At 37.2% G+C, this 137,186-nt stretch overlaps 22 protein-coding genes and 1 pseudogene across 29 annotated transcripts in view; 9 read left to right on the top strand and 14 right to left on the bottom strand.

The window, feature by feature from the left end:
- The window catches only part of LOC137742254 (protein TIC 22, chloroplastic-like), a 3,277-nt gene extending 1,835 nt beyond the window's left edge, over positions 1-1,442 (top strand). For 2 of the 3 annotated variants that reach the window (XM_068482089.1, XM_068482073.1), the window contains exons 5-8: positions 335-394; positions 502-573; positions 756-791; positions 887-1,442. In XM_068482089.1, the coding sequence (XP_068338190.1) occupies positions 335-394; positions 502-573; positions 756-791; positions 887-979 (261 nt within the window). In that variant the 3' untranslated portion in view covers positions 980-1,442. The remainder of the gene's footprint in view (positions 1-334; positions 395-501; positions 574-755; positions 792-886) is intronic. The other variant, XM_068482080.1, reaches the window with a different exon arrangement.
- A 1,709-nt stretch (positions 1,443-3,151) lies between these two features.
- On the top strand, positions 3,152-5,634 carry LOC137728451 (UDP-glucuronate:xylan alpha-glucuronosyltransferase 2-like). Of its 2 annotated transcripts, none has more exons than XM_068467237.1 (3): positions 3,152-3,369; positions 3,572-4,215; positions 4,542-5,634. In XM_068467237.1, exons 1-3 carry the CDS (start codon positions 3,164-3,166, stop codon positions 5,483-5,485), a joined length of 1,794 nt encoding a protein of 597 aa, XP_068323338.1. In that variant the 5' UTR covers positions 3,152-3,163; the 3' UTR covers positions 5,486-5,634. The 2 variants fall into 2 exon arrangements, with proteins under 2 accessions (XP_068323338.1, XP_068323341.1); XM_068467240.1 differs by having other exon boundaries at positions 3,221-3,369; positions 3,569-4,215.
- An 8,509-nt stretch (positions 5,635-14,143) lies between these two features.
- LOC137733869 (protein WEAK CHLOROPLAST MOVEMENT UNDER BLUE LIGHT 1-like) lies at positions 14,144-18,442 on the top strand. Its single transcript, XM_068473070.1, has 4 exons — positions 14,144-14,352; positions 14,493-14,552; positions 15,142-16,024; positions 16,235-18,442. The coding sequence occupies exons 3-4, from the start codon at positions 15,164-15,166 to the stop codon at positions 18,113-18,115; spliced, it is 2,742 nt and encodes a 913-aa protein (XP_068329171.1). The 5' UTR covers positions 14,144-14,352; positions 14,493-14,552; positions 15,142-15,163; the 3' UTR covers positions 18,116-18,442.
- Positions 18,443-19,035: 593 nt separating this feature from the next.
- Positions 19,036-20,897, bottom strand: LOC137733876 (protein HEAT INTOLERANT 4-like). The gene is made up of 2 exons (XM_068473082.1): positions 20,777-20,897; positions 19,036-20,331 (listed from the first exon to the last, which is right to left on the bottom strand). The coding sequence occupies exon 2, from the start codon at positions 20,323-20,325 to the stop codon at positions 19,270-19,272; it is 1,056 nt and encodes a 351-aa protein (XP_068329183.1). The 5' UTR covers positions 20,326-20,331; positions 20,777-20,897; the 3' UTR covers positions 19,036-19,269.
- Positions 20,898-21,604: 707 nt separating this feature from the next.
- LOC137747002 (photosystem I chlorophyll a/b-binding protein 5, chloroplastic-like) lies at positions 21,605-23,271 on the bottom strand. The gene is made up of 6 exons (XM_068487006.1): positions 23,057-23,271; positions 22,833-22,965; positions 22,530-22,642; positions 22,246-22,350; positions 21,980-22,068; positions 21,605-21,875 (listed from the first exon to the last, which is right to left on the bottom strand). Exons 1-6 carry the CDS (start codon positions 23,257-23,259, stop codon positions 21,736-21,738), a joined length of 783 nt encoding a protein of 260 aa, XP_068343107.1. The 5' UTR covers positions 23,260-23,271; the 3' UTR covers positions 21,605-21,735.
- A 195-nt stretch (positions 23,272-23,466) lies between these two features.
- On the bottom strand, positions 23,467-26,428 carry LOC137715649 (protein CYPRO4-like). Its single transcript, XM_068454991.1, has 2 exons — positions 24,698-26,428; positions 23,467-23,928 (listed from the first exon to the last, which is right to left on the bottom strand). Exons 1-2 carry the CDS (start codon positions 26,336-26,338, stop codon positions 23,629-23,631), a joined length of 1,941 nt encoding a protein of 646 aa, XP_068311092.1. The 5' UTR covers positions 26,339-26,428; the 3' UTR covers positions 23,467-23,628.
- Positions 26,429-26,828: 400 nt separating this feature from the next.
- On the bottom strand, positions 26,829-29,043 carry LOC137712538 (pentatricopeptide repeat-containing protein At2g04860). The gene has a single exon (XM_068451619.1). It carries the CDS (start codon positions 28,999-29,001, stop codon positions 26,833-26,835), a length of 2,169 nt encoding a protein of 722 aa, XP_068307720.1. The 5' UTR covers positions 29,002-29,043; the 3' UTR covers positions 26,829-26,832.
- Positions 29,044-29,389: 346 nt separating this feature from the next.
- On the bottom strand, positions 29,390-32,434 carry LOC137712544 (alpha-amylase-like). The gene is given in 5 exon segments (XM_068451625.1): positions 29,390-29,868; positions 30,287-30,553; positions 30,555-31,030; positions 31,186-31,302; positions 32,415-32,434. Coding segments are annotated over 3 exon segments (993 nt in total). The 5' UTR covers positions 31,002-31,030; positions 31,186-31,302; positions 32,415-32,434; the 3' UTR covers positions 29,390-29,589.
- Positions 32,222-33,474, bottom strand: LOC137712553 (sterol carrier protein 2-like). Its single transcript, XM_068451637.1, has 3 exons — positions 33,103-33,474; positions 32,953-33,013; positions 32,222-32,595 (listed from the first exon to the last, which is right to left on the bottom strand). Exons 1-3 carry the CDS (start codon positions 33,229-33,231, stop codon positions 32,411-32,413), a joined length of 375 nt encoding a protein of 124 aa, XP_068307738.1. The 5' UTR covers positions 33,232-33,474; the 3' UTR covers positions 32,222-32,410.
- Positions 33,475-36,014: 2,540 nt separating this feature from the next.
- LOC137715802 (thioredoxin-like 4, chloroplastic) lies at positions 36,015-37,623 on the top strand. The gene is made up of 3 exons (XM_068455154.1): positions 36,015-36,491; positions 36,632-36,685; positions 37,276-37,623. The coding sequence occupies exons 1-3, from the start codon at positions 36,039-36,041 to the stop codon at positions 37,405-37,407; spliced, it is 639 nt and encodes a 212-aa protein (XP_068311255.1). The 5' UTR covers positions 36,015-36,038; the 3' UTR covers positions 37,408-37,623.
- A 10,004-nt stretch (positions 37,624-47,627) lies between these two features.
- On the bottom strand, positions 47,628-51,320 carry LOC137748646 (abscisic acid 8'-hydroxylase CYP707A1-like). The gene is made up of 8 exons (XM_068488817.1): positions 51,006-51,320; positions 50,591-50,912; positions 50,162-50,311; positions 49,806-50,054; positions 49,381-49,470; positions 49,186-49,264; positions 48,409-48,515; positions 47,628-48,116 (listed from the first exon to the last, which is right to left on the bottom strand). The coding sequence occupies exons 1-8, from the start codon at positions 51,209-51,211 to the stop codon at positions 47,901-47,903; spliced, it is 1,419 nt and encodes a 472-aa protein (XP_068344918.1). The 5' UTR covers positions 51,212-51,320; the 3' UTR covers positions 47,628-47,900.
- A 16,666-nt stretch (positions 51,321-67,986) lies between these two features.
- On the bottom strand, positions 67,987-70,574 carry LOC137707686 (uncharacterized). Its single transcript, XM_068446593.1, has 4 exons — positions 70,124-70,574; positions 69,634-69,829; positions 68,629-68,760; positions 67,987-68,469 (listed from the first exon to the last, which is right to left on the bottom strand). Exons 1-4 carry the CDS (start codon positions 70,402-70,404, stop codon positions 68,347-68,349), a joined length of 732 nt encoding a protein of 243 aa, XP_068302694.1. The 5' UTR covers positions 70,405-70,574; the 3' UTR covers positions 67,987-68,346.
- A 1,018-nt stretch (positions 70,575-71,592) lies between these two features.
- On the bottom strand, positions 71,593-74,020 carry LOC137710878 (cold-regulated protein 27-like). 2 transcript variants are annotated; one of them, XM_068450043.1, is made up of 5 exons: positions 73,811-74,020; positions 73,117-73,326; positions 72,709-73,020; positions 72,255-72,364; positions 71,593-72,163 (listed from the first exon to the last, which is right to left on the bottom strand). In XM_068450043.1, the coding sequence occupies exons 1-4, from the start codon at positions 73,910-73,912 to the stop codon at positions 72,290-72,292; spliced, it is 699 nt and encodes a 232-aa protein (XP_068306144.1). In that variant the 5' UTR covers positions 73,913-74,020; the 3' UTR covers positions 71,593-72,163; positions 72,255-72,289. The 2 variants fall into 2 exon arrangements, with proteins under 2 accessions (XP_068306144.1, XP_068306137.1); XM_068450036.1 differs by having other exon boundaries at positions 72,729-73,020.
- Positions 74,021-78,027: 4,007 nt separating this feature from the next.
- Positions 78,028-82,878, bottom strand: LOC137737754 (uncharacterized). The gene is made up of 12 exons (XM_068477310.1): positions 82,380-82,878; positions 81,792-81,966; positions 81,466-81,549; positions 80,909-81,150; positions 80,404-80,635; positions 80,045-80,209; positions 79,828-79,959; positions 79,447-79,560; positions 79,169-79,216; positions 78,844-78,922; positions 78,677-78,733; positions 78,028-78,475 (listed from the first exon to the last, which is right to left on the bottom strand). The coding sequence occupies exons 1-12, from the start codon at positions 82,568-82,570 to the stop codon at positions 78,417-78,419; spliced, it is 1,578 nt and encodes a 525-aa protein (XP_068333411.1). The 5' UTR covers positions 82,571-82,878; the 3' UTR covers positions 78,028-78,416.
- A 1,615-nt stretch (positions 82,879-84,493) lies between these two features.
- On the bottom strand, positions 84,494-87,513 carry LOC137733575 (glutamate receptor 2.9-like). Its single transcript, XM_068472711.1, has 5 exons — positions 87,252-87,513; positions 85,883-87,174; positions 85,483-85,786; positions 84,993-85,390; positions 84,494-84,820 (listed from the first exon to the last, which is right to left on the bottom strand). Exons 1-5 carry the CDS (start codon positions 87,511-87,513, stop codon positions 84,494-84,496), a joined length of 2,583 nt encoding a protein of 860 aa, XP_068328812.1.
- Positions 87,514-89,739: 2,226 nt separating this feature from the next.
- LOC137714911 (glutamate receptor 2.1-like) lies at positions 89,740-92,950 on the bottom strand (annotated as a pseudogene).
- Positions 92,951-93,447: 497 nt separating this feature from the next.
- On the top strand, positions 93,448-95,433 carry LOC137708395 (protein DCL, chloroplastic-like). Its single transcript, XM_068447460.1, has 2 exons — positions 93,448-94,044; positions 95,032-95,433. The coding sequence occupies exons 1-2, from the start codon at positions 93,577-93,579 to the stop codon at positions 95,206-95,208; spliced, it is 645 nt and encodes a 214-aa protein (XP_068303561.1). The 5' UTR covers positions 93,448-93,576; the 3' UTR covers positions 95,209-95,433.
- Positions 95,434-96,568: 1,135 nt separating this feature from the next.
- Positions 96,569-98,421, top strand: LOC137743763 (UPF0481 protein At3g47200-like). Its single transcript, XM_068483995.1, has one exon. The coding sequence runs from the start codon at positions 96,711-96,713 to the stop codon at positions 98,070-98,072; it is 1,362 nt and encodes a 453-aa protein (XP_068340096.1). The 5' UTR covers positions 96,569-96,710; the 3' UTR covers positions 98,073-98,421.
- A 6,055-nt stretch (positions 98,422-104,476) lies between these two features.
- On the top strand, positions 104,477-107,896 carry LOC137730790 (ABSCISIC ACID-INSENSITIVE 5-like protein 5). Of its 3 annotated transcripts, none has more exons than XR_011068220.1 (4): positions 104,477-104,620; positions 105,095-106,187; positions 106,814-106,922; positions 107,140-107,241. XR_011068220.1 is itself a non-coding variant. In XM_068469753.1 (4 exons), the coding sequence occupies exons 2-4, from the start codon at positions 105,108-105,110 to the stop codon at positions 107,622-107,624; spliced, it is 1,254 nt and encodes a 417-aa protein (XP_068325854.1). In that variant the 5' UTR covers positions 104,477-104,620; positions 105,095-105,107; the 3' UTR covers positions 107,625-107,896. The 3 variants fall into 3 exon arrangements, 2 of the variants coding, with proteins under 2 accessions (XP_068325854.1, XP_068325862.1); XM_068469753.1 differs by lacking the exon at positions 106,814-106,922 and adding an exon at positions 107,553-107,896; XM_068469761.1 differs by lacking the exons at positions 104,477-104,620; positions 106,814-106,922 and adding an exon at positions 107,553-107,896 and having other exon boundaries at positions 104,684-106,187.
- Positions 107,894-111,731, bottom strand: LOC137730780 (THO complex subunit 5B-like). Its single transcript, XM_068469743.1, has 7 exons — positions 111,445-111,731; positions 110,721-111,348; positions 110,215-110,549; positions 109,833-110,092; positions 108,898-109,492; positions 108,678-108,809; positions 107,894-108,487 (listed from the first exon to the last, which is right to left on the bottom strand). Exons 1-7 carry the CDS (start codon positions 111,667-111,669, stop codon positions 108,221-108,223), a joined length of 2,442 nt encoding a protein of 813 aa, XP_068325844.1. The 5' UTR covers positions 111,670-111,731; the 3' UTR covers positions 107,894-108,220.
- A 224-nt stretch (positions 111,732-111,955) lies between these two features.
- On the top strand, positions 111,956-116,643 carry LOC137742709 (uncharacterized). Its single transcript, XM_068482651.1, has 12 exons — positions 111,956-112,223; positions 112,300-112,351; positions 112,446-112,470; positions 112,578-112,663; positions 112,857-113,965; positions 114,093-114,284; positions 114,378-114,547; positions 114,639-114,870; positions 115,123-115,258; positions 115,430-115,524; positions 115,639-115,762; positions 116,150-116,643. The coding sequence occupies exons 1-12, from the start codon at positions 112,138-112,140 to the stop codon at positions 116,219-116,221; spliced, it is 2,379 nt and encodes a 792-aa protein (XP_068338752.1). The 5' UTR covers positions 111,956-112,137; the 3' UTR covers positions 116,222-116,643.
- A 3,891-nt stretch (positions 116,644-120,534) lies between these two features.
- Positions 120,535-123,642, top strand: LOC137746326 (uncharacterized). Its single transcript, XM_068486415.1, has 8 exons — positions 120,535-120,714; positions 120,799-120,925; positions 121,020-121,091; positions 121,204-121,875; positions 122,091-122,460; positions 122,573-122,654; positions 122,839-123,081; positions 123,404-123,642. The coding sequence occupies exons 1-7, from the start codon at positions 120,556-120,558 to the stop codon at positions 123,034-123,036; spliced, it is 1,680 nt and encodes a 559-aa protein (XP_068342516.1). The 5' UTR covers positions 120,535-120,555; the 3' UTR covers positions 123,037-123,081; positions 123,404-123,642.
- An 85-nt stretch (positions 123,643-123,727) lies between these two features.
- LOC137746334 (triacylglycerol lipase OBL1-like) lies at positions 123,728-126,811 on the bottom strand. 2 transcript variants are annotated; one of them, XM_068486424.1, is made up of 5 exons: positions 126,450-126,807; positions 125,811-125,998; positions 125,701-125,734; positions 124,668-125,287; positions 123,728-124,198 (listed from the first exon to the last, which is right to left on the bottom strand). In XM_068486424.1, exons 1-5 carry the CDS (start codon positions 126,781-126,783, stop codon positions 123,893-123,895), a joined length of 1,482 nt encoding a protein of 493 aa, XP_068342525.1. In that variant the 5' UTR covers positions 126,784-126,807; the 3' UTR covers positions 123,728-123,892. The 2 variants fall into 2 exon arrangements, with proteins under 2 accessions (XP_068342525.1, XP_068342526.1); XM_068486425.1 differs by lacking the exons at positions 125,701-125,734; positions 125,811-125,998 and having other exon boundaries at positions 126,450-126,811.
- Between the last annotated feature and the right edge of the window lie 10,375 nt (positions 126,812-137,186).

Genomic DNA, 137,186 nt, shown 5'->3' with positions numbered 1-137,186 from the left:
CTTTGTAGTGCATGATATGGATGACATTAGTAATTCACACATGAGTAGTGCATTTTCATTGTATATTGAAAAAAAAAAAAAAAAAACAAGTTTATGTTTTGGGAATTGCCTGACCTTATGGGCTTCTATAAGTGCCCAGGCAGTAGAGTTGTCATATTGGTGTTCTCAGATCTAGTGAATTGGTGGGCATTATCTGGGAGTGATCCTTAGGCAGTGGAATTGCTTGGGTGAATATGGCGATTATCTTACGACTAAATTTTTGTTTAGAGTCGGACCTTCTGGAATTGCTTGTGTGAATATGGCGATTATCTTATGAGTAAATTTGTGTTTACAGTCGGACCTTCTGGTTATGAAGAAGAAAAACAAGCGTTACTGCCCAATATATTTCACCAGGGTACTTAGAATTGAAGCCTCGAGCTCATATTTATGTATTGTTTTGTCAAGTAACTTGCTTTTATGAGATTGGTTTAGACATAATTAAATTTATTTTCCATGGTGCAGGAAGATATAGAAAAAGAATTGTCAAAGGTCTCAAGAGCATCTAGAGGACCTGGGGTTTCTCAACATATTATGGTGTTGTATAAGCTGTTGTCAATGCTTTTTACTCTTTAAAATGGAAAACATTTCTAGATAATTGATGTGCAAAAAATTTCATTACAGTCGGAAAATAGGAAGAAAATGTGTTATCATATCTGTTGCTAAGGCTTCCCGTTGCTTTATTGCATTCTCATCATTTCAATAAAATGTTTTAACAGGTTGGCAGTTTGGAAGACGTTTTGAGAAAAATGGAGGTATTTGGTCTGGTTACTGCAATTTTTTTATTTTATTTGTTCTTTTGCTCCTACTCTCTAGTATTTTTGTTGAAAGAAGTTCAATGTTAATGCAGTCAAGCGAAAAGAATTCAGGCTGGGAAGACCTGATTTTCATTCCACCGGGAAAAAGCTACTCCCAACACATTCAAGATGTGGTTAAAGCCTGAAACGTACAGAGCCCATCTTCAACTAACCGTGCGAGGATTTCAATTAGCAGTGAGCCCCTTGCATGTTTCAAAAGGTTCTCATAAATAAGGCAGGTCCGCCATCATGCTCGCTCATTCTTTGTTTTCCCCCGGAGCTGGTCGATGATATGCAAAGGGAAGCAGAGCTTGGAAGAGAACATGGCAGAATGGAACAACCCAAATTTTTCTTTGCTGGAGGTGAGTGAATTGCCAACTGTGCACTCTAGTGGAAATTATTCGGTAAATTTGATGTCATTGTTCTCTAGAGAGTGTATCAATGTTCCTGGTATCGTAGACGGGTTAAGAGTATTCAACTATTTATACACCATGTCGCTCTCCAATCCCCGTGTAACACATGTTGAAAGGCTTAATGCTAGACCACACTATATATTGTATGGAAGTTCTACGACAGGAATGCTATGTTGTGTATTATCTTGTAAGACGACGTTGTTTCGGGTGGTACTTTAAGGATAAAAGGGTAATAATGCACGTTGAGAAATAGTTTGCCGAAAAGAATGTCAACCACGAAACCCCTAATGTAAGCTTGATTAACCTGCTATTGAAAAACACTCCACAGCAAGAATATGTGGATTTGGTGTTGGGGTTTTGTTTGTGTATGTGGATTTGGTGATGGGTGGTTGTTGGATTCTTGTGAAAAATCATCATGAATCTGTACTTTTTTTCTCAATCGGAATTCATATGATGATGTGTGTTAAACAATATAATACTATTAAATATTTTCCCCATCTACACAATTGTTATTAAGGATTTTTTTTTTTTTGGGTTTAGTGCCTAGATTGGATTAGATATGATTGAATAATTCACTGTGTTCAGAGTATGTTCAACAATAGTCGATAAGATTAAGAAATTTTGTCCAACTCAAAGGTAGACAATAGATTACTGATGAAGGAAACTTTTTCCTCCGAACTCCTTGAAACGAAAATTCATCTCCTCATTATCTTACATACCTTCAGTTACATAAATTTATCTAATCTCATTCAATTCTTTTTGGTAGGGCTTGAGCCATCAGCAAAAAATCACTTCGAAAGTGCTAGAATTCTAACCTTGTGTTAGGACATACAGTCCTAGGGATAAATTCCAAACACCAAACGAACTCTTGAGTATTACATTACCAAAATCATGGACTAATATGTGACATATGTAACACACTCTTGGATCTAGAGGACATTGATAAAGTTTACTCAAGGCCCCATCTTCAGTTGGTCACAAATCAAGATGTTAACATTTAATCCAAAAACCATGATGTGCTGATGTCTAACCTAAAGCCTATTGATAAGTTATAAATCAATTGCATTTTATGGAGGAGGAGAAAATAATGAGAAAATGTGGATATATAGGTGCAACCACACAATTTCATAAGGGGTAAAAGCGACATTGCATTGCATGAAGGAAGATGACAGGACAACCATTAAGTTGTTGAAGTTGGGGGCCTGGATTGGATACCTTTGTATTTACTTTAAAGTACCGATATTGCCATTTGTCAGTTGTCACCCCTGCCCTCCTATCTATTGCTTTTATTTAACGGGAGGATAAGACAAATTTAAAAACAAAACGAGTTATTAAGGATATATAACTTCAAGTGCTTATGACATGATTGTTATTTTTGTTTTTCAACTTTGTTAGTTTTGTTTTTCAAGTTACGGTAATTCTTTTTAGCACCCCTTTTAACAAATTGAATTGAAATAATACGTGTATTATCTTGTTATATTATTGTTAAAGTTTAAGTTACAATCCTACATTCGAACATAATTTCATTCATAATCAATTAAATTGACAGTGATGACTACCAAGAGTATTTTTGGAATTTGGAAAATATTAAAATTGCCATTAACCACAAGTACTATTACTAATTTACTATCATGGAACAAGAAGAAGCTACGCGCCGACCTTTTGTTGTTGTCTGCGAGGGGAGGGGAAGTCCAAAACAAGGCAACGACGCTCGAGCTTTTTAAATGGTTTTCTTTTCTTTGAGATTTACTCTAATTTCGCTGTCTTTAGCTCTCTAACCACTGCAGCTAAATTTATCTCCCAAAACATATATTTCCTAATTGGAGAGAGAGAGAGAGAGAGAGAGAGAGAGAGAGAGAGAGTCGATATATATATATGTGTGTGTGTGTCTATCTATATACAGAGAGTTCCCAAAAGATGATGGAAGGACATGCTCGTCTTCAAAAGATGATGAAGGCTACTTCTTTCAAATCTGCTATGGTGATCAAAATCAACTTGGTTTTAATTGCTTTGTTTTTCGTTGTCTATGCTGCCCTTCTGCTCCACCCATCCTCCTCCGTCTACTACGAGAATGCAGCTTCTCTTATTAGGTGCTCATTGCGAGAGTGCAATCACAAGGTAAGGTGAGCCATTTCTCTTTAATTAATCATTCATTTTGGCTAAACAAATTACTTATTAAGCAGCATGCTCCAGGTGCGGTACCTTCCGTCAATTCTTTCAAGTTTTCAGCCTTACGACCATACTCTCCAGCCAAACAAATTTAATTTCTCATAACGTATTTATAGACGGAGTTCTATATATTAAAGCCCGTTTTTGTGTAAGCAGGTGGACAATGGAGAAGATCGTTAAGCCAGTATTGGAGGAGACCAAAGACAACATATCAAGGCCTAAAGCCAATATGAGCAAGATAGAGGTGCCAAGCTTTTTGAATGAAACAATGAGAAAAGGGATGAAAATTGGCATGGTAAATATGGATGAGAATGATTTGAGTGAGTGGGATAAGCATGGAAAGACAATTCCGATCCGTTTTGATCGGGTTTCGGATAATTTCAAATGGGATGATTTATTTCCCGAGTGGATTGACGAAGAGGAAGAGAGTGACGTCCCAACATGCCCGGAGATACCAATGCCAGATCTTCAAATTTACGAGAAGATGCACATGGTGGTTGCTAAGTTGCCATGCAATTATCCGGAAGAAGGGTGGAGGAGGGAGGTGTTTAGGCTCCAAGTTCATCTTATAGCGGCTAATTTGGCTGCGAGGAAAGGAAGGAAGGATTGGAACAGGAAGACAACTAAAGTGGTGTTTTGGAGCAAGTGTAGGCCAATGCTGGAGATATTTAGGTGCAATGATTTAGTCAAACGGGAAGGGGATTGGTGGTTGTTTGAGCCAGATATGGCTAGGTTACGGCAAAAGGTATCATTGCCTATTGGTACTTGCAATTTGGCTTTGCCTTTATGGGGACAACAAGGTATGCCTCCAAATTCTGACATCATTTTTGAAATATATTATTGTATATAATTATATATCTATTTCTTTTTTTTCTTAAGTAATTTAATACTGATTAGAGAGATAACTACATAATTGTACACCACTAACAATTCAGTAAAAAGTTACAAAGAGTTGTTACGAGATTTTGAAATATAGTCACAAATTTGTTAACTTGATTAAAAGAACAAACATAGCGAAAAACATATATGGCAAAAATATGATCAACATTGTGACAATAAATGTGATCCAAATCACATAATTGATGATGAAAAATCTGTAATTGATGAGAACTTAATATTGTTACAGGAATTGATCAAGTGTATGATCTGACTAAAATTCGAAGCACAACAAACAAACCCAAACGAGAAGCCTACGTCACAGTCCTCCACTCCTCCGATATGTACGTTTGTGGCGCCATAACCTTAGCCAGGAGTCTACTCCAAACCGGCACCAGACGCGACCTTGTCCTCCTCCTAGACAACTCCATCTCCGCCCTCAAGCGAGAAGCTCTCTCAGCCGCCGGCTGGAAGCTCCACGTCATCGAACGAATCAGAAACCCTAGAGCCGAAAATGGTACCTACAACGAGTACAACTACAGCAAGTTCCGACTATGGCAGCTCACTGAATATGACAAAATCATCTTTATCGACGCCGACATTATTGTCCTTCGAAACCTCGACCTTCTCTTCCACTTCCCGCAAATGTCAGCCACCGGCAACGACGTTTACATCTTCAACTCCGGCATCATGGTCATCGAGCCCTCCAACTGCACGTTCCAGTTTTTGATGGACCACCGAAGTGACATCGTATCGTACAACGGTGGCGACCAAGGCTACCTCAACGAGGTCTTCGTGTGGTGGCACCGGCTACCGCGGAGGATGAACTTTTTGAAGAATTTTTGGGCGAACACGACAAGCGAGAGGACGGTTAAGGATGAGCTGTTTGGGGCGGACCCACCGAAGCTTTATACGATACACTACTTGGGATGGAAGCCATGGGTTTGTTATAGGGATTATGATTGTAACTGGGACGTGGCGGAACAACTTGTCTACGCGAGTGATGTGGCGCACGAGCGGTGGTGGAGGTTCCATGACGGCATGGACGAGGGGTTGCAGAAGTTTTGTGGGCTGACGAAGATAAGGAAGAATGATTTGGACTGGGAACGAAGAAGGGCGAGAAAGTTAGGGTTTCCAAATGGGCATTGGAAGATCAAAATCAAAGACCCTAGACGGAAAAATGTGGTGGCATAGCAGAATTTATATGTTTTTTTTGTTCATTCATATTAATTTTTCTTGTCATTTTTTGTTCACAGAAATATAGGAGATGTCCCTTCCATAACCAGACTATATATACATTATGCATGTACTCATATCCTGGGATAATGTGTTTTCCTTTAACTTGTAAGTATGTGTTAATACTTAATAGAGATGCACAAGATCGAGATGGAAGCGTGACAATTTTCACATAAATGACAGATACAATTATTTGTAGCTTTGAGCTTAGAGAGATACGGGTAACAATATGGTATGCATTATATTAGCTAATTGATATAGAAAAGTGGGTGAGCTTAACTGAGGGACGTGCTTGTTATGGAGTTAGTGATTCAAACGTTAATTTTTTGGGTAAATTCTTAAAAGATCATGTTGGTAAAATATTCAATTGTTTAGTTAAACTGTAGTCATGTTGTTTTCAGAAAAATCGTGTTCATTATTTATTTTATCACAAATAGATGTTTTAATTATTTATGATTTGTCAAATTAAGCATATTTTATTATGTGCCAGTGATTATGTAAACCAGCTGAAGTGACAATTTTTTTCTCGTAATTAAGCTGGCCACTATCTGTTACTAAGACTTAAGAGCAAACATTAAGAGACAAAACTCATTAATCTGATTGCGTGTAATGTAATGCGAGGATCGATGGTTGATCAGGTTTGATAGGGAAAGGATACGGAGATGAAAGATTGGTTGAGCTAATTAAAATAATTTGGTATACCAACTAAATTAAGGATCACCACATACGAACGTGTAACGAAATTTATTGGCCCAAAGAAACTAAATGCTTTCAAAACTGAACACAGGGTAGAAATTGCATTATAAATTTAGCAAGGGGGTGTATAATATCTTTTTTGGTCAACTGAATCAGTAAGATTTACGTATAAACTTTTCACACAACTTGATGGGCTAAAGAAATATATATAGAAACCAGAACGGGAGATGTTTGTGTCACACCTTTTTAGCTTGTTGAACCTACTTTTTTTTAGTATTAGAACAGATTGTTTTACATATAGTCTAACAATTATATATGTCGAATCTACTTTTTTTTAGTATTAGAAAATGTTTTTTTACATATACAATCTAACAATTATATGTGCTCTATGTCAACCCGTTTATATTGTCTATGTATTTGGCTTGAAAATTTATCACACGTTAAAGAGCGTGTTAAGATGCATCCACATTGATAGGAGGAGAGACTTTATATGGACTAATAATTAACTTGTGCTACTCTCTATTTTGCCAATTGTTTTTATGGTAGAATCTCAGCTTTCTTCACATTACCATGTTTATGGTGTCTGCGTGTTTGGCTAACCAACATGTTAACTAATGAACTACGATAAATTGGATTGGCACATATAAGGGGGTGTGTTGAGAATGAGTTCTACATTGATGGGAAAATGAGACCTTGCACGAGCTTATCAGTAAGTTGAATTACTCCTCATATTGCCAATTAGTTTCACATATTATCAATTAATTTTATAATGAAACCTCATCTTTAGATATTGTGTAATAAGCTCATTTTTTTTTTCAATGATATTATGAATAATGACTTAAAAAACAGACAATTAAGATCCTTAAAATAGAATGTTAAATTGACTGAATAAGATGTCTCACAAATAGGCTAATTATTTGAAGAATCTTTCAATAAAAGATGGCTTAAAAACAAGTTAAGCTAGTTATTTTTTTCCTTTTAAAAAATGGGAACAACTGGTGGCAAGTCACGGTTATATACCATTTCCGGACCCGAAAATGTTATGGGGAATTTCATCCCACCCGTGACCACAATCAAGCAGGGTCACCGATTCAGAGCAACAATATGAGCATAAGTAAATCAACGACTGAAGAAGGTCTAGATCTCTCTTCCATGGCACAGGTAAATCTACAACTGTAAACTGTGCTCGTTTCTCTCTCTCTCTCTCTCTCTCTCTCTCTCTCTCTCTCTGCGTTCTCTTTGTTCTCTTTCCTACATTCTCTTGTTTCCTCATTTATGCAGATTATATGATACAATGATCAGTCAGATGTGGTAGGGAAATGATACGAGCATGTAAGATTAGTTGAACAAAACTACTTGGGTGTACCAACTAAAGTACCATCACAAATGAAATATGTAAAATTATAAGAAATTTCTGGTCCTAACGTAATTTGAGCAGAAGACCTCTTGCTTGGACACCTTTGTATTCACCTTTTTTTTTCTTTTTTTTTTTAATTTTGCTTGTAACATACTGAAATAATATGGTACATGTACTGTTGTCACTTGTCATGTCATAATGTTGGATTTTGAGTTAGGATCCTATTGATTAGATCAATATAACAAAGATAATACTTGTATTCCTCCCATGTATTTTCTCGTTTGCAGATAACGTATCTTCAAATAAAATTAATGATCGGAATTGTTTAATTCTTTATCTTCATTTGAAGATCACTTCTACAAAAAAAAATCATTTCAATCGAAGATCATTAGTCATTCAAATTAAAAAAAAAAAAATAGACATTATAGGTATCAATTAATATATTCATGATGAACCGTCCATTTATTCAATACATTTGGATGATAAAACGATCTCTAATTCAAATGATTTTTTGTAGAAGTGATATTCAAATGAAGATTAATAAATTGAATGGTTCCGATCATTGGTTTAGTCCGTTAATGTACGTTATTAGCAAATGGGGATATGTGCAACCCCACATGGAGATGCAAGTATTATTCTAAAGTTAATCTAAAGAAAGCTACACTTAATTAATAGTGGAGACAAACCAAGGGTATTTTTCGAAATCCAAAATAATTAAATTTTCCATAGCTATAACTATTACTATCATGGAACAACTGAACGGAAGAAGCAAAACCTTCTGTTCTCCGACCTTGTTTGTTGTTGTATGCAAGGGGAAGGAAGTCCAAAATATGGAAAACCGGCTTCTCCAACTACAGCTGCTAAATTCCACTCACAATATATATGTTATTTTTTTCTAATCCCCATGATTAACTAGTGTTTATTAAATCTAATCGTGTAGAGAGAGAGAGAGAGAGAGAGAGAGAGAGAGAGAGAGAGAGAGAGAGAGAGAGAGAGAGAGAGAGAGAGAGAGAGAGAGTTGCCAATAGGTAATTGAAGCTGGACGTGGTCTTCAAAACATGATGAAAGCTGCTTTTGTGATCCGAATCAACTTGGTTTTTATTACCTTCTTTTTCATTGTTTATGTTGCCCTTCTTCTCCAGCCATCTTCCTCCATCTATGACGAGAGCGCAGCCTCTCTTATTAGGTGCTCATTGCGAGAGTGGCATCACAAGGTAAGGTGCCCTTTTGTTTTCGTTATTAGTCATTCATTTGGTTAGGGTTATTCAGAATTGAGGGGGTAAATGATAATTTATTAGATTCTAATTACATATTTCTAAGAATGTTACTATGCTTAATCACCTGTTCAGTTTTTCAACCCAAATTTATAGCCAAACCCAAGGTCATGTCATATTAAAGCAATGCACATTAAAAGTTGGAGTCAAATATCTATTTTTAACTCAATTTATGTCCAATGCATTATAAAATTTGGAGTCATACATGACTCCGGAGTTAAGTGCAAAGTCATATTTGATTCTGCATTCGACTCCAAAAATCATATATGCTTATGCATTTGATTGCAAAAGTTATATTTGACTCTTATTTGAGTGCATTGGCAATGATATAACATTTGGAGATAAAACTAAAGAACCACAATCAATATTCAGTCATATACCGAAGTTGAATAAACTAAACCTCTTTCAAGATACTAGTCTAATTGTCTTTCGGTTAACATAATTTGTGCCCTTCTGTCAACTGTTAATATTAATTTGTTGGCTATGCGGCCACTCATCTGTTTTTGTGTAAGCAGGTGGATAATGGAGTTAAGATCATGAAGCCAGTATAGGAGGAGACCGAAGGCAATATAACGATGTCTGAAGGCGGTATGAGCAAGATAGAGGTGCCAAGCTTTTTGAATCGAACAATGGGAAAGGGGACGATGAAAATTGGTCTGGTAAATATGGAAGGAAAGATTTGAGTGAGTGGGATAAGCTTGGAAAGACCATACAAATCCATTTTAACCATGTTTCGGATAACTTAAAATGGGATGATTTACTTCCTAACGGGACGACGTTTATGGATGAACTGTATAGGGCGGACCCTCCAAAGGTTTTTACGATACATTACGTGGGGTGGAAACCATGGCTTTGTTATAGGGATTATGATTGTAATTGGAACGTGGAGGGATTTCGTGTCTACGCGACTGACGTAGTGCACGAGCGGTGGTGGAAGGTTTACGACACGGTGGACGAGCGGTTGCAGAGGTTTTGTGGGTTGACGAAGGAGAGGAAAGGTAATTTGGAGTGGGCACTAAGTAAGGCGAGAGAATTAGGGTTTCCAGATGAACATTGGAAGATAAATATCACGGATCCTAGACGAGAACATTTGGTGGCAGTGGCGAAGTCAGGATTTGTCGAGGGGCGGGGCGAAATTCAAAAAAATGCAAGGTTCAATCAAAGTGGTTGCTTTCACATTGGAGAGTGCAAAGTTTTGAGTCAATATTCATAACAGAAGATAGTCTCTCCACCAAAATGATTGTAAGCAATAACATCAAAGCCAATGTAAGAAGCTTAAATTGGTTAGGATTAGATCCTTAAAAATGTTAGGTGCTAGTCAAACAGCGGACTGGGACCTAGCAGCTAGGTGCCTAGGCGAGATATAGGCAGGAACCTAGATGGATTTAAATTATCGTAAAATAAGCATTAAACAATATTTATAAATAATATGAGAGTTTAAGATAAATACGGTAGGAGTCTTAAAAGATAAGATAAAAATGCATACAAGAATAAATAAATAAAAAGAAAAAGAAAAAAAAAAAGGAGAGAAATGGGTTAATAAACCACAAAAAAAATGTGGGGTTAGAAGAGAAAAAAAGGGGGGAAATGGGTAAACAAACAAGTGAGGCAGAAAGATAAGGACCATAAGAGAAGTGGTGGGTAAATACTTGGGTAAGGTGTTAGTACCCAATTTTTACTGACTTATTAGGTGGCCCAATAATTATCCAACACATGTCTTTAAAACTCACACACAAACAGATAAGACTTGGGTACTGACAAGGGAGTACCCAAATTTTACTTACTTCTTATGTGGTCCAATAATCTTGAAACACCTGTCATCTATACTTTCTCGCTACATTTGTAACCAAACACTAAGTTTCCCATTCAACCCGTGACCAAACACAACCTCTCCTCTTCCTACCATCTTACCATCACTACAAATCTCACCCTTTAGTCCCTTTCTCCTCCGTCGAACACCCACCCACCCCTTAGTCCAACCTTTTCGTCGATTCTAACTTGAATAGTTCTACAAACCTCTTTTCTCCGTTGAACCCTCTCCTTCACTGAAACCTTTGTCTTTCATCAAACCGATCCCCAATTCCTCCTTCATGAAACCCATTTTTACAGGTGCCATGAATTCCGACGAGAGCGGAGGGGCTGAACCAGAGCTCCTAGGCGTGTTTTCCGGCAAAGGGAGGGGCGGCCGCCACTCCTCGCCCTCACATAGCTTCGCCACTGTTTGGTGGCATAAAAGAATATATATATGTTTTTTAATTGGATAATGCTAGGGAAATTAAGTTTTTAAACTAAATTTGCAAACAAAATGATGTGTCACGATAGAAAATGAGCACGTTCATCAACACTTAAGTAATAATTCAAGGTTAATGCCAAGTAGACCAACTTTTGAAACCAAATTTGCAAACCAAATGATGTGTCACCAATAGAAAATAAGCACGTTAATCAATACTTAAGTAATAATTCAATCATAAAAAACCACATATTTGGTTTACAAAATTTGGTTGAAATATGGTAATGCTAGGCAGACTAAATTTGTAAACAAAATAGGCTAAACTAAATGACATGGAAGTTGAAGGTTGAATTATTACTTAGGCGTTGATAAACGTGCTCATTTTTATTGGTGACATATTATTTAGTTTGCAAGTTTTGTCTACAAATTTAGTCTCTCCATCATTAACCATAATCCAATCATCAACTGTAACATCCCACATCGCCCAGGGGAGTGAATCCTGTAAGCCTTGTGTGTATATTCCCATCTCTACCTAGCACGAGGCCTTTTGGGAGTTCACTGGCTTCGAGTTTTGTAGGAACTCCGAAGTTAAGCGAGTAGCGTGTGAAAGCAATCTTATGATGGGTGACCCACTGGGAAGTTCGATTGTAACATCCCACATCGTCCAGGGGTGTGGATCCTGTAAGCCTTATATGTATCTTCCCGACTCCACCATAGCATGATATTGTCCGCTTTGGGCCCCGACCACGCCCTCACGGTTTTGTTTCTGGGAACTCACACGAGAACTTCCCAGTAGATCACCTATCATATGATGACTCTCGCGCGCTACTCGCTTAACTTCGGAGTTCCTACAGAACTCGAAGCCAGTGAGCTCCCAAAAGGCCTCGTGCTAGGTAGAGATGGGAATATACATATAAAGCTTACAAGATCCACTCTTCTGGACGATGTAGTATGTCATCAACATCCTAATCATTTGGTTTATAAAAATTGGAGAAATTTTTCATTGTGATAGGAACACGGGGGTACATCACATGTTTTTATGCAAGTGGTGGGAAATTTTGTTTTTTAAGTTATTAACTTTCTAACACACATATCCCATCATTTGTATAGTGACACATGATGTATCACCTTGTGTTTTGGTCACACTAAAAAATCTTTCCAAAAATTGGTTTAGAAATTTCGTCTCACTAGCTATTAAACATAATCCAATTATCAACATCCTAATAATTTGGTTTACAAAAATTGGTTTAGAAATTTAATCTTCCTAACATTATTATTTTTAATTTCCTCTTTTCGATTCTTGTAAATTCCGATTTTATCTTTGTTTTTGTTGAAATATGTCATACATATATGCATCATACACACAAATGGGATGATGATGTTTTTCCTTTTTTTTTAATTGCAAATTGTGTTATACAAGATGTACAAACAAGAGTGTATCCTAAGATATATTATATCTAATTGACTTAACTCGCGTCTACGTAAAAATCATAATCAATCTCGATATTTCTTAGGAAGAAAACAAAAAAGTAGTAGCTGTTGACCTTTTGGGGATTTGGGAATCTTGTTTGTTGCTGCATAAGGTTTAAGGGCAAAGACCTCACATTTCAGTTTTGAAGTGCGTATGTACCACAAAAACCACCGAACGTGGCTGGAGCCACAAATCCCAAAATTTGACAGAAATGGAACATCTCTCACCCACTCACTCGCAAAACGCCATACTCCAACAGTTACTCAAATTCTGAAACCCACACTAGAATCAATGGTCCCGGCAGTTTTGGCCAGATCGGGGAGCTTTTGGACCGTTGGGGGCTGCTTACGCGTAGAGTTTTATGTCCATTAAGCTACATTCTCATACGTGTTACATTGTGATTTGATTTCTATTGATTTAAAATTAATACAATCATGAAAAGAAGAAAGTGATTTTTACACATTTATTTTTATCTTCTTGCGCATTAATTTTTACATATGATCAACGAAATAAATAAAACGAAATCAACTGTTATGACTAAAAAATTAAATGTAACAGACTAAAAAGAGTGTGATTAAATAATTACTTCTCAAAGGGAAAACGTGGCATGGGCAATAGAGTCATTTTGAGCCAGAGTATCTTCAGTAAACACATTATCCACGGTGGGCGGTGCCTTTATTTACTTTATGTAATAATTATCTTTAGTTGTAAACAGTGTGTGTTCCAAGTCTTAATCAAACAGTATTTATTAATTAAATCAAAATATCTTAACTTAATTGATGTACTGTCTTATATTTTTAATCTTATGAAAAAATTAAGGAAAGCAATCACATATGGATGCCCTTTCTAACTAATACATGTCTCTTAGTGCCCATCCACAACTAGCACGTACACAAACAAAACAAACACAATAATATATAAATATTTTATGACAAAATATTTGAATATTATATTCCAAACTTTGTCAAGAATAATTAATTGCAAAATTTCATCAACAAATTAAAAAAAAAAACTTATTTAGGTTGTTAATAACAATCTGTTGCAATCATTCTATCTTTCCTTTTTCATTTGCAATCTTATTTTCTTTACTTTATTCGATCTAACGATTGAAAATAAACTTGAAATACGCATGCGAAAAGAAAAAATGTGTTAAAAATCAAATCCCTTGCCATAATAGTTTGAGTCCAAATTTTTTTTCTTCAAGAATCTAAAAAGCGGTTCCATACTAATCCTAGTGCATCAAGATCCACTTGAGTATTTTTTACGAAATAGTATAATACGATCATATTTTAAAATTTATTTATTTTTCAAAATAGTAATTATTCCGTTACATAAACGACATACTAATTTTTCATTCAATTCAACTTCAGTAGATGTGATGTATTTTTATTTTCTAATTAAATGGTACATCAAAACAGAGGCTCAATAAATGCATCAACGTTCGAACTCAGTTCAGAATTTCAAATCTTTGTTCGCTTTCAACGAATATCTAATTATTTATTTTAGTAAGAAACTAGAAGTAAAAAATCAAAAAAAAAAAAAAAAAAAGGTGGTCTCATATTGCGCATTAAAATGCTTTTCTTCTTCTTTGAGGGGGGTGGTGAGCTGGACAGAAGGAGGGCAGCTGAGCTGAGCTGCACCACGCAATCCAACGGACAAAACCTCCCCGCCTTTCCGTTGGTCAAATCCCCAATAAAAAAAATTGAAAAAAAGAGAGAGTGAAAAACTGAAAGATGAGAGATTGGAAGAAGGAGCGTACAGATGGATGCAGTCCGTGTGTGACGAGACGAGGAGGAGGTAGGCTCCACTCATCTCTCTGCTCTCTTCCTTCCCCCGCTATTTTTCTCTTCGCTCTATTTTTAACTCCGATTTCTTGGCTGCTATTTTTTGCTAATTTTTATCCCTTTTTGTGCTTTTTTTTTTGCCTTAATTTTCAGCCTCCTTTGATATCCGAAACTCCATTCCCACTTTCCTTTCAATCGCTTCTCGTTATTCCGGTACGTTCCTCTCTCTCTCTCTCTCTCAATTAATTTTTGGTTTAAAGTTTGAATTTTTATTTATGTTTTTGCTCTGATTACACTTGTTCTTGCAAATTAGCTGTTTCAATTCACTGTTTTGGATTGGATTTGGATTTTTTTTTTTTTAATTATGTGGAATTGATGATCTAAGTGAGTATTCGAAGTTCTTGGATTGGTATTTTTACATGCAGCTTGCTATTTAATTGTTCTTATTATTCCTTGTATGCGTGGCAGCTGTTTGGATGGATGTTTTTTTTTTTTTGGAAATTTATTTATTTTTCTGAGAATTTCGATAATTGAAAGTCGATACAACCCCAGCAAACTAAGGATAGTAATTTTGGATTGGTTGGTTTTAGACCGGAGAATCGAAAATCTAATATTTTTACTACAATTTCATAGAACGTGATATTTTGAGTCTAAAAGAATGCAAATTCTGATGAAATAATGCAAAAAATATTTGGTTATAAAGGTCCTACATGTTAGAAGCTCTAATTTTCTTGGCTTTTATGCAGTGATTTACTGTTTTGTTTCTGTTTTGTTGATCCGATTTCTTTTACTTGGATTGTAGATTTTGCTCACACTTACTAGGAATGGAGGTTGTGAAAACTGCAGAAGTAATGCCTCCTCCAGAATCTTCTTCGTCCTCCAACCATAATCAACAATCCGCCGGGGATGCTCCTGCAAATTCGGAAAAGCATGACAGTGTTGAAAGTAACAGTCATTTGCCAACGATGGACAACCCTAAATTAGAAATTACACTAAGTTCTTCTGACGGAGGACCCTCTCTGGAACAAAATCAACCACTTCCAACAGATAATCCGGCTTCTAGCTCATCAGCAATGGAAAATGGTAAATTACCAGCTGCAGAACATGCTTCAAATAGCACATCTCCAGAACAAAGTCAACTTCTTCCAACAGATACCCCACCCTCAATCGCTACAGTCACAGAGAAAGATACTAAGGATAGTCCGGTGGAAGATCTGGGTCCCAAAAGTGTCGATAGTGTTTCAAATAGTGCATCTCAGGAACAAAATCAACTTCATCCAACAGATACTCCAGCCTCAGCCTCAGTAAGTACGGTCAATAAAACAGAGACAGATGTTCAGGGTACCATGGCGGAAGATTCTGATCCTAAAAATGCTGACAAGGTAGTGCAACCCACGACACGTTCTCTACCCAATATAAAAGTTTCCAGAATTGCTGTTAACAAAGCTGAAGCCATTTATTCTCCTAAGAGTGCTAAGCTGGCATATGTGAACAATGTAGTCTCATCACCCAATGCAAAGTTTGCTAGCTTCTCTGCAAGAAAATCAGTCGTCACTGATTCCCCTAAGAGTGCTAAGAACAGAGGCCTTATTGATACAACTGCACCTTTTGAATCAGTTAAAGAAGCTGTTTCCAAATTTGGAGGAATTGTTGATTGGAAAGCCCATAGAATCCAAACTGTGGAGGTACATTTTCTTTATTTTTTCTGTTTTATTAGCTATTTATTGTTTTCTGTTGGTGTTAAAGTTCACAATCCCCTTTCTTTTGAATCCATAATCGAGTGGTTGTTTGGTTTTTTCCTTTTTAAATGAAACTCTCGTCTAAGGATTATGTTGAAATCCGGAAAATACCTACGTTTTCTAAAACAAATCGTAATCTCTTCTTTGGCTGTGCAGAGACGCAAGATTGTGGAGCAAGAACTTGAGAAAGCACAGGAGGAGATTCCTGAGTATAGGAAACAATCAGAGGGTGCCGAAAATGCAAAGGTTCAAGTATTGAAGGAGCTGGATAGCACTAAGAGACTCGTAGAAGAATTGAAGCTCAACCTGGAGAGAGCACAAACAGAAGAACAACAGGCAAAACAAGACTCCGAACTTGCCAAACTAAGGGTGGAAGAGATGGAGCAAGGTATAGCTGACGAGGCTAGTGTTGCAGCCAAGGCACAGCTTGAGGTTGCTAAGGCGAGGCATACAGCTGCGGTGACAGAGCTGAAATCTGTTAAAGAGGAGCTGGAAACGCTGTACAAGGAATATGCTTCTTTAGTCACCGAGAAAGATACAGCCATTAAAAAAGCTGAAGAGGCCATTTCTGCATCCAAGGAAGTGGAGAAAACAGTGGAAGAACTGACGATTGAGCTAATTGCCACAAAGGAGTCATTAGAGGCTGCGCATGCCGCTCATTTGGAAGCAGAGGAACAAAGGATTGGAGCAGTCATGGCCAAGGAACAAGATTCGCTTCATTGGGAGAAGGAGTTAAAGCAGGCAGAAGAGGAGCTTCAGAAACTTAACCACCAAATATTGTCGGCTGAGGATCTCAAGTCAAAACTAGACACAGCCTTGGCCTTACTACTTGATTTGAAATCTGAATTAGCTGCATATATGGAATCAAGATTAAAGGTGGAAAATGGAGGAGTCTTGAAAGATGGGCTACAGGAACCAGAGAAGAAAACTCATACCGATATACAAGCAGCAGTTGCTTCTGCAAAGAAGGAGCTGGAGGAAGTGAAGCTCAACATAGAGAAAGCAGTTGCTGAAGTAAATATCTTGAAGGTGGCTGCCACATCATTAAAATCGGAACTTGAAAGTGAGAAGTCAGCTCTTGCCACCATTAGGCAGAGAGAGGGAATGGCATCAGTGGCTGTTGCATCTCTTGAAGCTGACCTGGAGAAGACTAGGTCGGAAATAGCTCTAGTTCAGATGAAGGAGAAAGAAGCCAGAGAGAAGATGATTGAGCTACCCAAAGAATTACAGCAAGCAGCACAGGAGGCTGACCAGGCAAAGGTACTTTCTGAAATGGCTGGTGAAGAGCTGCGCAAGGCAAGGGAAGGAGCAGAGCAAGCAAAGGCTGGAGCAAGTACTGTGGAAAGTAGATTACTTGCGGCGCAAAAGGAAATAGAGGCTGCTAGAGCCTCCGAGAAGTTGGCATTAGCAGCAATTAAAGCTTTGCAAGAGAGTGAACAAGCCAGAAGCACCAATGATACTGATTCACCCACTGGGGTAACTCTTTCTGTAGCAGAGTATTATGAGCTCAGCAAACGGGCCCATGATGCAGAAGAACAGGCGAACGCGAGAGTTGCAGCTGCAAGTTCCCAAATCGATGTGGCCAAGGAGTCTGAGCTCAAAAGCTTGGAAAAGTTGGAAGAAGTTAATCGGGAAATGGCTGCGAGAAAAGAAGCACTCAAGATTGCAATGGAGAAGGCTGAGAAAGCCAAGGCAGGCAAGTTGGGGGTTGAGCAGGAGTTGAGAAAGTGGAGGGCCGAACATGAGCAACGGCGAAAGCTTGGTGAATCTGCTCAGGCAGCAGCAACTGCCACTAAAAGCCCGAAGGCCAGTTTTGAGGCAAGGAAAGAATCCAAGGACTTTGACTGCGCACCTGATTCTGCCGCATCTGAGCAATATTCATCAAGCCCCAAGTATGGACTTGGAAGCCCCATCGAAGCTGGTCCATCACCCCCAGAAGTAAAGCAGGGAAAGAAGAAAAAGAAGTCGTTCTTCCCACGGATATTTATGTTCTTGGCCAGAAGAAGGGCGCATCAAAACAAGTTAAATAACTCTTGATTGAAACCAGTACACGTCTTTGTTGTTGTGATTTTTTACCTCCTTTTTTTACAGGGTGGTTTCTCTCAGAGTGACCGTAAATGGTGGATTGATCTGACAGATGTTTACTCGAGTGTACATGACGATACTGGTAAATTGTTTGTTGTATGATAAGTTACTTGGATGATAGTTTTGGTCGCTGTAAGGATGGTTTTGGAGCAGAGGTTAATATTGTTGGTGCCTGAATATTGAGAAGGGAGAATAACAGAACTTCTGTATAATCTGTAGGCCTCGAAAACTCTGTAAAAGTCGGTTCGTGTTTGCTGTAATGAAAGAATTTGGGTTTGAGATTTCCGTGAGCTACTTCTAGTTGAAATTCACACTTTTTTTTTTTATTCATTCATAGTTTCGATGAAGTTTTATTGATCCGAAAACAACGGTACTAATCACATGACTACGGGAGCTGCTCTCTCCATCTGTGTTCGGTCAGTTTTCTGAGCGAGAGTCGCATAACTTGACCATCGTCAATCTCCCTTCCTATCTATAACATAGGCTAAGAGATAATTTGTAACTTCGCTCCTGATTGGAGTTAGAAATGATCGGAAGTTTACACCGACGAAAATTGCTCCTCGCCGGCACAATGCAATTAAGTTTAAGCAATTGATTTTGCTTCAGAACCAAGCAGAACAAGAATGTGAATGAAACTAAGAAAGTGTTGAAAGATAGAGGGGTACAGCTTCTAAACTCTACACAAAAGTCTTTTTTAAGAAGCATACAAGTTAAAGCCGAAACGAAACAAAACGAGACATCTCAACTCTTTCTGATTCAGCGAGGACAACAAGCCATCAAACAAAAATATTTCATTGAAGTGAAAATCACCCTTCTAATCGGCCGTACAAGAAAACAAGACAAGTTTAACTCATCCAAAACAATACCTCAAGTTTTATATTTGAAGCATTATTCGAACAGAAGGTAAATAAATGACCAGAGTCGCTACAAAATTTAATGAGACCTTGTCTTTATATGATTTCAAATGAGATCAAACAACAAGAACAACAGGAGTATGCGAAAATTTTCTCTTTTCCCAACACTTTGGGACGCATTAAACACAAAAGTTTCAATTACCGTAGGCATTACGCGCAGGCCAACAAGGATATCGGTGAAAGTGAAACTAATCACAGAACCTCATGAGCCTTGTTGTAGTACCTGTTGATGTATGCAGCCTTGACACCTGATATGTCAGGAGTATCGGGTGTTTGCACGGGGTAGAACTTGTAATACCTCAAATTTTCAAATGCTGCTTTAGTTTCCGTACTCATTTTTTCAAATTCTTGTTTGCGGGCCTCCTTTTTCTCTCGGTTTTCTTTCTTTTGTTGACGCACTTTCTCCTTGACAAACTCCATGAAGGCATCCTTTTGATCTGCAGATAGTTCCTCCTCTTTTATCCGCTCGTCAGTGAACTCCTCAACTTCATCAAACTGCCAATCAAACACACAGTAAACCGGTGGATTTGGTTCCTGTGGAAAAAGTATGTCGACCTCGGTGCTCAGCTCAAGCTCCTCTTCCTTGATCGGCATTAGATACGGCAAGCAGTAGTCAAATTTCTTTAGACGATCAATCTTCATGTGTTTCAAGGAAGCCCGTCTCTGAGTGCATCCCAGCACAAATATTTGAGGAGAATTTCGACTATATTCAACAACTTGGCTGTCTCTCTTGTCATAAGGAATATATGGAATCCAATCCATTTTCATCTGTTTCATTGGAACAATTTCTTCAGTCTCTCTCTGAACCGACTTAATCCCAATTTTGTCAGAAGGTGGGCAAGGCGATACAACAGCCACCACAATAGGTATGTAAATAATTTTCAAATCACCCTTATAGGGGACTTGTTGAGGCTCTGTACCACCAAAGAGATACACTTTGTTGTTCCCAAGATCGTGCAGCTTGCCCCCCTCTTCAAATGCTTTTTCAAGGTTTGAGAAATCCCACTTGAATTGGTACACCTTGTCCAAGTGATCCCACTCTGTTCCAACAGGAAAGGCAGCCTTCCAGAGATCTTCCAACTGACGAGGCTCCTCAAAGTACTCGGGCTCGGATTGGGGGTGCGATGCCTTGACCCGCTTTGACCGAGTGGCGGCCTTGCTGGATTGTTCTTTGTGGTTGTCTGCCTTGGTTGAATTTTCCTTGTTTTCTTCTCTCTGGCTGGCCTTCCTCTTAGCTCCTCTCGCCATTGTATTCTGCCAAAAAAAAAAAAAAAAAGACAAATACAAATCGAAAATCAGGGCTACCGACCTAGGGTTAGGGTTTGTACCGTTTGGCACACAATCCAATTTATACACATAAAGTTCTTCCGCAACTTCGACAAATAATTTTAAATTTGTATGAATCAAAGATTTAAACTTCAAATCTATAAATCGTACATCTAATCCAAAATCAAAATTATAAAAGAAACCCCAATAGCAGTTCATCGTTTCAAGCAGCAGATTCAAATTTCAACTAATATCTAATCTAATACGAAATCATAAAACCAATCGTCCCTGAATTCATTGACACGTAAAAAAAAACCCTAGGAAAAATCAAAACCCAAATCAAATCCCCTATAAAACCCTAAAAACCCAAATCAAAACCGTAAAAATTCAAAGTTTCTGAAAAATTATAGCACACTGAACAGAAAATTCATACCCGAAAAGGCTTTTGTCGCTTCGCGGACTGAAAATTCCAACACAATCTGGGTTTTTTGAAAATTGGAAGCAAAATCACAGCAGGGGGCTCCTTATTAGGCAAAAGTGAGAACCTTTGCCTCCTCTCTCTCTCTCCTTATAAATTCCAACACATCTTACCGTTTCACTTTATTACATCTGAACCGTTCATTTTATCCCACGGCTGAGATTTGAACGTCTACTTTTCTACTCCCGCTAGGAAAGGTCGGTTATGTGCGTCAAACCAACGCCACGCGAAGTCCGCCTCGTGTCTAATGGTGAAAACTAGCATAAGAGTAATACTTCAACGTTTTTTAAGGCATTAACTTTTTAAGTCGGGGCATCATATGCCACCAATGTTATCGATATTATTCTTATACACATGATTTATATTATTGATATTGTTCCAATTTACCCATTTATTACCATTTTTTCGTCAAATACTTGCCTATTACTAGGTAATGTGTTTTATTACAAGAATATTTCAATGATATTAAGAGTGGAACTCGCACATAAGCTATATGTTATTTTGTTGTATCTTCTAGTTGAGACTTTATTCTCTAATATTTTTACACTTGTACATGACTTGCAAATGGAAAAAAATTAAGAAAATTCTAAATTTTTTTATTTAGACTCAATAACAAACTTAACCACAACGGTATTTCTACGATTTTTATGGAACTCTACATGACCGACAATGATATGTGAAGTTTGTGAACCTAACCACCAAGATGCAAATAAAAGTTTGGAATTGAGCTTCTTCCGAAGAATATGCTAAGTGTAACTAGTTGCATATATTTACGAATCTATCTCTTTAATCCTCATCGTGTCATTATTTAATGACATAAACAACCAACATAAGTCCAAAGATAGACGATGGTACTGCAACCATTGAACATTGTTACATTGGCACATACAAAGACCATAGACTTGGATTTACATTTAAGAAGAGTTTGCAAGGGTCTGAACTATGGTTCTGTGCCATGGGTTGGAGAGGTGCTCCAGAAGATTATCAATGGGTCCCACATGAGTCACAGATGCTTGCACAAAGAAACCCAGCATCGCCACCATTGCAAGCCGTCCTGCAACAACACACAACCAATTTGAAGCAACAATCCAACTAGAAAATAAGACTGAAATGGAAGATATTGATTTGGAAAAATCAACGAAACAACGCATTTTATACCGTTCTTAATCTCTTTAAGCTTCCACTCATGAGCATTCTTGATATCTTTTGCCAGACCAAGAGGGTTCAGCAACGGACCTCCGGGATATCTGACATACACGCGGTGTTATTAATCAACTTCATATCATAATATAGGTAGACATCAATGTTCATATGTCGTTGAGCTTGCGTGTAGTGTTGAAATTGAATACTCGTGTTGTAACGTGAGTGAATTAGCAACAACACTTGATAGAGTAAGGATGGGATTGTGAATCAAATAAGATTACCCAGGTTCTAAACCTTCAAGTGCAGATTCCAATCCAAAGAATGATCCATCTTTGGCTTGAGATCCAGGAGTTTTGAAATCCATGTATCTTTTAGTTTCAACAAATCTACAAGCACAGCAGGAAAGGAGAACATTAACACAGAATCACAATCAAAACAGAAATATCTTTCGGATCAAGCGACAGTTTACTTTAAATAAGTTCAAACTGCGGAGAGAACGATTCAAACTCGGGTGCATAAGGGAACCAAATCCACTCTAGCCAATGCAGATTAAAACAGAACTTACCCCATCAAGATACATTGGACAATGAGCAGAGTTTCTGTATTAGCAAAGCCAAATTTAACTGCACCTGCATTGTACCAAACTGGTACACTAAGAAGCCCTGTTACCCTCAGTAACTGCAAAAAAAAATCACTAGTTTCATTTTTTTACATTTATCCACAGTCGTTAAGTAAAATTACAATGCTACACTGCCCTCAAACTTCTTATCTACAATATGTGGTAGGTATTAAAATCAAATAATTGAAATTTATTTTGGAATTTCCAAATGAGTCCACAGCGAGAAACAGAATGCCATTTTGGTCTTACATCTGTAAGTAGAATTCCTGCAACTCCAAGCATTGCAAAGCGAGCATGAACCAGCTCTGCCTGCACATACCACCTCAAGCTTTCCGGGTCCTCCCCGAGTCCAAGCGGGTCAAACCCAAAATCCCCAGCCAAGCTGTTGAAGAGGGACAAGGAGTGTGAACCTAAATAGGGGAAAAAAGCAAGAGAAATGAAATCAAATTGAACCAGCTTCTTGAGGCACTTACCTTCCGTCGAGGTAGGCTGGTGGGTCAAGCCCTGGGAGCCATGTAGGGCGCACTTGGGCTTGAGCCACATGGCGGGCAAAACCTCGAGCCCTTGCTGGTTTGCCATGCCCGATAGCAAATGAGGGCCTTGATGTGTTCTTATTAGAAACAAAGGATAAAGGACATGGCTGCACAACGAAACCTCTCTCCACTGCAGCAGCCATTTCTCTCCTATCTTTCTATCAAGAGGTCCACAAATTTTATGTGTGCATGGATTATACATATATATATGAGAAATAAGGACCACTTGGACATAACGTTAAAATATCCAGGTCACTAAAAAGAAGTGGGAAAATGTTCAAATATTGCTGGAAGATGGAAAAGAAAATTTACCAAACCATGCTTCAACAAGAATTCAAGCACTATTATTGCTGGAAATCATTAGATTACCATTGAAATTCCTTCAGAACATGAGTACAATTCAACATAGTTCATTACCGGCACGACCTAGCTTAAAGAGTATACCCTACAAATACTTGACGGGAAAAAAAAAACAAATACAAGTGTAAGTTCTTAATAGAAAATTAGAACGTTCACTGCAGAGACAATTGTCTATTGGTACTGGATATGCTGAAGGAGCTGACTTTCAGAGGGGTTGCAATCACAAGTGGGGCCTCAGGTGAGTCAGTAACTGCAAACTTGTCATGCATGAAGCAACTGTCGACAATGGAGTCATCCTTGGGGACTATCTTGTAGCAGTAGCAGCTCTTCAAGCCCTGCTGGTTGCGGTAGCACTCGTGTGAGCCATCTTTCACCTGTTGAAAGTTCCAAACCACACTAAATTTGCCCACAGTTGCAACCAGATGTCGCTCCTGCTTCCCGTTCTCCGTGACCTGAACAATAATGTAAAACAAGATTATCATAATCTTCTACCAAACAAAGTCATATGGCTACAAGAAAAATAAACTGAGTTCAGAATGTTAATTGCCTAGACATTTTCCATTCATAGACAATGCTCCAACCAACCAAAATCGGTACTACCATCAATGTACTGAAATACTCCAAACTAAAGTTCATATGTAAGACCAGAGTTCTAATAGTAGTCATTAAAAGCGAAAAGAAATTGGGAATTTTTAGAAGTTATATAAACCTCCTAATGGATATTTAGTTAAATCAACAAAAACCGCATTCAAAATCTAGAAGTTACTTGGAAGAGAGAGGGGAAAAGCCAGACAAATTAGTTTTATACATGACAACCCCACCATTAGAACCTTCGATGTAAAACCAATCTATTCTCCATCTTTCAGCAATTCAACACTAAAACATACACTGAACCGAAAATTATTCCAACTTTCAGGTCTGAAGTGGACGTGCGTGTGCATATAATTTAGGAAAAGGAATGCCAAAAGGGGGGAATTCTAAATAATAGAAAACAGTCCAACCATTTTTGATACTGTAGGATGGTAGATTCACATTTCAGGTTCTATTCATGACTTAGCAAACCAGGTTTAAGAGAGGCCACTAAATCATGCACATTACAGCAGATGGAAACTAATATTTTCATCACCACAAACAAAAGGAAGAAGCAACATAATGTTGCATAGCCCCACCAAATAACAGAAAAATATTTCTAACCAACAGGCTGAAAATACATATACTTACCCACGAAAACTGAGCATTACGAAACTTGTTATTTGTGCCCGCCAAATGTGAATCCAGGGGAGTCAGCTTCAGCAGTCTTGGAGCTGAAATTCTATTTCCCATACGCCCGCTAAAACCAGTCTTTGTCTTGCCATCCTTATCAGTAAAGATTGTGCAGATGAGGATCAAATAGGTGTCCGTTGTGCCCAAAATCCACTTCCCATCAAAAGTAACATCAACATGAGTAATAGGTGAACCAAGGCCTGGAAAAGCAGTTTTCGCCTGCCTCATCGAATTGATCGAGTACAACCTGATCTTCCCATCAAGCGACCCAACAGCAATTGAGCCATCACCAGTGCTAGCAAAGCACTGAAAGTTAGTCCCTCTTGAGAACTGATGCCCTTGGTTCCAATTGAGAACAGGACCACTAGAAGCTGCAAGGTCCTGAACCATTCCCTTCCTATCACGCATATCCCACCGGCAAAGCCTGTTGTCATCCAAACCCAAGAATGTCGATCCTGAGGGGTCCAACTGTGCTCCCTTACTATCATTTGTGATATCCCTCATTGTAATGTCAGCTCCATCTTTCTCAAACTTCCACTCAGTAACAACCTTCCCGGTTTCGATATCAAGCTGATGGAGCCCGGTTGTATGAGGCTTCCCTTCATTCATCGGACTCATAAGGAGCATGTTAGTCTCGGCCTTCATCAGCAGAGCCTTCCTAGGTGTAGACCGTGCCAAATTTGAACCGCCTCCATAGCTCCCATCATCAAAATTCACATAAACACCTTTACCATGTATTCCATGAGCAAAATTCTTAACAACCTGAATGCCAGAGTTCCCCACCAAGAAACTATTGTCCAATGCACCTAATGCCAAGCTCTGTATACCGCCATTGTGGGCCTCCTCAAACTCCTCTCTCAAATTCTGATTTCCCCTCACTGGTGTTGCTGAGCCAGGGCTCTTCAAAAAATTATCCTCCGCATCTTCCCAGACCGAATCATCCGCCATTTCGGGCTTCGCCCACCCAACAAAATCTTTCCCATAAACCTTCACCCTGTTCTCCTCAGTGGCCTCATACCCATAAGTGTTCTCAAACAAACAGTCATTGTACTTAATCACAAAAGCACTATACTCCTCATCACTGAAAAACTTCATTGCCCACACGCCTCTGGCAAAGAAATCGACACGCCGCTGATCGGCAAAAGTGAGCAATTGCATCTCGGCCGATACCTTAGCCTTAACTTTGGCCCCCACCCTCAAAACCCACAAACCCTCCTCATCAAATTCCTCTTCTTCCTCTTCCTCCTCATCATTATCAACCTCCATTCGAGATGTCTTAATAAAATTGAAAGAAGTGAGTTTTTCGGAAGTTACCCATTTCGCTTTTGGGGTGTTCCCTCCAATGTGGAGGTACAGCTTCACCGGATTCTTCAGATTCGTGTTCCTGGAAGAAGACCCGTACTTGAGACTCAAAGCCTTGAGCTTGGCGTCCACGTCGTCTAATGCAGCCGACGACGGCGTTTTGGTTCCCCGCTCGGCGGATCTCTGGCGCTGGTCGGCTTCAGTTTCCTCCACGTCCTCGTAGCTCTCCTGCTCTTCGCTCTCTTCCTCGTCGGAGTCGGAAAGCTCGAGGTGTTCGCGGCTGTGAGCTCCGCCCATTTTTGTACGAAGATTTGGGAAATGGTATGTGAAAGATGAGAGCTTTGGGAGTCTGAGAGTGAGATGGTGTGTTGGGATGAAAAGTTCAAATTTCAAATTTGGGAGCGCTTTTGCGGTTTTTTGGCATCGTCTTACTTTTCCGTTAGGGTTTCTAAAAGTATGATTGGGCCGGGGTCGGGTCGGGTTGGTGGGAGCCGGGTTAAGTCATGACTTATTCTCGTGGCATTTTACAAAAATTGTTTAGTTATGGAAAGAACTACAGTAACCATCATAACGTTTATTTGATACACAAATGACGTGATGTATTGGTATAATAATAGATAACTTGATTCGTTTCAAAACGCACATCAAAATTTTCTGGCTAAAACATTGTAGTGCTACATAATCCGTCATAAACTTATTCTCATGTCATTTTTTACGAATCATGTTTTTCAAAATTTATGCAAAACATTCGAGAGATGTAATGGTGATACCAAAATCAGGTCTAGAGATGATTATATAAACAGAATCTGCCCAAAATGTGTATTCAAACTAGGTTTATTCAAGCACAAACTTACATTCGTCTCAATAACACTCACTCCTGAACAACCGTCCCCTCCGGTCTCTCTCATCATCTCCCTCACCCTAGCTACATCGTCCCACATCCCTTTAACCGCATAAAGATTTGAGATCAGCACGAAGAACCCGCCACTTTTACTGTCCAAGAGAAACAACTTTTTGGCTATGTACTCCCCAAGCTTCACCTCTTGGTGGATGCAACAAGCATTCAGCAAGGCTCCCCACACTGCGAAGTCGGGCTCCATCTCCATATCTCTGATGAAAACCAATGCCTCCTGGAAGAAGCCCGCGCGGCCAAAGAGACCAACCATGCAAGCGCAGTGTTGCAAGCGTGGCACTATATTGAACTCTTCCCTCATTATTTGGAAATATTTTCTTCCCTCCTCAACAAAACCTCCATGAGCACAAGCAACGAAAACTCCCAAAAAAGTGATATTATCGGGCATTATCCCCTGCTCTTGCATTTTCAAGAAGCAAGCAAGAGCTCTATGTTCTGACCCGTAGTGGCTATAACCCAAGAGGATTGAGTTCCATGATGCCAAACATGGTTCTTGGATGCTCTTAAACACCCTTTCAGCAAGTTCTATTCTTCCACACTTGGTGTACATGTCTATAAGAGCGGTTCCAACAAAATCTTCCACTTCAAGATTGTTTCGGAGGACATAGTTATGAAGTTTCTCCCCAAATCGCAAGTACCCAATTTGGCCACACCCAGATAGTAAGCTAGAAACAGTGATGCTATCTGGACTATATCCGGACATTTTCATTTGGAGAAACAAGTCCAGGGCATCACTTGACCTTCCCACTTGTACACATCCCGATATCAAAGAATTCCAAGTAAGCAACGATTTTGCTTGCATATCAAGGAATAAAGAAAAAGCGGCTTCTATCTTGTCAAACCTCGAGTACATGCTTATCAAACAATTTGCAACCAAAGAATCAGCCGTCAGCCCAATCTTTATTCCATAACCATGGAAAGCAAGTCCAAGGCCAATATCAACAGGGACTTTTATCCCATGAAGGATGCAAACCATAGAAACTGCGTCCAGTTTCATGTCTAACCGCTGCAAGTGTGCAAAGCATTCCAGTACCTGAGCTATGTTATCTTTCTCAGCATAGCTTGAAATAATTGCAGTCAGGGAAACCAAGTTCTTCTGAGGCAATGACCTGTAAAGCAGTTTTCCGGATTCTGTGTTCCCTCGTGTTGCATATTCACAAATTAGCGAAGTAATCACAGAAGCATCATTTGCATGACCAGTTTTAAGGGCATGACAATGGGTAGACTCAGGATTTGCATTTGCTGACAGGAGGCTTACCATGGTCACCAGATTGGCCGGAACATTTTCCTCCTGCATTTGTTTAAAGACAAGCATTGCCTCATGAAAGAAACCATTTTGTCCATAAGCGCCAATCATAGTATTCCAAGAAACTACACTCTTGTCAACTATCTCTTCAAACAAGAGCTCCGCCGCCTCCAAATCTGCAGATTTAGCATACATCGAGGTAAGCACATTCTTCACGTTAGAATCCGAATCCAGGCCCGCCTTAATTCCAAACCCATGAACACATTTCCCAAGAAAAACTAACTCTTGCCTACCACACGACGGAACCAAACTAACCAAAGTCGTCCGACAAGGACAAAGCCCCTCTCTACACATTCGGACAAAGCAATTCAACGCTTCAAAAGCATACCCATTTCGAGAAAACCCAGAAATCAACGCATTCCATGAGACAACATCTCTGTCAGGCATATCATCAAACACCTTCTGGGCAGCCCTTACACAACCCAATTTCATATACAAATCAAGAAGAGCAGTACTCACATATACATATCGATTGACACCTGATTTCAGCAAGTGGGTATGAATCTGATTTGCTTCTAGTTTTGAGCTCACTGAATTAAAACCCGAGGAGGAGGAAGAAGTGCAGGATTTAAGGAGCAGAGAGAAAGTGAGATCATTGGGCTTCAAATTGTACTCAAACAACTGGCGAAAAAGAAGCAGTGCCTGTTTAGGATTTTTGCTTTCGCTGTGAGATTTTAGGAGAGAGTGGAAATAGGGAAGGTTGGGCTTCGCAGAGAGGCCGAAAGAAAAGGCCAAGTTCATACTCAAGTTTGGCGCGAAAGTTTTTAGAGTGTGCAGCTTCTGTTTTTTGGGTTTTTGTGGTGGAGGAGGGCAGAGCCACAGTGTGCAGCTGCTTTATAATTGAGTAATAAAAAGACAAGCAGATGGTGTTTTACCGCAATCGTGAATACAATCATGTATATGTACCTTAGTGCGATTTGATTTTCACCGATTTTTCTCTCTCCTAACAACTAAATATTTAATCCACTAACAGTATCGCGCTACCAAAACAGAGACAATTTTGTTATCAGGATAAAAAGACAAGCTTAACATTTCAAGTGAATCTAGTTCATTAGTAAAAAACTAATACCATAGTTTGAAAACTCTCTGCTCTCCTTCACCCGAATTCGAATCTCCATTCTAGTAGTATGAATATAACTAATTAGAATGTCGTTTAGAAGGAATAAATTAGTTTAAATGTCTTAAGTTCAAATGTTCCATCTCTAGACGAGCTAACTAGAACCGACGATCTATCAACATAATTGTTTGAACTACGAGCTGGGGTTTATAACTCAATTGGCTAAGAACGTTTATATAGGCCTTAATAATTCTATTACATTACACATCATTTTAACAAGCTTTTTCGAGTTCGTTTCTCTCCCACACAGCAAAGTCATCCCCACTTCTGGCAACATGGAAGTTTGAGTTTGTGGGATCAAGGTCTCCGAGGTCCAACCTTGGCCAAATCTTCATTACTATCTTGTCGTCGATGTTGGCCATATATAGGTCACCCTCGGCAGCTAAGATAGTCACACTGCTCTTGGAATTGATCCCATTCCTTGCCCTTATTGCTGTCAAATTGCGTATAGGGTCCTTCGGCCACCCCCACTCAAAGAAGTGATCATAGAACTGCCACACCGAAAACAAGGTAATTTAGAAGTTGAAATATGTACATGAATGTTCTCTTGCCAGATTTATATTACTATGCAAATAATTAATGTTATTAAACTGTGAATCTGTCTCACATAATCAAGAAAAAATAAGATTAATATTGATCCAAGTTGACTATTTGGTAATATAATTATAAACCACTTGCGCTAGCTATTAGACAGCATGACAAAAGAAGATTTCCCAATTCAATAAGACGACGCATGTTTTACGTTACTAGACGAATAATTATGTTGTCATATTGTGAATCTGAATCACAAATTTATGAAAAAGTCAATATAAATGGTGATCCGAATTCTATTCTGCAACATAAACTAATTGTGTGGTTAGATAGTATGACAAAAGAACATTTTCCAGTAAATCGATGTTTAGTACTTACTATGCTTGGGGTGCCAGGATGGGTGAGAATGTAAGCATATCCAAGCCGGACTTTTATCAGATGGGAAAGGCAACAGTTTTGAGACCAAGTTTCATGATTGTCGATAAATGTCACAGCACCTTCTGGCTTGATGCCGATCAACCCTGGTGGTTTCCCATTTGAATCCTTTAGCCTCCGTGGCTCACCCTCCACAGAAACATCCATAATATACTTGGTTGTCATATCAAACGTCGTGACAACACCCCCAATGCCTGAATCCAACTAACTATTTCATTCCTAATTTCCTATGTGCATCTTGGTTCTGAATCCAACGCCAGTACTCGGCAACTGCGAATTCCGGCAAAGTTCTGTCCATGTAGAGCTTGGTTAAGCTAGAGCCAAACCTCCATCCATCAAACCCTATTTCGGTTTTCAACCAGATCATCCAATCAGACAACTCGCTTTGAAGCCTAGGGTTTCTGTGGTCCATGTCAGCTGTGAACGGGAAGTTGTCTCCTGTGTCTGGGTTGCCAGTGCCAAAAGGGTGGTCATTGTCATCCCTGCAAATCAAGGAGGCATCGAAGTCAAGACGTCCATCCGGCTTTCCACCTTCAAATATGCTCCATAGTCCGTTCTCATCTTGTTTGACAGCTGCTCTGTGGTTTATCACAACGTCTATGGCTTTGATTCCCTTCTCATGCCTGGCAGTAAATAGGAACTTCAATTCTCGATGCATCAAGATCGTATAGCCTTCCGGAGAGCATCCTGAAATGTTTGAATAATGGTAACGAATTATTATCTTGCCAGAATGTGCAATCCAGATTCACAGTCTAGCGAGAGAACATTATTGATTACTTGGGATTATTAAACAAAAAATGCAATTATACAGAGATAGTGATAGGCTAGTAGCCAGTAAATACCCTCGGTTCCATTAGCGTGAGGCGGAGGAAGCCAGACATGGGGTGATGCCAGAGTCAGCAAGTTCAAGAATGGAGGTCTTGAGTGAGTTGTACCACCCTCCTTTTTTACTTGAACCCCTGTATCATATTCAAAGACATCAAAATTCAAAATGCGCATTCATAACAGGCTAAACGTAATCTGTAAAAGAGAAGTGCATATAGCGTAGTTACCTAATACAACACAGCGGGGGTTCCAAAGGAGGGCAAGAGAGAAATGCACAGGCAAAAGCAGAAGGAAATGAGGAAGTTCATGGTGCCTTTAGTTATCTCGTGGAGTTGACTTTACCAAAAGTCACGCATTTTATAATTAAACAGCCAAGACAAGTGGAGATTGAAACTCCAGAGAGTCAGCCAGTTTGAACAACAAGATATACTGAAGCAAATCCAAAGTATCATGCGGTGTGTGTTCAGCTAGAAAAGGGCTGACTCGTCCAAATGCGATCAGTTTTTCAAAAGGTTAGGCAACATTCATGAAATCAATTCACAATCATATACTTTCAACATCCTTTAACTAAGACCTTTTTTTCTTCTTGGACAAACGCATGCTGGTCTATGTGAGAGATAGAGTGAAGGGGATCAAGGACCGATTACACCCAAGATTTAGCCTCATTGGGTTCTGCCCCAGCCAACATCATAACAATGAATTGTTTCACTTATTGTTTTTGGTGGAAAACTGCTACTCTCTTTCTTTTTCATTATCAGAGTTTCAGTTGTGAGGCAATTTCGGCACACCCCAGTTTATTTCTGCCCGTTATATTGGATACATAAAAGGAACACCAAATGACAGAAAAAACATGGATATATACAAGGTGAAAGGGGTGCACGGAGTTCATTTCCCTTTCAGTTTATCATTGAGTTGGCTGATTTTCCCTGTTTTGCAGCCAAATCAAACCCCTGAAGCCACCCAACTCCCAAATATCCAAAGACTACAGATAGCAAATTTGCAGGAAAACACAAGAAAAATAACAAATATTATAAGAAAAAAAACCCTCAGTCATATTCGAATCGGCAGCTTATTGCATTAAGTACGAAATGATTCACATATCAAAGAGCACAAGCTTTCATCTAATTGACTTCTAGTTTCTCTTTAGTGGAAAGCTAAAATTCCCATCGGTTCAAAGTTTCCTAGTATTTGAGAAATTCATTTGAAGCAATCAAAATATAATTAGGCCTAAAATCCGAAATCTCACATCTTGGCAGGCTTGGGGAAAATGTCAGGTGTGAATTTCGTGGCCGCACTCAGGCTGCCCTTGATCTTCATTGCCCCCCTCATGAAAGCGATTTGTGGGTTCATCTTCCCTAGCGCCACCTTAATGAAATCATCATCCTTGAACGAAAAAGTTGCATCTGGCTTCCCTCCTTCATATGCCCCTGTAATTTCAGCTCAGATTTCAGGAAAAGCTCTCACCTTTCATACATTAAACATAATTATTAAGGGCCTTTTCTAGGTGCTTCTTCCCAGAAGGGCTTCTTCAAAAAGCACTTACATATGAGCCAAATAGATTTCTTTATTTTTTCAGCCAAAGGCAATCAAAAGCATTTTCTTCTAGGTGCTTCTTCGGACAGTACTTACATATATGCCAAATCGCTTTTAAATTTTTCTGCCAAACGTGAAAAAAAATACACTTTCGACCATCACAAAACGCTTTTAACCACAAACAATCTCAACAGGCCCTAAATTGATTAATTAATTAGGATTAAGAGCAAACCAAAATCAGAAACCCTAACCTTTCTTGACCTCGCCTTTCTTAAGATCAACTGTAAAAATCACCTCATTGAATCCAATTTTCTGCGATTTCAACTCAGAAAGTCAAGGGAAAATTGGGAATTTATCAGATTTAGAGAATTTGAGGAAGGTCGGCGAGTGGTGGAGCCTACCTTGGGTGCGATGTTGATCTGATAGACGAGTCCGATTTTCTTAGTAATTTCTTTGCCGGCGTCGGTTTTCAGGTGCTCTTTCATCAGCTCGAACAAGCTCTCCGACTTCAGCTCCGCACCGCTCGCCATTGCTTCTCTCTCTCTCTTCAACTCTGCAAGTATCGAGATGTAAAGGGCCTCGCAACTACGTCGTTTTTATCGTTCGATTTCTAAGAGACTAGTTAATTTGGTTGGAGAATTTAATTGTCGTATAAGATCACGCGCGAACTAACCGCGCCTGAAGAGATCAGATGACGGACAAGGCACGCATTCCCATAACTTTATTTTCTGGTAGTTTTTATCGTTCGGTTGGTCTGGCATCATAAATTTGAATTTTTCTGGGACCTTACTTCGAAATCAATAACTCTGTTTTAGATTAATAGCTCTACAAAAAAATTAGTTGTAAATAAACAGTATTATGTTATCTTTAAGACCATCTCCAATTGTTGGGTTAAAAATTAAATATTTTAACCTGAAAAATTTAGCTTTTAACCTAAAAACAGCTTTTCTGCTCCAACCGTTCTAGCCTAAAATTTTAGTCCAGAATTATTAAAGAATGAACTTAGGTTATTTTTTTTGTTAAATTAAATTTTTTTTTTAAATAAATATGTAGACTATCATAAATTAATTTTATGAACATTTTAATCTAAAAAAATTTAAATTTCAATAAATATTGGGTGGAGTCCACTCTGATTTCTGGGCTAAATTTTGGGGGGGGGGGGGATTTGGCCTTGGTTTAGCATTTAACATTTAGTCCAAATTTTCCCCTTGGGTTGGATTGGGTTTGGGGGGAAATTTTTGGAGGTAATTTGACTTTTAACCCACCATTGGAGTTGGTCTAATCGAATGGATTACATATAATTCTATAAAAAAATTATTGGTTTTAGGTTTATATTATAAATTAGTTAATTTAATTAAACTACCGTTTAATGTTTTTAAATCTAGCCGTGAGGCCCGTAACATGTGAATTAATTATTGCAATTGAGGAGCTAACGTCATCTCCAACTGAGTCGGCTAAAGGGTTATAGGCCAAAACATAGCCTGTTGTGACACAAAGACTATCTCTAACCCTTAGGTTAAAATCTAAAATTTTTAGCCTATAAAATTTAGGTTTTAACTCATAAATAGCTTTTTTGATCCAATCCTTATGGGTTAAAATTTTAGCCCCAGATCATTAAATAATGAATTTAGGCTAATTTTTTCTTAAAGTAACTTTTTTAAAAGAAAAAAAATTATGTAGACTATCCTAATTTAATTTTATAAATATTTTCACATAAAAATATTTAGATTCCGATAAATATTGAAAAATTACTAAGCGACACCATGAAACTCGTGAAACGCTATGAAAGAATATAAAACACATACAAGAAAAAAAAATTTATTACTTTAACCATTGGATTTAAATTTGTACCGTTAGATTTTTTTTTTTTTTTACTGTTGGATTCAATGAATTTATAATTATAAATATGACAAAAATATACATATATGATGGACAAACCCCACTAAACCAAGGGGAATCCTGGACTAAATTTGGCCTATAAATGAGTTTTGAGTTTTAACTCATATTTGCTCCAAGGTTGGAGCAAGTTAGGATAAGTTTTGAACATAAAATTTGAGTTTTACTCAAAGGTTGGAGTAGGTCTAATGAAGGGTTGGGCTAAAAAAAATTTGGGACCCGCCTAACCAAACTATAGCCAAATGGCCATATGGATGGGCAAACATAGTCAGTGTCACATCCCCGCCCGGGACGGAACCACTTCCCGGGCCCACTCCACTACCGTAGCACGATATTGTCCACTTTGGGCTTACCATTCCCTCACGGTTTTGTTTTTGGGAACTCACGAGTAACTTCTCAGTGGGTCACCCATCATGGGATTGCTCTAGCCCCTTTCTCGCTAAACTTCGGAGTTCTTACGGAATCCGAAGCCAGTGAGCTCCCAAAAGGCCTCGTGCTAGGTAGGGATGAGAATATACATTTAAGGATCACTCCCCTGGGCGATGTGGGATGTCACAGTCAGCCCTAAAAGTTGGGCCTAGTTGTGCTGCTAGCTGGCGTTATGTAACCACTTCATTTTTTCTTTTTTTTTTTAAGACAGAATTTAAAAAGGAATATTAAAAAATTCTAATTTTTTCTTATAAATACCTAAACTATTTCTACACCATTTTTTCACATCATTTTCACATTTCCATACTATCTTATCTCATTTTTCTGTCTAAGTTGTTAACATGCAAGTAAAATTAAATATTTAATAACATACAACTTAAAATTAAATATTTAATAACATACAACTTAAAACAACATTTAGGGATAAGTGATCCTGAAAAGATGTCTGGAAATCTTATTTTAATATGATAGTTTAATTTAATTAACCGATAAAATTAAAGAACAAACTTAAATTAATAAATTATTGAGGGGCTAAAAAATAGCCCCCTTCGGTTAAAAATTGTATATAGATATGGTCTAGCACTGTTTACTAAAAAATAATTTCTTGTAGGGCTATAATCTAGACGGAGGGTTAAACGTAACCCCTTCGGTTGGAGATGACCTGAGTCCCAAAAAAAGGCTTAAAGGGGTTACATTTCACCACCCTGATACCCTTTACCTAAATAATAGTCTGATAAACTCTATAGAATTACAATCTAGATATTGGTTAGAAATAAATTTTTTAAACAAATCAGACTATTTTTTTACTTTTACTCAAAAGCCAATTCATGAAAAACATAACCGGCCCAAAAAGTTGTCGTTAGGAAGGCCAATCCGATATGGTTGGTGATGTCGTGGCACCTTCTGAATGGGTAGAACAATTCAGAGTTCAGATATGGCAATTGGGAGCATATCAACCGCCAAGAACTTATCTCCCCAAAAACCCCACTCTTCAATTTTGGCGTTTGTTCTAATGCAAAGGCAGACCATTCTATACGGCAGCAAGGCCACAGCCTCTTTCAACTTCGTCACAAATCCAAACACTAAACATGGTTCAACAAGTCCCTTCCAAGTTAAATTTTGTCTCGTGAAAGCAAATTTTCCATCAAACATCATCAAAGGATTGGAAGTTTCGGGATACCGCCACGCATTCGGTCACGTAGAGGTCCGAGTGGCGTCTGGAAACCTAGGAGAATTGACCGAGGAAGACGACGATGATGTGTGTCCCGTTGAATGTGTTAGAGAGTTTAGTACCGACGCGGAGTTCAGCAAAATTCTCGAAACGGCCAAAGAAACTGGTGCTTTGGTTGTCGTAGATTTTTATCGGACTTCGTGTGGGAGCTGCAAGTACATAGAGCAAGGGTTTTCGAAGCTGTGTAAGGGAGCTGGTGATGGAGAAGCTGCTGTTATCTTCTTGAAGCATAATGTGAGCCTTATTGTTAGGATAATACCTTCCTCGTTCCTTATAGGATCATTTCACCGTACAAACGCCATTGTGATTTCAACTTAATTTGCTTTATTAGCTCAATATATAATTCTGGTAAGGATTTTTACTAATTACTGCAGGTAATTGATGAGTACGACGAACAATCCGAGGTTGCTGATCGACTTAGAATTAAGGTAACTTTCTCTCGATTGATTGGTTTCAAAGGAAACATTGCACACTAGTCTTATATGTTAGTTTGATTGAGTGCTCACAAACTTATTATATGCATTTATGTTAAGCTGAATCATGGCACTTGAATTGCAACATGCTCATCGAGTTAACTACTAGGGAATATACAAAAATAGAAATGTTTACAAACTTTTAATAAAAATTTGAACTGAATTGGCACTAATTAAACAGATCTATCAATATATATAGATTCACTGATATATTTGCAAAAGAACAGAGAAGAAGAAAAAAAACTAGAGAGAGAATGAAGAATTGTAGAGAGAGAATAAATTGCTATGAGCATTACAATATTTATGCGAAAGTTGCTACACAATCTCCTTAACAAAAAATCTAACTGACTTATCTCAAACTAACCATCATAACAACTCACTAACCAATCTAACAACTCTCTCCTTAATCTGGTGACAAATGTCACTCTTACAACCATTGATACTGTCACTCTTATACGATCGGCATACACGAAATTTTAATTTATATAAGGCTTATTATCAATCTATTATCCTCTTAGCTTTATTTTTTTTATGAAACGATGCAGACGGTGCCGCTCTTCCATTTCTATAAAGACGGGATCCTCTTGGAAGCATTTCCAACTAGAGACAAAGAGAGGATCACTGCAGCCATTAGTAAATACACAAGTCCAGCATCTCAAGATACTCGAGCTAGTTAATTAATAAGGCATTTATCTGTAAATAATGTAAAAGCATTCACTCCACATATACTTGTTCTGATATATTGAGTGCTCCAATCATGTCACAATTTTCTTGATTTGCAAACTACAGATGTTGACTTCATTTGGAACAGATCCATCACAAGCATGAAACCAAAATTTGGGTGGTAATTTGACAGTTTGTTGTAAGCTAATAACAGTTTCTAATGGATGTCTATGTTTGCATTTTGCAAGTCCATTCTGCATGGTGGGAGGACATGATTTTTTTTTTTTTTTTAATGTATTATACCTTTTTTCTAGGAAGAAATGTTTGAATTTATTGTTTACAAACTCGCCACCTCCGTCCATTGGAAAGATTCAAGTCAATCTTGTATATTCATAGACATAATACTTGAACCCTTCAAAAAATTATATTGGAGCAGGACTTGAACCCTTCAACAAATTATATTGGAGCAGTATCCCAGACATCACTTTGAGTTTGAATTATTTCTAAAGGTTGTACAAAGATGCAAGATATGGAAAACATAATTTTGTGAATAGATTGATAGTAGTCATATTATGAGCTGTAATTACAACTATATATATACTCATTACATTGGCTACTCACTATGCAATTCATTACTTAGCATACTGTTAAACAACTAACGACTCTGTTAAATAGCTAACAACTATGTTTCAACAACAAACCCTAACAATGCTAACAATCTGTTCTTGAGCAGTTTCATCAATTTCTTAATTTTTATAATTAATTTAATTATCACTAAAGGACTATTTTCACTTACGCCCTAAACCCACGAAGACCAAATAAGCGTGAAACGTCATTGTCCACCCTATCATCTTCATTGCTTTCAGATTTTGTTTCAATCATACTGGCCATGGTGGAAGAGAGGAAGAGAAGGTGATGATGTGAAGAGAAGCGCTCGGATATCTAAAGAAAAAAAGAACAGTGCTGGATCAATTCAAATACTGAATAAGCTTTGTATTAATGATGTGATAAAAGTTCACCCAAAGGGAGAGGGTGAAAAGGTAGAAAGGAACAAAAAATGTGTGGTTACCAACATGAGAAGAGGATGAGTTTTGCGTCCTTGGTGTATGCTGTGGTTAGAATGATCAGAACATTATTAATTACTATTATTTTTTTTCTGTTGGATAAGAGAAGCAACTTTACAAAATAAGTAGCAGCAAACTGCAGCAACCAAGAACCAAAGTGCATCAACACAGCCAGAAAAAAGAAAAGAACAATCCCAAGAGAAGGCAATGAAAAAGCACACTAACCACCAAAGGAGACATTTCATTCCCGTAAAATAGAGTCGTTAGCAACAGAATGAGCGATTTCAAGGGAACTCGAACATTTCTTTAAGTTGGTTACCTTGACTTTTTTCTAAATAAAACGACCCATAGTGTAATAGCAATCCCTCCTCTTATAGTGTACGTGTTGCATGTGATGTGTATATACAGGGGTGTGCTATCTACACATCATTTTTAACTTCTCACACGCTCCCTGTTAATTTATGTCCTTTGATATCCTTTAATTCATTCAATCCGAAAGCTGAAAATTAAAAAGGTGTGTGAGAAGTAAAAATGGGTGTGCAGATATCACACCCTTATATATATCCTAGATATATTGAGCTCAACCAAATTATGTCACATTCATTCTTGATTAGCAAATTACAAATGATTGCAGAATGGATGCGATTCATCTCTCTCTTTATTTTTGTTGTTGGATGAGATTTTAGGGATCAGCGTTTCTGTTATTCCAACTAAGCATTTGTCAATTAGTAGTGTTGTAACTCAAAGAACCTATGAAGCTATATTTGGATAAAGTTAGAACATGCGAGAGTATTTAACTAGTACACTTGTTGAATGACAAAGATTGATAATAATATAAAACCCAGGTCTATGAATAAGAAGCCCGTTTCTTAAAGAACGAACTCGTCAATGGTATCCATACTCATGTCAACAACAGCCCAATAATGCGCTTTTTCAATACAAAGTGAAGCATTTTAGTTTCTGATCACTCCCATAAAAAAGAGAAAATGGAGTAAAAAATTGAAACGTGCCTCAGAGCATCTCAAAAGTGATATCAAATCTAAAATGATAAATTTGCGTTTGGTCTACGTAGCAATTTGACACTCTATAAATTGTGAGTGCACTCTAAATATAATATATTATTTTATTAATTTTAAAAGAAAAATATGACCTAACACACCCCAACTCTAATCGAAGCATGCTGGCCGTCACGAAAGGATGACGTAGCCACGTATGCTATGCGGAAGTGAACGTGATATGAAAATACGGGTAAATAAAAACCTACTAACTAATTTACACTAGACTAGCATAAGTACGAGTGTAAATGTTTAGAGTAAATGACACATATAACCAGAGCGTGGGTATCAGGATGCAGTCCAGAAGTCTAATTACTAATTGTACATATCATAAATGAAACCCTACACTGGTGGATGTCTGTCAGAATCCGCCATGAAGTCCTCGTGAGCCACCGACACGAACTTCTATCTAGAACCTGGAGGGGCATAAAACAAAAAGTGTGAGTGGGTAAAAACAAAACTTTTCAAAGCCATTTGTCTTTTCAAATATAATAACCCCTCAACGTAAAACCCGTATAAGGTTCTCAGAAAATAATACTGTAAACATCTATGCAAACTAAACTTGAGAATAACAAACCATGTGTATGCCATGACAATCATCTCAACCATGAATAAGTAAGCCATGTGAATTGCACTAATATAAAGTGACATATCAGCCGGAGTCACCTAACATTACCTGTACTGTCACACCCCAAAACTTTAGGTGTGAGATTAAGAGAAATAAATAAAACAAAGTGGTTGTTTAAGGGTGTAACTTAAGATTTTGTCAATGAAAATTTAAACTCAACAAATACATTAATCCAAAACTACAAAGCTAACTTAAAGAAATAGAGTTAAAAGACTTCTTGTGGTAATACTGTCACACTCCAATCCCGACATACGTCCAGAATTGATACGTGACGTCACCAAAAATCCGTATCTATCATAGCCCACCTCTGGGATATGGGCAAAGCACAACTCAATAATCGAATCGCATTAGTAATTTTTCGTATGCTTTATGGCTACATCTAACCTCTCCGTTAGACTACCTACGTATCCTAAATAGGGATCAAGCCATTCGTAGTTCGTCATGCACAATAATTGACATATAACACAATCCGATTAAGTCGAAAAGCATAACATTTCCCAATCAATCAATAGAACTTGACAAGCATGAAATTACTAGACTCAGGGTTACATAACAAACCCACCTGAAAATCATGATTTCCCCTCCATCAATATATAGGTCATTATGTCGCAACATGATACCGCAATTCACAACATATATCATTTCAAAGAACCAACGATGTACAATACCATTCTCTAGGCACATTTATCAACAAGTCTAATCATAACAATAACAATGATATCCAACATAACAATCCCACATGACGATTAACATTTCCACTTCATCCATCACATAAATCATCATGTTTCCCACATAAAATCGCATTTCATAGCGTGTAACATATTTAAGAATCAACAAAGTACATATTATTCTCTAGAAATATTAATCAACTAAAATACTCATAATAACCACACTCATATCCAACGTCATTCCACAATCCCGTCAATTAATCAATTCATAAATCTAAGATGCACGATCTTAGCATTTAATAACGTTATTCAAACAGTGCGATAACATAACATTTCACGAATTAACCAAGAAACCCTATATAATTCCCCACTTGGATTATGAGTAATAAACATGGTAATTCTAATTTATATTCACAATATCTATTGTGGTAATTCCCATATACTCAAATTTAGGATTCTAAGATCACCTTACGGAATAAACAAGAGCAAGGATTCCGGACCACTCAACGGAATACAACAACATCAGGTTCCGGACCACTCAACGGAACCAAAATATCAAGCGGTTTCTCATAATCTACCCAGACCTGTCATATGTAAAGTCAATGCCAATATTATGGAATTTGTGCACTGGCAAATCAGGCACTCAGATAAGCTGAGAGGCTCAGGTGAGTGACAATAAAATAAGCATTTGATACAATAATAAAACCAGCCATCAATCACAATTTATAAACCTTGAATATAAATCATTCATAAGAAATCAATACCAAACTTTTGAAAACTCTGAAGGAGTCACCTAGACATCCAACGGTTCATCTGAAACAAATCACAATATCTCACAACCATAATCTCATACAACACAATGAAAAGTACGACTAGAGGGATGCAGTTCAACTGAAGCCTACGTAAGTAACCAAATAGGAAGTGGCCCCCCAAAGCGGATTAACCAAGCAAAGCCACCCCCAAGAAAGTAACCCAGCAGGTCGTGACCCCCCAATACGGATTAACCAAGCAGAGTCACTCCTACAGTTGTTAGGAAGTGATCACCCAATGCGGATTAACCAAGCATGATCATTCCTAAGCATACATGGCCATAAGGATCGCCCAACGCAGATTAACCAAGCACGATCCATGCATATAGTATGGTCCCCCAATGCGGATTAACCAAGCAGGACCACTAGTGACCACCCAATGCGGATTAACCAAGCAGGGTCCTAGTCTACTACTAGCCCTCACCTTTCATCAAATCAAGCCAATCATACAAAACAAACCATATTTCCAATATGCACATCAAATCCCACTTCATAAACTACCTCGATGGCTAAATATAAAAATTAACAATTTATAGGAAACATAATAAAACCATTTCATATTCACATATATTAAAATCACTCACATTTCATCATATCATACCATCTATGTAAATCAACCACCTTTCAAATATGCATGTCAAATCACATATCACGATCATCATCAATACACAAGCCAGATCATGTTTAATAAACATAGGTCAATGACTAAATATATATATATATAATCACATTATAAAACTAGGTCAAATTCACAGATGATACCAATATAAGAAAGCAATGTAATAAACATATCACATATGTTCAAGTCACTCTCTAACCAATGTAGGCCCACTAGACTTCACTTAAGTCTCCCATAGTACTAATTTTATTATTTAAAACATATTGAGACATGTTGACCACCATTCAACTCTCGGTCAACAATAGGGTCCACCACTCTACGTAATTCGATCTTGAAGATCCGTACATCAGATTTATGATCCATAACTTCCCAAAGTCCACATTATGCATCTAAAATAACATACTAAAATTTCCTTATGATCCAACAGTCGGATTGTCGTCAATCACACAAACAAGTGGCGGTCCAAATTGATCACCACACCAAACAATTGAATCTTTAGAAACCGAGCTAGACATAGGTTCACAGGGTCACTAAAAGGTATTTAAAACCTAGACAATACTCGTGAATGATCCCACGCACCACCACACGCGGTGGTAGTCAAGATGAAGGGTTTAGAAACCCCAAATTTTCAACATTAACTAGATGAGCTCAAATTTACGTGGTAGCTAGAGCTCAACAAGGGAAACATTTTTCACAACTAGGCCGACGATAATTTCTAATCGGAAACCATCCAAATTCACCGGAGAAAACCGGATTTCTAGGGTTCTAAACATCCAACTCTAAAATGAATACGAAAGCACAAACTAAGCATACCAACTTGAAGATTATGAAGAGTAGATGAAGTTTCATACCTCACTCGAAGGAAATGATTGCCAGAACCACCGGAAAAATGATAAAACCGCTAGAAAAGTCGTGGGCTTTGTGGCTTCGAACTGCAAAGATGGAAAAGAAATTGGGAAATCTAACACTACAAAGATGTAGGGTTCGTCAAGAGCTTTCCATGGACACCAAAATCACCCAAAACAGAACTATGATGAAGAAGATACAAGCGGGTCAAGTTTGTGGGTTAACGGGTCCAAGTCTCCCTAAAACGGGTTAGTGCAGCTACCCCCTTCCATTTTCAGAAACCTCCCCCTTTTCTGGAGGTTTCCCTCCCATTTATAGCATTTTAGTAAAATTACCAAAATGCCATCAACTTCAAACGACTTTAACTTCTCCGTTCTGACTCGGAAATAAGATCTGTTTACGCCTATGCGCCCATGGAATCGAACTTTATCTAACTAATTCAAGAGTTGACTGAAAAGATCGATAAAATTGGAAATAACTAAAGTACCCCTCACTTCATTTTTCTCAAATTTGGAGAAATAAAGAACTAGTTCCAATCAAATCTTCGAAATACATCAAGAATAAAATAAAATAATAATTTTGGGGATGGGATATCACAAATACAAACTGCAAAGACAACCTGAACTGTAAAATTCACCAAAAATAACTCGTTCAAAAAAAAAAGTGTGAATTTTTCCAGATTCCAAGTAGACACATAAAACTAAGTTGTGTTAAAATTTCATTGATTTTTGAGTTCGGGAAGCCTAGGAAAATTTAAATCTAAAATAGGCATGCTGCTGTTTTTCTAAAAAAAAAAAAACAGTTTCAGCAACACCAAGTCACTTTGGAAATAAAGCTGAATATGTTCCAAAGGGTACAAATCTGAAATTTTCAAAATGTCACCTAGATAGTAGATAATCACCCACAGTTTTAAACATAACCCAGTTCATAGTGATTCTCCAAAGGCAATTCATTAAGCCTTATAGGCTATAATAAGTTCACAAAAGACCTTCAAGGTTTCATACAACAAAAACGTGTTCAGGTCATTTGATGAAAATGTACATGAGCATAATTTATACAAGCCAAAAGACAGGTAATTATATATACACATGGTTTTCATTGCCCAGGTAAGTAGAGACACTAACCCATTTTGGCCTACCCCTTCTTAGTCTACAACGCAACAAAAAGATCATTTACAGTCTAAGATTAACTATACAAATACTTTGGCAACTCACCCAAAAGATACGCCTGGACTCCCTTCTACTAGTCCAGAATAGAGCTGTAACTCGAAACCCAGCAAGTCAACCCTACACCACTTGAAAAATACATTTTTAGAAAAATGGGTGAGCATAAATGCCCAGTAGGGTTTTTCAGTAAGTCCGTAGTCATTTAAAATTTCTAGTGCATGCCGAAAAATGATAATAGTGATTCAAAACAGTTTATATCCACCACTACGTAATCCAACACTGGAATTATACTCTAAAATGCTTGTAAGTAATAGATGGTAGGAAAACCAAAGTTTCAGAGCATAAACAGCTTTGATAACAACACGGTACAACACACGGTTCAAAAACACTTATTTCATCATAAAGATAATAGAGCCATTGTCATTAAAAGAAACAATAGCACAACTGATCACAAAGTTTCTCTTTTATCCCAAACAAGTGATTAGCAGATTGGATAGAATCATAATATACCTGGCCAACATATATACCACACATATCTGTCACATTGATAACCCATTCTTACAGCCCACACATAGAGCTTTCCACGCGGAACATTGGGTCATTGTGCCCATAATCTAACAATTTCACTAGTCATTGTGCCCATTCATACATTTCTCAACATTCTCAACAGCACATGTATTATACTACTTTCCATCTACTTTCAAAATCAAACATTCATCTCAACATGCTTCAGAATCTCATAATGAGTAACATAAAAGTCATGCACGTTAGAACGAAATCTTGACAGCCTTTGAAATCATTTTAAACTTCCCCAAAGTTGTAGGAAGAAAATTAAAATCATTAGAAATCAACCCATTAAAAACATTTGCTTCACTTCTTTCACATAATCGAAAATGGAAAACGTTGAAATAGTGCTCAAATGCCAACAATTCTTTATCAAGTAAGAATAGAAAATCTAAATATTTTTATGGTTGAAATTTCCTCAACACAATTTCTTGATATTCAACTCCCATGGTGTTCGTCGACTTGTTTAGTAGTCACCTTGTCCTTCTCTTCCTTATCTATAAGTAAGAAAAATCATCACACACTCCTCATACAAAATACTAGACAACATACCCTAATTCAAGGTTAATTGGGGACTTTAAACAAACACTTGGTGCTCATCTCAAAAACTATAACATGCAATATGATACTTTCATGTTTCCTACTCCCACCCAAATCAATTTATGGGTTATCAAACCAAATATCAAATAGATTTCCAAGGTAAGAAATAGATACCTCTAATAGAGACAAAGGAAGGATCCTCACTTGTCCTAATCTTCACAAATAGAGGAAAAGAAAACTAAATTCCTCTTCCTTAATTTTTTTTTTTTTTTTTTTGAAAGTTTAAGAGCTAAAGGAGAGGAATTTCTTCATCTCTCTTGGCTGGAGAGGAGATCAACAAAAGAAAAGGTTTTTCTAGAATGTGCTCAAACCTTTTCTCCTTACTAACATAAGCGTCATTTTTTTTCCTCTTCTTTTAGTTCTTTTCTTTTCAATCCAAGGCTTGGTCTCAATAGTAAGAGAACTTTTAATGGGCCAAAGGCCAATTGATCCAAACCTCAAACAAGGTAAATTAATTTTGCTAACAATGGCCACCAGCAATCCACTCTTAATCACTACTTAAAATTTTCGGGATATTACATGTACGGCTAAATCTATAACTCAACAATCAAATCAAATCATGCACACGAGTCGGAACCACCAATGTGGTCTGTACGACAGGCTAGGTGTAAATAAGTACGCTCAAGTGCTACAATCATGTGAAGGTTGTGCGAAGTATTGCAAGTCACCTGCGAGTCGGAACCACCTAATTTGGTGTGTACGACAAGCTGGCACCTGCCTTGGATCCAAGGTGAGCGTGTGGTGCGGTAGGTGAACGATCATGTGAAGGCTACCCCCTATCCTCGGGTGAAGCACTAACACCGGGGTACAGGATATAAATCACTAAAAGCAACTCATCATAATCATACACACTACCATCACAACCATCACTATATACTCACCTGAAGCTTACCCGAGCGTCCATGACGTTGAGCAAAAATATGCACAGCTATATTAGAGCATATACTAATATGTAATGTATACGACATGGTATTTAAAACGTAAAAACCATTTAAACAGTTTCTGGGAAACATAAGGCATATATATGTGTATATATATATAACCAAAAAGCCCACTCACTGGTATGTAGCTTGATCGTAACCCCCAAGTCTCGCCTGGTTGCGTTCGTCCTCTGGAAATGTCTCACCTATATATGAAACAACTATTTTAATGTTATTTTAAAGCACATAACCATCACTATAAAATAACTTCTCATACGTTGCTTAATTGGGGTATTTGAATATACCATCGTGGCCTACTCAACACCACGAGCATCCCCATATTTTTGGAATAATTTTCCGACGTCCCACACGCCCTCACGTGCCGACCATGCTCAGGCACATACCTGGCACGCTGATAATAACCCTCACGCCGTTAGGGAATATTCCGTTAAAAAATAGAATATTCCGTTAAATATACCTGACGTCGTTAAGAATATTCTGTCAAACTTGACGGAATATGCTCTGTCTTCTCCGATGGTTCGCCAGAATCCGTCGTTGGCCGCTGCTGCACTTGCCGGTTTCTGTAAAAACTTTGAATCTCAATATCTCTATCATTTCAACACCAAATTTCATGAATTTTATATCAAATTGAAGCCCTGAACAAGAAGAGCACGTTCTTACCTATTTGGGGTCCTAAATTCGACGAAAAATGACCAGAAAAATCCTTGAAAAGCCGGCTACTCCTACAAACTCACTACCGAGCTTATTTTGACGTCCAAACTTAACCAAAATTAGTCTAACATGTTAGATAAGTTGAGTAATTACCTTACTAAACCTCGAAACTAAGTGAAACACCCTCGATCATGCCGGAGATAATTTCACTCCTTACCGGAGTTCGGGTATCCCGTGATCCCGTCAATTGCTCTCTCAACTACAGGTATAGACAGGCTCGTGGAGTCAAGAAGAAGATGATGGTGACTAAGTTAAAGACGATCTGTGAGGTTTTGGAAGGATTTGAGAGCTGTAAGTTTGAGTGTACGGAGAGAGAGAGTTCAAGAAAGAAGGAGAAGCAGATGGTTGCACGTGTGTGTGAGCCATGGGATAGGTCAAAATAAAAGAATCAAGGCCCTGATTGGGCCATGAGGTTTAGGGCAAAAGAAAATCAATCTAAAACAAACCCAAATTCTAATTGGGTCCAAATTTATGGGAGACGGTTGGTCAATTCCTTAGGCCCGATTACACAATCGTATTACAACATTTCAAGGGAAACATCGTCATTTCCACGCTATCGAGTTGAAAAATATATAATAATTCGGGACGGATAGTCACATGACCAACATTAAAAAATATTAAAATAATATTTGAAAACAAATCTTATGGGATGCCAATTTTGACATTGCCCTCAGTGCCTCAAATCTATGAGGATTTGACTACTTAATGGTTTTCTCCTTCAATTCTTGCAATTTTGTGTCTGCATAGCAATTTAACTTATCGGTTGAGATGCTTACAAAAAAACATGAAATATGAGGATGAGTTAAATTGGGGAGGGTTATGAGAAATCAACTACATCAGGCAGATTGTTTCCAAAATTTGGTTGGGAGTCCATGCAGAGGCACAGGGAAGGGGCTATATTGAATCTCACTTTGGGATCCCACTACTTCCCACTTCAACTTGGTGACCAAATGGTGCATCATAACCAGCATTTCCAGCTTTGCAAGCTCGTTTCCGGGGCAAGCATGCACTCCACTTCCAAATGGCATAAATGTATTTGGCTTTGGTGCCACCTAATTAAGCATCAAACACAGTTTAATTAAAACATCAAAATACATTGGTTGTTAATAATTATAGTACGTTATATCTTATCCTACTTTACATCAACGTACAATAATATATATTTGTATTTTAAATGGTTCAGATTCATCCGTTAAACTTTTTATATATAATTTATTAACGCACATCTCACAGTTAAATTTTACAATATACTCATAAATTCTAAAATTCTCGTGATCTTATAAGTTTAGATATAGAGGGGTAGAATGAGCAAGAACAGAAAAAAAGGAACAGTAGTCCCCATACCTCGAATCTAGAAAGATCGAATTTCAGAGGGTCGGCAAAATATTCAGGATTGTGATGAATGTTCCTGAACAAAGGCATCACTTTCCAACCTTTTGGAATCAAGTACCCTGTGACATATTCCACCGTCAATCATATATACATCTCTAGGTTTATTTGTTCTTATGGCTACTACATCTCATTTTCTAGTTAGACAAATTAATGCACATATGCTAGAAACAAGAGAATATGTTTGACCAAACAAGTAGAAAATGTGTATGTAGTCATCAATAATTAAATTTTTGTTTTTGTTTCTTTTCTATTAAGGGTGTTGCTATACACATACATATTTTACCTATCACACAATCTTCTTAATTTTCGACCGTCGAATTGAATAAATTGAAAAATATCGATGGATTAACAAGGGTATTTAAGAGGTAAAAAGATGTGTGAAATAGTACTATCCTTCACTAACTTTCGTTCATGACCAATTATTTCGTCTTGGATATATATCTTATAGGAGCAATTTCATTAAAAATTTGGGGACAAGATGATACAATTATGTATGACAAAATGTCTCTTGTGAATGTCATTAAAAAATTAGAGACATGATTATCGCATAGTATAGAATCAATAGACATAATGAATTAAATGTTAATCAATGGAAAGAAAAAAAAAACCAAAAAATGTGCATAAGTTGATAAGAAGAAAAGAGTGCGAAAATCATAAGAAAAATTTAAATGCCACCTCATATGTGTAACTTATAGAAAATTGTTTATTAATTTATAGTCTTGTAAGTACCTTTGTATTCCACATCAACGACAGCCTCTCTAAAGGCAAAAGATATAATAGTTGCCATTCTCAAACTCTCTAAAATAACCTGAGAAAGAAAGAAGACACGTAATTCCCTACAGTTAGCAACAAATTAAGTAAAAATATAATTCCATTTCTTGTATGATTGCATCGTATGAGACAGTGCATGCATATATCTCATACCTTGTGACTAACTGGCATGTTTCTAGTCTGTGCCCAGCTCAATGGGTGCTGGCCTTCTTCATTTGCTTCACGAATTATCTTCTGCTCAGCCTGCAAATTAGGCAAGTATACTTAAATATAAACAAAATTGTCATATCATTTTACGGATAAAGAGACAACAAATGGTGTGAAAGTGAGTTGTTCTAGAAAGAACCACGATGATATGGCTATAGCTGTATTTTGGTGTCCATACATATACATAGTTGTAAGCTTATCATACTTGATTTCTAACTATTGATGAAGTGTGAGTTTTACAGTAATTAAAGGATTAAACATTGCTTATACGCATGGGTAGTTGTGGATCTTCACAATGATAAAAACAATGAGAAATTACTCGCATGCATGAACAACTGAATATATCATTTGTTGAAGTGTCTTTATAGTACCTTTACAGCCTCTAGAAGCTTAGGGTCATCGTGGAGGTACTTGACAATCCAGGTCATTACACTAGCTGTGGTGTCTTGAGCAGCAAAAAGCACACCCAAAATGTTGTCAGCAATTTGGTCATCAGTTATGACTTCAACCTTTTCATCTTTTGGGTTCAACATGCAACCTAATAGATCTTGTTCGAGTAATCTCTTCTCCTTCCTATCACATATAATGTCACCCAAAATCACTCTTAGCCTCTTCCTTGCCTACAAATAATCGATACAATTAGTTTATCAAAAACATGTTTAGATTTAATCAATAATTACATGAAAATTTGACAAAAATAATTAATTACATGAATTTAAAAAAATACCAATAAAGCCTTTTTGTATGGTGTGCCCGGAAAGTTTGTGGGGAATGAATTGTAGCCTTTGTCCACAATGGTGTAATTCTTTTTGAGCTCTTCTTTGTAATGTGCCTCCAAATTGCCAAGAATTGCAAGTATACCAACCTCGAAAGATAACTACGAGGACACAATAAATAAAATAAAATAAAAGTCAGTCAAAATAAAAACCATACGAGCAAAGACAAGAAACTTTATCATATGAAATATGAACAGTACTTTTTAGATAACCCATTTGTTTAAACAAAAAGGGCATAGTCAAAGATCTTTTTATTTAATTGTATTTTATCACGATTACATGGTTTCGCATGCGACTATTGACGAATAACTAATCTTCCGTAATTCTTTCATACTATCGCTTAAAACAAAATTAAGGATTTTAGGATAGGAAAATCTCACCTTCTTCATATGATGGAAGGTGTCGATGACTTGGCCAGTGGCCCAGGAATCTGTGGCAGAAACAGCTAAGCCTTCAATATGAGGCACCAAATTTCGAATAATGTCAAGGGAGAGAGATCCTTGAACTAATTTCCTCATCCGCATATGGTAATCTCCTTGGTGAAAAAACAGCGCTGACGGACCAATCAAACGCTCTTTGCTTTTGGGATACGTGGGCTTGAACAAGTGAGCTCGAGTCACCAATACAAACTTTGCGGCCTCGGGGCTTGCCAGCATGACACTTGGACATCCCAGGATATGCGTTTTGAAAATCTCTCCGTACCTGAACAAAGTATAGAGCATAGAAATGTTCAGAGGTCAGGAAAAAAAAACAGCCTGATCGACGAGGAAATGGGGGGCAATTTGACCTACGTACCTTTTCTGTTTGGAAGAAAAGAAGGTGTTTGGGTTTTGAGAATAGAGCTGGAGGGTCTCTCCTATATAAGGCCAACCTAATGAACCTGGAGGGAGCTGAGCCCCTTTCTGGGGTACTTGTCCTCCTCTCTTGTCCCTTTTCATAAAAATTACAAATGACAGAAGGGTGAAGAGCAAGATCAAAACGTAGGTCAAAATTGCATCCATCGATCTCTAAACGCTAAACCCTAAACCCGATGGCTTTCTCTCAATCTCTTTCTTAGTGAGAATGCTAATTTAGTTGGTGAGGTTTTGTAGTAAAAAAGACGAGTTGTATGCTTTGCTAATTTTGAGCCACTGGTAGAGAGGAAGAAGAAGCAGTTTATATAGAGGTAAAAGGTTGCAGAAGAGAGTAGCGACAGACAAAATGTGGGGACAAGTGTCGATTGGAGAATTGGTTGCCAGGTGTATATGGTAAATAAGGTACACAAATTTCCAGAGGATCCTGAGTCTCTACATCTTGAACTTGTGCATTTACTTGCATTTCGAAAAATCTAAACCAACCAAACAATCTGATGGCTTAAAGTAAGCCACGCCAATTCCGCTAATTTTCTTTCATCTCCCCTTCTGTTTTCTACTCTGTTAACAGGTCTTGATCAATCATCTAGTCCCTCATCTTGTGTTCCATGAGTAACACGATTTTGAATTTTTTTTCTTCATCTGATTGTGTTATTTCTCTTTAATACAATACACGTTCCAACATTAAGCATACACTAAAAAGGACGAGAAATCTAGTGGAATTTTGCCTCTCAACATCTTGAGAGAAAGAAGTATGAAAGCTAAAAATAGTCAAGCTCGCTTGTTAATATTCTCTTTGCTTTTGTTTTGTTATATAATTTTCCAATTTGTAATTCACAAAGCTATTACCGTCAATTTTGAGAATGTTACAAATTTACCCTCTAGGCTAACGTGGTTACTTTGACCTGTTGGATCATTCAAATGGTTTAGATTTTTTAAAACGTAAGTAAATACATTCTCTAAATGAAGAGACTCGGGATCCAATTTCTAACTATAGCAACAAGAAATTCATTACCTGTATACACAATTTTCACCTTGCAGGGTTAATTGCTTCGTTGTTCAAACCATTTTTCACCTTTCTACGTTAATTTTTTTTTAGCCCCATACGAATCCCCTTGGATTTTCTTGGACATGCTTAGACCTGGTTTGGTATTGAGGTGATTCTGAAAAAAGCTGCTATCAAAAAAAGCTGGGAGCTGTTTTTGTGTTTGGTAAACACTCAACTTCAGCTTTTTTTCACAGTTTTGGATGAAAAAAAGCCAAAAACAAGAAGCTGCAAAACCCAGCTTTGAAAAACCAGTTTTTTTTCACATCTGTTTTACATAAAAGTTTACCAAACACTCTAATACTGCCTTTTTTTTTTTTTTTTCAAAAGCACTTTTACAAAAAAGTTTACCAAACACTCTGCTGCTTTATTTCACAGCTGCTTATTCTCACAGCACAGCAGAAGCAGCTTTTTTTCAAAGTACAGCAATACCAAACCAGCCCTTAATCCAGAAAGTAAAAACACTAGCGTTGTAATTACTTTTGGAATTTAAAAATTAGCCTTGTAATATGTTGTTACAAAAAATCTAGGAGGCTCAGTCCAATCTAATCGATATAAATTTTGATTTATTTTTGGGGTTAAACCTAAGTTGAACAAGAGTATAACAAGTGCACAACTTTCATTCTAACCCGACAATAAACTTGAATCTAAGCTAGAGTATATGACATTGTACAAGAGATTTCTCAAATCGAGGAAAATAAGCAATACCAACTAAATTGCAAACTTGGTCTTATATATAGTCAGGTTAGTCAAAACAGCGTGCTCTATTGCACTCAAGTTCGAATTCCTCTAATAATTCAGACAAATTCACTTGTATCGTTTGGCATGTGAGTATACTGAAAATTGCACCATTTGGCATGTGAGGATATTGAAAATGTATATCAACTCAAAACAACAAAGTTTTACATTCCCCCTTTCATATTTAGAATTTCAACAATAATCTTAATTGATTAGCAAATAATAGAACTACAAAATACAATGTATTTGAAATAAGTAAATCTATTCAATGTAATATTTTGAATTTTAAAAAATTAGGTTTAATGAATCATCAATTAAGATCTTCCATTTTTTTCATTTCTTTCAACACACCATTGTTAACATGATAATCAAGCACTTTAACCATATTTAGACACTTAAGTGCATTCCTTATCTACTTGAAATACAAAGGGATGCATGCGACCTCAGTCTATATTAACCGCATTGCTGTCTCCTAATCCTAAATTAAAAAGGTAATAAAGTTACAAATATGGTAAAAATACTTGGCTAATTAGTACTGTTGATTTACCATCAAAGTTAATTAAAATTTGAAAGGTAAGAAATGTGCTCCGTCTAAAATATAAGTGACATGCATGCATGCTTAACTTGGTCTTAACTATTTAGGTTTCTTGACATTATTAGAAAAGGAGGCAATCCAAGACAAATTAAACTGATCTTGTTGTCTTTGGATTGCGATTTTCAACAGGGTATTCGAAAATCTTCTAGCTATGTGCTTAACAGTACGACACGGACGAAGCTACAATTTTTTTTTAGTGGGGGCATCCCGAAAATTAACTAAGAAAACTTTATTATAGTGTGGTTTATACTTAATATGATAATAGGGATACTTTCAAATGATGATGTATCACAATTTCATGTTACAAAAATTCCAGTATAGCAGTGGAAAGTGGAAAAGTGGTGAGAAAAATATTAATACATGATAGGCGGGAGATGAGTTTTTCAGTTTGAATGATAGAATAAGAGCCAAAAGGCATCGTGCTACGTAGAGATGAAAATATACATATAAGGCTCACTGGCTTTGGGTTCCGTAAGAACTCCGAAGTTAAGCGAGTTCGCGTGAGAGCTTTCCTAGGATGGATGACCCACTGGGAAGTTCTCGTGTGAGTTCCCAGAAACAAAACCGTGAGGGCGTGGTCGGGGCTCAAAGCGGATAATATCATGCTACGGTTGAGTCGAGCCCGAGATGTGACAATGAAGGTATGTTGGATATTAGATACATATATTTTCTTCGAAGATAACGTGTGTATATTACATAACTCTAGTCTACAACTTAACAAACAAATTACTTCAGTGGGGGTATCTGCCCCCAGTGAGCCTCTATTGGCTCCGTCCATGAGTACGAGAATATATGGATGATTTTAATTAGCTTGGAGACAAGGTAATCTAACCACTCCACCGTCCTCTTTAATTACTCCCTGTAGGAGACCACTAGCATTTTCCATGGACTTCGACAGTGACTGGAATGTTAATACAGTAGTCCCTAGTAATATTGCTTCATGATGACAGATCGTGTTTCAAATTTTTTTACAGGTAAATCACCCTTAGAAACTTGCATAAAAAAATTGTGTTTATAATTAATAATTTATGTATATTTGTTAAACTTTAATGTACATATATTGAATAGAAATTGTGTTATACATAAGGAATTGAGGAATGTATTAGTAGAGTATGAAATATATAACAGTCCCTAGTTACATTACCTGATTCATAATCATTTTCAAACTTACAGGGTTAATTAGAATATGCCTAGAAGATTTGTTTCTTGACTTTGTGTCAATTGGTTTTTATTTTTTGGTATTGAACTTGTATATGATTTATTAATGTGTTGGTTAGGCGGCTATATTATTTACAGTTAAGTGTTTTCATTTTATTTTTCTTCTTGAGGTTACAACATGAATTTGAAAACCAAATGACATGCAACATTAACTAGCTAGCTGGGAATTTTTTTATCCATGTTTCAATAATGTATTTTGATCATAAATGATGTTTTATTGTAGTGATAACAAATAATTATGTCTATACATTTTAGTATGAGTTTGATCTCCTTGTAACAACTTAATTCACCAACATTATCATTTATGTGTGTGTATACAGATATATTGGTCAAATCATCAAAGTATAAACAGAAAGTGATGAACCTTTTTTTTTTTTTTTTTTTTTGAGTGGGACCTTTTTTTTTTGGGTGAAATGAGTGGGACGTTAATTAAACCTAGAGAGTCGGAAATGGGGAGGGAATAATCCAAGAATCTTGATGGGGCAGATGAATGGCCATAGTGGCATCCAGTTCATCGTTTCTAAAATTCTCATTATATCTCACCTTCCAGATCAGATCGTCCTCGTGGTCCTCGTTGATTCTCCTGGGGCTCACTGGAGACGCATTTTGTTTGTATTTTGTAGGTGACACGTTGATATTGATGAAATTAGGATTTCATCATAAAACTAATTGGTATAAGTCATTAACAAGGTTTGTCCCTCATTGATGTCGGACAAATTGTTCCTCACATTTGAACTCTCAACAAGCCCCCTCATTGATGTCGGACAAATTGTTCCTCACATTTGAACTCTCAACAAGCCCCTGCACGTGTGGCCAAGTGGATGACGCGTGAGCATGTGTGGCTCTTAAGCTTTCACACGGGAACAACTTGCTCTTATACCATGATAAAATTAGGATTTCTCCATAAAATCAATTGGTAATATGAGAGTAGTCCAAGACCATATAAGCCACTAACAAGGTTTGTTCCTCACATCTCTCAACACATATATCGTACTAATTTATGGGTTATAATATGAACGGTCGAAAAATTTATATACAACTTAAGATATATAGTATTGGTTATACGCATTTGCTTTTCCTATCATAGACGGACTAATTAGTTACATTATGTGAGTCCTGACTATTACAATCAGAATGCACACTGGAAAGTTACTCGGCTCGGAGATTACAAGGAGATCATATTAGGGTACGTACGTAATTTTGTTTTATGTTAGGTAGACTAAATTTGAAAACCAACAAGAAATAAGCACGTTAATTAATATTTAAATAATAATCCAATTATCAACTTCTATGTTATTTAGTTTACAAATTTTTTCTACAAATTCAGTCTCTCTATCATTACCCTTTTCATTTCAAAATGCATGTTATTGAAATTTTAAATTTACAGATGGATAATGCTAGAGAAACCAAATTTGCAAACCAAATTATGTGTCACCAATAGAAAATAAGCATGTTAATCAACACTTAAGTAATAATATATTCATCAACATTTACATTATTTGATTTTCCTAACATTACTTACTACGGATTTGGTGAGTTTGAATTCAATCGTTACCCCATTCACTTATACCCACTGTTCTAAAATCCCCGCCTAGCGCCCCTAGGCCCCACCTAGGCGCTAGGCAGCTGGACACCGCTCCGATTAATGCCTAGGCGTTTGAAAATTAAAAAAGGGTGCCTAGACCTGTTGAGGCACCCGCCTAGCCCGCCAGACAGCCTAGGCACCCACTTAGGTTGCGACTCACTTAGACAGAAAATAGATAACTTTCATTTTGTATTTTATTTTTTCAATAAATTGTAATAGACTTGCTGAATAGTTAAATGAACACATTATATGCTTGTTCCTCACGTTTTCATTATGTTCTAATATTTCATAATATATATGTCATTCTATTTTGTAGTTTATAATGAAATTATATATATTTTAAGTATAAACAAACACTTATTTACACGAAATATAATAGATTTACTTAAATCCGTCTAGTTCGCCTAGACCCCGCCTAGGCGACTAAACCTCCGACTAGCGCCTAGCATCTTTTAGAACATTGCTATACCAAATTAATTTACTTAGAACCTGAGGAAAAGAATATTCATAAATTTTCTTTGGAAGGGTGCATGTGCAATTCTGAAGGAAATAATGTGGATTTCCCAGTGAATCTCATCGACATAATAATTAGAACCTGGGGAAAAGAATATTCATAAATTTTCTTTGGAAGGGTGCATGTGCAATTCTGAAGGAAATAATGTGGATTTCCCAGTGAATCTCATCGACATAATAATTATATATGCTGCAATGTACAACTGCGAAGTACGAGAAAATATGGAAATATAGTCTTTAGACCTATTAAAATTTGGCACGGTAAAGGGCAGGACATGTGTAGGGCACATGTGACTGCAAGTTTTCAATCATTTTTAAAGGATACACGAAAGATACCCTCTCCCAATGGGAACGAAGAAAGGTCGACCTTCATTTCCCTTCAGTAATATATGTGACTAGTGTCGAAACTTAATATGTTAACATGTGAAATCAAACAATGAACAGCTTTCTGAAAAGAAAAGAAAAAAACCAAACCATGGTGCCATCTATCACCTTTGTTCTTTTAAATACAAAATGTAGTTCAAGTATTATAAAATGGAAAAGATTTTCATTTTCTAATATAATTTTTCCACTAAACTCTAATGTTAAATTAGACTTTAATTCTGGTGTTTACTTAGGTATAATAGTACTGGTAAACTACGCAATAATCGGGTGTTTTGTGGGTTGTGTGCATGCCTCCAAATCACTTAACAAAACATTAAGCAATTAGAATAATACTTGCATTCCCTCACGGAGGGAATGCACATATTTGATTATTTTCTAATAACATATTCTTATCATGTAAGTTTTATAGCCGAAATAGTTCAATTTTTAATCTTCATTTGAGATCATCTATACAAAAATTCATCTAAATTGGAGATTATTTAGTCATCCAAATGCATTAAATAAATTGACGGTTCATTATAAATATGTTCCTTGATTCTCATACCATCTATTGGTTTTATACATTTGGATGCATAAATGATTTCCAATTCGAATGGATTTTTGTGGGAATAATCTTCAAATGAAGATTAAGAAATTGAGTTGTTCCCAATCAAGAAATTTATATAATGAAGATACATTATTTGTAAATTGTAAAATATGTGCATTCCTCTTATAGAGAGTGAGTGATGCAAGCAATATTCCTTAATTCATATTCTAATTAATTAGGAAAGTTTCATGAACACAACCTGAATTCTTATTAGTGGTGTGCGTAAATACGTACTGCGCAAAGAAATTCCACCAAGACTGACGTTTAGTGTGAATCTACCACTTTTTCAGGTTTTATAAGAAAGGGTAATGATAGGGAGATCAAAATTTTAAACTAAATTTGTAAATGAAATGATTGTTGATAATTGGATTATTACTTAAGTTTTTATTAACGTGCTTATTCATATTAGTGATACATCATTTAATTTATAAATCTGATTTAAAATTTTGATCTTCCTAACATTATTCCATAAGAAATTTGATTAGGACACAAGGGCTGCAACATGCCTGCTCTCTTCCTTACGTTGACGTCACACAAAATGTGTGTTTTTTTTTTTTTAATTCCTTGACGCGGTATTCACACTCTCAATATTTTTTAGGATTTCATTTCAAGACCTTTAGCACACTTGGATAAGTTTACTAAAGCTAGTGAGCATACAAAAGAGCCAAATCAAGTCAACACAATTATGTTCTTTAGTGAGCTGGGGGATCCTCGACGGATTCTCTTTATAAGGATCTTGAAGATCTTTCAATTACATTCGTTCATTGTACATCGTGGGGTCAAAAATTATTATAAATTTTTTTATTTAAAATTGAATATAAACAATATCTGATAAAAACTGACTACAAAATATACGATAAATGGATGTGATTGGAAAATCCAAGGATTCTCTTTCTCCAGTGAGCACAATCACCCTAAATCATCTAGGAGTCAAAGCGCCCAAGTGCGTGACACGTAATGCTATGAAAACTAACAGAGGTGATCGTACATTCACGCTAAAAAGTACAATCCACACAGTAAATTGCTTAAAAACTTTAGTGATATTTGTATAAACCTTAAATAGTTTATGCGGTATTTGCAAAACACAGCCATCTATTTTCCGATACAATGGAAAGAGGCAACACACGAACAGCAGAACTCAACCAGAAACAAGACGGGATCTGTTACCATATATTTTACATTGCTCTAACTAGACATGTAAAAACTATGAGGACTATATGAGGAGTGCCTTAATACATAATGTATTTCCCATGTTTTTCCAACTATATGTGTGACCACCTCTTGTATGTACAAACCCTGACCACGTGTTTTACAGCTCTTAGGGCTGAAGGTGTAGCTTGATTATGTATTTATCTGAACACGTACAATTTATTAGTACTGTCGACTTCTCCGGACAGAAGTCGAATATGCGCACCTGAATGCACGGAAACAATGTCCAAATCAAAACGAATGATGAGTGACTGGTGTATGCCTACACATACAATATGTTGTGTTGGTAATGCTCTCTCTCTCTCTCTCTCTCTCTCTCTCTCACAGTTGGTCTCCATCGCTTTCAAACTTCACATGCTCAACAATTGAAACACAAAGCTACGAACATTTGCTTGCTCCAAATCCTCCCCCCACAACAATAACTCTTGTTTGGTTTTTTAGGGCATGTTTGGCAAGCCCGTCAACGTGGCAATCATGCATGGTACGAATGTCATGTGTACTGGAAGGCACAAAGTGTACCAGAAACCTCCACACGATATCTCTTACCTTTTTCAGAGTTGGGGAGGTGTTTGATGCTGATTGGTGGTTTGGGACCCAGAAATCCTAGTAAATATATACGTGTGTGTCTATATATATATATATTATATTGTATATATAATGGTCTGTATTATTGGGACAGGTGTCTGTTCATATATATATGCTTGCATGTCCCAATGTACGATGAATCCCACCATGCATAACACCACAAATGTACGATTAAGTTTTAAAGCTTCAAGGGCATTAATGCTTAATTAGGCATGCAGTGGTACTGTGGTTGCAGTACTACTTATGTTTATCATTGAAGAAATTAGAAAGAAAATAAACTTAGTGTAACTATTCTAAGAAGTTTGGTGGTGAAATGGTGGTGGTGGCAATCTAATCAACTTGGATGGGTGCTTTAATCTGGTATGGAACACTATAGGAAGTACACTTTGCTTCACCTTAACTACTTGTAAGGTTAGTCATGATTTGATGTATTAGTGAGTTCTCTGGCTGAAAATTCAAAATCCAAATTTATATTAGAGGGAATGTTTGGATAATGCTACATTGTCTTCTTAATTCTTATGTTGTTAAAACAATGAATAAGACATATTTGAAAAATAGTTCGAGTTTATGAGTGACTCATGTTCACATTATGATAATATAAGCGTTTCATATTATCAGACAATTTGACAAACGAATATAGCCAATGAAAAAAGAAATAATCAAACCTATCAATGACTCATATTCCATTATAACGATATCAACATTTTATATCGTTAGACGGTCTGACAAAAAAATTCAATAAAAAAAGAATCAAGTTTATCAATGAATCAAATGTAGGCATTCGGACAATATAAACATCTTATACTATATCATACAAGTTAAGAATATTATCAATAAAAAAGAAATGTTGAGCACGTGTTAGGTTGATAGACTAGCTAGTAACTAGTGCCCCCATTACCACATACATGTAACTACTGCCCCCATTACCACATACACGTGCAGCTAGGAATCAACATTTTGGAGAATTATCTTCAGGGCTGCTAATAAGACTGGTTTTTAGTGGGGAACGAAGATTGTGTTTGTTACACTCGTCCACTACCTAGCTTATACTACCACGTTTTAGATGGTGCTAGAAGAAGGGGTCTGCACACATATGCAACACACGGCCGGCCGGACACACAACACACCAACTTAGGTATTTATATGCACACAAAAACACATGTAGGTAATGTACAGCACTACCTAGCGTAAACCTTAAATTCTAAATGAATAAAGTTGAAGTTCAACTATAAAATTAGTTGACAACATGAGAAGTAGCTCACCTTCATGTTCCTTATCTTTTTGCAATGTATTCATACCCTCAACACTAAATACAAAACTTAGTATATAAAAAGAATTGTAGATATTTCAAGTTTCATGCATAAACATTGAGCGTAACATCCCGGCTTGGACACAGAAGCATAATCATGAAGCTGGTCATGATATAGATTGTGCGAGATCTAGTCGAGTCCAGGTAAATCCAGTAGAAAATTATACTGGGAGATATTAGATCTGAAATTCATCAGAGGCATTATATATTATGATGTGTGATGAGAAAAGGTTGGGGCTATATAGATATCGACTATAGATTTGCTCTACATGCAATGCATGCAAAGCACCAGAAAACGGATCAAATAAAGATATGAAGATTTGAGATCGCTCGTATCGTCATCATAATATATATTTCTCTGTCAACCGGTCACTTCTTGGTTTGCAAGGTGTAATATATGCAATGCATGCCTGGAGAGAGAGTGATGAACGAGTGTACTGTGTCGTTTGATAGCCGCCACAAAGATTCACACATAGAATGCAGCTTCCTTTACAGATAAATGGCTAAAGATACGAATTAAGGCCATATGATATCTCACCTAGACCTACATAGTTAGCTATATATATAGAGGCTAGGTATATTATATAATATTAGACTCTCGTCACACGTTTAATCAGTCTTTTGTTTCTCACGAAAAAATAAGCACGAGTTAATAGCTAAATGCCTATCATTATATATTTTGCAAAATTAAACATTGAACCAAAGAGCATGAAAATTGTTTCAAGGCACCCCATCCAGTTCATGAAGTTGGCAGCAAAGCTGCTATGGGAAAAAAAGGCCATACTCGCTATTGTGTAGTAGGGTTTTGAGTTATGACAGATGATATAACTCTTACAGGTGCAATTGTTCTGCAGGTTATAATATTCATATAACGTATCTATACTACTCTTTACAGAAAAATGTGGTATTAGTGCCTTTGTTTTAATAAAATTTAAAAAGTAATTTAGACCGTTGATTAAATTTAGTGAATTATCTTGTTCATTAGATACCTTTGAATTAATTAAGGTTTAGTTATTTCTCTACAACCTTAAAAATTATAATGATATCATACTAACTTTGATTGTTACGGCATGGATGTCTTCTTACCATATAGACATAAGATATTATTAGTGGGCATCGTGAAATTACCTACTACGTTATTGACTTTTGGGTCCAAAACCTTCATATTTAACAATATTACAACATGATGTTAAGTTTCAATGGGATTCAATGACTCTATTACAAGAAATGTGAACTTACCAAAATTATCTTTTGACCCAAAGTTATAAATTTAGTATGTTGTTTAAAACATATTGAAATCAGTTGCTAAACTAGTCAGAAAATGTTTTTTATATACAGTAAGCTTCCATGAAGTCATACAGTTCGGAACAAACCAATTTAATAAGTTTAGGGAGATTATTATTTAATACAGGTGTTGTTAAAAATATTATTTATTGACTTATTTATCCTTAATGGATGTTGTATTTCCTAAATAGGATTCTTTCGGGGCTAAGTATGTTATTTCTTGCACATATGTATCCACAAGCTCAAAGACGTGATATCAACTCTAAAAACTAAAAGTATTGTCCCAAACAACTTTAGATAACTATTTAGTTCATCTTAGACTTTTATCACTATGTAGAGGTGTTTCTCCTTAAGATAAGACCAAGAACAATTGTAACTTATTACGGTATGAAGTTCATTCTTATACATAATTGGTCCCCAATTAAACAAATATTGGATTTAGGATGGCATTCAACCAGGCCCGGCCTTGAAAATTTAGGGGCCCTACGTGAGCGTTTGAAGTCAGGTCCTAGAATTCTCTAATCCTCGACCCATTGTATATTGACATGTACAAAAAAATTCGCTAAATACATGAAAAAGTCTATTTTTATATCAAATATAATTAAAAATAATAATATCAAACACAGGAGCAAACGATAAAGAATCAAACCGACCTTTTTTACCTTTTTTTTTTTTTTTTTTTTTTTTGCAATGATGGAAATTTTGAAACATGGACAAATTTTCTCCAGATATATAATTTTTTGTGAAACGAAGAGAGAAAACGACTAGGGCTGTATCGAGAAACATCTAATGGTTATTGGAAGCTGGAAAGGCCAAAACTAAAATAAATAAATAAAAATAAAAAAAACAAGAGAAAAAGGAAAGCAACACACTCTACAAAACACTACGAAGCATTGCACACTCTATTTCCACCACACTCGCAACTCATTTGCTAACTTTGGCTTACTTTTATTTTTAACAAATGATATTATCTACACTAACGAGATAAGAAAATGGGTTAGCCTTACAATAGACTAGTAATAATATGATTCAAATTCACCTTTAGCGAAAATCGAACCGTAGACCTCTCACTTACTAGTGAAAAAGAATATTACTAAATCGTAGTACTAAGTGGCACCAGATTGTAGTACTGCGATCTCTCACTTAATTTTTATTATATTACAACATAGATAGAAAAGAAAAAAAAAATTTGGGATCCGCCGAGATCGGGCTCTCTAGGCGGTCGCCTTATCCGACTAACTTCAAGATTGGCCCTGCATTCTACTTGTACACAATTGCATGAACCATTTATAACTTTTAGCTGTCTATCTTTAGTGTCATTTAGAGCAATAAATTCTTCAATCCCTACAAGTGTCATTTGATTTGGAAATTATTTAGTCACTTATATATAGAATATACCGATAATTACGAAAATATTTTTTTATACGAATAACTAAACAGTATTCAAATTGAATAAACTTTTGTAGAGTTGAAGTTTTTTATGATGATAAAGATATTGCATAGTTCCAATTATGAAGTTTGTATCAGTGTAAATATCTTAGATATTATCGAAGTATGAGCACTTTGTTCCCCTTGGGAAGGAGGAAGTACTGTATCTATGAGAAATGTTAACGAAACTCTTTTCAAGTAAAACTCTTTATAGATTCTTGCCACCTTGTAGTTTAACGTCAATCTCGTGTCAACATTATCTAAAAACATGAGGTAACGAAGAGTCTATAAGAAGTCTCACTTTTAAAAGAGTTTCGTTAGCATTTCTCTTCTATCTGTAAGTATGTCTAATCTCGTTGTAATGATGTGCCAGCTGCTAACATGTTTCAGAGGTACTGAGGTACTAATGATGTTTAAACTTTAAATTACGTGATTAGACTAATTGAAGGAAGGAAACAATGATTATATCCAAACCCAAATGTTTCCCATCTCCATAACACCTTTCTGGCAAGAATGGAGTTTCTGCATGCCTCCTTCATTGCAAAATTATTGAAATCGATAAGGAATTGAAGAAAAAACAAAAAACGATAAAAAAGAAAGTTAGGCCATTGGATTCTTTAATTCTGTAAACACACGGTGGATAATCATCTGTTGAGCACCATCAATCAGTCGGCGGTCGAGAAGATAAAAGACATATTCCCATATAGGTAAGCCAGCTGTGTTACTTCCATGTAATCCAAATAATTTGGGGTCATTTTAATGAAATATTTGTGGTTCCAATCTCCAATCATTGAGAGGACTTTGGATCAGGATACTTGATTACGTAACATGTTGATTATTTAATGTTAGCAAATATCTATAAGTCATTACTATTAATAATGAAAATTTACGTACGTAAAAAATAAATGACAAATTTATTAATGTCTGATTGGATGATCAGACAAAACACGTGGTTAAGCCAAGTGAAGCAAGATATTATATATGGCCAACTATGTTCTTCACGAGTCATGGTTTCAATATGATCAATGTTTTCGGTTCCCATTTCTAATTATTTAAAGAATATTAAGTTAGGCTGCCTAATTACGTAACATATTTTGCAAACTCAATCGACAAACTATTGACTACAAACTTGTCATCTATAATTAATACCCTTGATACTCCAAATACATAGTTATCGATATGCTAGCTTGCCATTGAAATCCTAAGTGAAAAGTAAATAATGATGCAATAACATCTTATTAGTTGTTTGGATAAGATACGTGGTGAGCTTTGTGTAGACCATGAATTTCTTTGGCCCTCATCCTTCAAAATTACAAGAGAGTGTATTTTTGTTCGTTATGCTCACTAAAATTATTGTTAGATTATTTTAAGTTTAAAGATTTGTATAACAAATAGAGTAAATCAAACTCATGCAACGGTAATCAATAGGGTGGTAAACATGATCATCACTTTAGAATGATGAACATCACCACCACTTTAGGACGATGAACATCATCATCACTTTTGGTTGATGAACAAAAATAGTTGCATTACAAGATGATCCTAGTGGGATCGAAATCAAAGTTTTTACTCAGCTGTGTCACAATTCCAGCTGGCGAATCTCCAAAAGTGCATGAATTATTGGTTAATTTTTGAGGTATATAAGAATCTACAGTGCCCTCAAATGGGCTGCTAGAGGGTGACAACTCTTTACTAATTATTCTCATAAGAAGTTGATGGATCAAAAGTTTACACAATTTGTGTAACGTTTACTCAGTCAAAGCGGGCTCATACACCACCAAATGTCTTCCATGATTTTCTTAGCCCTCTGTGGGTCAGGACAGTGGTCACTATATCTAAAGTGTGCTATAACCTGACAAAACCCCAATGTCGGTCAGAATATTCAGATTAGATTTCGAAGGGAGATGTTAAAAAATAAAATAATGTTAAGTAGATTAAATTTTATTTAATAAAATTTATAAATTAAATAATATGTTAATAATAAAAAATAAACATATTAATTAATATTTAATTAATAATCTAATAATCTACAACCATATTATTGGTATGCAAATTTTGTTTATATAATTTAGCTTCACTAGCATTATTCTAAAAGATAAATATCAAATGTTAATTTGATAACTGACGACGTGATAATGTCAATTTTTTCTTCCTTAACCCATTAATCTATTTTAAAAAAGAAATCAATTAAAATTGATTTTCAAGATTTATAACTAATGTCTCTAATAAAATAATTAAAAAATAGTCGACAACATTTTTTTCATATGTCAAATTTGGCAGTAAAAAATTCATATGTCAATTCACTTAGGATTAGTACATCGGTTGGAACTTTTTTATACTTTCAAATTTGATTGCATGACATTTCATTTAAAATCTGACATCTTCTTTAGAGATGGTTTTATGTCCCACTGAAAATAAAATAAAATTGCCTCATATATTGTATCATTAGGTTTTTTTTTTTTTTAAATTCATTTCAAAAATCAAGAAGATGATTTTGCTTGCAGTTAAGCTTATATTTCAATATTTGTTTTGGTAATTTGATTGAACGAGTGCGGACTGCAGTAGGCATGTACAAAAGTGCGGCTATTTTGGACTGAGTTTGGTATGGACAGAAATGGCATGTCGTTTAGTATTGGTTTTCGTTTTGAACACGAATACTCTACCAAATTGATAGCTCCATAAAATTTAGAGAACAAATCGACAAATATGTTAAAAAAATGGTTCGGTACAGAAATCGTACCATTACTGATTGATACCACTTTTTGACATAAAACCAGTTTGCTATGATGGATAATTCGGTAGATACGGTGCAATGGTACAATAAATAGTTTTGCAGCTGATGAAGTTGGTTGGGGGCATTTGAACCGGTGAAAAAACCCTAACAAAGAACCAAACCGGTTCAAATCATGATCGACTTTGTTGGTAAAACAACCACAATATTAAAAACCTAACAGAGTCAATTATGGTTTGATTCAGTTTGGTTCTCAGTTTTGACACTTAAAAAACCAAACAGACCTGTTATTAAGTACATGTAATCACCTGCTTTTCAATCGCAAACCTATCTTTGAAATTTGATGGTTATGCATGGTTTTGGAGGTGACCTATCTAAACCGAACCGTTTCCATTCTTAATGTTGGTGAGGTGCAACTACTAGTCTCAAAAGTTTAATTTGCAGAAAAAAACGAGTCAACAATGTTTATCAAGCTTACAGTTCGCTATCATGAATGTCATTCATGACATAGAACCCATTTCCCCGTTTAACAACCATCGGACCATCCCCTTTTCTACCTTTCATTTTCTCCTTTGCGGCCAACAACCCCTTTTGATTGTTATCTCAGTTTATCTTCATCTGTTTGGTCTGCCGTGCTCCATTATTGTTTGGACTCCCATCCTCTCCTCAGCAGCATTTTGGTTCAATAATTTTTGGATCCGTGTTGGGTCTTTAGCCACACAATTTCAATACAAAATCTCAGGATTTTGCCAAGCAAGCATGGATCAATACAAAGAAAGTTTCTGGCGACTTTCCGGTCAAAAGGATAACTAATAGGGTTACGTTTTGCACTCTCAGATTTGAGAACAATTGCAATATTTATACAAAATCTTTAAAACATTTCAATCTCATACATAAACTTATATTTTAGTTGTACTTTCATACATCCTGTTAAGTTAGCTGTTAAGTGATGACATGATAATATGTTCCACATTTGTGTTGAAACTTGACGTGACTGCCGATTTATGCCACATGACGAAACAACTAATAAAATATACTTGATTATAAAAAATATTAGTTGTTTAGTCATGTGCTACAAGTTGGCAGCCGCGTCAATCTCAAGTTTGTATATGAGATGAAATGTTTTAAAGATGTATGAGGTTGCGATTCCAACTAAACTTAAGATTGCAAAACGTAAGTTACCCAAACAAATATTAGGGACGCATTTCAAAAATACAGCAATGCCTAACCAAAATCACAGGGATCAGGAATGCAATAGCTCCTGATTCATACATAGAGGGTTGCAAACAAATCTCAAGTTTGTATATGAGATGAAATGTTTTAAAGATGTATGAGGTTGCGATTCCAACTAAACTTAAGAGTGTAAAACGTAAGTTACCCAAACAAATATTAGGGACGCATTTCAAAAATACAGCAATGCCTAACCAAAATCACAGGGATCAGGAATGCAATAGCTCCTGATTCATACATAGAGGGTTGCAAACAAATCTCAAGTTTGTATATGAGATGAAATGTTTTAAAGATGTATGAGGTTGCGATTCCAACTAAACTTAAGAGTGCAAAACGTAAGTTACCCAAACAAATATTAGGGACGCATTTCAAAAATACAGCAATGCCTAACCAAAATCACAGGGATCAGGAATGCAATAGCTTCATACATAGAGGGTTGCAAACAAAACCGAACTACAGATTGAAGCCACCATCAGAGAGGTACATGACAGAAACTTGATCGTGTTTTTATCATTAACAAAGGAAACAATAACGTCGATACATCGGAACCGATTTAAGATTGCAATTGCAGTCCTACTGAACTGAAAACTGGTCTAGAGACGCTGCTGTGGTGTTAAACTTCATTCTAGTGAGCACATGTACGGAAGACATCAAAAATCTATTAAGCATAAATTGTATTATAACAGAAGAAACCCTCTGCCGCCCAGTGGCTTAAGCACTGACTATGATAAAAAAATAATGAGCCTCTGGGCATGGGGGACTATCATACCGAATTCAATCATATTGCGGACTGCATTACACAGAAGCTCATAAACGCTTTGTTTAATGGGGAAAAATGTCAAACCTCATGCCCTTTGTCCATATGAGTTTTCAAGTACTCGAACTCCTGGTCCATATATCAAACGACATTGCTCATTAAATGAACCAACAAGCTTAGAGACCACCTCCTTAAAGAATACCGATGCCACCTGGGACAAGAATCATTGCCACATCACAATTATTAATCGAGTTCATCATGATTTAAATTCTCATCTTCAAACTTTAGACAATGAAGAATTCAGGATAATTTATGTGGTTGCTGAATAACTGCCACGGAAGAAAGTCTAATACTGAATAAAGAACCTTACCTGTCGGTAAAGTGGTGACTGGAATTTAAAATCCACCAAGAAATAAAGGCTGCAAGATCCTGGAACTGGCCCCGGATTGAATTCCCAGATGTTTATGAGATGATCGAAAAGGGAACTATTTGATACAGTTGACTAGAATTAAAACAGAAATAGAGACTGTTAAAAACCGAACTTTCAAAAATAAAACCAAAAGCAAAACTAACAAAGCAAAGCAACAAATTCAGGGTATATTCAGTAAGAACCACTTAAAATACTAGTTTGAAAAATCACATCGATAAACGATACCAAGATATTAGTGACAAACTAAATTAGCCATCCAACGACTTACAAAAGTGACAGACTGACAGTACTGAGGTTTTTCTTTTCAACCATCAACAACAATCTATTGTTGCTCTAACTTGTCATGTTTAAGCCAAACGCACAAACATAATTTTAGGAAGAATTCAATCAAAATTTTGTATCCCAATAAGCATGCAAGATCTGGTACATGCCATGCCAATCCTAAGCACACCATCAACTTCAAAACTCCAAGTGTGTGATTTCAGCAGGTACATTGGTCAGTTTCTCTCACACTCACTACTACAAAAACACACAATGTCTCCAAGCTCAAATAACACAAATATTTTTTTTGTTTTTGAGAATATAGTAACAAGTTACAAATTAACTTTTGGATGAATTATAGTATAAACTAACGTCATCTCCCAATGTTCTAAAACGCAAGCGAAACTCCTTCAACATAATCCAAAGAAAACCCCTGGACACCTCAGTGAAACCTAATGTCTGTGACGCAAAGGCAGCTAAAAACAAAATGGTGTTTAGATATTCTCTGGTAGCTCACATATAAGTCTCAGGTATTTTGTTAACAGAGTTCAGAAAATCAGAGTATATCACCAGTGAACTACTACAATACTATTGATCAACTATCAGCGAGCAGAAATGTTAACACATGGATGGTAATAGAAACATATAGAAGGAATCATGGCAAGCTTGAAGAAAAATGATTGCCTTTATACGCTTTGGTCTCTCTAATTCGACATGGGAGACGTAACTTTCAACAAGAAATTTAAACCCAATCTCGAGCTCAGCATCAAATGATCCATCCCGATAATTTTTAATTATGCCAGACCGCTGACACCAGGGAACGAAACCATGATACAAGTCTACCGCAGCAACCACATCGTATAACTGCTCCGGAGAATACCTAGATTCCAAAAATGCATCAGCCCATGTCTATCTCACATGGCAATCAAATGAGGGATACATCAAAACGATACAAAAATGAAATTCGGCATTCAAGACGAAATCTTTCATGGCTGGTAATCAATTGGGTCATTAATTAATACAATGTCAAATATTATAATGCCAGAATACATATCAAGAGCTCCATTGCCTTTGAACTAAACAGAAATTCTAAATACAAGTGAAATCGTTTAAAAGCAGCTACCATAGGGGATGGTCAGAAAATCAGAAAATTATGAAATTGAAGAAAAATTACCCCAATACGCGCCTCTCCTCATAAACTTTGGATAACACGCCGCCTTCTTCGCCGTCGCCGCAGCCGAGAAATTGCCTCCGTGACCTGTAATTGAAATCCAGCTGGGAATCGGCGGTCCATTTGTGGACCGATGATGACGGGGTTTCTATGCCCACAATGCTACTAAAGCACCGAATCGGGTCGAATTTCCGGCTGGACCGGACCAGATGCCTGGGACCGATTCTGCGGGAGAGCAAGGACCCCACCGCCTTCGAGGTCGTGCTCGACCAGAACGGCAGCATTGTGAGGTTCTGCGATCGGGAACCCCTAATTGCGATGGAACGCGATCGAATTGACAGGGAGATTGAAAGCCCCAAATGTTTAATAAGTTTTCTTTTTTTGGTAAAAAATGTTTGCAAAGTTTGGGACGTAAAAGCTGAGGAATTTACGTGAGAGGTATACGAAAGTCTCAGAAGCCAAGGGATTAGACTTGGCAGTGGACCAAAAATAAGAACGATCCGGATGCGTTTACGGATTTTAGGTTGACGTGTCCATATTTTAATCTATTTTAATTACGGCAGGGGTCGAAGTAGACGGATATAATGTCATTGCCCAGCACTATCGAGTACGGCACGTTTTGTGTTTAGTTTCTGATAGTGGTGAATCAGAAATTGAAATGTTTCTTAAGTTTTTTCGAATTTCTAAAGGATGGACTATCATAGTGAAATCATCAGCTACTCCTTTTAAAAAAAATCACTTAAAATGTATTTTACTTTTCACAATAGCGTTTATGTTTGAACTTAATAATGAATTCGATTAATATGTAAACACGATATTAATAGTGGGATTAAAGAACTTGCATGTTTATGGTTTGTCATATTTTGTGACTCCAAAAAGTAGGTAATCATTCCTACTCCACTCTCAATACAAAACATGGGCGGCTTACACGTATGAACTTCCTAATTCCTACCAAAAACGCAGCCTCCATCAAGCCTCCACCAAGTCTTTCAAAAACAAGTACGACAGACATCACCAATTTCTTACCACGTTCAAACTTTAAGTCCTACTTCTCGCATTTTTCAGTTCACAATTGAATGTCTCACCTCAATTTAAATTACACCACCCATATAAATGTTCGAAACCAGAAACCCTAACTATCACCTGTGGAACCCGAAGTAGTTGTAATCATCAACTTTATCGATATCGACAGACGGCTTACAAGGAGGTAGAGTTGGTTGACCGCTAGCAGAGAAAAACTCTCTTACAAAGAGGTAGAGTCAGTTGACCGCTAGCGGAGAAAAACTCTTTTGCACCCCATATATTATCTCAATGGAACCACTCTATTAGATAGTTATCACGTGATGTCACAAGCTATAAGAAAGAATCTGCATCACTAGCAATAAACAATTCAAAAGATGGCGTCTACCTTGTTTTCATCGAAATCCCAGACTTTCAAGGAACACAAACTAAACCATAGAAAATTTAACAAATACTTCCTGAAGGGTTGATTTTACTTTATTTCAGGCTTGGTTCAACAGTCATTACAGTGATTGCAGCGCACAAGGCCCGGCCGCAGTAGACAGTAAGCTGTCTGAACTGCTGGTTTCTACCTCGCCCGAAAAAAATGAGATACAACGTTCAATCAATACAGTACTAGTAATCGGCAATGGTACCAACAACAATGACTAATGAGATAAACCAAATCTATACAGGCATAATAACAGCACATTCTGGCACCCGATTTCCTACTCCTGCTGTTCCGATGTCACTTGTACTCGTGTTCAAAACATATGAACAAATGCCTTGATTGAACTTTATCTACCTCTCCACCTCTCCCATTGACATACACACTAAAGTATGCGTGTAGACAACAGCACTTTTAACTCGGTGTCTAGCGCCCATCTGCAGTCTCCAATATCCATCCGTAATTTCGTAGGTTACAAAATAATCGTCCAATGCATCCATTTTCTCTTACACGGTCTCCTTTCCTCTAGCTGTAGCAATAGTATACCATTCTTAGTTACATCGTCAGGTACCGGCAGGCTTGCGGAGTGGAACAACCTAAAGTTGCAGAAAGAGAACAACAATTTTAGGACTCCATCGCCACATGATACGATAGTATGGTAGTAGCATAATGCATTGAAGACATTACCTGATCGTTACTTGAGGTACTAAGTATAAGAGTTTTCATCCTCTTACCGTCACATGAACCAACTGCCTTTTCTTTGATATCTTCATCGACAAAATTCTGATCCGAGACCTCTGCAAGAATAAACAAAATATGAGCCAAAAACTTTTTGGGATGTATAACATATAGATAGAACTCCTGTTTCAGACAATTGTAGAGAGAGAGAACGAATTACGATCCATTCGGCCTTAAAGGACTAACATTTATCGTTACTTTGCGATGCTGAAAATGAATCGTGTCTGCAAAATGCATGAAAGATGTCCAACCATATTTCCATTGTTCTATTTCTACGTTCGGGCCATCTAAATCGCAACTACTTCACAATGACTATAACCGAGTTCAAATCTTAAAAGATAAAAATTGAAGACTGAATGAATGAGGCACGATATTTCACTAATCAATTTTCCAGCAAACACACCAAAGTGTAGCTGAGAGCACCTGTGTTGCTTCCAACCATATCCTGATGGCGCAACTGAGAGTGAGATGCATGAAACTGCGTCGAGCATGTAGCTGGTGCACCCGTCATTTCCTTCTTCCTACTTGAATCGACTTCTTCACATAGTGATGCATCCAGTTCTTGGACAATGGGAGATTCAAATTCTTTGGGCTTGCCGGCAGATCTAAAGTGCAGGAACCACGGATTCGCCAGAAGATCTTCATCTGCCCTTGCTTCAGCCTCAGCTATTACAAAATTGACTTTCTGCCAGCAACCGCCTCGAAGTACCTTAAACTGCAGCAAACAAATAATTCCGAATGAATCAACCATAATCATACAATACAACACGAAAATCCATAATCCATTTAAAGTAATAGACTGAGTTCAGACCCGGCCGGAAGGGGCACGAGAATTAAACTGGGGTTGCTTTTGCCTTGACAATTTCGGATGCGATGAATTCCCCTTCTGCGAGTTCCGACCACGCGAATCCATGGAATTATACAACCGGTTAACAAATGATGCTTCCATGGATTTCAGGTACATGCTGTGTTTCTCATCCGTCCATTCTGTAGACATAGTTTCAGTCGGAGCCGCTATACCCTAATACAAGTTGCACAAAATCATCACAAAATCTTCAGAAAACATTCAAACTAACACAAACAATTTCATACACACTGACAATATATTACTTGCATAAATATCAATAAGGAAAATTTGACATTCAATTAATATTTACCCAGATGAGCAGAGGCATGACAAATATCACACATTATATTCATAGAATAAAAACCCATATTTCTAATTAATATAAGAACCTAAGAAGGATTGGGGAAAAATATATATATAAGAATGATTTTATATTCTAATTATTTATAAAAATCTATAAAATAAGTCAACCCCATCTGGGTGCAATTTCCATTAGATCCCAGCTCAAAGATGAAGAATTTCCAATACAAATTTAAGTTTAATTGGGTTTTATTATTCCTGCAAAAATTTGTAATTCTCAAAACTAAGAAATGGGAAACACCGAAAAAGATCCAAGTAATGATTTTTCAGCAAATAATAAATAAAAAAAGGGCTGTACCAAGCCGTCGGAAGGAGGGTCCTCCGCCGGCGCAACATCCCCGCCCAGCCGCTCACCGGTCTGCATAGAAACCTTCAACTCTCCCCCCATGAAATTATCCATAACTACCAAAAAAACACCCACCTCTCAGAATCTAAGATTTTTTTTTTTGTTTTTTTTTTTTGGAGTTCTGAAAATTTTCAGATGATTCCAGAAGGAGACGAAAGGGGAAAGAGTTGGAGGAATTAAAATGTGAAGAAATGTGAAGGGGGGTTTTGGTCCTTTTGGAGGCGGTGATGGGAACGAAACCGAACAGTTGTCGCCCTTTTACACGTGTCATTGGGCCATGGCGTCGCCACGTCACTCCAGGGTTCGATTGAGGCAGCCCAGATATTTATTGGAGGCCTCCAAAATATCTTTTGCCGATTTGGTTTTCGATCTTTCTGGATTACGTGGCATCCCCACTTTTTACCGTCAACCCGCAACGCTTCTGCGCGCGCGCTCTTTCCCTTTTGGGTCCGGTCGGTGGTCCAATCGTTTTCTTCTTGATATTTGTTTGGTTTCTTCGTTTGAGCTTCTGATGTCAAAAGATATTTTAGTATTTCTCAAACATTAATTCAATCGTTTAATTGACCAATCAAACTCATAGACTTCTCTCCACTTTTTTCAAGGGAAAAGATTATTTTCAAATCTCGAAATAATTAGTTTTCACTGTATTATCCTTATCTCATTTCTATATCTTTAATATCTGATTGATGTAATACCGTAAAATATCTAATTTTGATCGGTCTAATAATGGGTAAAAAAGTGCCAATTTTTTACATCTTAACTGATGTTCCATTTTTTGGTCATCATTTAGTTTGGTTACGAGCCTTCTCAATGGGTAAAAAAGTGCCATTTTTTCGGCCCTTTTCGAATTAATAGAGCATCTATAAAGGAGATTTTACATCCTAGGTGGAGATATGATTGTACAAATTTGACATAAAAAATCTTTCAAGCCGAACTGTTATTTGCTAACTGGATTTAAAGTTTGTGTATTTAGAAGTCAAATTTGCCATCAATGTCAAATTTATTTTTTATTAGCTCAATGGTGGATTCCTTATTCCACTAACATTTCAACCAATATTGTTTCAACAATTTTTTTAACAAATATTGTTGTGGCCTGTATTCTACAAAGGGGTGCGGCAAAAGGAAGAGAAGGATATTCGAGAATAGACTTGAGGAATTGTGTGTTTATTCATCAATCTTTGTGCCTTTATTTATAGTAATAAGGTGGAAATAAACTTATTCTCCAAGTAATACAAAGTTTATTAGGATATATCTTCTAGATCCCAAATGATTCCTATTTTATCTCTACTTAGGATTTACACAATCACAATGTTGATAAGAACGTATGTCACACCAAATATAACCATTTAAAGCTCAAAATTAATAGAAAAATAACATTTAACAATTTGGTTAGACAAACACAAAATTTAACATAAGAATTTAGATAACATATCAGCCATCAATTTTAATTTAATTCTAATAATTTGACATTTTCCATTGAATACGGCCTTACATCTGTTAGCTATCTTCACTTGAACATCCAAAAGTAACTCTTTATTAATTTATTTCGTTTGACGGTTGATAGTAAGTTAATACATTATAAAAAAAATATTAACAGATTAAAAGCCAAGTTGAAAGTTTGAAAATAACAGTGAGAAGAATGTTGGGGTAACATTGGTGATTAGTTTCCTTAAACATAAATATCTGAATTTGGTGAGGTCCAATGGAATCACTGAAATTTAAAATTATGGAAGAAAACGACGTGTTGGGATAAAGAAATGCCATCACTTTTATGAAAGTTCTGCCTCACTAAATAATTCAAAGTTTGCAATTTGATTCTTTTTTCCTAGACCCTTCTTTAGGGATATTTTAGAGTATTTTTAAAAGAAATATAAAAAAGTCCACATTAATAATAGGAAGATTATATTCACACATCCCAAATTATTTCTCCCACACCTTCTTAATTTTTTAATATTTTTCTATGAAGTGTGAGTGGTGTGTAAAAAATATTAAAATTAAAAGGATGTGGGAGAAGTAATTTGAGGTATGTGAATATAATTTCTCTAATAATAACAGTTTCTAATACAAATGTAAATTTTTGACATGATATGAATTTGCAGCAATAGAATTGTTGTCAAACTTGACGAATGAGGATCTTTTCGAGATCATCGTGTTCTTTCATGATACATCGTGCGGTCAGAAATTATTTTAAATTATTTTATTTAAAATTAAACATGAATAATACCTGATAAAAAGTAGTCACACGATAGATGATAAACAGACATAATTTGAGAATTCCCGAGATCCTTCAAAAGATCCTCGTTCAAACTTGACAATATCTTCCAATAATTTTTATTAATTTTTTTATTGGTTAAAACATTGATTTATTCTAAAAAAATTTATTTCAATTATAATTTGATTGTATTATATATTACAATTTAAAATATGAGTTCAAAATAGACAAAAATAAAAAGTGTAGATCCGGGATCAGAAAATATCTGTGAGTAGGGCCCCAAAAATGAGGTGGTATCTGGATCATAGAAAATTCCAAGGGTATAATTGGGCAAGTCAGAATCGGATCACTTGGATGAGGTCCATTGAATATAGCTCTTTCTAGGACTAACTCGATGAGAATTCATGCATTGCATCATTACAACTAAAAGCAACTTCATCTCATCAACAGGAAAATGGGTAGTTGTAAAACCGGAGAGGCTTTTTAGTCAAAATAATTTTTGAGATTTGTATAACACGTTATTTTGATATTTGAGATTTAAAATCAATAAAAGTGGTCTCTGAGATTGTCCACCATCAATCATTTTGGTTATTCTGTGCAAAATTATATTAAATAATGATCAAAACAACAAATATACCATCAACTTAATAAATAATGGGTCAAAATAATTTGACAAAAATTAAGGGTATTTTAGTTATTCTATTCTTATTTAATGAATTTTTTTCAAGGAATGACCAAAATGATTGATGGTGGACAAACTCATGAACCAATTCTATTGATTTCAAATCTCATGATCAAAATGAGGAGTTATGCAAATCTTATTGACCATTTTGGCTAAAAAATCATTCAAAGATCAAATCTATGCACGCATTTTGCATGCGGCTTATTTGTGACATTGATTATTAATTGACATGTGTTAAGTTTATAATAATAAAAGTAAGGAGGGCTAAGTTTATAACCCGTGTTAATCAATGATAGAGACAACAGAGAAGCAACATACACAAATTGAGTGTAGAAAATTTGAACTCATCACTTCAATATTTTTTTTTTTAACAAAGGATAAGGTTATTATACTAAATTCATCTAATCTATAAAGAGGAGATTCAAACTTGAATGCAAATAATGTAGCACACTGCAATAATCAACTTGGTTAAAGCTCAGAACTACAAGATCCTTTGTATTGGCTGAGAAAGCTAGCCACATTACCTTTGCACGCATTTCTTTTATTTTTTTCTCATTTTTTCACATAATGCAATGTAACTTTAAACCATCTATCTTTTTAAATTCTTTATAAAAATTGATCATATCTTGTAAAATATCTTTATAAAAATGGATCTATCGAAAATCATGTGATCATCTAATTATTCTTAACCACATAAAGTTATAAACATTGTTTTGGCTAAATATTATGTTACCACATAGTTAATTATGTTACCACATAGTTAATTAAATGAGTTGATAGCATTGATAATTGCAAGCCAACAGATATGCATTCATCAAAGTTTGGCGGTGCCACTTGTCACAAAAATAATGAGTGCACAAATGGATAAGTGATTTTCTCTGCTAGAACAAATGGACAAGTGAAGCCCCCCAAAATGAATGAGAATCCCCTCCGGATCTTCAAATCGTATCCGTTTATTGTACATCATGCGATCAATTTTCGTTAAATACTATTTATATTTTATTTTAAATAATTTTTGACCGTACGATGTACGATGAATAAGCATAATTTGAGAATCTCCGGAATCCTTGTTACCCCAAAATAACTTCATTTTTTGTCCTCTTATCCAGTTTGTCAACAACAAATGGAGGCGTAACGTGAGCGAGGCCAATTGGTCAGAACAATGTGCCTGCCCACCTTACATTCTAAGTTCAAATCCTCCTCCCCTCGGTTAGAACATCGCACCGGTCAAAATAATGTGTCGTTGGTATCAAATTCAATTTGACACAGCATCCATACAACTAGTTAATGTGATACAAATTTCAAACATGTATCCATTCTGATAGACAAAACTGAATTAACCTGTTAATGTACAACGAAAGTTTGTACCAAAGGGGGATCTCTCTATATGTTAAAACAACAAATCTCCGAAAAATAGGGGGAGCGGGGATAAATGTTTAGCTTAAGAATGATGGATTTTACAATAGTTATACATCAAAGGCGTATTTGGGGTGGTGTCATAAAAGAAATAGCACCCAAGATCATATCAACTTTGAGCTGACCTTTTTATTCATGTCTTCGTGTAATAAGCACGTGTTGCCGAATCTAATCTTGAATAGTAACGACGTCTTCCGTTGCAGATCACGTGCATGAAGAAAATAAGAATACGCGGTGCAGTACAAAATTTAGATTTCCTGCTTCGGATCACCCTCCGGTATCACAGTGTCTTGCAGGTCAATTCTACCTGCAATTGCAGGAAGCAGAAAGAGTAAGGTAAAATTTAGCCAGCTGTTGTGTTCCAGGAACTAAAAAAATTATAATTATCGGATGCCGGAGTCTTGAATTATTGGATAACAGATGAAACTGCCTATAGATAATGATGCTATAACTCTATGCCAATACACTGAGAGTTGAGATAAAAGATGTAACTGCAAGAAAACCGTACCTAACAAGGAAATCAGAGAAGGGGACTTTGAAGATCCATTTGATCTCATATCTGTACCTACAACGTATGGCCCAAGTATAAGGCTAGGCATAAATTTTGAAAGAGGCACAAAGAATAATGTGACATCTCCATGAAATATGATTCATTTTCTCATGTCAGAAGCAGACCTGAACTTTCAAGCGATTTAAGGACATCGGATTTCTTAAAGGTGTATCCAATGAAATTGGTATCTTTTGATGTTAACATCTGCAATGCCAAACAAGCTAAATCAGGTAAGGCTTCATACTGATACAGCACTGATTAGAATAGAGAACTAAAACAATCCCCTCTCATAAAATGCTTTGTAGCGTGCTGGCAGGGGTAACGGGGGACGCTATTGGACATGTGAAGAAAATGCTTTACTTAAAGGGAAAACAAAATTTAAAGAGCATAACAGAGATTTCAGCATCTTGGTCCCAACACGAGAATATGAATAGGGAATATGAAGTTTACCTTCCGCCAAGGTCCCACTGTTGGCATTGTAGATGGCGGTCCCTCTACCTATATAATGGGGCAAAAAAGAGGGAAGGAAGTTAACAACAATATTTGGTTCTGATTCAACAAAAATATGCTTAAAGACATGGACCCAAAAGATAGTGCCAGGCCTCCTAAGGAAATACAAATGTGCAAAGAATATCAGGCATATCTATATCTTCATCGGTTCATCTTAAAAAAGTTTAAATTTTGTCCCACTAAAGGATAAGATTCCAAATCAATATCAGTGAACTCACTTCAGGAAACTTCTCGAAATTCTGAGTGTCCAAGTCTCCGATGACTCTGGGTTTATATGCAGCTTCGCCTTCATACAGCCTGTCCCACTGAGTAGATCTGAACCATGGATGGGCCTGAGAAACATTAGCTTTATAAGTGAACAAATATCAAACAAGAATATATTACAACATTAACATTCATGAGTAAAATAATTTAAGAACAATCCATTGCATTTGTTTACTTATGTATAGTACAATAACTATTTCAGCACACCCCACCATGTGATTACTTTCAGGTTTAATTTCTACATTATAGCAGTTATTTCAAAAACAGTAGTTCCTTGAAATTTCATGTGATACTCATACAGAACATCATTAGTTCTTTGAAACCTGGTAACTTACCTTAATTTCTTCTGCTCCATGAGTCCCAAGCCTTGACTCAACATCACATAACAAGTGACAGATCAGATCCTTTGCTTCTTCCGAGATTTTGGGTTCGTCAGGGAATTTCAGGTATGTCCTCCAATTGATTATCTACAGAAAACAGTAATGTTGTCTAACTCTGCTGCAATTATAAAGGATTGTTTCAAATATCTAAGAAATACAATCACGATATTACCTTGCGGCATGTGATCCTTGGGTCATCAGAGTAGAAGGGAGGATAGCCTACAAGCATCTCATACATAATTGCCCCTAAGGACCACCAATCACACTCTATTCCATAGCCTTTCTTGAGCAACACCTCAGGTGCCATATAGTCAAGAGTTCCAACGGTTGAATAAGCCTAAACAAGATGGATGTTTTTAGTAACTCAGAACAATTACAATTAGTCACTCAATAACTACGAAGTGAAGAAGTTACAAATTTCAAATAGTCTGCATAAAAAAGTGCATCACTGCTTGATATGTCAGCATACTTAATTCAATATTTTGGATGAGTATTTCAAGAAGAATTGAAAAGAAAATCGGATTAAATTACCAAGGCACGGCGATTTCGTTTCCATTGTTGTAACTGTTCTTTTGGCATCAACCAAGGAACCTTATCACAACCAGACTGTCCTTCAGTTTCAGATATAGATTCCTGGGAGGTCAAATCATCATTTTCCAGCAACAATGTTGAATACTTGTCATCCAGAGGTTTACACAAGCCAAAATCTGAAAGCTTCAAATGGCCATTTTTATCCAGTATCAGGTTATCTGGTTTTATGTCCCTATATGAAGAACAAGGTCACGTAGATGTAAGTTTAACTGTTTTGACTCCGAAACAAGTACTTTTTCAAATAACATGGAGTTTCGTGTGTTTTTATGTGTTCCTTTTGTGTCTGTGTACGTTAACGGTAAGAACCTGCTAGAGAACCCAAATGTGTCCACATCCAAATCACCTTTATATTGAACTAAAATACTATCGAACCAAAAACCAAGTGGAAAGGAGAAAAAACTTGTTGCTATTGACTAAAATTTGAAACGGTACACAACTGTCACACCTATGAATGTAGTTGTGTTGATGGATTGAGTGAATAGCCAGAATACTCTCTGCCATGTAGAAACGAGCAACATCTTCAGAAAGAGTATCTTCTCTCATCAGTAATGTCATAATATCACCACCAGGTAAGTACTCCATGATAAGGTACAAGAAATCAGAATCTTGAAACGAATAATGAAGTTTTACAATGCACCGACTATCAACCTCCGCAAGCAAGTTCCTCTCAGAACGCACATGCTCAACCTAAAATGCAAAAAGACAATATATCATGACGCACAATGATATGGTAATATTGTATCGAAAGACAATATATCATGACGGACAATGATATGGTAATATCATACAATATCAAGACAAGTATCATGTTAGCGTAACATGATTGTATTAAAATAAATATAGATCAATTCTTAGGGTACTCAGTTTTCTAATTAGAACCAATACTTTATAGAACTGCTTCGTATACAAGGAGCTAATGGGTACAGCAGCAAAGATAGTCTTCTCCTATACCGCAAGGAATAAGATTTTAGAGATACAGTTCTTAAAATTTTAAACAGTCACCTGTCCGCGACTAAGCATCTCTGATTTCTTCAGTTTCTTCATGGCATAAATCTCTCCTGTACCTTTAGCACGACATAACCTTACCTGCAATTATTAAACACAAAAGAATGGTACCATATTTTAACGACAGGCAGTATATTTCATTCTATATAGGTAGGTCAAAACATATAAGTAACCAATAATTTTTTCTTCAGCATATACCCATAATTATCAAAGCTATGCAAGTACCCATAAAGCTTATACAAGAGCTATTTGAACTGGAGAGATTCTCCTTTGCCAATAAGGGAAAACCGAAGTAGTTCTGTGAAATATGATAATTCACATACCTCACCAAATGCACCTTTGCCAATCACAGTTAATTGCTCAAAATCATCAATGCCAATTTTACGTCTTTGCATCCTCATATATTCTGTTTCTCGGCGTTCCAAATTCCTCATCATCTCCTCTTCTTCCTCACTCGGTATCTGATCTTCTTGTACTTTCCTTTGAAGCGCTCGACGTCTATAACAAAAAAATTGTCTAATCTCAGTAACAACACATTTTCAATTCCTTCATGTTCAGCACTAACTCAAACCGCTCCATAAATGCGAACAACAAGTAAACTAAAGTTCACAGCTAAATCGAGTAATCGTATCAGAATTAGTTCTTCCAGTTGCTCGAGTTTTCGAAAATGCCATACAGATAACATAAATAGCAAAAGAAAAACTGAAACTATCATTAATATGGAAAAGATTGATTGAAACAAAAGGGAAAAATTAAGCATTTCAAAAATCGAGCTTAAACACACAAATGCAGTATTAGCAGAACTGTGTGCACGAATCGAAGACGAAGTTCGAGATTTCTAATTGGAATCACAATCAATACAAATTTTGAAACTTTTGACGAATTAAAAAATAAAAAAATGCGCAAAGTACCTCTCTTTGCGATCCTGCAGACCTTGAAGGTAGTTCTTGTAGTGATTCTCAATGAACTGCTTTGCCGCCACAGCCTTCTGCCTCGTGACCGGCGACGAAACCGACACGTCGGGACCCGACTCGAAGCCGCCGACCCGATCCGGCTTCAAGTTAAGAGCACCGAGCCTCATCGTCCCATCGCCGCCGTCCATCTCCACCGACGAACCCGATCAAAACGGTTCAAAAGCTCAACATTTCAGCGGCGGAGAAGAGAAGCTTCCGGTGGCAGGAATTCGAGGAGAGATCTAGCGCACCAAGTGCTTGCGAAAATGACAGAGTAAGAGTTCAGAAGGGATACTAGGGAGTCTGCACTGGCACATGCGTGAGACGGTGAGAGTACAAAATTTATAAATAATATTCACTATTTATACATGCTTGGCTGGATAAATTAATTAATTACTTAATAAATAATCTGGTTTTGTTTTATTTCGATGGATTTAATAGGGAATGGAGTGCAATCGACTCCACCGTATTCCTCGCATGAACTGGAATCTTAGCGGCAGGATTTTTAATTTTTATTTTATTAAATTTCGTTTCTGACTTTTTAGAGAGAGAGAGAAAGAGGAGAGAGAGAGAGAGAGAGAGGAAAAGGTGAGTGTACAGACGACTGGGTGTGTCGGCGGAGATCTGTACGTTGAAAAGCAAAGGCTGAATCTGAAAATAGCTGGACTGTACTGGTTTTGATCGGGTTTTGGGCTGGACTTGGAGTGGAAAACCATTTTGTACTTGGAATGATGTGACGGTGGTGCGCCAATTATGTAAAAATGACTTGCTTGGTACGGGTACAAAACTTTCATACTTGCTTTGCATTAGTAATACAACGATGAGTTTTTTTGCATATGAGGTTGTATTGCTAGCACATGATGCTACGGTGAACAGTGAACTTGTATTTTGTAAGTTGCTCTAATTACACTCAATCGTATATTTTCTTTATAGTTAATGACAAAACAAACCAATGACAATGCGATAAAAATGATTCAAATCTACTTTGAAAGAAATTTAAACGCAAAGACACCATACTTATTAATTGGTCAACAAACTTAACCTACATTTGCCCACTATTGTACGTTAAAATTAACTAAAATTTGAGTGGCATAACATGACAAGTGCACTTGGAAACATATGGGATTGCTTAGGAACGTTCCACTTGTTGATCGAAGTGTTGGTTCGTTTACTTGCGAAATTTGCTTCGACACATATGGTGCTGGTGGTGGAGATCATAGAATGAGCTCCGGTTTCTGTGGCCATTTTTTTTTGTAGAGCATGTTGGGCAGCTTATGTAAGTGAATCGATTGGCAAAGATGGTGTTGGATGTTTGTCTCTAAAATGTCCTCATCTGTGCTGTGGCGCTGCTGTTGGCGAAGATTTGGTCCTCTCTGTGTTGGCAACCAAAGGCAATGGTGATGCCGATAAGGCTAAGTATTCGCGGTACCTTCTGAGGTCTTATGTGGAAGATAGTAACGGGAAGAGAAAGTGGTGCCCTGCTCCCGGTTGCAACTGTGCTGTAGACTTTATTGGTGGCTACGGAACTTGTGATGTTTCATGCCTCTGCTCTTACAGATTTTGTTCAAATTATAACGAGGAAGGTCTGAGTCCCGTGAACTGCGATATTGTGGCAAAGTGGATGATGTTGAAGAACAAAGATGAGTTGGAAAATATAGAATGCGTTGATAATATAGATTGGATTACTGAAAACACACAGCCGCGTCCAAAGTGCGAGCGAAATATCAAAAAAGACCGAGGATGTAACCAAGTTTCGCGAGCATGCTTTTGGGAGGAGGCTGGCAGACCTCAAAATTCAAGTGGCTGGATTCATTAAGATCGCCCGGTGCTCTTATTTAGCAGCTAGCAGTTACAGGGTTTACAAACAATCCTGCCTGAAATAAACTGAAACCAAACAACGGAACTGACTTTGGCCGGATATGAAAATCATTGAAAGGGAAGAATGCGGAAACATGTAAATTCACATTCGCCGGCAACAAGTCGTGTGCCACTGACTGAGCTTACAATTTTGTTTAATCAGCTAAAGTAAGGTACGTGTTTCTGGAACAATGATGCTTAGAATTCCGGTAGCTCTAGGCTAAGTGTCTCCACATTTTTGTGTCGGTTAACATTGCTCGTAGTCGCGTGTAGCTCAAGTCCTGCAGATGCTTACGCACTATACGTGCAACTATAACCAAATATGCCAACGAACAAGCAAGACCAGAAATTTGAAATAGGCCAGAGAAAGGACCAGGACCTATTCCTACTGGACCACCATTCAAGTTGTTTGAAGAATTACAGTTAGGAGATGACAGCCCGGCCAGCATTTGCTTTTCCAATTTTTCGATTTGTCCATTCTCAGTTGCCTCTAGCATTGCCTCCGAGATGTCAATAGCCAGAGGAGAACCCTTTGGAAAAACCTGCGGCAGACAACGAGAAAAAAATGACTTACTCAGTTACCTCTAGCATTACTATCCCTTCAAAAGGATTTTATGTGCACAGCATGATCCGTAAATATGGTTCATGTCAGCTATGCAGAAACAAATTAAACACGACTATACAATGTTTAAAGAAGGGAGAGGAGAAACACACAAATCCAAAACCGCTAGGCTTGTAAACAGGCCCTGTTGTCACGTAGCCCTTGCAGTATTTTGCGAGGAAGACTTTAGCATGAGGCACAACAAAGAAAGCCGCTGCAATATCTTGCTTCTCAAAGGCATTTGGGTAGTCACCTATGGAGGTAATACTTTTGATGTTTTCGGGTCTAAAATCTAAAACATCGGTCAAATATCTAACAATAAAAGAGTTGCCATTACAACCAACGGTTGCATTCATTTTATGAAGTGTGCCAATATCAAGCATGGACGGGTGGACTTGAGAGAGAGTCATCATGGAGGTGAGGCTTGCAGTGAAAGTGGCCGTTACAGCAAGAATCACAACCAACCATGGAGCCAGAACCAACCGAGCCCAATTGTTATGAACTTGTTCCCCTGCATATATACGAAAGCATGTTAGGCTGTACGCAATGGAGGGACTCCGACAAAGCAGTATGAATGTTTTCGTTTTTTATGAGAGTACTTACTGTGTGCAAAGAAGAGGACGGTGACAGAGAACCAAAGCATTGCCCCAATTCCCTTTATTTCGGGGTTGTCTCCATGTTCATTTTCAATTAACCAGACAACGAAACATACAGAAAGGTGTGTAACAAACAACATGAACCACATTTCTGTGGTGAAGGCACGCATGAACATCCATTTTTCCTTCAGCTTATCTGGTTTCACTGGAACAACCATCTCAAGCCCCGAGCTTATGTATGGCTGTGTGAATTCAACATAATGATACCGATCAGATATGACTTCGAAATCACCAACAGCTGCATCAAAGCTCTGCTTTAAATAGATTAAAATGGTCATCAGTGTCTATAGAATAGAGCCCTAGGAAAACAGCGTTAATACGAAAAACCAGAAGAAAATAATCTCTACCTTATTGTAGACCAGTTTCACCATTTCATCATACGAGCCATTGAAGGGAACTAGCTCGTAAGGCAACTGATAAGGGAGATATTCGACAGCTGCTTTAAACACATCGATTGAAAATCCCGAGATGCGTGTTTCATTCGTGCCAGGACCATGTCTTACGTCCACAAACTGCTTGAATGCACCCCTTGCAGGAACCCCTATCTTTAAGGGTCGATCCACATTGACCGGAGTCCACCAATTTGGGGTTGTTTGTAAGCCACCAGGCCAATAGGTTGAACCCAAAACTTCAGAAAAACCATTATCCATCCCCTTTTCCATCAAGCTCTTTGAGAAACCGTATCTTGGCGACCAGAATGCCATCTCTCTGTAGCTTCTCCCAACCACATTAATGATTTGAAACGTCGGTGGTTGTGATAGCATACCGTTCTTGAATTCTAGCATGCCACTAAGACCTAGGGAAGCAGTAGACAAAATTTTTTGAGACAATTCTTCTGAGGTAGCATTTCCATGTTGCAATATTGTCACCGCTCGAGTAATGGCCCCAATTGCATCATAAGCTCGGAGAGCGAAGATACTAGGACTAGAAGTTTCTTCTTCGTCAGGGTACTGTAGTCCGTATATCCTGCGAAATCTGGTTTTGAACTGTCTGAATGATGCGGTTGTTTCGAAAAAATTGGTTTTAATACCAATAATACCTTGCATATTATACTTGACAGAAATGTTAACAGAATCGAGAAGGCTTGCAATCTCATCTGTGACAATCCACGCATAGCCCTTGTCCATCATGCCCATCTGCTTCACTTTTTCGAAGAAAAAGACAGCTGACTGCAAAGAGAATTGCATGACTATGAAGACCCTATTGTTCTTGCTTCTCAACTTCTTTAGCTCTTCTTCAACGAAGGCATCCGAGTTAGAGAGAGAAGACAAGGATGGGAAATCTCGGTGGTGTTCAATCTCTGAGTTGACCGAGCTAAGTGAATGAGAGAGGAGAGCTATGATCCCTGAAGTGGAAGAAAATTCATTGTTGTGCTCGTAAACTGCAGTCACCTTTCGCCATTGGAAATGACCAACTAAGGCTGCAACGCATTGCATGTGAAAGACGATATCGTTAGCTATTTGGATGAAAATTGGCCTTTGAGGTGACGCTGATCGCGGCATCGTTGCAGTGGAAGTAAGGGATATGATGGGAACAATACTCTCGGTGATATTATCAATCTCAGAGATAAGAGCTGCTTCCTGCACGGTCAGTCCTCCGACAATGGCCACAACCTGTTTGCTGCTGAGGAGATTGATTGCTGCAAAACAAAAACAAACCGCTGATATCGGCATTCAAATATAAGGTTACAAATTGGTACTGCGAATATAAATTTACCTGCAGCCGTTGCTCGAGCTGAGTTCCCTAGAGAATCTTTCAGGTGCAAATCCACTTTAGCGCAGGTCGACTTAAAAAGATCTTGGACAGCCATTTCCATGGCGATTTTTTGTTCCTTACCCACGCGAGAGCTGAGATCGATGACACAACCGATTCTTGCAGTTATCTGTTGAGTTAGTTGACATTTTTCCTCTCTTCCATTAGCCTTGGCTGAACTCACAAACAATAGCAATACCAGAAAGAAGGAAAGACCACGAAGCATTCTTGCTTTTCGTTGTTAGTCCTTCCGAAATATACAGCATTCATGGTATTTAGAGCTTGATGACTTGACTTTAGGCACAGCAGGAATCATGAAAAATTCAAAGTTGGGGGATTTTTCTGAAATTTATATTTTATCGTATTTGTTTTACATAACATTTCAACGACGATTTTCTCCTAACTTGTTTTTATGGTTTTCTGGGGTGCAATATTTTATGAAAGTCAACACTCAACAGATCAATGGGACTAATAAGCCTCCCCAAGTAGGAGGCACATACCCTAAAGTCATAGCAAGATACAAAGAATATTACCGGACAAATGAGAATAACATGTATTATACAATGCAAAGAATTCCCCACTTGTTTCAAGTCCTCAACTAAAAAAGTACACCATAGGTCTTGGACTTTGTGAGAATGCGAAGATAAAGTCTCACGTCACTGAGAGACCAAACCATATAAGGGCTTATAAGAAGTTGGGCTACTCCTTATACTGCCAATTGATTTTAGGAGCTTTTAGATCCAGGTCCAAAAATGTAGAGTGTTTTTAGGAGTGAGTCTAGTTATCTAATTATATGTTTTTATTTCTTTTATACTCATTTTACGTTTTCTAAAAATATTAAAAATCAATTAAAATCTTCTAATATTATGCATTTTCCAACTCCAAAAGAATATATTTAATATCTTATAACAAAAAAACTAATATACTAACATAAATTTATCTGCAAAACATTATACCCTAACTCAAGTAACAAATATATGAATGTATATAATACCTATACGTGAGATATGAAACCTAATTAAAAGGTAAAAAAACATAACATACCTACAAGCAAGACACATTAATCTGTGACAGGTTGATTATAAAAAAAGAATCTGTCATATAGGTAGATAAATATAATTAACCTGTGATATAGGTTGATTATTAAAATTAAAAATAAAATCTATAAATGGGGTTTAAAGTAGGAGGAAGAACGAGAAATAACAAAAAGATAAATAAAAAGAAATAAGCAAAGAGATAATTGGGAAGAAATTTGATTTTTATAATAAATCTTATCATTGAACAAATAACTATTGATAATTAGATAATTAAATATAACAAATTGGACTTATTTTAATAAATTGGACTATTCATACTATTGGCTCAAAAAATTGGACTTATATCAAGTTTCCCCTTGATTTTATGGTATAACCTCAACTTTCTTTAGACTTTGACCCGATTGAAGCTTTGATCCTTGAACTAAAAATCCGTGAGAATAAGTGTCTTAACTACCTACATTTACATCACACGAATAGCATTTGACTCAGAATAATATATGTAGATTCTCGGAAACAGATTTGAAGATAAACTTGATGTCGTATATGATAGCGACATGATGAATTGTTAAATGGGAGACGAAGTATTAATTCTCAGGTAAAAATCGGTGTGATATCGAAGCCAAATAAATTGTATCATCTCGGAATGCCATGGCAGCTTCCTGCATAATGTTAATGTCTCACAAATATATATATATATATATATATATATATATATATATATTCGTGTATATGTCTATATGCAGATTCTGAGAAATTCATACCACCAAGGTCTATGCTCAAAATAAATTGACAACTTACCAGGCAAAATTTATTAAAATTTAACTTAATTTAGCTATTGTGGTAGAGCTTAGAAGTTAAAAATCATGCTTTAATTACAGCAGTAGCTTAGTAGCTACGGCACTGCAATGGCCTCTCTCCCTCTCTCTCCTTCCCCTTACTACGAACCGCGCCCGTCTTTATGGGCTGCAGACTGGGCCGGACGGTGGCAGTAGAATCGAAAACCGCCCAATATGCGTAGACTGATAGATACTGCCCAATATGGCACTTACACATAATCCAAAGAGCTCCGCACATGTTTGACTGTTTGAGGTCTTCCAATCTAAATTGAACACACAAGCTTTGGTCTCCTTAATTTTCTTAGATTGCACTTAATACAGATGGTTCTTCTAAAGAAAATCCGCATCGTGCTGCATGTGGAGGGTCCCAATTGTTTTTTTTTTTTTTTTGGATAATAAAAAGATAAGTTTTGAAAAGGTTGCATGTAGTTAAAGTAAATGCATTTCATGTTTTTGCCACTCAACTTTTAGACACACTTTTGTATGCCGATGCATTGAACTGAATAATGATATAAATTTACAAGAGACTTGATTAGTCGATTAAGAGCATGCCATTGACTGAGCTACAAATCGGTAGCTCTAGGCTAAGTGTCTCCACATTTTTTTGTCGATTAACATTGCTCATAGTCGCGTGTAGCTCAAGTCTCGCAGATGCTTACCCGCGGTACGTGCAACTACAACCAAAATTGCCAATGAACAAGCAAGACTAGAAATTAGAAATAGGCCAGAGAAAGGACCAGGACCTATTCCCATTGGACCACCATTCAATTTGTTTGTACAGTTTGGAGAGGACAGCCCGGTCAGCATTTCTTCTTCCAATTTTTCAACTTGTCCATTCTCAGTTACCTCTAGTATTGCCTCCGAGATGTCAATCTCCAGATGAGAACCCTTCGGAAAAACCTGCAGCAGACAACGAGATTACCTCCAGCATTACCATCCTTTCAAAAGGATTATATGTAGACAATGATCCGTATGGTACATGTAACGATACACAGAAACAAATTAAAATGACTACATGATGTTTAAGGAAGGGAGGGGAGAAAGAAACACAGAAATCCAAAACCGCTAGGCTTGTAAACACGTCTGGTTTTTGTGTAGCCCGTGCAGTATTTTGCGAGGAAGGCTTTAGCATGAGGCACGACAAAGAAAGCTACTGCAATATCTTGCTTCTCAAAGGCATTTGGGTAGTCACCTAAGAAGGCTATGCCCTTGATGTTTTCGGGCCTAAAATCTAAAACATCGGTCAAATATCTAACAATAAAAGAGTTGCCATTACAACCAACGGTTGCATTCATTTTTTGAAGAGTTTCAATATCAAGCACAGATGGTTGGACTTGAGAGAGAGTGTCATCGTGGAGGTGTGAAAGTGGCCGTTACAACTAGAATCACAACCAACTATGGAGCCAGAACCAACCGAGCCCAATTGTTATGAACTCGCTCTCCTGTATATGTATTAAAACATGTTAGGCTGTATGCGATCGAGGGACTGCGACAAGCAGTATGAATGTTTTCGTTTTCTATGACAGTACTTACTGTGTGCAAAGAAGAGGACGGTGACAGAGAACCAAAGCATTGCCCCAGTGCCCTTTAATTTGGGGTTGTCTCCATTATTTTCAATTTACCAGACGGTCAAACATACAGAAAGGTGTGTAACAAACAGTAGGAACCACATTTCTTTGGTGAAGGCATGCATGAACATCGATTTTTCCTTGAGCTTCTCTGGCTTCACGGTAACAACCATCTCAAGCCCCGAGCTTATGTTCAACATAATGATACCGATCAGATATGACTTTGAAATCACCCACAGCTGCATCAAAGCTCTGCTTTAGATAGATTAAAATGGTCATCAGTGTAGTGTTAATACGAGAAACCAGAAGAAAGAGATTCTCTACCTTTTTTTACACCAGTATCACCATTTCATCCTACGAGCCATTGAAGGGAATGGACACGTAAGGCAACTGATAAGGAAGATGTTGGACAGCTGCTTTAAACACATCGATTGAAAATCCTGAGATGCGTGTCTCATTCTTGTCAGGGTAATATCTTACGTTCACAAACTGCTTGAATGCACCCCTGGCAGGAACCCCTATTTTTAAGGGCCGAACCACATTAACCGGAGCACAGCATTTTGGGGTTGTTTGTAAGCCACCAGGCCAATAGATTGGCCCCAAAACTTCAGAAAAACCAGTAGCCATCCCCTTTTTCATCAAGTTCTTTGAGAAACCGTATCTTGGCGACCAGAATGCCATCTCTCTGTAGTTTTTTCCAGCCACGTTAATGATTTTAAATGTCAGTGGTTGTGATAGCATACCATTCTTGAATTCTAGCATGCTACTGAGACCTCGTGAAGCAGTAGACAAAATATTTTGAGACAATTCTTTTGAGGTAGCATTTCACTCTTGCAATATTGTCACTGCTCGAGTAATGGCCGCAACTGCATCATAAGCTCAGAGAGTGAAGATACTAGGACTAGATGTTTCTTCTTCGTCAGGGTACTGTAGTCCGTATATCCTGCGAAATCTGGTTTTGAATTGTCTGAATGACTCGTTGTTTCGACAAAATTGGCTTTAACACCAATAACACCTTGCACATTATACTTGACAGAGGTGTTAACAGAATCGAGAAGGCTTGCAATCTCATCTGTGACTACGCATAGCCTTTGTCCATCATGCCCATCTCCTTCACTTTTTCGAAGAAAATGACTGCTGACTGCAAAGAGAATTTCATGACTATGAAGACCCTATTTCTCTTGCGTCTCAACTTCTTTAGCTCTTGTTCAACAAAGGCATCCGAGTTAGAGAGTGAAGACAAGGATGGGAAGTCTCGGTGGTGTTTAATCGTTGACTTGACCAATCTAAGTGAATCAGAGAGGAGAGTTTTGATCCCTGAAGTGGAGAAAAACTCATTGTTGTTCTCGTAAACTGCAGTCACCTTTCGCCATTGGAAATGACCAACTAAGGCTGCAACGCATTGCGTGTGGAAGACGATATTGTTAGCTATTTGGATGAAAATTGGGCTTTGAAATGACACTGATCGTGGGCTCGCTGCAGTGGAAGTAAGGGATATGATGGGAAAAATATTCTCGGTGGTATTATCAATCTCAGAGATAAGATCTGCTTCCTGCATGGTCAGTCTTCTGACAATGGCCACAACTTCTTTGCTGATGAGGAGATTGATCGCTGCAAAACAAAAACGAATTGCTGATATTGTGATGCAAATATAAGGTTGCAAAATTAGTACTGCAAACGTAAATTTACCTGCAGCTGTTGCTCGAGCTGAGTTCCCCAACTAAGAAACTACAGCGTGGGTCCTTGGACTTTGTCCCGATTAGAGCTTTCGTCCTTGAACTAAAAATCCGTGAGTATAGTTGCCTTAACTACCCAATTCTGGCTGCGTTTGTACCGGACTGCTACTTGCTAACCTCTCAGAATAATATATACATATATATATATATATACTGCATATGTAATTATGTATATGTGTATCTGCAGATTCTGAGAAATTCATACCACCAAGGTCCATGCTACCAAAGAAATTGACAACTGACCACGCAAAAGTCCTTAAAATTTAACTTAATCTAGCTATGGTGCTAGAGCTGAGAAGTTAAAAATCATACTTTAATTACAGCAGTAGCTTAGTAGCTACGGCAGTGCAATGGCCTCTCTCCTCCCTCGCTCTCCTTCCTTGTACTACGAACCGTGCTCGTCTTTTTGGGCTGAAGACTGGGCTGGACGGTGGCAGCAGAATCGAAAGCCGGTGGTATTGGACAGCTGAAATTGTTGCTTTGCATAGACTGATAGATAATGCCAAATATGCTACTTATATATATAATGCAAAGAGCTCCACACATGGTTGAGGTCTCCAAATTTCAACTCTAGGCCTTCCTACTTTACTTTTTAATCTCGATACGAGTAGTATCTTTAATCTAAACCAATCTAGATTGAGCATAGGTTAATTTGAACTCGCATAGAAAGAGCACATTCTTTTTAGTCAATGCGATTACCTTAAGAGAAATAGAAATATAAGATAAGTAGATATATATATGCGTGGTAACATATTTCCAAGAGAATTGTTATGGCTAGGTGACTATGACCGTCAATTTGTGGGAGCGCACAATACATCAACGGTTAGAACTCAACAGGCGCCAACACATGCACCTTGACCGAAGCACAATCCAAGCTCAAATAGTGTTTTTATATTGGGCTTGGGCTCTTGGCCCAAAACCTGAAGCGAGGTGGAGAGTAGAGAACCTCGCAAGCATTTCCTTGTTTATCTGCTAAAGCTCTACAGGGGCTGACTGTAACTGATGATGGGTCTGCAAGCCTTCAACTTTGAAGAACTATGAGAAAAAGTGATTACCAAAAAAGCACCTTTTAGTCACAGCAACTAGCAACTAGTACCTCTGGGCGCGCAGCCATGGCATCTCTCTCCAGATCACCGCCGCTCCTCCACCACCACATAAACTCCCTCACCCTCCAGCTCTGCCCCCTAACTCTATCCTTCCCTTTCCTCAAAGCGAAGTCGCCCCACCCCCGCCTCTGCTCCCTGAAGACGGGAGCCGACGGGGGAAGCAGAATTGGGAGGCCCGAGACGCCGGGGCCCGACCCGGAACTGCTCCGGAAGCCGGTGGTGTCGTCTGGAAAGGACATGGATGGGAATTCGGAGGAAGATGAGGGAGAAGACGGGAAGTGGGTCGATTGGGAGGATAAGATTTTGGAGGAGACGGTTCCGCTGGTAGGGTTTGTGAGGATGATTCTTCATTCGGGGAAGTATGAGAGTGGAGATAGATTGAGTCCTGAGCATCAGAAGACTGTTCTCCAAAGGCTGCTTCCGTTTCATCCTGAAGCTAAGAAGAAGATCGGTTCTGGGATCGATTATATCACGGTAAATTCTGTTTCTTTGTTCAATTGTCGCAGATTAAGCTGCTTTTGGATTAAGCTGGTTTTCAATTCTGGGGTTTAGTGTTTTGGTGCCAATTTTGGTTATTGGATGTTGGTCTTGAATCTTGATTGCCCATTTTAGTGTTTTAGTGTTTTGGTGCTTTTGAATTAAGCTGCTTTACAATTCCGTGGATCGATTACCCGATTGCCCATTTTTTGTATGATCTCTATGACTTTCGTTTGTAGAAGTGCTTTTGAGTGAGAGGATTTTGGCAACTGAGCATCTAGAGAAACATGAATAGTATCTTTTTGGATATGCCTGTTGCTGGATAGCTTCTGCTAGCTGATTGTCATTTCTGTTTTGGCATTGATCAGACTTGATTGCTTTCGGGTTTTGACTACTTTTTAAATTTAATTTTGATTCAAGTCTGACTCATAAAGCATCATCCATCTTTTATCCTCCAAACTCAGCTACGAGAACTTGGGTATGGCGGCCACGATTGTGATCTTCTTCCTTCGTCATATTTTAGTATCGCTTCCCCTCCAAACACCCGCACTCCAATGTGGGAGTGTTTTACACTCCACTTATTGTGGAAGGGGGTTGGAGCTCAATCTCTCTAGTTCCCCTTAGATATCTAGTTATCTGTATTGTTTCAGATATGGCTTTTACCTGAGAACGATAAGTAACAATTCTTACTTGTTGATATATGGTGTTTAGAAGGAATATAATGAACTGACCAAAGAAATGCTAATCCACCCCTAGTATCCCGAAAGGATCGCAGTGCATGTAGAAGCATATATGCTTCCAAAATGATGGAACTTGGCTTCAGATAGTCGTTTTTGAAATTTAAAACCAAATACGAAAAACTTTTTCTGCATCCAACGCTTTATCAAAGATGAGTGATTTGGGGTTTTTCTCAAGCATGCTATATTTGTATTAAAAGTAAATCTGCTTCTTAAGTGATGCGTTTTTCTCGTTTTGGGTTGACAGGTTGGTTATCACCCGGATTTTGAAAGCTCAAGATGTTTGTTCATTGTTCAAAAGGACGGAACACTAGTCGACTTTTCATATTGGAAATGCATAAAGGGGCTGATAAGGAAGAATTATCCTTTATACGCAGACAGCTTCATTCTCAGACATTTCCGAAAGCGCAGACGCGGTTTATGAAGCTAGATTTGTCGAATCGTCTGACTTCGTATAACTGTATGTCAAAGAAAATTTTTTGTTCGTTCCGCATTGCTTGCTATGTGTCAATTTTAAATTGTTACAGAGTAAGATGTTGGAAAGTAGTAGTAATAGATATGGTAGATTCTTTCAAGGTACATGATGCGACTTTAGTAAAAATGCGGGAGTAAATGCTGTGATGAATAAAATTGTGTTGGCTTGCTATTATTCTCTCGGCATTTTAGCTAAAATAGCTCCTGACATTGGCATAACTCCTCACTGTAATCCGGAGATTTGAAACTAATAAAAGTGGTCCCTAAATTTTCCACAGTCAATCGTTTTGTTCCTTTTGTGAATCTCTTTTAAATAAGGACCAAAATGATAGAAATACCCTCAATTCGATAAATGGTTGAACCAAAATGAGTTGACAAATTTTGAGAGTATTTTTATTATTTTATTCTTATTTAATAGATATTTTACAGAAGTACCAAAATGATTGACGGTAGACAAATTTAAGGACTAGTTTTATTGATTTTAACCAAAATGAAGAGTTATGCCAATCTCAGGAACCATGAATCCTTCAAGTACAAAACATTATTGTGCTTGTGGGCGAGTGGCTTCCCGCTATTGATGCTTGATGCAGAGGGGGCAAACACTTGCACCAATGGTTGGGAGTCAATTCACGCCACATACAATATTGGGTTCCATCCATTGATGCAGTGGGTCCTTTGGGATTCCAAACGTGTTCAATTGGTAAAATTTCTTCCACTTGTATTATGACATATGAAGTATTACTTTAATATCCGATGCTTGAGAGACATAAAAGGCATTAAAAGTTTGAAGGAACCCAATCAAATGAAGAAACGAATCACCAAATGGGTTTTTGCAAGAATCACGTTGCCCGATTACTTGGCTACTTCCAAGTCAAGAATCACGTGCCCCTTTACTTGCCTAATTCCAAATCTTTTTATATACTAAATATATAAAAATCTCATTTTGTATAAAATACTGAGATATTTTCAGAACATATATCCGAGCAAGAACCTGCAGGCCGACGAGAATTAATTACATCAAAACCGATCATCTTTGTAAGTTTCTTCCACAAAAACTTATATAATTATGTGTCAAACATGTTCTTATCTCTTATTCTGTCAATTACCTGTATAATATAAATATAGAGAATTTTTATTAGTACTCCAAAAAGTTCATTCTACACTCTTGTATATTTTTCTTTCTAATTATAAAAAGTTTGGAATGCAAAATGACATTTTTGGAGTGCCAATAATAATTATATATATATATATATACACACACACACACATATATATTGGCAAATCAGAAATGTGTTAAGCTATAGCACTTTGAAAATTCACTGTAAATTTGAGGGAAAAAGTCTTACATAAAGTATATTAGAGCTGCAGGGAGTAGTAGGAGTTATAATTCTATTTTCCCCCTGTTTAAAGCAGATTTTCAATTAATCGACACGGAGTTGGAACGCGAATGAAATGGAAGCATATAGTTTGAGAAATGAAAATGAAGAGTTAGCATTCTCGATTCAAGGAAAACTTAAGCCGCAGTCCCCGTTACGCGGTCATCATTCCATATTTAGAGTCCCTAATGTGCTGCGTAATGATTACGAAAGAGTTTATGTTCCACGTTTGATCTCAATTGGACCATTGCACCGTGGATCGAATTTGCAAACCATGGAAGGAATTAAATTGTGGTATTTGCATGGCCTGCTTCAGCGAGATCAGACTCGAAAAACTGGTTTAAAGCACTTTGTCGAAGCTATTAGAGGTATAGAAGAAGATTGCCGGAAAAGCTATGAAGAAAAAGTTGATATGAGCAGTGATGGTTTTGTGGAAATGCTGGTGGTTGATGGATGCTTCATTATCGAACTCTTCAGGAAGTCTTCAGGAGAGGTGCAAACCGAGGACGAAGATCCTGTGTTCCACAAGTCATGGATGCGCACGGCGCTTATAAATGACTTGCTTCTTCTTGAAAACCAGCTTCCTTGGAGAGTTATTGACCGTTTATTTGATCTCACGCGGGAAACCAGTACAGGTAACGATAACCATACTCGTTCTCGTTCACTTCCTGAGATTACTCTACAATATTTTCGGGAGCATAGCTTGGGGATGCATCTGTTAGACCAAGACAGACTTATCAAGCATCCACCTCAAGTTCAAACTCTTCAGTTGGATATACAGCATCCACGGGCCAATGGACCATCGGGAAGCAAACATTTACTCGACTTCATAAGAAACTCTCTGATCGGATCGTATGGATCAGATGACGCGCATGAGCCCTTATGGTGGTCCCCGATTCCCTCTGTGACAGAGCTTGCAGGATCAGGAGTCATGCTTGCTAGGGGTCGAAAAAATGATGACATGCTCAACATAACCTTCGAAGATGGAGTGTTGCGAATTCCACCAATAAGGGTTCATAAGAACGGAGAATCGCTGTTTAGAAATCTCGTCGCTTATGAACAGTGTGAAACAATAACCGGTGTGAGTAAATATGCCTCTTATGCTGTGTTGTTGGATCACCTTATTAAGTCCAAGGAAGATGTAGAGCTTCTTATCAAGAGAGGAGTTATAGAAAATTTTGTGGGCGATGACATGGCCTGGCTCTTGAATAATCTTTCCAATGGTATCATCGTTTACAATTTTTCTTACGCAAGACTCTACAAGGATCTGAATAAATTTTGTGGGACACCCTGGAACAAGTGGCGTGCTCAGTTAGAAGTTTATTTCAGAAATCCCCTGGAATTGATTAATCTTTACATTACTGTCGGGGTTGTTACAGTTTTGACATTGATACAAACAGTTTATTCCATTCTGTCATACAACAAGCAGCAGCAGTAGACCGGCTTCCAGTTCGCAATGTTGCTTTTTCCCAGTTAATGTCATGCTCATGCAGTGTTGATGAGAAATCTCTGTTTGTATTTGTTTCAATGTTATCTCCTGTTAAGTTCGCTTGGTTTGTATTTGTTTTCATGTATTCCAATCAAATGAGGATTCACACTGAAGACGCACTCCCATTCAGCTATGAAATAATTCGAAATTATCTTTCTTAAGCATAAGTTAGATTCGTTCTCAGACATTTCCGAAAGCTCGGACGCAGTTTATGAAGCTAGATTTGTCGAATCATCCGACTTTGTATAACTTGTACGTCAAGGAAATATTGCTTGTTATATGTCAATTTTAAATTATTAAGAGCAAGATGTTGGAAAGTATAAGTAGATATGGTAAATTCTTATTATTCACTCCAATAATTTGAATTTACAAAATTATTCATAAAATCATCCAGTCCCAACTCACTTTCTAATCTCTTGTTTCTGTGCGAATTCCCACGGTGTGCATAGGCTATGAAATAATCTTGGTTAAAATGGACCAAGAAATCTTAAAAAGCTTGTGGTTATGATTTTGTTCCTCCGGTTAGTAACTTAAAGAGGAGTTGCCTAGGAAAGTCGTTTACACACGTGAGTGGCTTCTAGTCACTGATGCTGTGATGCAACATGACTAACACTTGCATCAATGATCACTCACGCACATGCGCGACTATCCTAACACATTTCGTCACTTCAAACTATGTTTCATAGTTTCCACAGTGATTTGGAGTTACAATGGGAGTGACTCACATGATGAACTAGGTTGAATCGAACTGTAAAAATGGAGTCAGTTTTGGCCCTGGTTTTGTCACACAAATCATAGTTCCATTGCACTTGGTCCATTTTCCCCTCTCTTCACTCTCTTCCCACTTTGCTTTCACCACGTCCTTCCCAGTTCCCACCTCTCTCTCTCTCTCCCCATTCTCTTCCCCTCCTCTCTTTTCCGAACCGAACAGAACCGATCATACCAAACTAATACCGAATTAAGTCAATTATATTATTCATTTTGGTTCTTAATTTTAAAGGTAAAGCAAACCGAATTGTATCCACCCGTACTCTGAAATGCTGTTGCTTTTTACACAAAAGACAATAAATGGGAGGCAGTATCAAAACTAATCTTGCTCAAAATTGGAAACATTGAGATTATTATTATTATTATTTTTACAAGAAAAAGGAAAAGAAATGTGAATGAAAAGCATATATAACGGCATTTTAACGAGATTATGTAGCAGAAGAAAACAGATTGGTCGTATCGCCGTCAATAACCAACAGCTGTCCCGTATCATTATCGTTATCTAGTGCTCCAAATTCAGCGACAAGGATATCAAGCATTATGCGATTAATTAGAGAGCACTCAAAAGCCATTCAATCTTTAACCTACACTTTCAGTTTCGTGTCACTGCCGGGGTGATCCCCAACTGATATCTGCCAAGTGCCAAGCAAACGAGACGTCGCGTCGACGAGTGCTATAACAACCATCACATCACCTCTCGGTTGTAGCTAAATGTGTCAACTTCAGCTATTTCCGATTGGATTGGGTCTAACTCTCTTGTTACGACATGAGAAAATACGAAAACGATTACAAGATTGATTTTCTCCGAGCAAACATGAATGTTTACAATCTACTTATTTGACCCTTTTTGTTCTATCTTAAAGGAGTCGATTCATATCTTGTAATGTTGCATGATGATTACAACAATATGTTTTCTTACTCACTATGTTTAATCATCCAACAATATGTCTTTTTATTTGATAATCTTAGATAACTAAACAATAATCTAATCAGAGCCTTATGGTCTAGGCAAATTGATATCTTTGGCTCAAAATTGAATCTAGCAACATTTTTGGTATTAATTAACGTCAGAGTTTAAGTTATTGTTGACATGTATTAAGTTGTATAAATGGCAAAATTCTAGTGGAACACCACTCAACGCCAACGGTGCTACCGCACTACTGTATAATTTTTCCTCTTAACATCCATACATATTAGATATACTTAGAGGGTAAATTGGAAACCTCTTCTTTGCGATCATTGATTCATTATATAACATCGTAAGATAAGCATTACATAGCATTCCCAAATGCAAATGTCATCTTCTCTCTATTCCTTTCGAGTTGTGGCGCATCAATCAAATTCTGAATCTTATCACACCAAAAAAACCAACTGCTGCTTTGTGTTCCCACAACTATATCCAATGCCATTTTCGGCCAAGAAATAATTGGATGGGATGAGGTTTTCAACTTTGAAGAGCTCTTACCAGTCACTATAGTAAGAACTACAAGTGCCGCGCAGGCATCCATTGAACACACACGTACGCATTGTGCAGTTATGCACTCACATCTGCGAAAGCATTAGCAATACTTCTCTAGAATGTTTCATTTGTTTTTTATCCTCCAGAATTGGTGGTTTTTTGTAGGGAACGTGGCACCATACCATGTACAGAGATAACTTGCTATTAAAAACCGAACCTTTTTTGGGCAAAGACTCCGACCACTACTAAAAAGTAAGTAAATTTAAAGTACAACTACTACTACCAATTAGAGGATGTTAATTAAAATAAGTAGCACCTGGAGAATTCCTTTTGAGTCTTTGACTGCGATAGACGCATATGTGACAGATGAATGACTTCTGAGTTTCCAAGTCTTTAGTTTTCCATTTTAGTATTTTCTGCTATGTAATTCATAGTCATACTGCTTGGAAACGCGTTTATAATTGTTTGATAGACGAGTTTAATCTTCGATATTAACAAGAAAAGCTTATATGTAAAATGAAGTAATGAATCATTATATCATCCGTAACATTTGTTTTATAATAAGATATATATTATCATCAGAAGTGATTTCTGCATTATCGTCATAAGTAATTTCTGCGTCGTGGCAGAAATCATTTATCTTAATCATAACTTGTTGAGCTGTGTTCCGAGAATTCACATGCACTTAGTTCATCATGTTTTAAAACTAATCTTTCGCAAAGGATAAAGACTACAACCCAAACGAGGAAAACTTAAAAACAAAGCATTGCAACAAAGTGTTCTATTAAGGCAATATTTTAGGAGGAGGGGCACATGCTCGACAACTTTTGTCCATTTTCTTTGCTTCCAATCTTAGACTGCCAGCAGCAACTTATGATGTTTATCGATTGAATTTTTGTGTGAATTTGCATAGTGCCAGCACCATGTGCCTCTCTTTTCTATCGTCAATTCATCTGCCTCCCTTTCTTACCCTAAAAGAATCAAAGTGCATGCCTTGGATGTGGAGATAGCAAAGTACTAATTGTCCTTTACATAAATGACCTTAGTCCACAAGCAAAAACTTCACTTCCAACATCCACGTCTTCACTTGAAAAGTCCACTACGTATGACAAAGACCATACCTCTCGATGGATTTCTTTTGGTCAGCTGTTCAGAACTGGATAAGATCGGAATTGAGTCGGAATCAATCTTATAAAGTCTCGCATCTCTACATGTGACTGACATATTATGTCAAACTATTGTTCAATTTAATAAACTAGTTGCATACATTCAAAAGTTCACCAGACACTCGAAATAGTACTTTATTTTGAACCTTGGTAACCAACACTTTCTTAGGTAAAAAAATTGATGTTGTATGATAACATAAAGTTAGAATCGAGTAAAAACAATTCTTATAGAGTCTCATCCCTTATGGACTATAATTGTAAGACAAAATTTGTTGAACTTATTCGATTTATCCAGCTTAGTTTTTGCATTTAGAAATTTATCAAATAACTGCCAGAACATTAAGTTTACCAACCAAAACTTTCTGAAATTAAAAAAAAAAGTGAGTAAGGTGGTATGATTACACAATCTAGGTCTAAAGAACCCGCACCGTCCATTGATTATTTTACAGGGTGAGACAATGGGACCAGATTGTCAAAATCAAGAGCTTCCATGACCTTCTAACTTTCTTCATTTGCTCAAATTAAAATAGATAAAGAGATTCGGCTACCAATTACAGCCATACAACTTTCTATAATTGCGTGTGCTATAGTGTAACGATCAATTAAACTATATGAAAATTTATTTTTCTAATCACATTACAAAATATAATTACATGAAAAACTTTAGTTGACTTTCAGTATCAATCCTCGTATTAACATCACTTACTAATTACGAGACTCTCGTACTTAATTCACGATTTCATAAAATGTAAGTTTTGATTAAAGTATGATTAATGACGTAAAATAAAATCTAAGAATCTCCATGGATACAAATAAAAATGGATGCTTCGAGATCAAAATACTTGTCGTAGTATACTAATATAAACTAAATTACTTTAGAATGTTGATTTGGCGTACAAATAATAGCACAATACTCTAGCCAAAAACTAAACTACATCTAAATCTACTTTTCTTAGTTCAAAATGAACTTTCAGTTCAAGTTTCTATTTATTGGACCAAAAATATTTCAAGTCGTTTATTTTTACTGATTCGACGTGCTTATTTTCTCTTTTTGTACTCTTTTTATTTCAGTTTCTTAATTTTCTTTCAATTGACTTCTTTTTTTGGCCATTTAACAAATTAAAAAAATTATTAACACTGGAAGAATTAACAAAAATGTTAATGTGCGGAAAAAAAAGAGTTTATAAAATTTATTCCCCTCATTTTTGTTTTAGTGCTCATTTGAAAGTGATTTTAAAATAACCGAAAACGTTTTTCGTGAAAATATTTTTGAAACCGATACTTAGTAAAAATCCAAGTGAATTCCGAAAAAGTACTTTAAGTGTTTTATGCGGGAAGTACATATCTGATTTTTCTTTAAAAAAAATATTTAAAGTATTTTTGGAACTTAAAATTAATTTTATCAAAAGTATTTTCTAACATTTTAAAGATATTTTCAGACGAGTCCTTAGTTCCTCAGTTTTCTTTCAATACTTGGTTATTTATGTTCATTTATTCTCTTTTGATCTACTTATTTCTTTTTTACCAAAAAATAATAGTGCACAACTAGCTTGACTGACGGCGTTTACCCCACAGCACAAGGCCCGCCGCGAGCCGTTCGCATCCCGCTCCTCCATTTGGTCGAAGCCCATGGTCCATTAACGAAAATTACGAACAATTACAAGGGTATTATCGTACAACCAGTTAAACTAAAATTACAGGTTTTACCTGATAGAAAATATCTGAAATCTTGGACCGGCCTGCTTGGATTGGGTCGCTGGTGATGGATGGTATCGCAGGGGCTGCGAGGACCCGTTTGATTTGTCTTAATGGTTGAGTGTTTGTTGGTTCTTTTTTTGGGGTGTTTCACTTAGGGGTGTAATTTGGATTGAGTTATTTTGAATAGGTCCATGTCTATTTTGATTTTAAATCCAATCGGGCAAGTTAAAATAAAGTAAAAACTTGCTCCAATTCAACCTGACCTCAATCTGTTTATCTATTGAATTGAGTTGGGTTGATGATTTGGCCACTCATGTTAACCGAAACTCAATTTGATTTTTAGCCCGAATTGCTCATGCACATTATCTGTCCACTTCATTTCATATAAGCTATAAGTACAAGTTCATTTCATATAAGCTATAAGTACAAGTTTGGATGCGCTTTACTTAAATTTATTGTTTGAATTTCATTTGAACAATAAATGATAGTGATGCTTTTACGTTTCTTTTGTATTGTCTTGTAATATAATTTCAACTTGCATGGTTGAAACTTTAGAAATGCGTCCCACACTATTTTATTTTTTCTACAAATGGTGATGTGTAAAATTGATTTTTAAATGATTTTGACGTTATATGGCTACAAACTTGAGATTTATCGTATAAAATGATACGCAACAAGATTGAACTTATTAAAGTTGGACAAACTCATACCCAACTCGAATAAATCTGAACCCAATTCAAATCTAAATCTAAAAACCTCGCATAAATATGAACTCAACACAAACTCAAATTAAAAATGTCTGATTAGGATTGAATTGACCATAACCTGCTCAACCCACTCGAATGGAACCCCTAATTTTACCCTAGTTCAAAAAATGAAATATCTGGAACTTTGTCCTCAGGGCCGACCGTTGTCGGCTCACTGCTTTCACATGCACCAAACAAAAAATAAATAAATAAACATTTTTGATGGACGAAAATACCCCGGACCTAACGTCAGTGGACCAAACGCTTTTTCTGTGAGCGTGTTACAATCCACTAGTTCTTATTCTTATCCCGTCGCCACCACCATTAAAATTCAAACCACCAAATCCGACCCTCCATTCAAGAAAACGTGGACGGCCCAGATATGCCCACATCGCGCAACCTGATTGGCCAGCAGTCGCATCATATCCTCCCCAGTCTCATCCGATTGGTCCACGCCGCCCATTACTTCAATAATTTAAGAAATTAAATAATGATAATCCTGCACCTTCCGCAGTGCCGGGTGTCTTAAAAGGCAAAGGCGAAGGGGCAAAGGGGCAGCAGACACTTGGCGCTTCCACCAGAGTCCTAAAGAAGCAGGAGGAGCCGCAGCCACCAGGAAACACCAACATTTTCCCAAAAATTCCCAAAGTAGTAACAAAGGTAAATTATAAAAATAAATAAATAAATAAAACCCCGATTCTCTCTCTCTCTCTCTCTCTCTCTCTCTCTCCTTTTTGTTGTTCATCTTAATTTATAATAGTTTTTAGTGTTTTTGGACAGTATGGTTCTTCAAAGTTTCAGTCTTTACTTCTTAGTTCTTGCTGATATGTGTTAAGTGTTGTGCTTTTTGATCTGGGTATTTTTTTATTTTTTACAGAACTTGGATTTTGTGACGTTTTTTTAGGTGGGTTTTTCAGGATTTTTGTTATTTAATTAAAAAAAATCTGAGCTTTGGAGTGTGAATTGATGAGGGGTAGCTGAGATTTTGGTCTGTGTTTTTCAAACTCTGGTTTTTTATGGGTGAAAGTTGACAATGTTGAGTTCCGTGAGCTGAAGGGAAGCTCTGAGTCATAGGAAAAGACAAGTAAAAATCTGATTTTTTTTTTTTTTTTGGGGCTCTGTTTGTTGGATCAGATTTCACAGAAAAATGGGGACCAACATGAACTTCAAGGGATTTGGGAACGAGCCGCCGTTAGCGAGGCAGTCGTCGATCTATTCGCTGACGTTTGAGGAGTTGCAGAACACCATTGGAGGCCCAGGGAAGGATTTTGGGTCTATGAACATGGATGAGCTTCTGAAAAGCATATGGACGGCTGAAGAGACTCAGATTATGGCGCCGGCTGGTGGAGCCGCTGGTGGCCAAGACGGGCTTGGCCACGGCGGTGGTGGGTCACTGCAGAGGCAGGGCTCTCTGACCCTGCCCCGGACCCTAAGCCAGAAAACTGTGGATGAAGTGTGGAAGAACCTTTCAAAAGAAGGAACGGGTGCCGGCGGGTCTAATATGCCTCAGAGGCAGCAGACTTTGGGGGAGATGACTTTGGAGGAGTTTTTGGTAAGAGCTGGGGTTGTGAGAGAAGATGCACAAATGGCTCCAAAGCCTAATGGTGCTGCTTTTTATGGTGATTTGTCTCGTTTTGGTAATTCTGGTAGTTTGGGATTCGAGTTTCAGCAACTGAATCGCGGGGTTGGCGTGATGGGGAATCGAGTTTCCGAGAACAATAATCATCAGGTTCCGAATCAGGGGTCAAATTTGCCATTGAATGCTAATGGGGTTAGATCAAATCAGCATCAGCAACAGCAACAGTTGCCGCAGCAGCAGCAGCAAATATTTCCCAAGCAGCAACCTGTGACTTACAACACTTCTCAGCTGCCTATTGGGCCAAATACTCAGTTGGGTAGTCCTGGAATGAGGGGTGGGATGATGGGAATCGGTGATCAGGGTATGAATGGCGCTTTGGCTCCGAGTTCAGGGATGGGAATGGTTGGATTAGGAGTTGCAGGAGCTATTCGTGTGGCGACGCCTTCACCTGCGAACCAGTTGTCATCTGATGGGGTTGGGAAGAGTAATGGTACTGATACGTCATCCGTGTCACCGGTGCCTTATGTGTTTAATGGCGGCTTTAGGGGGAGGAAAGGCGGCGGGCCTGTGGAGAAGGTTGTTGAGAGAAGGCAGAGAAGAATGATTAAGAACAGAGAATCAGCTGCCAGGTCCAGAGCTCGCAAGCAGGTGAATATGTCTTCCATTCTTTGCTGCTTCGTCATGCTTACATATATTGTAGTTTCAGTTTATAGTAAATTTGAGATATTAATTACCAGAATACAGAAGTTCAAGCTCCGAAATGTAAAAAGTAAATAAAGAAACATTGAATGGAAGTATGAAATTTTATTAGCTCACTGATTGTGTTTGAAAGATGGTACGTTTGTATGAGTTAGTATTTGAACTAAAGAGATTGTGGATGCCATCTTAAAAGTTTAAGCTTATAGATCTGCGTTAAGCCGCTATCTTCGATACGATTAGGAGATGCTGAACTTAAATCGAAGGTCATAGCTGATTCTTAACACCACAGTTATACATCTCTCGTCCTTTCGGCTAAGATCAGGTTTTAGTTGAACATCTTAATAGGTTTAAGTTATATAGCAATACTTATGGTGGATGCAGATGCAGTTAAGTTTTTTCTGTGTGTTTAGTATTTAAAAGTAGTTCTGGAGAAGGTTAAAAAAATAAAAAGAAATACAATGACATCAAGATTAAACTAGTTTCATCTTGTTGTCAAATTATATCAATTTTGCTAGACATTTACCTTTCTGCATTTATCATCTAATGACTTTTTGTATCCCAAAACTTCATGAAAGATTCATGCGGGAGAATGGTAAATGTGATAGCGATTCAACGTGTCAAAGAGATGAAAGATTTTGAGAAGTTACAGTCATGACAAGTTTTAAGGATCCAGTTTATTACAAGGTAATGGAAACACTTGTTTTAAGGAAAAGTAACGTTAAGTAGTCGGTGTGTATAAAGTCGAATCGTTAAAAGATTGATTAGTAAGGGTTAGCCTTCATTAGTTCTGCTTTAAGATTGAACTGCATGGGACGAAAAGAGGAAGACTAATATAATTGCATTTTATAGCATCTCATAATTTCTCTGTGTTTCTAATACATTGTCTTTGTGCTTCTGCCAGGCTTACACAATGGAATTGGAAGCAGAAGTTGCAAAACTGAAGGAGGAGAACCAAGAGCTGCAGAAAAAACAGGCTCAAATGGCGGAAGTGCAGAAGAATCAGGTACTTCGATTGTTCTTACTTCTTTTTCAAATCAGTACATGAACTATTTTATTTTATTTTTTTGTCAAAATTAAGACTATATCAGTTGCTGTACCGTTCCTAATCTGAATAAATTTAATACATTTCTGCAATGTGGTGTAACCAGTTGCCCTAATATTATTACTTGGGGTTGAAGAATGTTTATATACAGGCCATCGCACCGAAAAGGGCTCAAAACTGCATTAAAATTGCTGCTTAACAATCTTTTACGACTCTGGATACATCGACGTTTTATAGTTTGATGAATCGTTTGGAATTTGATCACTTTGCAGAACGTGGAGATTTTAAACCTTCAACGCGGGAAGAAGCGATGCTTGAGAAGAACGATGACGGGTCCGTGGTGAAGTGCCGGGAGGGAAGAGGAATGTGATTGGAAGGGGTGCTGTAAATATTCAAAGGGGACATGATGTCTAGTGGTGTAGATTTTTTGAGAGTTTAGTGTGTGCTGTAGATTTGAGCTTTACGTATCTAGTTCATATTCTTGTCATCTGAGCATCAGACCACTTGTGGGATCTTTGGTTTCTGTTACCTTTTTCCTATGTTAATGTTTCAAGAATTTTATGTACACGAAAGAAGTGAAATAATTAAAACAATAAGGAAACCATGAATGAATGAATCCTCAATCGATAAAATCTCTTTCGTACAGTAATCACGAGCGTTTTACAAGTTTAAACAAATATGCCTTAGCTTTGGGATCGACACAAACCCTACTGTCAACTACTGAGTGTTTCACAGGGAGGGTTGTTCTTTTCCTCTCGATTGATCTTCTACTGCAAACTGAATGTAAGACTCATCAAACGAGAAGTTACCAGCTGACCTCGATACCACCAGAATGTTGCTCACTCTGTTTCCGTTAAGATACTGTGCCAATGGTGACAAAGGTCATTGATGCTCCCTTCACCAACTCCAGACTCGCATTTCAGATTCCAAAACTACAGGTCTAGTAAGGATAGCCTGAAGTGCATTCCATGTCCTTCCAGGATATCATCTTCCTGCGATCCCTTCCTCTGAATGATCTGGCAACAATCTGACCACTGACGGGCTTGCACAAGCCAACATCAACAACAGAAGTGCTCCGTCTCTTTTCAGAAGATGGGGATGCTTCGTCCATGTAATAGTCGAATAACATTGCTACACAACAAACCTGATGAGCTAAGATATTATTTTCTTCACTTTGAGGTAACATCTTCACCATGTGCAGATTGACCTAGAAGAACGAAAAGGAAATTGTGAATTCCAGTTCCGCAGAGGAACAACAATGTAGTCACCACAAAAAATAAGGTAAGGTAATCGGATAATAAATGCAGTCTAGATGGTTTGCTTGTGAAAGTGCAGAGCAAAAGCCGCCCCTTACTGATTTAATCATGATAGTAATTCCTATGTTATCAGCTGCTTACCTCTGCTTCCATTGCACGAAGTTCATTGAAGCACTCAGAGTCATCGCTCTCTTTAGAGTTTTCTCCAGATATAGTGCTAAGACTGAGTGCAAAATAGGGAGGCCTTAATGGATACTCCATGCTGATCTTAATCTGCCAGAATAGAAATGATAAGCTATGTGAAAAAGTTATATTTGAAGCAAAAGCATGACCAAGTGTGACTCTATGAATTACTAGCTACCTTGGCTTCTAACTTCATATTCCTCTTATCCCTGTCAACTCTCCTGGTTAAAACAAGACAATATTCTCTGACCCCAAAATCCACCCATGACGTTCCAGCCATCTCAAAGCATTCAACAGACGCTAAATTTTCTTCCTCTAGCACACGTGCAGGTTCGTCCTGATCACTCTCTGTATCCAGAAGAAGATCTAAATCTTCATCCAGTTTCTTATAACTTAGCGATTTGGCCTTGCTGATTGGAGGTGTTTTTGAAAGTAAGGACGGCCGTCTGGAGTGGTCAAGACTAGCTCCTTTATGGTGAGCAAGTTTACTAACATTGGCAATGGATGCAGCTGGAACTAAAGATGGAAGTTCCCCATCTTCTCTGACACTCTCCAGCTCTTCCTTCGAAGAACCAGATCGTCCAACCAAATCGACATCCATAGGCTCCTGACCCTGCTCCTTATCTAGGACAGACAAAGATGATGCCACATTAGGTGGAGGCCCAACAGGTGAAAAACCATGCAATTTGCACAAAGGGGTATGCAAAGCCCATGGAACACTTTCACAAGACACAGACGGCCATTTAAGCTTCATAAGTGATTCAATCTGTTCCCTGTAAGCCAATCAAAGAATGCCAAACTTCTCAACATAGGCATACCTAACCACACTTGCAAACAAAACACTAAGGGATTTGCAAAAGAAATAAAATTTCTCTAATAGGCATACAAGTTGTAGACAGATAGAGCGGAGCTAAGATCCAAAGAAAGGAGCAAGCACCAAAGAAACAAGCATAACACATACTACTTTATATCAGGAAAAATACCAAAGCAGTAGCAACCAGGTAAAACAAAACACAATTGCTAGCATTAGGATTTGACCACATTTATTCTTATCCTATAGAGTTTCCAGAATGTTCTTGACGATTCAAGACTCTAAATATACTGGTGACTCACACAAGAGCCATCTGAGCTTTTCTCCGAGAGCGAATTCTTCGCACAACTGTCTGTATTCGGTTCTGCTGGCGGTAAAGTGACAGACCAGATATAACAGCATCACTTTTAGCTGTATCACCACTTGGAGTTTCAGGGGCAGCAAGCAAAGGTGCCACCTCAGGCAAGAAATCAATTCCCGATAAATGCTGGGCCCACTTATACGGACGGGAAGTTCTCTTTTCATCAAATGCAAGAGTATCACCCACAACGAGCTTGGCTGACTGTATCAACAAAAACAAAAAAAATTACCGAGGATTATGAATACTTAATATAATAGACATCAATAGAAGAGGCATAAAGATAACCGAAGACCACCAAAAAAAACGAACAGAGGAGAAATAACCTGATGGGGAAGCTCAAGGCCAGTGTCATCTGGGAATAGGTTGCATAAGGTGTTATTTTCCGCTGCATCATTGGATCCTTCAATTCCAACACATACCACATTCAACTTCAACAAAAACTCAAACTTGAGGGTGATAAGTTTTGCAGACTTGGGATCAGAAACCTCATCATCATAAATATGAAGGATGATTTTCAGCGGATGAACTTGATACAGTCCAGACTGTTCAAGGTTTTGCTTGACTGGAGCCCTCTTTGGCCGCTTTCTCCTTCTCTGCCCATCATCTTCCTCATCCAGTGCATCATCCTCCCTACTAGTCTCTACATTGGTAGAAATGCCTGTTCCATTACACAACATTAATGCTAAGCAGGCCAAAACCAAATCCAAAACGAAAACCAAATCGTCGAAAATCGATTAGTTTTCAACCGGGCAACTGCAAACCACCATAAGGCATCCAAATTTATATCCGTATCTACGATTCTACACAGTAAGAGTCAAGCAGTACTTACCAGTCTCCTTATTTGCTTGCTTATGGGCAAAAGCTTGAGCGTCCTTCACACTCCCCACTATATCCAACTCAATCTGTTCATCAAATGCCTCCTTCTGCGCCATGAACTGCGAGTAAACTACATACAGAGGCGGCGGAAGCAACTCTGCAGCGTGATGCTGCTTGAGCTTCTTGGTATGCTGAAGCCCCAATTGGTTCTGCACCGGCAAAGAAGCCTTCTTTAGGGACTTTAAGTGCGAAGGAAGACTGGACAAGAACTTCTTCCGATTGGCAATCGTCTCCAACAGACCCTTCTTATGAATCTCAAGCTTCTCATGATGCTTGCAGAGCTCCTTGCGCTGGTGGAGCTCGAAATTGAGCCTCTTGAGCATAATGTCGTGCCCTGCATCATTCGACAGCGTCGGCTCCTTGATATCGGCCGGGGCGTCGCGAAAGAACTCTTCTTCCGGGACCAGCTCAATGTCCGGGTACTTAGACTTGAAGTCCTTGCAAGCTTTAATGGCCTTCACGTAGTGGCTCTTCTCGTACATCAGATTGTGGAGCTGCAGCGTCGTCAAGTCCACCGGCGCCTTCGCACTCTCCGTCTCCGCTTTCACGCGGTCCTCCTCGAGCAAGATCGAACGATTCGCCTGCAAATTCAATATTCAATCATACAAAACACGAAATTCAACAACCCTAAAGCCCTAATTTTTGAAAAATGTGAAACCCTAGAAAGATTTGAGAACCTGGCGGAGGGTGACGAAGTTGAGGAACATCTGAGTGACAAGCTCGCGGAGCTCCGATTTAGGTTTCGCTTCTTTTTTGATGGTGAGCATCTTCGTCACTATGTCCTCCACTGAGAACTTGCTCTCCTGAAGCATTTCGTACGGGGATTTTCCCGGCTTCTTCGGCGGCGGCGGAGCGGCGTCTTCCTCCACCAGCATCCCCTCCTCTATCTCGTCGTCTTCCATGTTTCCTCTCAAGTTGATTTTCCTGTGTGACTGTCTTCGTTATGGTTTATTGAAAGGGAAAAGAAAAACCTAGGAAAAACAGGATTGCTTTATCACTAATTTATGAGTTTATTGCAAATGCGCCCCTTTAACTTTACTGAATATTTTTATCTGGTCCTAAATTTCTCTAATATCCCAAGTTGCTCCTCCAACTAACTTTCTATCTCTCTTTTTTATTTTTTATTTTTTATTTTTAAGTCGAATGTTTCCTCATTAAACACAATCTCAAAAGTTCCAGGACCAAAAGTGACGAACAGAGTTGTTGGACTACAATGAAACAATCTCAGAAGATTAGGAGGCAAGTATGTAATTAACCCATATTTTCTTAATTGCTTTTACCTTTTTCCCTCCTGACGGAAACGGCGTCGCGTCGGTATTTGGGCGGTGCTACAAAACGAGGTGGCGAATAATTTGAAGCAGTTGGCGGCCATGGTCACCATGGCCGAACTGGAAGAGCAAGTTCCCGCCATGAGAGCTCTAGGCTCTCTCTTCAAGCTCACCGAAGTCTTTCTCTGGTTCGTCTCTCCCTCTCTCTCTCTCTCCTATCAAATATTAGGGCACTGACTTTACTCTCTGTGTGTGCTTGGACAGGGACGACGGCTCAAAGGAGACGAAAGACAGGTCCTTTTCCATGAGCCGGCCTGTAAGTCTTTTGATTCTTTTAGCTCAATCACACTTTTCTTTCGAAAATTTGAGACTTTATACTGAACGCTTTGGATTTCGCCGTGTAATTTCAGAAACCAGCTGGCGACGGCGGCGATGGTTAGTAATTCGATTTCATGATTTCTTTGTTATGTGTTTATAGCTATAGTTAAGTTATTTGTATTTGGTGGTATTAACGATTTTAGTGGCGAATTTCGGGGTTTTAGAATGTGGGACTTTGGCGGAGGATATGGAGCTTACTAACCAGATGAATGCGCTGGGGCTTCCCGTCTCATTCAACACTAATAAGGAGGTGAGTTAACATCCGTCTTTGATACATTTCCGTGTGTGTCGGTATATGTAGAATGATGGCATTTCAGTTGGAGATAGAATACTGCTTCTTTCATTCTTTGACGTTCACATTTACCATCACAATTTAGAAGCATATAGTTGCTTTTTTTTTTTTTGTGGTGTGTTGATAACTTGATGCTGGTACGAATTTGCAGAAGAGGAACAGAAAGACGGAGGGTAGAAGAAAGGGAATGCGCCCGAAGCAACCAGACAGTTCTCTGGACGTTGTAGGTGGAGCAATGGAGCCTTCCAAAGTGAGTGAGGGGGAGATTGTTTCTCCTATGATATTCGATGGTAACACAAGCAGTTCTTTGTGTTGTTTGCCAATGATGGGCCAAAGTGAATCATCTTCCTCTGATGTTGCAGCGGGTGCTGTTGAATTTCAGTGCCCTTGTGTTGAAGGAGATAATCCAGAAAATTCAACTGAGATTACTGGTGATGCTGTCAAAGAACAAGATCGTGATGGAATATTGGCCGTCGTTTGTAATGATGCCCAGGGTTGTGACCCTTTACACAGGGGCCATGTGCTCAACGACATAATGAGAATTGCGGTGAGCTCAACTGATTTAGATGCTGGACGTTGCCCTGAAAGCTGCTCAGCAGATGCTGCTGTTGGCAATGATGAGACAGAATCAGGTGAAATATTAATGGAGCATGATCACTTAGAGTGTTCATTAGTGGCTTCCCACGAAGCAGAACTTACCAAAACATGCGAGGACTATATCCCTGAACCGCAACAGGTTTCTGAGTCAATTTCATATTCCATGTGTTCAGAAGTGCTTGACCCTGATGGAACTGACTGCCAAGACAACGTTGATTGCGGAGACTGGATGGTATATTGGGATTCTTACTACATGAGAAATTACTTCTATAATATCAAAACGCATACTTCCACATGGTATCCACCCCCAGGCATGGAATATTTAGCATCTATTGATGCCATATGTAAGCCAAATGATGTGATTTCTGAAGTAATGGAGATTGATGTTAGCACTGACTCAAAGGCAACAGATTTATGTGGTGTGAGTAAAACTGATTCATTCCAAGAATCAATTACTCAAGATGTTTCACAGGGTCAGCCATATCATGAGATCTCCGGGGGGATTGAACTCACTGTTGACACTTCTATGTCTGAAACCACTTTGTCAACTGTCACTGTAAGCAGATGTCCGGTACATTCAGATGAAATCGACGAGAACAATAACACCTGCAATGATGGGAATGCATCATGCTTCTCATCAGATGTCCAGGATCATATCGCTAGGTATATTTATCATCTTTCTATTTTTTTTTTTTTTTGTTTTGCTGTTGAGATTACGAATCTAATTTGTGTGTATGATATTACTTTGTGATGATCCTGAGACTTTGTTTTCATTGCATGGTGCTCACAGTATCAGAAACAAAACCAAGCAGTTGATTTCTGATGATGTCTGCAACAGTGGTTTGCAACCAATTCTTGCTGAACAGACTGATGAACAAAATACTATTGAACTCAATAAAGAGCGTAATGAACCTAATTTTTGTCAGGAAACTCTCAAAGATTGTGAAGATTTTGATGCGTTTCAAATATTAAATACAAGCAGGTAAAATTTAGAATAACGGTCTTGATTGGTCTGTTTCAGCTTTGTTTTTCTAAAACTGATATGAGCTTTTGTCTACTAATTTTTTGTTCGCAGCTTGTCCCATAAATACACTGATGAAGTGTCTGAGGATAGTAATATGCATTCAGGAAATGAAGTTTTGGCAACAAACCAGTTGGAAATGCAGCTTGACCCTGCTGTACAAAAACGGAAGAAGAAAGTGAGAAGAAAGAAAATTCAGAGAAAATTATCTAATGAGAACGAAGGTCAAAGACTTAATTTTATTGCTGCTATTAGTGCATTTATAATTTCTTTATATAGTTACATCCTTTCTGATGACCAATCCTCATATAGCAGAGCTTCTATTTCAAGAGCTGTTCAAAGAGTTTTCTGCTGATATGGGAAAATATTGGTGTCAACGGTACCTATTATTCTCCAGATACGATGATGGTATAAAAATGGATGAGGAAGGATGGTTCTCTGTCACTCCAGAGCTTCTAGCTAGGCATCATGCAGAAAGATGTGGTAGTGACGTCATCATTGACTGTTTTACTGGAGTTGGTGGGAATTCCATCCAATTTGCACAGATGTGGGTCATATCTCATACAATTTTTACTATTTTTCCTTTAAAACAACAACAAAGATAAAATAGGAAAACAGAAACTATTAAAAAAAACTGAAAATATGACATGTAATTTCATTTCTAAGTGCATGGTGATATGGACAACATTTAATGTCCTTCAATCAAGATTTTCAGATTCATAAGGTTTCAATCAAAGTTATAGGCTAGCTAGGGATGAAATCCTAATTCCATCATTTTCTTATACATGCGATGTTGCAGAAGCAAACATGTAATTGCAATTGATATTGATCCAAGGAAGATTGATTATGCACAGCATAATGCTGCCATCTATGGGGTTGATGACAGGATAGATTTCATAAAGGGGGACTTTTTCCGCCTGGCACCAAAGCTGAAGGTACTAAAACTGACTTCCTATGTGTTCACAGTTTTCAATTTCGTAGTTTGTATGGTTTGGGACTGCAAAATGCTTTCAGTTATGCTTTACTAAACCTTGTGCTTTGGACCTATGGTTTATTTCCCATGCTTTTCCAAATTTCTTCAGTTCTCAAATTTTCCTTTACTTCAGGCAGACACGGTCTTTTTGTCACCCCCGTGGGGAGGACCTGATTATGCAAAAGTAGAGACATACGACATGAAGACAATGCTTAAGCCACATGATGGGTGTGTTTTCCTCTTCTTTTCCTATGTTTTTTCTTTTAACTTTTGGAGTTGGTAATCATATTAGTTTATCTCATTCTCTCTGGCTCAATGTAACTAGGTCGATTATTCGTGCAGATATTTTCTCTTTAACATTGCAAAGGAAGTTGCTTCTAGGATTGTCATGTTTCTCCCAAGAAATGTTGATATCAACCAATTAGCAGAGATCGCTCTATCGGGGTCTCAGCCATGGTCACTAGAGGTACTTTCTTTATTTGTTTTTTTCAATGGGGAGTTGATATTCGCACTCATTTTAGCCTCTCACACGTGCCTCTTTATTCCTGGCCTTTGGATTAAACAAATCAAATGGAGATAACGGACATAATTAAATAGGGGTGTGTAGGAGGGGAGAAACGGTGTGTTATCATTTCCCTTTTCAGTCTATAACGCCTTCAAGTTTCTTGTCCTCCCCACTTCCCACCAAAGGATAGCACTGCCTTGAGGGAATCATCCACCTAGAATGCCACTAGTCTTACTGTTTAGAACATTGTTAACTCTTTTCTGAAAGTACATTGCATCAACTTTTATGTATCACCAAACGGAGTATTGTACTCTTATCTCCGACTGTTGGGGTATTATTTGATCTCAGGTCGAGAAAAACTTCTTAAATGGCAAGTTGAAGGGGATAACTGCTTACTTCAGTGACATGGCCAGTAGATGACGATAATGTAGACTATTCATCAGGTGGTGAGGTTTTGAGCAGCACCTTAACGTAACGTAATGACTTGTGAAACGCGATCAAACAGTTGCAGTTTCGAGTAGTAGAAACAGTTTGTCCGGAAACAGGTGCGGTTGCATACATCTTAACCTCCCCAAAACCATGTGTTGGCTCTGAAGACAAAGTTTCAGCTTTGTAAAATTGTAGAGTCCTGTAAGCCAGTCTTGTGCAATTAAAAGTCGTGTGGTAAGCAGTAGGCATGTATCAATGAGTTGGGTTCTGATTGAAATATTTACTTTTACAGCAAGAAAACTTTGTTTTTACGACGCGGTTACAAAACCGGGATTACCGGCAGTATATAGTGGCCGTCCTGTAAACTCTTGGTCGGTCGTGCTGACCAATTTAATGGAAGTAGAGCAATTCTTGACAAATCAAGGTTGATAATTTTTTTTTTTTTTTTTTTTAGGTGACAAACGATAGTGTTAGTGTTAAGAGCGAGGGGTATTGATGAGGATCAAACCAGCATTAGAGTGCGTAGGCATAATTGTTTTTTATTATTGTTGTAAGGCGTCATCTTCGTTACTCCGTAAACAAATCAAGAACTAATTAAATTTGAGTGAATTAAATACAGAGATCAGAACACTTATTCTCGAGTCAGATTTAAAAGTTTCCAGTGGAGAATATAGGGAATTTATTATAATGTGATTTTAGCTGCATAAAACCGGTTTAAGCGGCACGAGTTTAGCCGTTTATGTTGTCCATTGCCATGGGCCGGACATAATGATGGCCCGACGACCTTATCGGTAGTCAAAATATTCCCAATCTTTTTTTTTATTTTTTTATTTTTGTAAACTAATATTCCCAATCTTTCCTTCTTTTATGGCTCATCAGTTTTCTCATGGATTTACCTGAGTTCGTGGCATAGATGGTTTCTGGAATTGAGGTTGGAGGGGATTTGGTGGTTTTTGGAATTGAAATATGTATTCTTCTCTGAACAATACTTGGCTACTCAAAAATGAGTAGGAATTCCTACTCAAAATTATCCGTTATAAAGTTCGTCTCTGTAGAATATCAATTAAAACTAAGATTGTTTAGTCATCAAACTGTTTAAAAACAAATGAACGATATTGGTAAAAGTATTATGAATCATCTATGTATTTACTACAATAGATTGACTAAACGACCTTAGTTTAATTTTTTTTTTTTTTGCAGAGATGATCTTTACAGTATGATTCATAGTATGAACGGTTCTGATCATAAGCACGAAGCTCTATGATTAAAGCACTAAGAGTTCTGAGTAGGAGTTCATACTCTTCTTTAGGTAGCCAAGTATTGTTCTTCTTCTTCGTTAAATTCTCTTCAGTTTTCACAATTTTAACTTTAAATTTAAGAAGTAATACTAGTTCATTTCCAATTATACAAAATACAAACACATGTTGGATTTTGAATAGGACTATCACAAGTGACGTGGATCTAGTGTATGAACAAAGGAATCGGAACCTTTTCGGATCCCAATAATCTGAGCCCAATGATCTTTCGATCCGGACTGTTGAAATTTGATCAAACGGCTACAATTATTATAATTTTTAGAATGGACTCCTATTTGTAACTGTTAGATCAAATTTCAACAGTCCAAATCATTTGATCATTCGGTTTAAATTATTGGAATCCTGAGAGGATCTGGTTCCATGAACAAAATCATTTATCTACACTGAATATGTTAGTACGAAATGTTTGATAAAACATTATTCTGTAAAAAAGTTAAAAAACAAAACATAGCGTTATAAGTTTAGAATAGTGGCATTAGCGTACCTATTGCATTTTATACAATCCAAAATCTTATCTCTCCTGATTTTTCTCTGTTTGACTGAATTTCTCACTGCATTTTATACAAAACACATTTACGATTTACTTTTTGAGTAGTTCTATTTTTACCTTAAAAACTCTCGATCCTTTCTTTAACTTTCCAATTTCAAAGTTACCTTTAAGTTAAAACACTTCCCTCCCACCATATTCTAACCACCGGAGGATCCCCTCTTGAGCCCAATGAGAGGATCTTCTTGACCAAATGACTTGGGCCGTTGAATGAAAATCTAATGGCTACAAACAAAAGATCTCTTTAAAGTTATAATAATTATAGCAGTTGGATTTTCATCCAATGACCCAAGTCCTTTGATCAGGAGGATCCTCTCCTTGGGCTCAGAAGAGGATCCAAATCCCTAACCACCAAAAGATGATTCAACCTAAAAAACCACCAAAGATGACTGGTAGTTCCTTCCAACAAAAGAAGAAAAACAAAAAGATGATTAGTAGCACATGCATGCTTTAACATGAGCGCACTCGAGTTGAGAATCAACGAGACAGGGACGAAGTAATAGATATGTGTTAATAGGGGCATCCTTAAACAAACAAAGTCATAAATTTAAAAGCTTAAGAATTTATCAGACAAAACACCACCATATTTCATAATGTTTTTCATACAACATATTACAATAACCCTCGACATGTTTTGAAAACGTTGCATGATAACTTCATTACTCATATCATCAAATATATCTCTGTCTATAAAAATAATCACGTTATCATTCATCTATTAATTTTCTATCCGATTTATCAATCGATTATTTATAAATTATATGGCCGAATATGCATCACGTTTAATTTATATTCAATATGTACATTTTTCAAAAAGCAAAACTGTGCCCCCAACCCTCGCGCCCCAAGGTGGCTCCATCCTTGAACGAGAGTGATGTAATATGTCAAGTCATCACTTATCATCTTTCAAACAACTAGTGATTGATTTGATAAAAAAATACAATTCGCAACTGAAAAATTAAATATCAAAAACTCATTCTATAACGTTAGCATCTGAAAAATATCGATCTAAAAATTTAGGCGAAGTAACTTTAGGTATCCGTCGAGGACAAAACATCAGCTTGTTGACCCATTGATCACACTAGTTTTCGCAATTAATAGCCAATGTTCATAGAAAAGTACTATTTACACATCAATTTTTACATAATACATACCTTTGTTAATTTTTTTATCATTGATATTCTTCAATTTATTTAATTTTACAGTAAAAAATTGAGAATAAATATATAAAAAGTAAAAATAAATGTGCGAATATCATCATTTATTTAAAACCTGGCCAATAAATCGACTTATCATATTAACATATGTGTGAAGAAGAGTCAAGCAAGCTAAATAATATTATGTTCACACTTCTAACGTGGGCAAGAAAGTAACTTAATTGAGATGATATTAAATACACGTCTTAACGAAACTTACGATGCTGACATGTTGCTAATTCTAATATTATAATAAAATATCAACATCTAATACAAAATCAATTAGCCACGTTGATTTATAGCGCAAGATCCACTCTTAAATCATAAAACATTATCACACGCAACAAAAATTCATAAATCATAATTCATTGTAAAAAAATTCGTCCAAAACACTCATTGGTTTGTCAATATTATCATCAAAAATTCAAATTCCTTGTCACCAAAAGTCACACCATAAAGTCCATGCTACCATGTTTCACGAAAAAGGATTGTTGTCGAATTCTTTTCCTGAGGATTTTGAAGATTTCGTAATTGTGATCATTTATCGTATATCGTATGATCAATTTTTTGTTAAATATTATTTATATTTAATTTTAAATTTTAAATAATTTCTTATCGCACGATAAACGATCGCAGGAATTCTCGAAATCCCCAAGATAAGAATCCATGTTTGCCCACCCCAAACTCCAAATCGGGACCCAGCTCCTGCCACATGACACATGGGCCCCACAATCATTTTTGTCTTTTGCATAGAGTGCTTTAACGTAAGAGAAAATAATAATACTTCTGCATTCGAATGCAAGTTCAATCTATCGATTTTTCTTCGTTTTAAAATTTAATTATTTAAATAACTTATTGTTTGTCAAAAAAAAAAAAATGTAAATAGTTTAAAAATTTTGAGTTTTAACGATAATGATAAAATAAAGAGTAAAATAAATAGTATCAGAATTAACTTTTTAATGTAAAAATATGATTTTTCGTTAAAAAAAACAGTACCAGCAATTTTTCGTTAAAGTTCTCTAAAAATAAAGACCACTGTTATTTTATCTTAGTCAAAGCTAATCACGACCCAGCATTAAAAATAGCAAAAATTATAATTAATCCCCTTTAATTAAACACTACTGTCTATTTGATTCGTTAAACAAAATCTTAAGCGTGATTAGGTTTGCTTAATGACAGTGACATAATCGTATAATACCCGCCATTTCACACTCCCTCCGTTACTCTCAGCGGGATCTTCAACGAACAAATTTGGTAATCTGAAAAATGCAGGAGCAGAGACCGGGTTTCCGAGTCCGCGACCCGAGCACTGACTCCGTAATCTTCGCCTTAGAGTCGAACTTCAGCCTCTTCTCCTCCGCCTCCGCCAGCGTCGACCTCTGCTCCTTCGACCACGACGACTCCACCGCCTCTGAGATCTCTCCGGTACCGAAATGAACTCGCATTTTCTGATTGCATGCTTAATTAACTGACTGGAAAATTGTTGACATGTTGATTTGGATGCAGCAGAACTCGGCCCCACGCGATCGCCGCCACGAGGAAAGCTCGAGTGGTCCAGATCGCGATCCGGATCCGAACAGAATCCACGCTTTTCAGCACACTCGTCGTCTCTCCGCAAGGGGAGAAAAAGCCAAAGGTATTTACAGCTCAGAAACGACGTTGCTTTTTTCCCTCACTTTTTCAATTTTCAAACTCTCACTATTGCTTTTGGCTGCTTCGAGCTCGCGCAGTTCAAAAGGAGGACTCCGACTCAGATTTCGTCCTCGATTCCGCCAGAAGCTCCTTCTCTCTCGCCCTCAAAGGTAAAATCCCGGTCCAAATTAGTCCTGTCCAATCCAGTCCAATCCGGTCCTAACCAATCAAAATTCTCAGCTTTTAGCTTTTAGCTTTTGGGTTTTTTGTTTGTTTGTATAGAATGCCAGGACCGGCGGTCCAGATCTGAAGCTCTATCGAAGAAGCTAGACCGGCCGAGACCCGCCTCGTTGGACTTGAACAACAATGCCTCTGTGTCCTCGCCGAGATTAGGCGCGATAAAGAAGGGTTCAATGGCGTCTCGGAAATCGGGTAACTTCCCCAGTCCCGGCACACCGAGTTACCGGCACGCGAGTCTCGGAGTTCAAAAGGGTTGGAGCTCGGAGCGAGTCCCATCGCATAACAATGTGGGTAGGAAGAATACGACGGCTGCGATGTTGCCGTTTAGTAACGGGAGGACATTGCCGTCTAAGTGGGAAGATGCTGAGAGGTGGATTTTGAGTCCCGTTCAGGGGGATGGCGTGGTGAGGCCAGCTTATCAGCAGACCCAGAGGCGGCCCAAGTCGAAGAGTGGTCCGCTTGGGCCTTCTGGGGTTGCGTATTACTCATTGTACTCGCCGGCAATGCCAATGTTTGATGGGACCAATGTGAGTAATTTCATGGCTGCTTCTCCGTTTTCGGCTGCTGTTATATCAGCTGATGGGTTGGGGTTCCAGTCCAGTGCCGAAAATGGTAGCTTTACGACGCGGGCAGAGCCTTGCATTGCTCGTTCGGTTAGTGTTCATGGTTGCTCTGAGGTGCTGGAGCAGCAGTCTTCATTGCCTGACTCTCAAGGTTAGTGTTTAATTTGCTAATTGGACGTCAGTTTCTTAATTGAGCTGAGTGATTTAATAACAATCACTAGATTGTCGAATGAATGAGCAATTAATGAAGGTGGTTTAATTACCATGTCATCAAACAACGGTTGACATCGATTCAGAATTGTTAGAACTAGTGTACTTATGCATGGATGGTCTGTTTACAACTTTACATTGATTTATTTACACCAGATGTAAAGTTTGATGGCCCCAATATGGTCAAGGATGCAGCTACGAATGTATCTCGGGCAGTTTCAAGAAGGGACATGGCAACCCAGATGAGCCCAGATAGCGCTCACTCATCTCCCAGAGCACGGGCTTCTTACTCTGCCTCCACTTCCTCTGGTCTGCCTATTTTGGAAGTGCAGAGTGCGGCTTCTTCAAAGTCGGAAGTCAGGGATGTGCAGGTAGATGAACGGGTCACTATGACAAGGTGGTCCAAGAAGCATAAAGCTCGAAGGCCTGGGAAGGGTTCTCATATTGGTGATGGTTGGAAAAAGAAGGATGCAGACGTTCAATCTGCTGCTTGGGATCTCTCTGACACGTCGAAGAGCATTTCAAAGTACGTTTGCCACCCAATTTGTTCATTGTGCATTATTTATTTCTAAGGAAAATGAATATTGTTATATGAACTAATATTCAAAAATATGTGCTGATACATGTCTATTCTTCAGAGTTAATAGAGAGGAAGCAAAAATCACTGCTTGGGAGAACCTTCAGAGGGCAAAAGCTGAGGCAGCAATACGGAAACTGGAGGTTTCTCATCTCTCTCTCTCTCTCTCTCTCTCTCTCTCTCTCTCGCACACACATATTAGACATGCATTTTTGTATATATGCTCTGCAACTATATCCCTCTCTCTCACACACGCGCACACATATTAGACATGCATTTTTGTATGTATGCTCTGCAACTATTGGCCCTTACTTCAATCTGGTTCAGATGAAGCTTGAAAAGACGCGATCGTCATCAATGGATAAAATCATGAACAAGTTGAGATCGGCTCAGAAGAAAGCTCAAGACATGAGAAGCTCAGTCGACCAAGCACAAGTTGCGAGGACCTCACGTAAAGCTTTATCAATCCGAAGAACTCGTCATATGGGTTCTTTCAGTGGTTGTTTTACATGCCATGCTTTCTGATGCCTAATCCAGCCACATGTTGCTCCGCTCAAGCTATAAAGCAAGGTAATTGGTCTCTGCAAAATTGTATTCCTTTTTTTTCTTCCAAATATTAGCTCCTCAATCTGTGTTGTTTCTTATGATGAATCATGAATGGTGATTGTGCTTTAACATAACACGAACCATTGTAGTTTAAAAACTTTTAGAAATGACAATGGTTCGTGTTATGTTAAAGCACAACCTCTCCGATTTATTAAAAGCAGGTAATTTGGGTGCTCAAATCCTGATTAAGTAAATGCAAAAGGCATTGAATTTGTATGACTGAAAATTACGTGCCTTGCATCTTAAGTTTCATCTCCTTAAAATATAACCCTAGTTTGGTTCACAGATGGATCGATCGATGGAGGGGGAGAGGAAAACTAATCCTTTCGCAGTTTGGTTCACGGCTAAATTCTTCACACTCTCGATTTGGGAAGGCAAAAAAGATAGGTCTTTGGTAGCTCAAGGGAAAAAATCTACATCTTCATGCATTTGAAGTTTCCGATACAATCCAATGTTGCGTTTGGAGTTAGTATTTGTTCAGTGTGTAAGTACTTGAAATTTGAAAATCGAAAGAATTTGTTAGGCCAACATACGATCCATGAGTTCAAACTCATATCTATCATCGGTAAATAAAATCACTCTTGAATGATTTATTCCATAACATCGATCATACATAGAATAAATAAAGTTGTATATAGGCTATAGCATATAACATAACGAATTTATTTGGTTTGTCAACCTTTCCCAGCAAACACCATGTTTTCCGGGAGAAGTTTTGCTGCGAAAGTAACTTTTTTTTAGTAGTGTATCGTTTGTCCAGTTGGATTATTAGTAGCTAGACTAACATAACTTGAATTAACTTTAGATTTATTTTCTGGAGGTAAGCTTTTGGGAGTGGCATGTGGGACGGGATCGATCCCAATCGAGTAACATTGACATAATCTTGAGGAGCATGAGCTACCAATCCAGGAAATATTAAACCAAAAAACCTAGCCATTATCATAAGCCAGCTTTCCTTGTATTCTGAACCCTTTATTAATGGGAGTATGAAACTCCTAATCAGCTCCCACAACGCATTTAACCGCATCGGTATGAAGAATAGCAAATTGAAGTAGTTCTTGTTGGGTGCCTCCTCCAACTCCTGGTTCCAATCACAATGTGTAATCACTGTTAGTCGTATAGCATGAAACTTGAAAGAAACGTACATACGCACTTTTTAATGTATATACATGTGTTCGTTTACTAACTTTAGTATACAATAGATACGTATACAATGTTCAATAACCCTCGATCATTCACATTTTATATCGTGCGTCTAATATAGTATTGCGAGAAGAGAAATCTCATAGATTCAATGATTATGTAACTAGTATTATAAGAAAAAGCATTTGATACTTACATTCACATTATGATCGCTTAACAAGTTAGGTAAATGTTATTTAGACACATAAAATTTATTTTCTTTAATGCAAGTTTGTTCTACAAATAATGATATCAATCTATATTTGTTAACGAGCGTATATGCTTTGTGTGTACTAAATTACTAATAGTACACGAGAGAGAGAGAGAGAGAGAGAGAGAGAGAGAGAGAGAGAGAGAGAGAGACTAACCTTCCCTTTATAGAAGCTGTTGAAATAAAGGCATGGAGCAACGTGCTTAAACAATAGGGTTGTATCATCAAATGGTACCCTAGGCACCAAGTCATTGGAATAAACATACCTCATATACCTCACCCCATAATTTTTCAGCTTCTTCGTCACATAGCCCGCAAATTTCTCATCCCCCACCCTCGGCTGTCCAAAGGTGTACACCCCCTCCAGCTTCTCCATCAACCATGCATATTTCTCCTCGTAGTCATGCATTGCCAGCACCGACGCAAACAGCACCGCCAGTGCCCCTCCCAAGCTGTGACCTGTCAATATAAATTTGGCATTCTTGTTTTCTTGCAATAAATCCATCAGAATTTGTCTGATTTTGTAGTAAGCGAACTCATGATCTTCTGTTTCGGGTTCGAGGGGCCAGCTTTGCTCTGTTTGCATGCCGAGAGCTTTCATGAAGCCTCCGTGGGTCTTGCCGATTCCGGCAAACTCGCACCATGAGATGTCAAAATCTGTCCTCCAATCGTCGGCGCTGAATGGTTCAGTGCCTCTAAATGCGACCCAAACCAAGTTGGGGTCAGATGTTGTGTCTTGGAACACGAAGGCTTGGGTTGATTCTCGTTTCTCGTAACCTGTGGGAAATTTTTTATGATATGCAATAAGAACAAGATAAAAAATGCTAAACCATATATGATTTTGTTCTCGTATTTTGTCGATTGTAGCCATGTAGTTTAGGGTCCTCGTCCTTCAATTTTCCAAATTATAGCTTTGTAGCTCACTATGGTCAAAACATCTCTCATAGTTTGCTTCACTAATTAATTGCTTAACTATTAATTTAGTGGCAGTTCATTCGTATTTGTTGTCTGGACAAGGACTTATGCATGATTGATCGTTCGCCATCATAAGAAATTAAAATTTTAGTAGATAGGGATCCTAGCTGTGAAAACGCTGCAAAACCTATTATTTGAATTACAAGAACCGAAATTAGAGTTGCCCAAACTATAAGAAATAAAATCATAAAACCACAATTCAAGTGGTTCCGTACCATTCCAAAATTTGTAGAACGCTACGCGTTTCATCTGCGCATTCCAAAACGATTAGTAGTTGTTGTTGTTAACACTTCAAATTAATAATAGTGCTAATTAAATAAATTACCTTCCAGTATTCACTGACAACTTTTTCAGTGAATTCTTCATTCTCGTACGACAATTTGGCTGCCATCATGGACAGCGACCCTTTATATCTTGTGTCGTCAGGTTTCATGTTGTGGTCTAATTCAATTCGTGTGTCAAGAAATCCAAGCAGGGATTTGGTTGATGATGTATATGGTATCACCACCTTTCCTGCACACCGCCCCCTTAATTACTCATTTAACTAATTAAGCAATAGAATTATATTAATGACCAAAATATGAATAATGATTTACTTTAATTATTGTGTTGCCACTAGGTTAATTTTGGTGTTCTGATCACCAGTTTGGCTGCATTGGTTGGTTTAATAAACTGAAAAATATTTAAATATAACTCATCCGGTCTTCTTTTACAAACGCATTAATTAGTTTGTTACGTATATTTTCCTTGTTTAAAATTTCGAGTTAAAGACGTTGGTGTTAGCTTAAGTCGTGAAGCATACGAGGTAACGAGCTAGAATTAGCTTAATAAAGATAAAGATCAAAGAATGTTCCATTTGGTGCAGGACCTGAATTGTCTGTCATCACCCGAAGGCGAAGGGTCGTACAACAAAGGAATTAATCGGGAGTTTGCAAATCTTATAAACGACAGTTATGAGACACACCTTTTAGCCAGTTTAGGATGAGCATGAGCAATCCACCGTTGCTTGATACAAGATTTAGCCACTTCTCCAGAACACCCCCAAGCCAAGCCATGGGTTTTCTGAAGAGAAGGAGGATGCATTGAATCACGGTAGAGAAGAAGATTAACAACCTCCGTTTGAAGTCAAGTTTTCTTACTGCCGAGGAGGTGATGAAGTTTCTCTTTTCTATGTCAGAGGAAAAGAGGAGTCGAATGAGCTCGATGAAAGTTGCTTCTTCGGGCTTGAGAAATACATAACTGAGACAGGCAGGTCCCTTAGAAGCCATGATAGTAATTGGCAATTGGATTATGTCCATGATAGGAGGGAAGGGACTCTATATTTATACATGGTGATGAATGGCAAATCAAGGGATTATTTCTTAATTTGAAATGAATTAGGTTGCTTATTTTATTTTCCATAATTACTTATTAAAGGACTTTTAGAAATATTATTATTGAATATTGTTCTTTAAGCGGCAAGTGTTTTTCGTGTTTTATCTGTTTCTCGTGTGTCTATTATGTTCTCTGCAGTGACGGATCTAGAATTCTAATATCGGGTGATCCTAATATAAAGATTCTGAAAAAGATTAGATGAAAATAACATTGAAAAATTAATTGATAAACTATTAACTTTTCATTCATAATCTTTGAACCAACAACATTACAAACTACAGAGACTAAATTTGTCCATGACAAGGTTTCAAAATTTGAAAACGTGGCATGATAGTTTCTTTGTCAATACAAGACAAAACATCTTTCTCAATGTAAAAAACTAAGTTTTCATTTAACCATATATTCCATTTTGTTATAGAATAGACACTTAATGAGATTCATGGCAAAAAATGCTATTTCCACTGAAGCAATTTCAACTGGTAAAAACAAAGTTAATTCAACAAGTAAATACACGTATTGAAAAACTTGATGCAACCATTTTTCCACTATTTTTCTTAGCAAGACCATTAATCCCTTGCATTTGAGAAGAAAAAAATCACTTATTAAACGCATAGAATGATTTTGTTAAAATAAAAAATAAATAAAAACACATAGAATGATTACTATTAAGTTGATCTTCAAGTGCTGATAGGTATGCTTTGTAAAATTTCTAGGATACAATTAAATGAGATAAAGTAGTTGTTTTTGTCATAAACTATAAAAGAATCGTGTGGACTCAAACTAGCCAAATGAATGAGCAATTTGTTACTTGTCTTATTGAAATGGTCATTTTTGTGGGCATTACGTCGTGACCTCCCTTGAGCTACATTTGTGTCATATTTTGACATCAATATGAAGTTGGACATAAATAACGACGATACTTTGTCAAACAAAAGATCAACTCCTTATTATAAAAGTTCAGAAATTTCGCCTCAATAATCATAACAACTTAGCAGTAATTATAATCTGTTATGACTTTATCCAATGCATATCAATTTTAATATCCTATATTATTAATTTTGACTAAGATAAAAAATTTACTTAAAGTTGAAAATTAGGATATTTAGTGGTGGTGAAGATGGGAATTTCTTCTTAATAATAATAGGTTTGAAATACTTGTAATCTATAATGATTTTTTTTTTATCCAATACACATCAATTTTAATAGTCTATATTATAAATTTAGATGAACATAGAAAACTTACTTAAATTTGAAAATTAGGAGGTTAAGTGGTGGTAGAGATGAGAAAAGTGGAGTAGCTGGTTATGGTCTGGTGAAGATCTGTTGTAGATAGGGAAAAAAGAAATTGAGAATTGAGAATTTTTTATCACGGACAAATCTTAGCATGTTGTACATGATAGTGAATGACAACACGCATAGTTGCACGTTGTAGATATCTCTAATATTAGAATGTTAGAAGTCAAGTTTGGTGTCTCAAAACTTCACCAAAAATAATTAAACTATAAAGCCACTCAAACAAAGAAATTTAACTCACGTGATTTACTATTAGGAATATTAATAAATGATAGAAATATCCAAATAAAAAACGAAACCAGAAAGCAAAGTAAATAAAAAATAAACTAAAAAGAAAAAAATGGAAACACAAACGTGAAGGAACCTACGTTGCAGACTTAGCGGTTTCGGTTCAGTTGATTGTTGCATAGCACTCAAATAACTGCATAAGAAATTAAAAACCTTTGATGTCATTGGAGAGAAGAAGGTACAAACAAGATGGATGATGATCTTATTCATTGACGACAGCTGGAGATGCGTGCATGATGTCGTCAGTTTCAAGGAATTTCAAGGCGCGTGCAGAAAGACTAGTACCTAGTATCCATAATGCCATTTTTTTAAAGAAAAACTAACGAAAAGTTAAAAAAAAAATTAGTTTTAATGAAAAATAACATATAAAGGTGTAGTGAATAGTATCAGGAAAAGGTAAAAATATGATTTTTCATTAAAAGTGAACAGTACCGGAAGTGTTTCATTAAAACTTTTTTTATTTTTTTATTTACCGCTTACATAAATATATGGTATAATTATACATAATTAAAAAAAATTAAGAAAGTGGAACACCAAAATTTTGCAAAATTTCAAATATCTTTAAAATTTGAAATTTTCACCTCTTTAATTTCCCACCACTCGCCACTCTTTATTCCTAATCAAAATCCTCTGGCATCAGGGATCCGATCCAAATTAAATGGAACCCTCAAGTGGGAGAAAAAGAGAGGCACAGGAGAGAAAATAGTGGGTTCCTCTTTCTTTATATTCTCCTTTTATTTTTTTCCCTTTCATCTCTACACTTTAGTTCTTTTCATGCCTGTTTTTTCCTAAGCCTCATGAGTTTTGGTAATGGCTCCTGTAAGAGCAAGAACAGTAGCTCCGCACCAGTTGGGAAGGCTATGTTGACTGGAGAAGCCGACCTCCAATCAGAGGTCGCCGTGGCAGCATGCTTGCCCCCTCCTTTTGTGCTGGGTGTGTGTCTCCTTTGTGCTGCAATCAGAGATCGCAATGGCGGCATGCATCGACCTAACAAATCATAAAACTAATTTTAAATAAAAAATTTACAATTTCTGTCCGTACGATGTACGATAAAAAGATATAATTAAGATTTTTATAATACTCATAAAAAAAATCCGACGAGAATCTTCTTTCTCAGTTTGTACTTAAAGGAAAGCTCACCTATTGAGGTACTCAAGTGGCTATAATTTCATGTAACATTTAGATAATTCTTTTTTTGTTATTCGTTCATCGTGTAATTAGTTTTTGTTAGTTACTGTTTACATTCAATTTTAAATAAAAAAATTTACAATAATTTCTAACTGTATAATGTACATAAACGAATATGATTTGAAAATCATCGAGATTCTCACAAAATACAAAGTTAGGTCTACGTCTTAATCTCATTAATTTTTTGTGGAAAAGAAAATTCAAACGACGATACTCATTCACAAATTGAAACTTGTGGATTAACTTCAAGTACAAACAAGGAAAGGATACGAGGTTAGATTAAGGTTAGGTCTACATCCTAATCTTATTAATTTTTGACAAATTATGACATTAATTAATCCACCCAGATGATAACACATGTTTGTGAAATAATAGCATACACAGACGTACGGGGTTGGTAAGTGTACGTCAACACATGGCATGGGAATGAATCTTATTACACGCCCATTGCAAATTGAGTTCGAAAAGACATTAAATATTATAAAACTATGGAAGCAGTTTTTTAGTTTGGATTGCACAATACGTGAGTTCCACGTGTAGTTATGTATATGATGATAGGATAATTGTTAGAAAGATTAAAATTTTAAATTAAATTTGATAAATCATAAGATATAGTATAATGCAGTAATTGTTATTAACGAACTTATTTTATATTAATAACATATTATTTGATGATAATGGCAGAGATGCGCAGTTTCCCTCATTTTACAATTTTTTTTTCATATTTTGTGTTTTACATATTTACTTGTAATCATAATCTTCTTAAATTAAAGTGAAGTGTGGAGGATCTTACCGTAATGTCATAGAATTTTGGTTAACAAAAAATCTTTTATTAGTTTTTCCCAATTATCATATTGATTTCTTTTTCAGTTTGTTTATTTGTAATTATTAGGGTAAAGTACAAAAAACTACCTCAACTATTGGGGTCATGACAGTTTCATACTTCATCTTTTAAAATTGACAATGTCATACCGCATCTTACGAATTTGTGACAATGTCATATCTCCGTCAATTTTTCTGTTAAGTGCTGACGTGTCAAGAGACTGGGACCACTTTCTATTAAAAAAATATTATTAAAAACTAAATTTTTTTTTAATATTTTTTAAATATTAAAATAATAAATAAATAAATAAACCTTAGTCGTCCCTTCCCTCCCCCTCTCTCTCTTCCCCATCTTCATCTTCTTCTGCTTAATCTTTAACACCAAAAAAAAAATTTGAAAACCCAACCCCACCTGCCCCCCAGCAGAAGGAGGAAGAACCGAAGAAGAAGAAGGAGGAGGAAGAAGAGGAGGAGGGAAAAAAATAATAAATAAATAAAAGTTTGAAAACCCAACCCCACCTGGCCCCCCCCCCCCCAAGAGAAGGAGGAAGAATCGAAGAATCGAAGAAGAAGGAGGAAGAAGAGGAGGAAAAAAAATAAAAAAATAAAAAAATTTGAAAACCCCCCCCAAAAGGAGGAGGAAGAACCGAAGAAGAAGAAGGAGGAAGAAGAGGAGGAGGAAAAAAAAAAAGGAAACTGCAACCCAGAAAAAAAAAAAAAAAAAAAAAAAAAAAAAAGCCCAGAAGAAGGAAGAAGAAGAAGAAGGAGAGGGGAAAGGGTATGCCACACCCCTAGGAAATTTTTTTGTTTTGTTTTTTTATTCTTAATTTTTTTAATATTTAATTATTAAAAATATATTTAATTATTTTTTAATCCAGTTGGATTAGTGAGTGGTCTCTGTCTCTTGCCACGTCAGCACTTAATAGAAAAATTGACGGAGGTATGACATTGTCAATTTTAAAAGATGAGGTATGAAACTGTCGTGATCCCAATAGTTGAGGTAGTTTTTTGTACATTACCCTAATTATTATATTGTAGTAAATGTGTAAATTTGGTGATTATAATGCATGATATTAGATCCCAGTGTATCGTGGAAACAATCTATGGTTATATTGCATTGGATAACGTGAATTGCTCGTGGTAGAAACTGAAACATTTTACCATGTTTAGATTCTTAACCGGACAGTGTTTATGATGGATTACAATCTACTATGTTGTAGTGCTCCCTCGCATGGCTTAGTAAAGAAGACTTGCTTTTAATTTTTTTTTTAATAATTTAGTTTAAAATGACATTATTTTAGTCAAGTCATTTTATAAAATAGAACAGTCTTCTTCTTCGTTGTTCATTTGCAGAACCTACACAAATACCCGGCTTAATTAATAAAGACGACTTGCTTTTCCTCACTCTGGGTGATTATCTAGGGAAGAAAGGTTTCGGCGTTTCGCTTTTAGCTAATTAAGAGGGACAAGTTGTTTTAGCTGTGAGAGCGAATTAATTACGTGGGTTCAACAATACGATAAATTTTTTATTGTAACATGAACACAAGTGGTACATTATGTGTTTTAATAGAAGTGGTGGAAAATTTTATTTTTTAAATTATTAACATTTTAGCACATATATCTCATCATTTGTATGACATGTGATGTATCATCCCGTGTACCTGTCACATTGAAAAATCTCTCCAACAATACCAACATCTGAATGTACTTTTCCTCACTTTTGGGTTTGGCCGAGAGAGAGAGCAAACTTTTCTGGATTTAACATGGGCTAGTTACTGTAAGTGACGAGTGACAGATTGTAGGAGTGATGCATTGAGCTCGTTATAACGATGGAAAATGGGAAAGCGCGACGGCACATTGGATGCATATAATTTACTTAATAATTTGGAGACCATGGGTTTGGCAATAGCTGCATTAATTTCCATGTACTTTTCCTCATTTTAGACAATAGAAAGTCCTTTTAGATGAGTTACAACACTCTTTATCCTTGTGCAGAAACACATGCAAAAACCAGCTTTATTCTCAAGCCCATTCCATGCACTTTGCATATTGCTAGAATGGTATCAGAGCATAGGAATTAAATACTTTTGAGAAGAAAGTGTTAGAGAGGATTTGCATGAGCTAGATATATATGTTTGAAATTTGAAAGAGTATCTAATTCCTATGCTCTTATACGATTCTAGTAGTACGAAAAGTGTATGGAATAGACTTGAATATAAAGCTGATTTTTGCATGTGTTTTTGCAATGGCATATTAGGGTCCTACTGAGAAAGATATATACTTGAGTTGGTTTGATCGAAGACAAGGATAAGGAAGACGGTTAAGTAATATATGCATATAAAAAAAAAAGAACTTTAACGAAAAACTCATAGTACTGTTCACTTTAACGAAAAACCACATTTTTACACTAAAATTCAATCCTGATACTATTCACTTTACCCTTTATTTTGCCTTTATCGTTAAAACTCAAAGTTTTCAAGTCTTTTTCATTAGTTTTCCTTAAAAAAATGAGTTTGATTGACATCTTGTAGTGAAATGGGTTTAGAAAGGAATTATTTGGAGACCAAAGGAAGCTGAAATGTGACTACAATGGTGTGCACTAGGCGCTGGGCTAATTTTTTCCATCGACCACTGGTCTAGAGCATGATAGAAAAATCCCAAATCCAAAACAAAAATTAAATAGAATCAAAATAAATTAAAACGGAATGAAAAAGTAAATTCCTATAAAAACAACTCATTTATTTATCTCTTTCCTTGGTAATTGATGACCACTGCCACACCATTCTAGTCACATTTCAACTTTCTTTGGCCTCCAAATAATTCCTGTGACCCCGTTTCGCTAAAAGAAGTCAATCAAACTCATACATATACATACATATATATATATATGTATGTATATTACTTAACTTTCCCCCCTTATCTTTCTCTTCGATCAAACCAACTCAATTTTATATCTTTCTCATCACTTAATATTACGGTTTAGTGGTGTTTCTCTTTATTTATAAATAAGAGGTCTTAGATTCGATTTTCACTAAAGACAAATTTGAACCACATTATTGATAGTCCATTGTGAGGCTAAACTCACCCTCCATTTAGTGCAAATAATATCGTTGATTCAAAACAAAAAAATTATAAATCTTTCTCAATAGGACCTTAATATGCCATTGCAAAAACACATGCAACAAAAACTAACTTTATATTCAAGCTTATTCCATACACTTTGCATACTACCTCCCATTACATATATATAAATCGAATGCACATTTAAAGAAAAATTGTGTGAAGATTACTTGTGATATAACTAGTAATATCTATTTTTGACTGGGGATAAGGGTTTTCAGCAAAGGTTGTGATCACCTGAAACACGATGTGTTGTAATTATGGGTCAGTCAAAAACCGCAAATAATACCATTAAAGGATTAGTACCGTTTTATCAGAATAAGCAAGTTGGAGAATGAGAAGAGAAACAAGAACTCGAGCGATTAAAATCTTCAACATCATCTTGGACATGGAATAATTGTATATATCCAAGGTCTTGGGGCTCTGTAGGGGTAGAACTTCCAAGATGGTCACAGTTTTTTATTTCTTTTTTTGCTATACCTTGAAATAAAATAGTGTTTTATCCATTCCAATCAAATTTCTGCCTATTAATACAAATTCAATGCAGTATCATCATTTTCCATTTGTTTGTTCTTTTTGTTGCTTCAAAACCATAATTTGGGAATCACCATGGGGTGGTTCAGTGGTTGGGAGCAAGCTTCAAGCCTGTATTCCACAAGGCACATCTTTAATTTGATTCTTGGCACAGGTGAATCACACGATGGTGGCCAGATGGAGGTTGAAATGCCTCTATAAGTCTTTCCAATCCCCAAAAAGATGAGCTGCAATGGTGAACCCCCAACTGGTCTCCTTTTAAAATTTTAAAACAAAACCATAATTTGGGTGCTCAATAAATTATATATGTATATGTATATGTGTATATATGTATATGTGTGTGTGTGTGTGTATTCTGTTTTAAGAAGATATTAAGCTGTTTGTGATAAATTTACATACGAGTATAAAATGGGTATAAACAGAATCTCCCCAATCATGTCTCATAAAACCAAATACAAAGAAAAGCTTTAGAGCCACACCGGCCCAACACAACTGTGCCGTTAATCGACTTCAGAATTATTTACCAGAGGAATACGTTTTTGGGCGTGGGCAAGTGAAGGAAGGACTTCCGCTCGGATCTCTATCACTCACAATGGTATTAGGCGTACCATGTAACTTGAGCACACCTTTCACAAACACATCAGCAACAGTTTTAGCAATATAGTATATGGATGAGCTAGTAGGAGGAAATGTTCGTACTTAGTCAACCTGTCAATCACCACCAGTATAAATGATTTTGCACTTGCCAATGGGAGCCCCTCTCCCTACTCCACTTCGCTGTGCTCAGTGCCACTCCTTGGCAGTTGAGTCGCGTCACCCCTCTATGAAGTCCATTGAGATGTCGACCCAGGTATAGACAGTGGTTGTGGTGGGGAAATTGCTTTATAATGGGTTTACTCACAGACATCACAATATTGACAAATCTTGAGAAGCATGAGCTGCCAATCCAGGAATTACTAAACCAACTACCCAAAGCATCCTCATAATCAGCTTTCCTTGTATTCCGCAACCCCCTTTTTAACGGCAGTATGAAGCTCCTAATCAGCTCCCACAATGCATTTAGGCACTTCGGTATGAACCAGAACACATTGAAGTAGCCTTGTTGGGTTCCTCCTCCAAAACCCTACTAGTGAGCAAATTGTTGGTGATTCAGTGACCAATGATGCTTGTGTGTATATAAATCAAAGACTTCAGATTGTATACTATGTTCAATTTTTTCCAAACAATGAAGCTTCTTGTCGTTGTACAAATATAACTACAATATTCTACTCTGTAGTTTTCTCAATCAGCTCCCTTTGCGATTAAGTGAACGATCGAGTAGTTAATTTTCGAACACTCGTGCTCTTAATAATCTCTTGTAAGGAAAAATTCTTATCTTGGTAATTGAGAGCACAACTGAGAAGTTCATAGAGGAGTTCATTGAGGTTTACTGAATGGTGGTATTTAAAGAGTTCTGCTACTAGTAAGTGCATGAATTCAAATTCACATCGATCATCAGGTAAATGAAAATCACTCTTGTAGGATTTATATATTCCATAACATAGATCATATATAGAATAGATAAATCTATATATAGGATATAACATATAAAATAACAATTTTATTTGGTTCATCAAACTTTACCCACAAAAACCATGTTCGCTGGGAGAAGTTTTGCCGCGAAAGAAACTTTTTTGAGTAGTGTATCGTCTACCTGTTGACTTATTAGTAGCTAGCAGGTTGACGTAAATTAAATCAACTTTAGATTTTATTTTTATTTTATTTTTGTTATTATTATTTTTTTCTGGAGGTAGGGTTTTAGGAGCGGCATTTAGGAAGGGATCGATGCCAATCGAGTAACATTGACATAATCTTGAGTAGCTTGAGCTGCCAATCCGGGAAATAGTAAAACAACAACCCTAGCCACTATCATAAGCCAGCTTTCCTTGTATTCTGAACCCTTTATTAATGGGAGTACGAAACTCCTAGTCATCTCCCACAATGCATTTAAACTCATCCGTATTAAAAATAGAAAATGGAAGTAGTTCTTGTTGGGTGCCTCCTCGAACTCCAATCAGTGTGTAATCAATGTTAGTAGTCATATATAGCACGAAACTCGAAAGAAACGTACGTATGTACGTACTTTTTCATATATACATGTGTTCCTTTACTAACTTTGGCATACAATGATATGTATGCAACGTTCATATTTATTTTACATTATGATCGCTTAAAAAGGTAGGTCAATATTATTTAAACACATAAAATTTATATTCTTTAATATAGGTGTGTTCCACCTATAATGATATGGATATACATGTTGAGAATCAATGTCAAAATTAGGTATGGTTGAGTGGAAAAAATTAGGTGCAATTAATGGGTTTTGTGGGGTAGTAAATAATCTTAGTTTAATTAAGTGTGTGGTGTAGCTTTCATTTGGTTTGCTATAAATACCCAAGTCCCCAAGCATTGAATATCATCCAAGGAGAAACAAAGCCTAGAGCTAAATAAGAAAAGCTTTGCTAATTAGTTTGTTTTGTGAGCTTTCTTTAAGAGTGTGCTCTATTTTCTTCTTCTTGGGATCATTAGAGTTATCTTGGATACTCTTCTTAGTCAACAATTGGTATCAGAGCCAAGTCGGTCAGGGATCGTTCTTGGTAGAGCATTGGTTGTAAAGTCTCTTGAAATTCCGAGTATGCTCTGTGGTTGCAGTTTTGACTGATCTTCCACATCAGAAAAGATTTCTTGAGATTATTGCTGGGGTTATCACAAACCTTGAGAGGGAGCTTCTTTGTGTCGAGAGTAGTGTATTACTCTGCATTGTAGTCACTCAAGCTTGTTCGGTGTAGTCAAAGTCTTGCCGATACGATGGGTGATCTTCAAGTTGTTGGAGGAATCAAGAAGCTCAACAACCAAAACTATAACACGTGGGCAACGTGTATAGAGTCTTACCTTCAAGGTCAAGACTTGTGGGAGGTTGTCGGTGGTAGTGAAGTTACAAAACCGGCAGCGGAAGATGCTAACGGCGTCTTGCGGAAGTGGAAAATTAAAACAGGCAAATCAATGTTTGCCTTAAAGACCACAATAGAAGAAGAAATGTTGG

Source organism: Pyrus communis, chromosome 1, assembly GCF_963583255.1.
Source record: "Pyrus communis chromosome 1, drPyrComm1.1, whole genome shotgun sequence".
NCBI lineage: Eukaryota > Viridiplantae > Streptophyta > Magnoliopsida > Rosales > Rosaceae > Pyrus > Pyrus communis.
Note: the sequence above shows the minus strand (reverse complement) of the source record. Positions and strands in the feature narration are given on the sequence as shown.

Excerpts from the sequence above, each read along its gene's own strand:
- LOC137728451 (XM_068467237.1), top strand. The coding sequence starts at position 3,164 with ATGATGGAAGGACATGCTCGTCTTCAAAAGATGATGAAGGCTACTTCT. Across the intron at positions 3,370-3,571 it reads GAGTGCAATCACAAGGTAAG|GTGGACAATGGAGAAGATCG; the intron begins GTGAGCCATTTC and ends TTGTGTAAGCAG. Across the intron at positions 4,216-4,541 it reads GCCTTTATGGGGACAACAAG|GAATTGATCAAGTGTATGAT; the intron begins GTATGCCTCCAA and ends ATATTGTTACAG.
- LOC137733869 (XM_068473070.1), top strand. The coding sequence starts at position 15,164 with ATGGAGGTTGTGAAAACTGCAGAAGTAATGCCTCCTCCAGAATCTTCT. Across the intron at positions 16,025-16,234 it reads ATAGAATCCAAACTGTGGAG|AGACGCAAGATTGTGGAGCA; the intron begins GTACATTTTCTT and ends TTGGCTGTGCAG.
- LOC137733876 (XM_068473082.1), bottom strand. The coding sequence starts at position 20,325 with ATGGCGAGAGGAGCTAAGAGGAAGGCCAGCCAGAGAGAAGAAAACAAG.
- LOC137747002 (XM_068487006.1), bottom strand. The coding sequence starts at position 23,259 with ATGGCTGCTGCAGTGGAGAGAGGTTTCGTTGTGCAGCCATGTCCTTTA. Across the intron at positions 22,351-22,529 it reads GTCCAATGTATCTTGATGGG|ATTTGTTGAAACTAAAAGAT; the intron begins GTAAGTTCTGTT and ends CTGTGCTTGTAG. Across the intron at positions 22,069-22,245 it reads CTTGAAGGTTTAGAACCTGG|ATATCCCGGAGGTCCGTTGC; the intron begins GTAATCTTATTT and ends CGTGTATGTCAG.
- LOC137715649 (XM_068454991.1), bottom strand. The coding sequence starts at position 26,338 with ATGGGCGGAGCTCACAGCCGCGAACACCTCGAGCTTTCCGACTCCGAC. Across the intron at positions 23,929-24,697 it reads GTAATGCTCAGTTTTCGTGG|GTCACGGAGAACGGGAAGCA; the intron begins GTAAGTATATGT and ends ATTATTGTTCAG.
- LOC137712538 (XM_068451619.1), bottom strand. The coding sequence starts at position 29,001 with ATGAACTTGGCCTTTTCTTTCGGCCTCTCTGCGAAGCCCAACCTTCCC.
- LOC137712553 (XM_068451637.1), bottom strand. The coding sequence starts at position 33,231 with ATGGCGAGCGGTGCGGAGCTGAAGTCGGAGAGCTTGTTCGAGCTGATG. Across the intron at positions 33,014-33,102 it reads AGATCAACATCGCACCCAAG|AAAATTGGATTCAATGAGGT; the intron begins GTAGGCTCCACC and ends TTGAAATCGCAG. Across the intron at positions 32,596-32,952 it reads GAAAGGCGAGGTCAAGAAAG|GGGCATATGAAGGAGGGAAG; the intron begins GTTAGGGTTTCT and ends CTGAAATTACAG.
- LOC137715802 (XM_068455154.1), top strand. The coding sequence starts at position 36,039 with ATGCAAAGGCAGACCATTCTATACGGCAGCAAGGCCACAGCCTCTTTC. Across the intron at positions 36,492-36,631 it reads TTATCTTCTTGAAGCATAAT|GTAATTGATGAGTACGACGA; the intron begins GTGAGCCTTATT and ends TAATTACTGCAG. Across the intron at positions 36,686-37,275 it reads CTGATCGACTTAGAATTAAG|ACGGTGCCGCTCTTCCATTT; the intron begins GTAACTTTCTCT and ends GAAACGATGCAG.
- LOC137748646 (XM_068488817.1), bottom strand. The coding sequence starts at position 51,211 with ATGGATGCAATTTTGACCTACGTTTTGATCTTGCTCTTCACCCTTCTG. Across the intron at positions 50,913-51,005 it reads TTTTCTTCCAAACAGAAAAG|GTACGGAGAGATTTTCAAAA; the intron begins GTACGTAGGTCA and ends TACTTTGTTCAG. Across the intron at positions 49,471-49,805 it reads AGCTTCTAGAGGCTGTAAAG|GCTGAGCAGAAGATAATTCG; the intron begins GTACTATAAAGA and ends CCTAATTTGCAG.
- LOC137707686 (XM_068446593.1), bottom strand. The coding sequence starts at position 70,404 with ATGCTGCCGTTCTGGTCGAGCACGACCTCGAAGGCGGTGGGGTCCTTG. Across the intron at positions 69,830-70,123 it reads GAGGAGAGGCGCGTATTGGG|GTATTCTCCGGAGCAGTTAT; the intron begins GTAATTTTTCTT and ends TTTGGAATCTAG. Across the intron at positions 68,761-69,633 it reads AGAGACCAAAGCGTATAAAG|TCAACTGTATCAAATAGTTC; the intron begins GCAATCATTTTT and ends TTTTAATTCTAG.
- LOC137710878 (XM_068450036.1), bottom strand. The coding sequence starts at position 73,912 with ATGGATAATTTCATGGGGGGAGAGTTGAAGGTTTCTATGCAGACCGGT. Across the intron at positions 73,327-73,810 it reads ACCCTCCTTCCGACGGCTTG|GGTATAGCGGCTCCGACTGA; the intron begins GTACAGCCCTTT and ends AACTTGTATTAG. Across the intron at positions 73,021-73,116 it reads CTCGTGCCCCTTCCGGCCGG|TTTAAGGTACTTCGAGGCGG; the intron begins GTCTGAACTCAG and ends TGTTTGCTGCAG.
- LOC137737754 (XM_068477310.1), bottom strand. The coding sequence starts at position 82,570 with ATGGACGGCGGCGATGGGACGATGAGGCTCGGTGCTCTTAACTTGAAG. Across the intron at positions 81,967-82,379 it reads CTGCAGGATCGCAAAGAGAG|ACGTCGAGCGCTTCAAAGGA; the intron begins GTACTTTGCGCA and ends TTTTTGTTATAG. Across the intron at positions 80,210-80,403 it reads AACGAAATCGCCGTGCCTTG|GCTTATTCAACCGTTGGAAC; the intron begins GTAATTTAATCC and ends CATCTTGTTTAG.
- LOC137733575 (XM_068472711.1), bottom strand. The coding sequence starts at position 87,513 with ATGCTTCGTGGTCTTTCCTTCTTTCTGGTATTGCTATTGTTTGTGAGT. Across the intron at positions 87,175-87,251 it reads AGCTCGAGCAACGGCTGCAG|CAATCAATCTCCTCAGCAGC; the intron begins GTAAATTTATAT and ends TTTGTTTTGCAG. Across the intron at positions 85,391-85,482 it reads CGTCCTCTTCTTTGCACACA|GGGAACAAGTTCATAACAAT; the intron begins GTAAGTACTCTC and ends GTATATATGCAG.
- LOC137708395 (XM_068447460.1), top strand. The coding sequence starts at position 93,577 with ATGGCATCTCTCTCCAGATCACCGCCGCTCCTCCACCACCACATAAAC. Across the intron at positions 94,045-95,031 it reads CTGGGATCGATTATATCACG|GTTGGTTATCACCCGGATTT; the intron begins GTAAATTCTGTT and ends TTGGGTTGACAG.
- LOC137743763 (XM_068483995.1), top strand. The coding sequence starts at position 96,711 with ATGGAAGCATATAGTTTGAGAAATGAAAATGAAGAGTTAGCATTCTCG.
- LOC137730790 (XM_068469753.1), top strand. The coding sequence starts at position 105,108 with ATGGGGACCAACATGAACTTCAAGGGATTTGGGAACGAGCCGCCGTTA. Across the intron at positions 106,188-107,139 it reads GGTCCAGAGCTCGCAAGCAG|GCTTACACAATGGAATTGGA; the intron begins GTGAATATGTCT and ends TGCTTCTGCCAG. Across the intron at positions 107,242-107,552 it reads CGGAAGTGCAGAAGAATCAG|AACGTGGAGATTTTAAACCT; the intron begins GTACTTCGATTG and ends ATCACTTTGCAG.
- LOC137730780 (XM_068469743.1), bottom strand. The coding sequence starts at position 111,669 with ATGGAAGACGACGAGATAGAGGAGGGGATGCTGGTGGAGGAAGACGCC. Across the intron at positions 110,550-110,720 it reads GCAAGCAAATAAGGAGACTG|GCATTTCTACCAATGTAGAG; the intron begins GTAAGTACTGCT and ends GTAATGGAACAG. Across the intron at positions 108,488-108,677 it reads TTCGTGCAATGGAAGCAGAG|GTCAATCTGCACATGGTGAA; the intron begins GTAAGCAGCTGA and ends TCGTTCTTCTAG.
- LOC137742709 (XM_068482651.1), top strand. The coding sequence starts at position 112,138 with ATGGTCACCATGGCCGAACTGGAAGAGCAAGTTCCCGCCATGAGAGCT. Across the intron at positions 114,285-114,377 it reads CAAATATTAAATACAAGCAG|CTTGTCCCATAAATACACTG; the intron begins GTAAAATTTAGA and ends TTTTGTTCGCAG. Across the intron at positions 115,259-115,429 it reads GCCTGGCACCAAAGCTGAAG|GCAGACACGGTCTTTTTGTC; the intron begins GTACTAAAACTG and ends CCTTTACTTCAG.
- LOC137746326 (XM_068486415.1), top strand. The coding sequence starts at position 120,556 with ATGCAGGAGCAGAGACCGGGTTTCCGAGTCCGCGACCCGAGCACTGAC. Across the intron at positions 120,715-120,798 it reads CCGCCTCTGAGATCTCTCCG|AACTCGGCCCCACGCGATCG; the intron begins GTACCGAAATGA and ends TGGATGCAGCAG. Across the intron at positions 121,092-121,203 it reads CTTCTCTCTCGCCCTCAAAG|AATGCCAGGACCGGCGGTCC; the intron begins GTAAAATCCCGG and ends TTGTTTGTATAG.
- LOC137746334 (XM_068486424.1), bottom strand. The coding sequence starts at position 126,783 with ATGGACATAATCCAATTGCCAATTACTATCATGGCTTCTAAGGGACCT. Across the intron at positions 125,735-125,810 it reads TTGTCAGTGAATACTGGAAG|ATGAAACGCGTAGCGTTCTA; the intron begins GTAATTTATTTA and ends TGGAATGCGCAG. Across the intron at positions 124,199-124,667 it reads ACAGCTTCTATAAAGGGAAG|GAGTTGGAGGAGGCACCCAA; the intron begins GTTAGTCTCTCT and ends GATTGGAACCAG.